This window comes from Clarias gariepinus, chromosome 6 (assembly GCF_024256425.1).
Source record: "Clarias gariepinus isolate MV-2021 ecotype Netherlands chromosome 6, CGAR_prim_01v2, whole genome shotgun sequence".
NCBI classification, from domain to species: Eukaryota; Metazoa; Chordata; class Actinopteri; order Siluriformes; family Clariidae; genus Clarias; species Clarias gariepinus.
In genome coordinates this window covers 40215805-40328704 of record NC_071105.1, presented here as the reverse complement: position 1 = coordinate 40328704, position 112900 = coordinate 40215805, and the positions used below count along the sequence as shown (strand labels likewise).

The 112900-nt window shown below is 39.3% G+C and overlaps 2 protein-coding genes across 2 annotated transcripts; both read left to right on the top strand.

Annotated features, from left to right (window-relative positions):
* The first annotated feature begins 8849 nt into the window (after positions 1-8849).
* Positions 8850-61949, top strand: LOC128527015 (uncharacterized). Its single transcript, XM_053499280.1, has 8 exons — positions 8850-8884; positions 30998-31057; positions 31247-31325; positions 54777-55088; positions 56774-57079; positions 57245-57370; positions 58512-58535; positions 60264-61949. The coding sequence occupies exons 3-8, from the start codon at positions 31256-31258 to the stop codon at positions 60323-60325; spliced, it is 900 nt and encodes a 299-aa protein (XP_053355255.1). The 5' UTR covers positions 8850-8884; positions 30998-31057; positions 31247-31255; the 3' UTR covers positions 60326-61949.
* A 3267-nt stretch (positions 61950-65216) lies between these two features.
* Positions 65217-77739, top strand: LOC128527016 (uncharacterized). Its single transcript, XM_053499281.1, has 5 exons — positions 65217-65312; positions 70659-70772; positions 71044-71355; positions 74823-75128; positions 77474-77739. Exons 2-5 carry the CDS (start codon positions 70703-70705, stop codon positions 77578-77580), a joined length of 795 nt encoding a protein of 264 aa, XP_053355256.1. The 5' UTR covers positions 65217-65312; positions 70659-70702; the 3' UTR covers positions 77581-77739.
* Positions 77740-112900: the final 35161 nt, after the last annotated feature.

Here is a 112900-nt window from a genome sequence, read left to right as displayed (position 1 = left end):
CGATCTTTTGCTGCCGCTTTTGGTTGATCTTCGGGTCCTCCTTTGGTTTTCCCGTACAATAACTGATGCATTCTTATGCAGCTGTTGCCATATTATTTTTAAATAAGATCCATTTGTCTTCAGGACCTTCCAAGTCTTGTATCAGCTGAAATTATTATTTTTTTGGTTGAAGTATAAAAGTGAATACTTCACTAAAATAAAAAGATTTCTTCACTGCAAATGGTTGGAGTTGCGCCATCCGTTTCTTTAGTCAGGGCAGGAGTATCTTACTGGTTAATGCATTGGACTACTGATTGGAGGGTCCCAGGTTTAAAGCCCACCACCACATTTTCTCCTTGAGCAAGGCCCTTCACCCCCTTGAATACTGAGATGTATAATTAGAAAAAAAGTCCCCCTAGATTTGGGCATCTACCAGATGCCGTAAACTTCATCTTTAAATGAAGTTTATGCTAAATAAATGTTCGGACTAGATAGTGGTTAGATCCAACCACCACTGCTTGGTATGTCCAAGCGTCTTGCAATGCTGTTCTTTTGGTTCTGGTTATACAGATATGGTCAATCACATTAAAAGCCAGGTCACTTGGTGTGTACCAGGTCTTCTTATGGGTAATTGTGTGAAAAAAGAATGAGCAGAAGAATTGTGTGAATTAAAGTTATGGAGGAGTTGAAATTGATTTCCTTTTTCACTTGTCAGACGTGATGCTGGAAAGGAGCCAACCAGTGTGGGTTTGCTCCATCACTGTTATACTGTAGGAGTAGAATCCAAGGTATCATGCTAAGCAGTACAGTATCTCTTAAAGTTTTGCCTGTTGTTTCTTCAGCATTGTGTAGCATCTTTAGCATAAGGTTTTTTTTTTTCTATTCACAATTTTACATTTGAGAAAATTCCAGTACTTTACTTATAACTGGCTAACAGTGTGCCCTTCAGATAAATGATTAAAAAAAAAGACTTTTGTAGATAAATGTACAGGACTGAAAAAGATGTATGCTTTGTACTTAATATGAAGTGACTTCATGTGTTTTTTTGTACTTTAATAACTCAGTCTGTGGTTAAAATGGACTGAAATAAGTGCTTTTGATTTCTGTTACTGTTTTACTTTTTTTTCAAAAGAATTTTTGTGCATATTTTACTGTATTGTTTGCTGACTGTAAATAGAAAAGTTACTGAAAATAAATATTTACTTAACAGAATTGAGTTGGAGATTTGTTAAATGTCAGAGTGGAACACACAACAACATGTCACAGTAACCATGGTAACACTGAATTGAATCAATTAGTGGACCTGGACAGATGGACATGAACAGGAGAAAATGATCGAGTTTTTGTGCCGTGATTATGTTTCCATCTTTCTGTGCTGAAAATGAAACATGTTTAACATGCGGAAGATCGCAAACCTTGAAGATCTTCGCGGAACATCGGACGGTCACCCGAGGCGGCTCACGGTGCCTAATACCCCTATCTCACCTATGCGGTTTAACTCACAGTGACATACGACGTTAGGCACAGTGAGCTGCCGCGATTGCCCACCGACATGCCACTGACATTCCATTCTAAATGTTCTGACTGAAGTTCTGTAAGGTCTGCAAGCTTCCGCGAGGACTGCCAAAAAAAAAAAACATTAAATTTTTTGTGCAGAAAGATGGAAACGTAATCACAGCACAAAAATCCACGGTAAATCATGATGAACCCTACTTACGCCCACCGCACGAAACCGCGTAGGTGAGATAGGGTTATAAATCATTAAAATCACTCAGAAAAATTAATGGACAGCGAGCAGCTGGACATCGGGACGTGGAGCAGAACTATGATGCGTTGGAAAGCGCAGGTCTGAGCAGGTCAAGAAGCTCCATGATCTGTTGCCTTGGAAGGCGAAACTTTTTTTGTAAATAGGCACCTTAGGCAAAATATAAAAAGGAAAAATGTACATGAACCACATGGCTCCACGGATGGCGGCATCTTTGGTTTAGCATAACAACACGCTGTATCGCTGCCAAATTGTTTGCCACTTGTTCAATATTAAAAGTGATCGCCAATTTTAATGCATTAGTCACATTATGAAATAGGCTAATTAGAAGTCACTCTATTAGTTCTAATATAAAATAAAATTCTTAAACAGGCCTACAGTATATTCCATCATTATTACGACTTTGATCCATAATCTGTGCCATAATGTGCTGTGGAGAGTGGAGAGAGCGTGGGGACTGTGGAGATTGGAGAGAGCATGGGTACTGTGGAGACTGTGGAGAGAGCATGGGGACTGTGGAGACTGTGGGGACTGTGGAGAGTGGAGGGAGTGTGGGGACTGTGGAGAGTGTGGGAACTGTGGAGAGTGTAGAGAGTGTGGGGACTGTGGAGAGTGTGGGGACTGTGGAGAGTAAAGAGAGTGTGGGGACTGTGGAGAGTGGAGAGAGCATGGGGACTGTGGAAACTGTGGAAACTGTGGAGAGTGTAAAGAGTGTGGGGACTATGGAGAGTGTGGGGACTATGGAGAGTGTGGGGACTATGGAGAGTGTGGGGACTGTGGGGACTGTGGAGAGTGTGGGGACTGTAGGGACTGTGGAGAGTGTAGAGAGTGTGGGGACTGTGGAGAGTGTGGGGACTGTGGAAAGTGTGGGGATTGTGGGGACTGTGGAGAGTAAAGAGAGTGTGGGGACTGTGAAGACTGTGAGGACTGTGGAAAGTGGAGAGAGCATGGGGACTGTGGAGACTGTGGAGAGTGTAGAGAGTGTGGGGACTGTGGAAAGTGTGGGGACTGTGGAGAGTAAAGAGAGTGTGGGGACTGTGGAGACTGTGGGGACTGTGGAGAGTGGAGAGAGCATGGGGACTGTGGAGACTGTGGGGAGTGTGGAGAGTGTGGGGACTGTGGAGAGTGTGGGGACTGTGGAGAGTAAAGAGAGTGTGGGGACTGTGGAGACTGTGGGGACTGTGGAAAGTGTGGGGACTGTGGAGAGTAAAGAGAGTGTGGGGGCTGTGGGGACTGTGGAGAGTGGAGAGAGCATGGGGACTGTGGGGACTGTGGAGAGTGTGGGGACTGTGGAGAGTGTGGGGACTGTGGAGAGAGCGTGGGGACTGTGGAGAGAGGGTGGGGACTGTGGAGAGTAAAGAGAGTGTGGGGACTGTGGGGACTGTGGAGAGTGGAGAGAGCATGGGGAGTGTGGGGACTGTGGAGAGTGTGGGGACTGTGGAGAGTGTGGGGACTGTGGAGAGAGCGTGGGGACTGTGGAGAGTGTGGGGACTGTGGAGAGTGTGGGGACTGTGGAGAGAGTGTGGGGACTGTGGAGAGTGTGGGGACTGTGGAGAGTGTGGGGACTGTGGAGAGAGCGTGGGGACTGTGGAGAGTGTGGGGACTGTCGGGACTGTGGAGAGTAAAGAGAGTGTGGGGACTGTGGAGACTGTGGGGACTGTGGAGAGTGGAGAGAGCATGGGGACTGTGGAGACTGTGGGGACTGAAGAGAGTGTGGGGACTGTGGAGACTGTGGGGACTGAAGAGACTGTGGGGACTGTGGAGACTGTGGGGACTGAAGAGAGTGTGGGGACTGTGGAGACTGTGGGGACTGAAGAGAGTGTGGGGACTGTGGAGACTGTGGGGACTGAAGAGAGTGTGGGGACTGTGGAGAGTGTGGAGAGTAAAGAGAGTGTGGAGACTGTGGAGAGTGGAGAGAGTGTGGAGACTGTGGGGACTGTGGGGACTGGAGAGAGTGTGGAGACTGTGGAGAGTGGAGAGAGTGTGGAGACTGTGGGGACTGTGGGGACTGGAGAGAGTGTGGGGACTGTGGGGACTGGAGAGAGTGTGGAGACTGTGGAGACTGTGAGGATGTTCAGAGCTGGCCTATGTTCAGCAGAAAGGTAGTCAGCTAGATTTCTAGAGTGTGAGATGTGTACAGCTGTGTGATAAAAACATTCACATGTAATGAAACACCAGTCCGTCACTACCAGCGTGCTTATGATACAGTTGTACATCAGAAAAACCTTTGTGTTTGTGACACTGGATTAAAAAAATTCTTGACACATTAACTTCTTCAGGCTCGTTTGTACTTTAATAACACTCACACTAAATACATTAAACGTCCTGTGATCTTTATAATTAAGTGTGTAGTCTGTTTCTGTTGTTTTACTTGTTTCACTGTTTTTAGCATTTGCTTGTTTTTATTTATCCTTTATTGTAAATGTTAAATATTTATTTATACTGTACATTTAACATTATTTATAAATATTTCCTAAGCAGAATTAAAGTGGAGGTATGTTAAATATTACTGTGGACCACACGGAATATTAATGCAGACAAACATGGATACAAACTGGAAGAGAAAGTTGTGACCATATAAGGAAAGTGCAGGGGAACCTGGACACATGGACATACACAGGAGAAAAATCATATAATCATGATCATGGTATAAGAACGTTGTAATTTTCTAGACTACAAAGTACACTACATGATGCAAAATATAATAATAATAATAAGCAGTTTGTGGTGTCGAACCTTTTATGAAGCTGCTGTATGTATAAAGTATAGAACACTACAGTTATAGTAAATACTATATAACCTACGAATCTGTAATAGTTACATCCTCTAATACACACAAGGTTAATAAAACAACACATTTGATCTACACTTAGAGAAATAAAAAGTTTCATTAGCATCAGTTCATGTTTGTGACTCCGGCAAATGAAACTGTATTAGAAAGAAAGTTTTCCCAAAATCCTTTGGCATGTGTAAAGGAATGTAAGTGTGAAATGAGTGTCGGTGCTGCCCTCTAGTGGACATCAATGAGAAAAACAACACCTAATTAAAGTAGATCATAAATTCTATGATTTTTAAAGTCCTGAACTTCAGTGTTAATAGTGAACAGTGATAACAGTGACATCATTAATGTGATGTTCATCGCTGATGAAGTGCGTCATTACTGAGCAGGAAGTCACACCCAGAGGAAACACACACTGAGAGCAGAGTTGGGTATAATGTGTTACTATAATCTCATTACTTTTCTGATAACGCTGAAGTAACGCATTACATTTTAAATGCATGTAATTTGATTACAGTTACCAATGTGAATTACATTACGTTACTAGCATTGCAAATTTAATTAAATTTAATTTAATTTTAAATCAGAGGTGGGTAGAGTAGCCAAATATTTACTTAAGTAAGAGTAGCTGTACTTCAAAATACAAAATAATATCAATCAAGTAGAAATAAAAAGTAGTCATCCAAAATATTACTCAAGTAAGAGTAAAAAAGTATTCAGTGTGTCTGTTTAAGCAGATAGAGAAGACACTGCAGTATTAAGCTGTTCTTTCGCAAGTGAAACATCCTTTGTATAAGATGCCAGGGACGCATTATACTTTTTGGGATGCATAAAAATGTACAAAACATGTGTATATATGTAACATTGCAGTAACATTATATGTACAATTAAAGTTAACATATAATCACGCAAACATGGAAAAAACATTCTGGGTAGAATTTATAAAACACCAGCTGAAGATCTGATTGGTCAAACGGAGTCATGTGATCATTGTTGCTGCGTCTGATTGGTGAAACAGTCATGCGGTAGATCCACCGGCTGCATGTGTAGAATAAATGGTTTAAATACATTTAAAAATTACGTTGTAACGGGGTCACTGTTTGTACACGGGCGGCATCGCAGACACACGGACACGAGGCGAGGTCTTATGGGAAAAGGGGTGATTTTATATAGAAAAAAAACAGGGAAGGAGAGGGTTATAAGGGAAGGGAGGGGTAGGGAGGATTTCTAACGTGGAGAAAGCTCGAGATCCATTAACAATAACCTGGCGGCCACACCCCTTTGTGCACTTGCAGAAGGGGAGGATGCCTACGTAGGGAGCCTACAGGGTGAACGAGGAGCGACAACAGGTTTGAGCGCAGCCCATCACAGGTGCACACGGTGACTTATGTTTTCATCAGTAACTCGAAACCTAAATAACTTTTCAGTAACAGTAACTTTTCAAGTAACTTGAAAGTAATGTAATTAGTAATCTGATTACTTTTCACATGTAATAATCAATAATGTAATGCAAAGGTAATGTCAAATTACAATTTAAAATTAGTAATTTTTAGTGGAGTAGTTCTCCTTTTTAAGGTAACTTACCCAACACAGACTGAGAGTAAACTACAGTATGTGAGTTATTGGGAAACCCCTTATTGGGAAACTCCACACTGATGCTCTCTGGGCCTGAACACACACAGTACAGGGGCAGATTATCTGAGCACACTGTCAAAAATCCAACTAGATAAATGTTAAATGAATAAATACCGTATTGTTGGCCCAACTTCTTACAGTGGTATTTGTTGAGACAAAAGGTAACATTGTGTTCTTAAAAACTGTGGAGACACAGACTGAACTGCCGGACTGACGCTATCAGACTGCACTAGAGAGGTGAAGGTGGCCGTTTTGTGAACTCCTAATTATTTTGGTACATATTTATTGAGTATTTATTCATATTTTTTAATAAATAAAGTATGTTTACAGGTATTTTAGACAGTTAGCGTTATATACGTGAGGCCGGTGGGTTTCCGCTTATTGTTACACTGAGGCACCCAGACATTACTGAGGTGAGTTTAGCTAACGTTAGTTACCCTGTACAGGAGTTAGCGAGCTAAACATTCATAACCGTATCCATTTTTTTCTCTGACTTTTGCCCAGCAACAGCATCCTGCTCCCTCCCCCCTCCCCCACACACGGCCGCGCGAGCACTCAGGTAACGAAAGTACGAGAAACTCTGAAGTGTTTTATAGTTAATGAGTAGCGCCGCTTCAGTACTCAGTGAGTTAAAGGATATAAAAATGTCCGTGTTAGTTTGGCTTCAGAGCCGCTAATGTTCATCTACGAGTGTTATATCGGTTCACTTATCTGTATGAAAACCGAATGAGTTCATTTAAAACATCACTTTAAACCAGCGCTGGACTGGGACCAAAAAACAGCCCTGGCATTTTTGCCCATCGCGGCCCACCATGATTATATAAACAATATGCTGAGGTATATGACACATCAAAGGATAGATACGCTCACAGTTTTGTTTCAAACATTAAACCACAGTAACCGGCATGGAAGAGAATAACCTTGATAAAAAATATTCTTAATTATTATTATTGTTAATTATACAGTCTTTTATTAGCAATTCTTTCTCTCTCTCTCTCTCTCTCTCACACACACACACACACACACACACGTGAGTGACCTCCAACCTAGCAAGGATGAAGTTCTGCACAAAACTCATCGTCTACTATTAAAAGTCTGACTGCATTAATTTGAGCATTAGCACAGTGTTAGTCTACAGATCCTCCAGATAGTTTACTATTTAGTGAAGATGTAGGCTACACTTAACATTTCCATTGTTAATTCCATGGGCTATCATCATTCTGCGTGTGTGTAGGCCTACGTGTGTCTACCTAGAAATCTGATAGTCAGCCACGTCATTTATATACTGTAGCTCTGGGGGTTTATTTGTTGTACTGCGTGAAGATTAACAACAGTTTCGATTAATCGTGACAGACGTAAGACCACTCGTTAATGTGATGTGGATGGCAATGTAGCCTAGCCTAATTGGCAGACGGTTCATTTGCGAGTAGCAGCTAGGTAGGGTAGTGGTGCAGGTTGTCGACAAACACTCAAATGCACGAGTGACACACACACACACACACACACACACACACACTACAAAAAAGCCCTCTGTCTTCCCTACATAAATGTCCCTCTCTTCACTCTGCCAACATTTCGGCTACTTCTCACCGGACTCGTAGCTATTCTGAAGCCTTCCTCAATCTGTCCCTGCTGGGTCACGCAGCTGCAATTGATCGTGTGGTGGTGGCAAACATTTCTGTGGTTTTCGCACATTTTGCGGCTTCCACTTGTAGGCTTTTGCGTCTTTTCTCCCGCAGCTTCTCTGCACCCCCCTCGCTCTTATCTCTCTTTTTCTGGTTCATCCATTGTTATAGACGGACTCGTCTCAAACTCCTGTCGAACTCTAAATAGCAGATTTTGTCGAGGGATGATGAGGGCGGGCCAGGAGTGAGGCAGGGCGTGGCCTGAGATCTCATTGGTCTAGCTCAATGTCCTTTATGACAGTCAATCAATGGGCCGCGATTCGTGTCTCAGATACTCTACCGTCGCGGTAATGAATAAATTGGCCTAATAAACTTTTTAACAAATATTAAATTATGACTGACAGCCTCGGCCCAAAAATGCGCGTCGCCCACCAGGCATTGCCCTCTGGTCAGTCCAGGCCTGCTTCAAACCTAGTTACTCCTGAGAATGACAAAGTAAAACACTTAAAAATATAAAACCCCTTTGATTATAAAACAATACATGACTTTAAAACATCATTAGACTTCCAGAAACAGTGTTTATACGGTCTGGTCGTATATAGCCTTATTAATATATTTTACTTTTTATCATAATTCAGTTAAATTGATCATCTTTGACTTTACAAGACTCCACTTGTACTCTTTACCCAGAGCTCTGCTGTGGAGGACAGTGAGGGGTCGGGCATAACCGATTCGATCTTTTTAAATGAATCTTGAACGTGACTCAGAAGAACGAGTGTCTCGGAGAGTGATTGGTTTGAACGCTGCAGCTGGATCATCTTAGAGAGAGAGAGAGATCTGATACACAGTGTGAGGCAGCAGGGGGCGCTAATGCTCAGAGGGTTACACACACCGCTCAGAAAACAGCGAAGAAGAATAAGGAGCGGAAGGAAGTAAAACCGAAAGTTACAGGATCCAGGACCGTGAACAGGAGCGGAGAAATCCCCCGGAACTCCGTCCGCGTTTATATTTAGTTTCCAGCTCGGTTCGGTTCGGTTCGGTTCTTCCCGCCAGGTCCGCGGTGTGAGTGTGAGAGAGAGAGCGGTACTGACGGTCAGTGAGGTGAGTTCTAGTAGGAGGTTGTTGTTGTTTTGGGCCTGTGGTTCTGTAGGAACATCTGTTGATCTCAGAGTCACAGGAGAGTCCGGGTTTATACACTGCTGTTCTCTACATCACTGTGAACGAGACATCTGTGTGTGTGTGTGTGTGTGTGTGTGCTGTAAGTCCCTCTCTAACGCTTATCTTCTGCTCTAGTTCGGTTCTGTAACTTTAGTAATTTAACTCCAGAGTTATTCTCCACCTAGTGGTGAGAAACAGGAACTGCACCCTGTGGTGTTTGAGTGGCAGCTGTTACTGTCCTGTCAGAATTTCACCTTAAGGCATCTAATGATCTTTTTCAGCCATAATAACATCATGTAACATTTAAATATATTAGCATCTTTTATATTTTAATCGCCAGATTCTAAATTCATGAATGTAAATGTTGTAAATCACTTTCTAAACTCTCACTTTTCCTCTGTGAAATATTAAACCTCTTTAACTTTGGTGTTAACACTGGTACCAGTTTCTGGCAGGTTTTCCATCGATTCACTAGTCGACTGTTAAATTAATAATGCAAATAAAATGGTAAATGATTTAAAACTTTAATGAGAGTGATGGTGAAGAGGCAGAAACATCATCAGGTGCTGTGTGTGTGTGTGTGTGTGTGTGTGTGTATACACTATGTGCTGTGTGTACTCAGTAAATGTTCTAACCTACTAACTAAATAAGTAACTACTTACTTTTTTTTATGTCTGTTTATCGTTTAAACCTCATAACAGGTTCACAGACCTGAGAACGGAGCAGTGATCCTGTGATCCTGTAGATTAGAGGAACTGAGGTCCACCAGCTCCAGGGTCACACTGGTTAGTCATATGTTGTGTGCCTTTACACACACACACACACACACACACCCACACACACACACACACACACACACACAGACAGGAGTATGAGTAGGATAAAGGTATTTTTTTCTCCTTTCAGATGTAAATCCTAGTGTAAGAGTTAAAGCTCAATAAACATTGTGAAGAGCAGTGACTTTATAATAGTTTGTGTTGAGTGAAACTGTTTATTTATGTTTATATCTTCTGTTGGTACATTACACTGGATATTCCTGGATTGAAGTGATGGATGAAATCATCTTATTCATAGTAGTTCATTCAATTCTAACAAATATGTAAAATCTTTTCTTTAAAATGGTAAAATAAATGTCAATTTATACCTGTATAGTTTAGTATATTATTAATGTATTAATAAGATTTACTTGCTGCTTTGTTACATCCCTGAGTTACTGTATGTGTGAAAGATGGAGATTTGTTTGTTTGTTTGTTTGTTTTTTCTCTTATTTCTCTCTTGATGTTTCACTGAGTCAGATTTCTATATTTAATTGTTTTCAATTAAACCATTATTTTCTGTGTGCAGAGTCGGGGGAGAACGAGGCGACTCACAAAAGCAAAGAACTTCGAGACCCAACAATAAACTGTATGAGAGGTAAGAGGTGTATTAAACACTTAATTTATTTTAAATTAATATTAATTAACATTTAACATAGATTATACAAATCTTAACCACAGCACACATGGTCTGTCATGTCTTATCTTTCTGCTCTGTCCCTGAGCTCGGGGAAATAAAATGTGTCTTTTCTCCTTTTGTTTCTTCCTCTTTAACCTGATCATCATGATGTACCTCCTCTGGCGTTAGCATGGAGACATGGCTTCAGAGACTCTCCTGATCTGTGTGTTGATGTTGTCGTCTGTACGTGTGATAAAGTCTGCTGAGAGTAAGTGAGATATTACTGCAGATGTTAAAGTGTTGAATGTGATTGACTGAATGAAGTCGGTTTATATATAAACACATTTATAAACCAGAGGAACTTTAACAAACTGCTGCACAGAGACAAATCAAGTTAAGACTAAAACACAAAAATCACAAACATATTAAAGGTCCTGGGGTAATGAGGATTCAGGAGTTAGTTAGTGTCCTTAATACAACACTAACCAGGACATGAAGAAATAAAAAATAATGAACATCTCAAAAAACAGTCCAAGTCCAGGTGCTATACACACGTGTGTGTGTGTGTGTGTGTGTGTGTGTGTGTGTGTGTGTGTGTGTGTGTGTGTATTACTAATTTTAAGCTTTAAGGCTTTATTCAGACTTGAGGGGGGTTGTTAATGTCATTATTACTGCTGGAGCTTAGCATTTCTGTCCCGTCTGTATCAGTCAGATCAGTACTGATTTAATACATCTTCCTGTTTCAGTAAAGATTCTGCTGTACTTTACACACTATAGGATGAGTAGAAGATAAATACACTCCAGTGATAATACAGTAAACTATTAAATATACCTACACACTGATTTTATATTAGGTTTATACAGTTACCCCTGACCCTGTGGATCCTCTAGTAATTAGTGTCCTTTTCTAATGGTAGATGTTTTTTTCTGTTTATTGTTTATATAATAATGTACAGTATGTTTTTTTTTTTTCTCTTTTCTTTAACAGCTCTGTTTAATGTGACGTGCCAGCCTGCAGTAGGAGTCATCGGTCAGATCACTCACATCTCCTGCAGCATCGAGTCACAAACTGGGCCTGTTATTATTACTGTAGTGTCTTTAACCAGGTTTGGTGAAAAGATTAAACCCTGTTTCACATTTCATCCGTATGAGAACAGAGTGACAGGAGACTCTCGATTTAAAGTTGAAAGCTTGCCATCGTTACAGCTTCATAACACAGCGATCTCAGATGAAGGTGGATATAAATATTACATCAGGACCTTTCAGGGGAATGTTAATGTACAATTCACAATTAATGTCACAGGTAAGAGAGAAATGTCATCTTGTTCTCATTATCTCACGACTACAGAGTCACAACTGCACCATTATTTCTGACACTTTCTATATATATCATGTGACCCTGCGACCTTTTAATGTAAATCTTTTTTTCCTTTAGCCGAGTACAGCTCCCCGGTCATAACCTCCGAGCCGACAGAGATAGAGAGCGGTGGAGCTGCTGATCTGTACTGTAAGACTAATGGTGGATACCCAGCAGGAACCATCCACTGGTTTGATCAGAGCAACACAAACTGGACACAAAACTCCACACTGCAGATCACACAGGGACACGACGGTCTCTTCACTCTGTCCAGCAAACTGAGCTCCAGGAGCAACGACACGACCTGGGGACCTTTCAGGTGCGTCGTCCTCAACAATAGATACAAAGGAGAAGGAGAGAGCGCATCAACTCTGGGGAGAGAGGGTAAGTGTTGTCCAGTCATTTAGCAACTTTTTACATTTTAACTGTTTTTAATTGTGCATAATAATAGAGAATTTAATTTTCCATGGACTACTTAGCATGCATTTGTATTTAATTCCACAACGAAAGTTTACATAACATTAGCAAGAAATGAATCTCTTGGTGATCAGATGTAGTCACTTCACCAGAAAGTGAATTATGTTTAAGATACAGAGTTGTGTTTCTGTAGAGACCTCAGGGAACGACTGTTCATAGCTGGTGTACTGTACCAGTTAAACATTTAGATTCCTTTTTTAATTCATTGTTTTTGTTTAGTGATTTATTTTCTACATTCTAGACCAGGGTCTTAAATTAAACTTTAAGGTCCGGTCAATAAAATGTTCTTCAAGCCGAGGTCATTAAATTTTATGTTTGTGTTATGATTTAGATTTCTATATATGCAGACATTGTAAGTCAATAAAAATAAGCAGTTTAAAATTTCCATAAAATTTCAATAACATTTATCATTAATTACACAAATGACAATCTTTAATCAGTCTTTAGTGAATCTTCATGTGCACAGTGCGGGGCTGTAAATGAGTGTAAGAGGACTCTGGTTGCTCTGTCACACTGGGCTCTCAGTTCAGGTATTTTACACGCCCTGACCTCGGACCGCTGTCACGGCTATGAGCTTTACAGAAACGCTTGGAGTGAGATTCTGAAAGTACAGTGCATTGGACAAAGATCAAAGAAAATCACAAGTTGGCATTGAGTTTAATCATACACAATACAATGATTTATTATTATTTATATTCATGAGAACACTCAGAGGCAAACACAGTGGATTAAGGGAGAATACAAAACATTATGTGAAACGCAGCAGTCACGCAGGAGCCGTGGAGCAGAGTGTGTATGAGGGCTCCTCCATACACTCACACAGAATCACACAGCTCAGAATCAAGTCACAAAATAACAACATAAATAAATAGATTTAAAAAAAACAAATACACACACTAGTGATGAATACTGGAAAAGAAAGAAAGAAAAAGCAAAGGTAATAATAATAATAATAATAATAATAATAAGAGAAAGAAGAAGTGGTGAAAGTACAAATAAGTATCATTATTGAAACAAAAGAAGTGGAGAGAAAAAAAGGAATAAGGATATCAAATATAAAGTGGATTGTGCTTTATGATTGTGAGACTCTCACGTGTGTGTGATTTTTAAACGTTTGCTAGCCTTTGAGTGTCTTATGAATATCATTGCACTACATGATTAAACTCGATGCATATATACTGTATTTTAATGTAAATTGATATAATCACATGTATTTAGTGTTGGATTAAAGAGACAGTAACATTTTTTTCTCTCTTTCTTTGTCCCCCCGTTTTCTTTATTCCTTCTTTCCTTCCACAGGGGATTCCGAGCCGATCAGCAGGACACGTCTGTACATCATCATTGGTTGTGCGGGAGTTATCGTGTTTCTCGTCGCAGTGTTCCTAATTGTCCTCTTGTTGATGAGAAGATGTCCTCAGCGTAAGTAATGATCATTTAAAAGAGGAAATAAAACAAAACAAGCAAATTTACTAAAATACAAAGGAATACAAACAACACCACAATTACACTGAACAGTAGATAATAAAAGATAACGCTGGTGACTCGTACAGAACTCAGTTGTTGTGTTTGGTGAATCTACAGTGGTGTTGAACACGGCTCAGCCAATCAGATCCAATCAGCACTTTTAAACTGAATTCACTTGTTTCTATTCATACGGTTTAAAAGTGCTAAATTGTTCTTGGACAGAAGATCTTTTTCAGAGCTTCCAGTATGTGTGGTGTTGGAGCTTCATTCTGTAACTGTACAGAGTCATGAGATCTAATATTACTGTATTAAAGCCTGACTCTATTAATAACTGTATGGAATAATCCAGCACTTAAAGAATCTCTTGTTCCCTGTTATAAGTTGAAAACTAACAGAATGTCATATCCTTCTTCTTTTTTTAATTATTATTATTATTATTATTTTTTAGAAAACTGTTCCAGAAACCCTGATGGTGTGGAAGAAGAAAAAGGTATTGTTCATGTTTATAATGAACTTCCAGGTTTTATAAAAAGTGAAAATCAAAAAGTGAAAATCAAGTGATGAATAAACACTAAGTGTAAGATATAATGTATAGATATTACATGGAATTACTGCAGCATCTGTTATAAAGTCTATCTGTAATATTATCCAGACCTGTTACTGTAGAGTCTTGCAGTTCTCTTATTAGTGATCTGAGCTGCTGAAACTGTGTTAAAGGATAATAACTCTGTCTCACTGCATGACTCGAGGAAAACCTGTTAACACACTGGATTCTGTACCTGAAGGAGATTTACATCCAGGGGGTTTCAGTGGATCAGTACACATCTGTGTATCTTATGACTGATACACCGTGTTCATATCTATTCCTCACTAATCCCACCAGGACAGACGTCAGGCTTCTCCCTGTGCTCCGCCCCTCACTCTTACTCTCACTGGATCTGTTTTCACTTCCTGGTTGATTGGCTCTGTTGAGTGATGTGTATACTGTATGTGTATAGTCACGCCCACCTCAAGGAAAAAAGTCCTTTATTCTTCCACAAATATGATAGAGACTGTGCACAAAACGGCTCATAACGTCACTTCCACTCAACATTTAATTTCTTTTATGGATCAGATTTAACTTACAATACAGAAGGACTGAAAAACATGTGGCTGGACAGACATACAGAAAGACAAAACTGGTGTTTGAGACTGGTGTCGGGTTCTCCAATATATGAAACAAATAATATGCAAAATTAAAGCCTTTCTTTTATTCAGTGTATATAGAACAGTATAGTATATCAGGCTGCAGTAATATAATGATGCACTATTGTAATTATACTGTAGAAAATACTTACAAGTTAAAATGGTTAAAAATTATCTGTGATTTGTAAAGTACTTAATAATCTTATTGTTTGTGTTTTTTCAGCTCTGAATAAAGTCGTGTATAAGAAAGCAGCCGATGCTGATCAGAACACTGCAGTATAGCGTCTGATCCCTAAAGACCCTGTAAATGTTTCATCACATGAAGTTTAGAGAGCACGCTCATCAGGACATGTTGGCTTCCAAAGTAATGACTCCTTCTCCATCTCGGCCCCATTAAAGGTCACAGTGTTATGTGACTGTGGAAAGTACAAAGCCTGAGTGCAATTCCCCCCCCCCCATTTCCCTTTCAGCTGTTATTACTAATATTGTCCTGTACGTGTTCATGCTGGTGTATCTACACAATCTGATACACTAGGTGGCAGTATGCACATTGATGGCTTGTGATCCGTCATGTGGGAAATTATATTGAATTTTAATTATATTTTAGGGATTTTATATTCTAAGTAAGCCCACGTCCTGTTTATAAAAGGTTTAATGTCGATTACCCAGAATGCCTCTGTAAAAGAGCAGGTCCTCTGTTCTTCTGTTCATCAGAGAAAAACACCGGCCGCGCAGTAAAGGGATACACAGGCAAGAGGCAGAGACCAACTCTTTAAACTACTTTAATAGTAACATTATAACCTAATATAATATCTAAACTAACAATATACTACTTAATAATACTTACTAATTTTATCTTATTTTATATAACTATACTCCTTTTCTAACATTATTCAAGTAGAAAACTGTAGAAAAGTCTACAAGAGTGTAACCGAAGGGCGACCCGTACACACAGAGAGCAAGAAATAAGGAACTTTAAAGCAGACAGATCATAAAGTGCAGAAAGTTAAAGCTCTTTGACAAAATAAGATCAACAGAGACACTTAGGAAAAAGTCAAATAAATTTCAGTTCCGTTTTTCCTGGACACAGAGCACAGATGGTCAGACTTCCCTTTGTTAAAGCGTAGAAACAAAGGGATCAATAATCAAATCCATTCTTATCCCTTACTACACTCTATATTACACTACAGAAGCAAAAATCATCAATGAGGGCTGTGACTTATTGAATAGTAATAGGAGGAGCACATGAGCCCTTCACCATGTTAATCGGCTGTTCTATGTTGTAATACATTATCTTGTTATTAACAAGTAGATCTATTAATAATAATACAGTTAAACACAGCCTTATTAACAGTTTTATATTCTTTACTGTTAACCTCATCGTTGCTAGTTTCCTTCCCTTTCCCTGATAGGTCCTTATGACCGCTACCTGGTTTATTAGGATAATCTCTTAGATAACAATGGGTTCTGCTACAGTAGATTCTCTGCTCAGGGGTAGGCGAAAAAAAACTTAGAGACTAATTTATTTTTTAAAGAAAAATTCCCACCCTGCCAGTGTTTAAACACTACAATTCATTAGCATCTGTTCAGAGGGCCACATACAACTGCATCAAAGGTATTGTTATACATACTGTATATACTTATAACCAAACAGACATAAAAACCAAATAACTCAGAAAACATATAAAGAAAAACCACAGAAACACATTCTAACTGAACCAAAAAAAAAAAAACATATAAGGAAAACAACAAATGCAAACATCACCAAAAACAGGGTTCGAGGAAGAAATAAACTTTCACAGAGTTTGCTTTGCAAATGCAATAATATGCTGAATCGTAACAATGTTCATTCAAATTGAAGTTTTGATCAGCTTGGCGTTGTCAGTCGTGGCAAGTTTTTTATCAGATCTCACCAAATTTTAAACAAAACCAAACAACTTTTAGTAGAGAAAAAGCAAAAAGTTTATTGAAGACAAACAGTAGACAGACAAACAGACAGACAAACAGACAGACAGACAGACGGCTCTGAAGCGCTCAGAAACACAGACACCCCACAGAGCTCTAACTACAGGGTCCTCGACGTCCATCACTTCCCTATTTGACACGGGTTTATATACCTGATAAGCGCCTCATCGCTCCTCCTGGATGGGTGGGCCGAACATATGAACAAATACCTATTAATATTCAATAGATAGATGGTAATGTGTTCAGCCTAGTGGTGTGATACTGTAACGCCCAACTCCATACTCTTTCCCCTCTTACCTCATCTTTTACTTATTATTTATTCATGTCTGGGTCGGCCTTTAAAAATGTAATTTTTCTTTTTTTAGAGAGAGAGGGCGAGTTTGGTTTGTTCCTCTTTTCCTAACCAGAATGTTAACCACTAGTGCTGATGGCTTAATTTTTTTAATCGGAGAAAGTTTTGATCTTCTTCTATATTATTTTAAATATTTTTGATTTATTATTGTATAATTATTATAATTATTTTTCCTATTTAAAAGACTGATCATTCAAGTTTGATTCATAAAATAATCATTTTCTTAAATAATTATTTGATTAATAACCTATATGGTTTTAAACATTGATGTTTGATAAACGTATACATTATGGATTAGCAATTATACAGTAGTTATATTAATTAATAAATTCAATCATTAATATTTAAAAAGTTACAACCTTAATTGATGATTTTTGGTTCCTCTAGTATAATATAGAGTGTAGTAAAGGATCGGAATGTTTTTGATTATTGATCCCTTTGTTTCTTAGCTTTAACAAAGGAAAGTCTGACCATCTGTGCTCTGTGTCCAGAAAAAAAATTAGTTAGTATAGTATATTATTAGTTTAGATATTATATTAGGTTATATTATTACGATTAAAGTAGTTTGAAGAGTTTGTCTCTGAATGAGAATGCTGTGCACATAAGTAGATTCAGGCAGGGACAGAAGGCCTTAATGACATCACATTCTAATTAGAGATCATACAGACCTAAAGGGGAACTGTGAGTCTGTACACTATGAAAAACTATAAATTATGAAAAAATAAAAAAAACATTGTGTAGTGTAATGTAGTACGGGTCATGTGGTACCTCCACTTGACCCAGATCTACTTCATCAGGCAGCTACTGTACTGTACATGCGGTGCTTTTCCAAGCTAAAATGAAAACAATAAAATATACATTACTGAATGATGAGCCACTTGTACTGAATGAAGGGACCCTTCTGTTGTTCCCCTTATTTTCCACTTCTTGCTGTCATATGTGGCAGTGCGTTGAACAATGTTAGAGTACAAAAGCAGATTTATGTTGATCTGAATAGATGTAATGTTCCATATGAGTGTAGTGAAAAATAACAGTTGTCTTTCTCAACCCGCGACTGACGGGAACGGCGACTGTTTCTGCATCTCTAGTTTGATGTACGAGGCTTATGTGATATGTGATCTTCTCCACCTCTTCTTACTGCTGTTGTCCAGCGTTTATGTGTCGTGTTTGGAGCTTGTGTTCCACACTGTATTTTCACTTTAATTTTTTCACGTCTGCTACAGAGCCCGATCTTTTGCTGGCGCTTTTGGTTGATCTTCGGGTCCTTCTTTTGTTTCCCCTACAATAACTGATGCATTCTTATGCAGCTGTTGCCATATTTTTTTTAAATAAGATCCATTTGTCTTCAGGACCTTCCAAGTCTTGTATCAGCTGGAATTATTATTTTTTTGGTTGAAGTATAAAAGTGACTAAAACATGTGGGTCTTTTGATTTCTCCACTGCAAATGGTTGAAGTTGCGCCATCTGTTTCTTTAGTCAGGGCAGGAGTATCTTACTGGTTAATGCATTGGACTACTGATTGGAGGGTCCCAGGTTTAAAGCCCACCACCACATTTTCTCCTTGAGCAAGGCCCTTCACCCCCTTGAATACTGAGATGTATAATTAGAAAAAAAGTCCCCCTAGATGTGGGCATCTACCAGATGCCGTAAACTTCATCTTTAAATGAAGTTTATGCTGAATGGATGTTTGGACTAGATAGTGGTTAGATCCAACCACCACTGCTTGGTATGTCCAAGCGTCTTGCAATGCTGTTCTTTTGGATTCTGGTTATACAGATATGGTCAATCACATTAAAAGCCAGGTCACTTGGTGTGTACCAGGTCTTCTTATGGGTAATTGTGTGAAAAAAGAATGAGCAGAAGAATTGTGTGAATTAAAGTTATGGAGGAGGTGAAATTGATTTCCTTTTTCACTTGTCAAGACATGATGCTGGAAAGGAGCCGACCAGTGTGTATAAGCAGTACAGTATCTCTTAAAGTTTTGCCTGTTGTTTCTTCAGCATTGTGTACCATCTTTAGCATAGGTTTTTTTTTTCTATTCACAATTTTACATTTGAGAAAATTCCAGTACTTTACTTATAACTGGCTAACAGTGTGCCCTTCAGATAAATGATTTAAAAAAAGACTTTTGTAGATAAATGTACAGGACTGAAAAAGATGTATGCTTTGTACTTATTTTAAAGTGACTTTTTTTGTACTTTAATAACTCAGTCTTTGGTTAAAATGGACTGAAATAAGTGCTTTTGATTTTTGTCACTGTTACCGTTTTACTTTTTTAAAAGAATTTTTGTGCATATTTTACTGTATTATTGTTTGCTGACTGTAAATAGAAAAGTTACTGAAAATAAATATTTACTTAACAGAATTGAGTTGGAGATTTGTTAAATGTCAGAGTGGAACACACAACAACATGTCACAGTAACCATGGTAACACTGAATTGAATCAATTTAAATTTAAATTTTATTTGTATGGCGCTTTGAACAATTGTCATTGTCGCAAAGCAGCTTTACACAATCATAAGAATTATGGAAGTCAAAATCTAAATGTTTTGAATTTTCTAAAAAATGAACATGTAACATTAATGTAGTGGACCTGGACAGATGGACATGAACAGGAGAAAATGATCGAGTTTTTGTGCCGTGATTACGTTTCCATCTTTCTGTGCTGAAAATGAAACATGTTTAACATGCAGAAGATCGCAAACCTTGAAGATCTTCGCGGAACATCGGACGGTCACCCGAGGCGGCTCACGGTGCCTAATACCCCTATCTCACCTATGCGGTTTAACTCACAGTGACATGCGACGTTAGGCACAGTGAGCTGCCGCGATTGCCCGCCGACATCCCACTGACATTCCGTTCTAAATGTTCTGACTGAAGTTCTGTAAGGTCTGCAAGCTTCCGCGAGGAATGCCAAAAAAAAAAAAAACGTTACATTTTTTGTGCAGAAAGATGGAAACGTAATCACAGCACAAAAACCCGCGGTAAATCATGATGAACCCTACTTACGGCCACCGTGCGAAACTGCGTAGGTGAGATAAGGGTATAAAGCATTAAAATCACTCAGAAAAATTAATGGACAGCGAGCAGCTGGACATCGGGACGTGGAGCAGAAGTATGATGCGTTGAAAAGCGCAGGGCTGAGCAGGTCAAGAAGCTCCATAATCTGTTGCCTTGGAAGGCGAAACCTTTTTTTTGTAAATAGCAACCTTAGGCAAAATATAAAGTGGGGACTGAGGAGAGTGTACAGAGTGTGGGGACTGTGGAGACTGTGGAGAGTAAAGAGAGTGTGGAGACTGTGGGGACTGGAGAGAGTGTGGAGACTGTGGAGAGTAAAGAGAGTGTGGGGACTGTGGGGACTGGAGAGAGTGTGGAGACTGTGGAGAGTAAAGAGAGTGTGGAGACTGTGGGGACTGGAGAGAGTGTGGAGACTGTGGAGAGTGTGGAGAGTGTGGAGACTGTGGGGACTGTGGGGACTGGAGAGAGTGTGGAGACTGTGGAGAGTGGAGAGAGTGTGGAGACTGTGGGGACTGTGGGGACTGGAGAGAGTGTGGAGACTGTGGAGAGTGGAGAGAGTGTGGAGACTGTGGGGACTGTGGGGACTGGAGAGAGTGTGGGGACTGTGGGGACTGGAGAGAGTGTGGAGACTGTGGAGACTGTGAGGATGTTCAGAGCTGGCCTATGTTCAGCAGAAAGGTAGTCAGCTAGATTTCTAGAGTGTGAGATGTGTACAGCTGTGTGATAAAAACATTCACATGTAATGAAACACCAGTCCGTCACTACCAGCGTGCTTATGATACAGTTGTACATCAGAAAAACCTTTGTGTTTGTGACACTGGATTAAAAAAATTCTTGACACATTAACTTCTTCAGGCTCGTTTGTACTTTAATAACACTCACACTAAATACATTAAACGTCCTGTGATCTTTATAATTAAGTGTGTAGTCTGTTTCTGTTGTTTTACTTGTTTCACTGTTTTTAGCATTTGCTTGTTTTTATTTATCCTTTATTGTAAATGTTAAATATTTATTTATACTGTACATTTAACATTATTTATAAATATTTCCTAAGCAGAATTAAAGTGGAGGTATGTTAAATATTACTGTGGACCACACGGAATATTAATGCAGACAAACATGGATACAAACTGGAAGAGAAAGTTGTGACCATATAAGGAAAGTGCAGGGGAACCTGGACACATGGACATACACAGGAGAAAAATCATATAATCATGATCATGGTATAAGAACGTTGTAATTTTCTAGACTACAAAGTACACTACATGATGCAAAATATAATAATAATAATAAGCAGTTTGTGGTGTCGAACCTTTTATGAAGCTGCTGTATGTATAAAGTATAGAACACTACAGTTATAGTAAATACTATATAACCTACGAATCTGTAATAGTTACATCCTCTAATACACACAAGGTTAATAAAACAACACATTTGATCTACACTTAGAGAAATAAAAAGTTTCATTAGCATCAGTTCATGTTTGTGACTCAGACAAATGAAACTGTATTAGGTTCATGTTTTGTACCAGAAAGAAAGAAAGTTTTCCCAGAATCCTTCAGCATGTGTAAAGAAATGTAAGTGTGAAATGAGTGTCGGTGCTGCCCTCTAGTGGACATCAATGAGAAAAACAACACCTAATTAAAGTAGATCATAAATTCTATGATTTCTAAAGTCCTGGGGCCTCATGTATAAAACTTTATACATCCTTAAAGTGTCCGTACGCACATAAAGCAGAATTTGCGTGCGCACAAAAGTTTTCAGATTTATAAAACCGTACGTACGCCAGAACCTGCGCAAGGCTCGCTTTATAAATCACAATTATCTGAATATTGTGTGCAGGTGCACGTGCTTATAGCTTACCCCAATCTCCTCCCGAAATAACCATATTTGGAGGTTAAGACCGCCTATTTTGACTCGCCTATCACTGCGAGATGGAGGTACTGCTGTCTGAGGTGGAGGGCCGAAAAAAAGTTTTATTTGGTGGGCTCTCTGCGGGCATTTCCAATGAGATAGATGGTAGAATGGGAGCAAGTAACAGAAGCAGTCAATGCTGTTACCTCGGTGCCTCGCACAGTCCAAGAGACCAAAAAAAAATGGTCAGACTTAAAAGTAGTCGTTAAAAAAGAATATGTGCACACAGGCGCAGTGTCGTAACAACTTGTGGAGGTCAAGGAATCACTGACCTCTCAGCCTTTGATGTAAGGGTGGGCGCGATTATAGGGGAAACAGGATTAAGTGGAGTTCTTCCAGAATTCCAAGGTGATACTTATGTGATTTGCAGTGACGATGGTAAGTAATTGATTTATCTACACATTATATAAGTTTTTGTCTGTTTAGAATTCTGCTTTTTTATTGTGGATAATTTAAATCAACCAATTCAAATTCCGCGGAAGTGGAAAGTCCTAAAATATCCAAGTGACAAATCTAGCAATAGATGCAGCTGTATTTAAGATATACGTTTATTAAAACAGTCGATTTTTCTGTTTATTCATATGCAAAAAAATTAACTTTAATTAATTAAAGACAAAAGCAAGTCATCAAGTGCACATTTTATTTCACACATTTACAAATATGCAATACAATCTTTAATTAAACTTTTTTTAATGATTAAAGGAAAAGTTAATCCTGGAATGCCTTCAAGCCCGGTGAATGGTCCAAGTGGGGTAGACAAGGGATGTAGGCTTAGATCCTACGTGCCACCACCATCCTGTGTGCCCCCACCATCATCCTGTGTGCCTCCACCACCATCCTGTGTGCCTCCACCAACGTCCAGTGTGCCACCATCATGTGCCCAAGCAACCCCATCCTGTGCGCAATCCAGTGCATCATCATCATCATCCTTTGTGCCACCACCGAGCGCTGGTAACTCAAGGCGTGTACTGACGGAAGAAGTCATGCAGACCCAACGTCACATGGTTCATGCTGTTAATGCGGTGTGTTCCGAACTGAAAGAAATAAAAACAATTTTATCAGAAATAAGTGGTTTACTTAAAGAACTTGTGAAAAAATAAACAGTTTGAATTCACTTGCCTTTTTACATTGCATTTATTACATTAATACGCCGCTGCATTGCCATAGCATTATGCACTGCATTAGGAGGGCCAGGGTCGGGTTCATTATCTTTAGCAGGGGCGTTCGATGGAACAGGTATACCTTTCTTTTGAGCAATGTTGTGCAACACTGCGCAAGCCACAACAATGCGGCAAACCTTTGTAGGGGTGTACAATACTGTGCGACCAGATGTATCCAAGCACCTCCAGCGTCCTTTTAGCAGACCAATAGTGCGTTCGACCACTGAACGCGTCCGGCAATGCTTCTCGTTATAACGCCGTTCTTGTTCGGTTTGGGGTCTAGTTAGTGGAGTTAGCAGCCACGTTCTAAGGGGATAACGACTGTCTCCTGAGAGGTAAAACATTTACAATTTATTTAAAGGAAATATAACAAAACAATGAATGTAAATACAATGGGACAATTAATATAACATTTCAGATGCTAGGCAGAGGTAACAATTAGAAACAATATTATAAAAATACTTTAAAGAAAGTACATGCTTGTAATAGCCTCCAGATAGCTTTTTATTTTTTCCAGGGCAATATTGATTCAATATAACATTTCACTTAATTTTTAAATGCTATGAAACATGTTTTGTTTCCTGAAAATTTGCATTGATGTGAAATTTTGCATTAAAACTATTAAAATAAGTGTGGGGTTGTTTATCATTGGAGATTATAATTATACCTAAAAGAAAAAAACATTTTAAAAGGTATGCTTTAAACACATTTGCATCATTACTCAATTACAATTACATGCGCATTCCTGCCGACTTACCAAGAAGCCATCCATCACGCACAGCTCCTGTTGATAATCTTGTTAATAGTGAACAGTGATAATAGTGACATCATTAATGTGATGTTCATCGCTGATGAAGTGCGTCATTACTGAGCAGGAAGTCACACCCAGAGGAAACACACACTGAGAGCAGAGTTGGTTATAATGTGTTACTATAATCTCATTACTTTTCCTGATAACGCTGAAGTAACGCATTACATTTTAAATGCATATAATTTGATTACAGTTACCAATGTGAATTACATTACGTTACTAGCGTTGCAAATTTAATTTAATTTAATTTTAAATCAGAGGTGGGTAGAGTAGCCAAATATTTACTTAAGTAAGAGTAGCTGTACTCCAAAATACAAAATAATATCACTCAAGTAGAAGTAAAAAGTAGTCATCCAATATATTACTCAAGTAAGAGTAAAAAAGTATTCAGTGTGTCTGTTTAAGCAGATAGAGAAGACACTGTATTAAGACAGTATTAAGCTGTTCTTTTGCAAGTGAAACATCCTTTGTATAAGATGCCAGGGACGCATTATATTTTTTGGGATGCAGAAAAATGTACAAAACATGTGTATATATGTAACATTGCAGTAACATTATATGTACAATTAAAGTTAACATATAATCATGCAAACATGAAAAAAAACATTCTGGGTAGAATTTATAGAACACCAGCTGAAGATCTGATTGGTCAAACGGAGTCATGTGATCATTGTTGCTGTGTCTGATTGGTGAAACAGTCATGCGGTAGATCCACCGGCTGCATGTGTAGAATAAATGGTTTAAATACATAAAAAATTACGTTGTAACGGGGTCACTGTTTGTACACGGGCGGCATCGCAGACACACGGACACGAGGCGAAGTCTTATGGGAAAAGAGGTGATTTTTATATAGAAAAAAAACGGGGAAGGAGAGGGTTATAAGAGAAGGGGGGGTAGGGAGGATTTCTAACGTGGAGAAAGCTCGAGATCCATTAACAATAACCTGGCGGCCACGCCCCTTTGTGCACTTGCAGAAGGGGAGGATGCCTACGTAGGGAGCCTACAGGGTGAACGAGGAGCGACAACAGGTTTGAGCGCAGCCCATCACAGGTGCACACGGTGACTTATGTTTTCATCAGTAACTCGAAACCTAAATAACTTTTCAGTAACAGTAACTTTTCAAGTAACTTGAAAGTAATGGAATTAGTAATCTGATTACTTTTCACATGTAATAATCAATAATGTAATGCAAAGGTAATGTCAAATTACAATTTAAAATTAGTAATTTTTAGTGGAGTAGTTCTCCTTTTTAAGGTAACTTACCCAACACAGACTGAGAGCAAACTACAGTATGTGGGTTATTGGGAAACCCCTTATTGGGAAACCCCACACTGATGCTCTCTGGGCCTGAACACACACAGTACAGGGGCAGATTATCTGAGCACACTCTCAAAAATCCAACTAGATAAATGTTAAATGAATAAATACCGTATTGTTGGCCCAATTTCTTACAGTGGTATTTGTTGAGACAAAAGGTGACATTGTTTTCTTAAAAACTGTGGAGACACAGACTGAACTGTCGGACTGACGCTATCAGACTGCACTAGAGAGGTGAAGGTGGCCGTTTTGTGAACTCCTAATTATTTTGGTACATATTTATTGAGTATTTATTCATATTTAAAAAAAAATGAAATATGTTTACAGGTATTTTAGACAGTTAGCGTTAAATACGTGAGGCTGGTGTTTTTTCGCTTATTGTTATACTAAGGCACCCTAACATTACTGAGGTGAGTTTAGCTAACATTAGATACACTGTACTGGAGATAAACATTTATGACCGTATCCATCTCTTTTTCCCACTCTGATTTTTGCCCAGCAACAGCGTCCTGCCCCCTCCCCCCTCCCCCACACACGGCCGCGCGAGCACTCAGTTAACGAAAGTCGAGAAACTCTGAAGTGTTTAACAGTTAAGGGGTAGCGGCGCTTCAGTACTCGGTGAGTTTAAGGATATAAAAATGTCCGTGTTAATTTGGCTTTAGAGCCGCTAATGTTCATCTACGAGTGTTATATCGGTTCACTTGTCTGTATGAAAACTGGATGAGTTCATTTAAAACATCACTTTAAACCAGCGCTGGACTGGGACCAAAAAACAGCCCTGGCATTTTTGGCCATCGCGGCCCACCATGATTATATAAACAATATGCTGAGGTATATGACACATCAAAGGATAGATACACTCACTGTTTTGTTTCAAACATTAAACCACAGTAACCTGCATGGAAGAGAATAACCTTGATAAAAAATATTCTTAATTATTATTATTGTTATTATATAGTCTTTTATTAGTAATTCTCTCTCTCTCTCTCTCTCTCTCTCTCTCAGGTGTGTGTGTGTGTGTGTGTGTGTGTGTGTGAGTCACCTCCAACCTAGCATGAAGTTCTGCACAAAACTCAGAGTCTACTATTAAATGTGTTTAAGTCTGACTGCATTAATTTGAGCATTAGCACTGTGTTAGTCTACAGATCCTCCAGATAGTTTACTATTTAGTGAAGATGTAGGCTACACTTAACATTTCCATTGTTAATTCCATGGGCTATCATCATTCTGCGTGTGTGTAGGCCTACGTGTGTCTACCTGGAAATCTGATAGTCAGCCACGTCATTTATATACTGTGGCTCTGGGGGTTTATTTGTTGTACTGCGTGAAAATTGACAACAATGTCAATCAGTCGTGACAGACGTGAGAGCACTCGTTAATGTGATGTGGATGGCAACGTAGCCTAGCCCTAATTGGCAGACGGTTCATTTGCGAGTAGCAGCTAGGTAGGGTAGTGGTGCAGGTTGTCGACAAACACTCAAATGCACGAGTGACACACACACACACACACACATACACTCACACCACAAAAAAAGCCCTCTGTCTTCCCTACATAAATGTCTCTCCCTTCACTCTGACAACATTTCAGCTACTTCTCACTGGACTCGTAGCTATTCTGAAGCCTTCCTCAATCCGTCCCTGCTGGGTCACGTCTCTCACCTCCTCCTCCTCCTCCTCCGAATCCATTTTAATAACTACTCCCTCCTCATCTGTGTACCTAACGTTGATGTGACTCTGTTCTACACTCCCTTGTGCCGCTCCGGCAGCCTGAGCACTCTGGACTGCCTCTGCACTGTTGCCTGATGTTGATGGTCCGACAACAGGACCTGCAGTTGAACGTGTGGTGGTGACAAACACTTCTGTGATTTTTCACACATTTTGCTGCTTTCACTTGTAGGCTTTGAGTCTTTTCTCCCGCAGCTTCTCTGCACCCCCCTCGCTCTTATCTCTCTTTTTCTGGTTTATCCATTGTTATAGACGGACTCGTCTCAAACTCCTGTTGAACTCTAAATAGTAGATTTCGTCAAGGGATGATGAGGGCGGGCCAGGAGGGAGGCAGGGCGTGGCCTGAGGTTTCATTGGTCTAGCTTAATGTCCTTTAAGACAGTCAACTAATGGGCCGCGATTCGTGTCTCAGATACTCTACCGTTGCGGTAATAAATAAATTGGCCTAATAAACTTTTTAAAAAAGATTAAATTATGACTGACAGCCTCGGCCCACAAATGCGCGTCGCCCACCAGGCATTGCCCCATGGTCAGTCCAGGCCTGCTTCAAACCTAGTTACTCCTGAGAATGACAAAGTCAAACACTTAAAAATATAAAACCCCTTTGATTATGAAACAATACATGACTTTAAAACATCATTAGACTTCCAGAAACAGTGTTTATACGGTCTGGTCGTATATAGCCTTATTAATATATTTTACTTTTTATCATAACTAGATATTCAGTTAAACTGATCATCTTTGACTTTATAAGACTCCACTTGTTCTCTTTATTTAGAGCTCTGCTGTGGAGGACAGTGAGGGGTCGGGCATAACACATGTCTTCTTCCTGAACCAATCTTTAACGTGAATCTGATACACAGTGTGAGGCAGCAGGGGGCGCTAACGCTCAGAGGGTTACACACACCGCTCAGAAAACAGCGAAGAAGAAGAAGAAGAAGAAGAAGGAGCGAAAGCGGAAGTAAGTAAAACCGAAAGTAACGGGATCCAGGACCGTGAAGAGGAGCGGAGGAAACACCCGGAGCTCGGTCCCGTTTATATTCAGTTTCCAGCTCGGTTCGGTTCTTCCCGCGGTGTGTGTGTGAGCGGTACAGACAGACAGACAGACGGTCAGTGAGGTGAGTTCTAGTAGGAGGTTGTTGTTGTTTCGTGCCTGTGGTTCTGTAGGACCATCTGTTGATCTCAGAGTCTGAGGACATTTCACACACCAGGAGTGTGTGTGTGTGTGTGTGTGTGCTGTAAGTCCCTCTCTAACGCTTATCTTCTGCTCTAGTTCAGTTCTGTAACCTGAGAGTTATTCTCCACCTAGTGGTGAGAAACAGGAACTGCACCCTGTGGTGTTTGAGTGGCAGCTGTTACTGTCCTGTCAGAATTTCACCTTAAGGCATCTAATGATCTTTTTCAGCCATAATAACATCATGTAACATTTCAACATATTATCATCTTTTATATTATAATCGCCAGATTCTAAATGTATGAATGTAAATGTTGTAAATCAACATTAACGATGCAAATAAAATGCGAAATGATTTAAAACTGTAATGAGAGTGATGGTGAAGAGGCAGAAACAACATCAGGTGCTGTGTGTTTGTGTGTGTGTGTGTGTGTGTGTGTGTATACACCATGTGCTGTGTGTACTCGATAAACTTTCTAACCCATTAACTAAATAAGTAACTACTTACATTTTTTTTTACACCTTTTAGTTTTAGTGCCACAGCTCCACTGATTTCCAGGATTAACTGGTGCACAAACTTTTAGAGAACTTTATGTCTGTTAATCATCTAAACCTCATAACAGGTTCACAGACCTGAGAACGGAGCAGTGATCCTGTGATCCTGTAGATTAGAGAAACTGAGGTCCACCAGCTCCAGGGTCACACTAGTTAGTCATATTTTGTGTGCCTTTACACACACACACACACACACACACACACACACACACACACACACACACACAGGAGTATGAGTAGGATAAAGGTATTTTTTTTTTCTCCTTTCAGATGTAAATCCCAGTGTAAGAGTTAAAGCTCAATAAACATCGTGGAGAGCAGTGACTTTATAATAGTTTGTGTTGAGTGAAACTGTTTATTTATGTTTATATCTTCTGTTGGTACATTACACTGGATATTCCTGGATTAAAGTGATGGATGAAATCATCTTATTCATAGTAGTTCATTTAATTCTAACAAATATGTAAAATCTTTTCTTTAAAATGGTAAAATAAATGTCAATTTATACCTGTATAGTTTAGTATTTTATCAATGTATTAATAAGATTTACTTGCTGCTTTGAGTTAAAACCCTGAGTTACTGTATGTGTGAAAGATAGAATTTTTTTTTTTTCTTATTTCTCTCCTGATGTTTCACTGAGTCGGATTTCTATATTTAATTTTTTTTAAAGGTCCTACACATTATATTTTTCATTAAATGTTAATATGATCTTTAGGGTCCTAATGAAAAGTTTGTATTATACGTTAATTAAAAATTCAAAAGGATTGTGTAAAAAAAACACTACTTTTACCTGGTAAAAACTAGCTCTGTTCTCAGCAACCTGTTTCAGTACATGCTAATTTAAATGCTCATGACCTCTGCTGAGCCCGCCCCCCCCGTTTTGTGGGGCGTGACACGTCGGGTATAGCGACGGAAGTGTAGTCACAACGCAGTGCTTTGTGGGTAATGCAGTCCAAACTGGAAAACTATGGATTATAGAGCCCAAGCCTGTTTTCTTCAGTTGTTTTTGGTTTGATTTAAGTACGGAACCTACGCGGAAGTTTGTAATATCGCCTGACAATGCAGAAATTAAAAGAATGGACATGCATCGACCCGTTTGTCTTTCTCATCACTGCATGTGCATGAATTAACGGGCTGTTACGCTGCCGCGAGCAACAACAAGAAAAGCGGAGAAACTTACTGAGAGAGATACGGACGCGATGTGTTTACTGATGTGTTTACATGACTTCTTAATCTTCGACAGACATCGTTATAAACCATCTAATGTAACAAAGGTAAGCATAATATAGTTTTCCGACTACGTACACAGTTTGCAACTAGACAATCACCTTAATGCATTGTTTATTATAAACGGGCGATTAGGGATTATATAGAGACGGATGTACATAGAGAAGAAGCCATAACCATGTTCTATGAGAGTGTAAGTTAACTTACACTCTGCATTCATCGTGATTATTAGAAAAGGCGATCTGCAAAGAGTCATAGTAAAATAAATTACACTCACCGAGCCTGGTGAAGATGAAGCAGGAGCACGAAGCGTTAGTACAGATCCATTTTTAGGAGCAGCTTCCTAGTAAAACCTGCTTTATATTGACCCGCGTTTATAAAGCAGTCTGGTGAAAAATGATTATCGCAAACATGAACGCATTTAGGTAAATCGGCGGAGACGTTAGCTTTAAAAACTAAATTCAGCCACTGCGTCCTCAGTGGCTCAGATACCTAACCCTAGGTAGGTACCCTAGGTCACTAACCCTAGGTAGTGAATGACGACTGCTGTGTTCGCTATTACACCCAACAACTGTACACAACACTCGCTTAGGCGCCATTTTGCTCCAGCGGCGAAAAAACGATGGCCGACAGCTTCTTCTCACTCGGGGCGGGTCTTTGCTAAAACACCAGTGTCAATCAACTTGTGTAGGAACGCCCTCTTGTGATGTGGCGTCACATCGACAGGCTTTTGCGATTGGCCTGATTTCAGAAGGGGGATGTTACTGTAATAAACGAAAAGAAAACCACTGGGCGGCTCTTTATCATCGTAGAGTGGTTGTGTACGCACTCTCCTAACACACAGTTTAGTCCAAACAGCTTAAAATAGTGCATGTAGTGCTGTATGACCCCTTTAAGTAAATCATTATTTTCTGTGTGCAGAGTCGGGGGAGAACGAGGCGACTCACAAAAGCAAAGAACTTCGAGACCCAACAAGAAACTGTATGAGAGGCGACGTGTATATAATTAATATTAAACACAGATTATACAAATCTTAACCACAGCACACATAGTCTGTCATGTCTTATCTTTCTGCTCTGTCCCTGAGCTCGGGGAAATAAAATGTGTCTTTTCTCCTTTTGTTTCTTCCTCTTTAACCTGATTATCATGATGTACCTCCTCTGGCGTTAGCATGGAGACATGGCTTCAGGGACTCTCCTGATCTGTGTGTTGATGTTGTCGTCTGTACGTGTGATAAAGTCTGCTGAGCGTAAGTGAGATATTACTGCAGATGTTAAAGTGTTGAATGTCAATGACTGAATGAAGTCGGTTTATATATAAGCACATTTATAAACCAGAGGAACTTTAACAAACTGTTGCACAGAGACAAATCAAGTTAAGACTAAAACATTAAAATCACAAACATATTAAAGGTCCTGGGGTAATGAGAATTTAGGAGTTAGTTAGTTTCCTCAATACAACACTAACCAGGACATGAAGAAATGGAAAATAATAAACATCTTAAACAGGAAAAGTCCAGGTGCTATACACACTTGTGTGTGTATCTGTGTGTGTGTGTGTGTGTGTGTGTGTGTATTATTAATTCTAAGCTTTAAGCCTTTATTTAGACTGCATTAGTCTCCATGTGGAGACGGTTAATGTCGTAATTACCGCTGGAGCTCAGCATTTCTGTCCCGTCTGTATCAGTCAGATCAGTACTGATTTAATACATCTTCCTGTTTCAGTAAAGATTCTGCTGTACTTTACACACTATAGGATGAGTAGAAGATAAATACACTCCAGTTATAATACAGTAAACTAATAAATATACCTACACACTGATTTTATATTGGGTTCATACAGTTACCCCTGACCCTGTGGATCCTCTAGTAATTGGTGTCCTTTTCTAATGTTAGATGTTTTTTTGTGAGTTTATTGATTATATAATCATGTGCAGTATGTTTTTTTTTCTCTTTCTTTAACAGCTATGTTTAATGTGACGTGCCAGCCTGCAGTAGGAGTCATCGGTCAGATCACTCACATCTCCTGCAGCATCGAGTCACAAACTGGAAATGTTACCATTAACACAGTGTCTTTAACCAGGTTTAGTGAGATTAAACCCTGTTTCACATTTCAACCGTATGAGAACTACATGACAGGAGACTCTCGATTTAAAGTTGAAAGCTTGCCATCGTTACAGCTTCATAACACAGCGATCTCAGATGAAGGTGGATATAAATATTACATCAGGACCAACGGGGGGAATGTTAATGCAACATTCACAATTAATGTCACAGGTAAGAGAGGAATGTTGTCTGGTTCTCATTATCTCACGAGTGCAGGGTGATAAAACCTCAAATTAACATCACACTTTATTGCGCATTTAACCCCGCCCCCCCCCTCCCCCCTGAACTGCATGTTATTTTTGTCAATTTCTAAAATAATTTGTTTTTTTGTAGCATGTGACCCCATGACCCTTTAATGAGGATTTCTTTTTCTCCCCAAAGCCAACTACTGTCATGAATGGGGTGTTGTGGCAGGTGTTGAACGCCGTGGGCGGAAGGAGCAGGCATAGAGGCAGAGGGGTGGTGTTAACCAAAAAAAGAGTCTTTTAATAAAGGTTAAACAAAGTATAAATAAAGAGACAAACAAAGGAACAAACAAACTTAAACCATACTTAACTTTGTGCTAACAGGGGCCCTCTGGTGAGACACAGACAGGGGAACAAACACACGTCCTGTGACGAGACACAGGCAGGAGGAGACACGAAACACGTCCTGTGGCGAGACACAGGCAGGAGGAGACACGAAACACGTCCTGTGGCGAGACACAGGCAGGAGGAGACACGAAACACGTCCTGTGGCGAGACACAGGCAGGGGGTTACACGAAACACGTCCTGTGGCGAGACACAGGCAGGGGACAAACGTAACAAGACACAAAACACGTCCTGTGGCGAGACACAGGCAGGGGACAAACGTAACAAGACACAAAACACGTCCTGTGGCGAGACACAGGCAGGGGACAAACGTAACAAGACACAAACGAGGCGTGGAGCTGAAACTAGACACTAGGGAGGACGGGAGACACTAGAGAGAACAGGAGACCCAAGAGACCCAAGAGACCCAAGAGAGGGACAGGACAAGGGCTAAAGACATGGCAATCAGCTAGGCATGGCTTTTAGCTAAACATGGTTAAGCATTGCTTAACCATGGCAGTTAGCTACACATACACCTAGCTAAGCATGTCTTCAGCCCCAACATGCACTAAGCTATACTTACCTAATAGCTTAAACACACTAGGGAATAGGGGCACAGAAACACAGACAAAGACTACCCAGTGGCTAGGCGAGGCAGCCCTCCAAGGCTAAGCGAGGCAGCACTCACAAGCTAGTCGTTACTCCAAAGCCCGGAGGGACCGCACTCTAAACCTAGGCCCACTGGGACGCTAGGGGGAGAGGAAACACAGACAAGGGATACCCAGTGGCTAGGCTAGGGGACCCTCAAAGGCTAGGCTAGGGGACCATTAAAGGCTAGGCTAGGGGACCATCATAGGCTAGGCTAGGGGACCATCATAGGCTAGGCTAGGGGACCATCATAGGCTAGGCTAGGGGACCAGCAAAGGCTAAGCTAGGGGACCAGCAAAGGCTAAGCTAGGGGACCAGCAAAGGCTAGGCTCAGGACACATCAAAGGCTAGGCTGAGGACACATCAAAGGCTAGGCTCAGGACACATCAAAGGCTAGGTTCAGGACACATCAAAGGCTAGGCTGAGGACACATCAAAGGCTAGGCTAGGGGACACCTAAAGGCTAGGCTCACTGGGCAACTCGGGGGAGAGGAAACAGAGGATAGCTAGAGAAACAGAGGGGCTATGGCTAGAAGCATGCTAGTACTGTCACTGTACTATAAACTCAACATAGCATTTAGCTAATCATGCTCCTAGCCACACATACACCTAACTGCTTACCTGCTCTAGCTAACCACAAGAACACAGGAGGACAGGACTGAATCAGCTCCACTAACACAGACACACAAAACATACACAGAGACATTGCCAATAAGAGAGCCCAAGTCAACACAACTAAAATCAAAGTACAAATTAAACAAATAACAAAAACAAACCAAAATGCCCACATAACAGACAGTGGTATTCCCAAAAATGCTCGACCCAGTTTCCCAGTCTAAACAGCTATTTATAGATTAATTGATGGCTACCTCGGTTCAGGTGTGCACTGCATCACCTGACCGAGGTGCCTGCTGGGAAACTGAGTCGGCCAACAAAAACTACAAAATAAAAACAGTGACCTCTAGTGGAGGACCCTTACAGTACCCCCCCCCTTAAACCGCTCCTCCGGAGCGCTATTGGTGGTCCCAAGGCACTTCCCTGGTGTCCCTTCACCCGACCCCGACGGGCTAGTTCCCGTAGTCAACTGTGTGGCGGAGGCAGCACCGGATCGCTGTTGTGGGCCGGGCGGAGGGGGCAGCACTGTATTGCTCTGAGAAGTAGAGCCCCTGAAGACAGTGCTGTGTTGTCCCCCAATCCGGGCGGCCGATGCAGTACTGGCTTTTCCTCCGCCGTGCCGCGGTGGGTGCCCGACATCGAAGCCGGGTGCTGGACGCTGTGCTGGGGTGTCGCTCCGAAGGCGGTAAGCCTTGAATAAGGGCTACTGGACGAAGGTGGGGGGCCTCCACATGAGGCCTGCTGGTGTTGCTGGGACCTCCTCGAGGCGCTCGGCGGCTGCTGCTGCTGGGACCTCCTCGAGGCGCTCGGCGGCTGCTGCTGCTGCTGCTGGGACCTCCTCGAGGCGCTCGGCGGCTGCTGCTGCTGCTGCTGGGACCTCCTCGAGGCGCTCGGCGGCTGCTGCTGCTGCTGCTGGGACCTCCTCGAGGCGCTCGGCGGCTGCTGCTGCTGCTGCTGGGACCTCCTCGAGAGGCGCGAAGGGTGCTGCTGCTGCTGGGACCTCCTCGAGAGGCGCGAAGGGTGCTGCAGCGGTGGCCTCCTCGAGAGGCGCGAAGGGTGCTGCAGCGGTGGCCTCCCCGTGAGGCGCGAAGGGTGCTGCAGCGGTGGCCTCCCCGTGAGGCGCGAAGGGTGCTGCAGCGGTGGCCTCCCCGTGAGGCGCGAAGGGTGCTGCAGCGGTGGCCTCCCCGTGAGGCGCGAAGGGTGCTGCAGCGGTGGCCTCCCCGTGAGGCGCGAAGGGTGCTGCAGCGGTGGCCTCCCCGTGAGGCGCGAAGGGTGCTGCAGCGGTGGCCTCCCCGTGAGGCGCGAAGGGTGCTGCAGCGGTGGCCTCCTCGTGAGGCGCGAAGGGTGCTGCAGCGGTGGCCTCCTCGTGAGGCGCTCGGCGGGTGCTGCAGCGGTGGCCTCCCCGTAAGGGCGCGAAGGGTGCTGCAGCGGTGGCCTCCACGCGAGGCTGCCGCTTTAAAGTCCCAGCCCCCTCTGCTATGCCTTGGGTGGTCGAGCATTCTGTCATGAATGGGGTGTTGTGGCAGGTGTTGAACGCCGTGGGCGGAAGGAGCAGGCATAGAGGCAGAGGGGTGGTGTTAACCAAAAAAAGAGTCTTTTAATAAAGGTTAAACAAAGTATAAATAAAGAGACAAACAAAGGAACAAACAAACTTAAACCATACTTAACTTTGTGCTAACAGGGGCCCTCTGGTGAGACACAGACAGGGGAACAAACACACGTCCTGTGACGAGACACAGGCAGGAGGAGACACGAAACACGTCCTGTGGCGAGACACAGGCAGGAGGAGACACGAAACACGTCCTGTGGCGAGACACAGGCAGGAGGAGACACGAAACACGTCCTGTGGCGAGACACAGGCAGGGGGTTACACGAAACACGTCCTGTGGCGAGACACAGGCAGGGGACAAACGTAACAAGACACAAAACACGTCCTGTGGCGAGACACAGGCAGGGGACAAACGTAACAAGACACAAAACACGTCCTGTGGCGAGACACAGGCAGGGGACAAACGTAACAAGACACAAACGAGGCGTGGAGCTGAAACTAGACACTAGGGAGGACGGGAGACACTAGAGAGAACAGGAGACCCAAGAGACCCAAGAGACCCAAGAGAGGGACAGGACAAGGGCTAAAGACATGGCAATCAGCTAGGCATGGCTTTTAGCTAAACATGGTTAAGCATTGCTTAACCATGGCAGTTAGCTACACATACACCTAGCTAAGCATGTCTTCAGCCCCAACATGCACTAAGCTATACTTACCTAATAGCTTAAACACACTAGGGAATAGGGGCACAGAAACACAGACAAGGGATACCCAGTGGCTAGGCTAGGGGACCCTCAAAGGCTAGGCTAGGGGACCATTAAAGGCTAGGCTAGGGGACCATCATATGCTAGGCTAGGGGACCATCATAGGCTAGGCTAGGGGACCATCATAGGCTAGGCTAGGGGACCATCATAGGCTAGGCTAGGGGACCAGCAAAGGCTAAGCTAGGGGACCAGCAAAGGCTAGGCTCAGGACACATCAAAGGCTAGGCTGAGGACACATCAAAGGCTAGGCTCAGGACACATCAAAGGCTAGGTTCAGGACACATCAAAGGCTAGGCTGAGGACACATCAAAGGCTAGGCTAGGGGACACCTAAAGGCTAGGCTCACTGGGCAACTCGGGGGAGAGGAAACAGAGGATAGCTAGAGAAACAGAGGGGCTATGGCTAGAAGCATGCTAGTACTGTCACTGTACTATAAACTCAACATAGCATTTAGCTAATCATGCTCCTAGCCACACATACACCTAACTGCTTACCTGCTCTAGCTAACCACAAGAACACAGGAGGACAGGACTGAATCAGCTCCACTAACACAGACACACAAAACATACACAGAGACATTGCCAATAAGAGAGCCCAAGTCAACACAACTAAAATCAAAGTACAAATTAAACAAATAACAAAAACAAACCAAAATGCCCACATAACAGACAGTGGTATTCCCAAAAATGCTCGACCCAGTTTCCCAGTCTAAACAGCTATTTATAGATTAATTGATGGCTACCTCGGTTCAGGTGTGCACTGCATCACCTGACCGAGGTGCCTGCTGGGAAACTGAGTCGGCCAACAAAAACTACAAAATAAAAACAGTGACCTCTAGTGGAGGACCCTTACAACTACAGCTCCCCAATCATAACCTCTGAGCTGACAGCGAGCGGTAGAGCTGTTGATCTGTACTGTAACACTAGTGGTGGATATCCAGCAGGAACCATCCAATGGTTTCATCAGAGAAACACAAACTGGACACAAAATGCTAAACTGCAGATCAAACAGGGGCACGACGGTCTCTTCACTGTGATCAGCAAACTGAGCTTCAGGAGCATCCACGCAACCTGGGGAACTTTCAGGTGCGTCGTCCTCAACTACAGATATGAAGAAGAAGGAGAGAGCATGTCAGTTTCAAAGATAAAGGGTAAGTGTTGTCCAATCATTTGGCAACAATCACAAACTAAGTTGTATAATATTTCTAAAATAAATTTTAACTGTTTTTAATTGTGCATAGTAATAGAGAAATTCGTTTTATATTGACTACTAAGCATGCATTTGTATTTAATTCCACGATGAAAGTTTATGTACATTAGCAAGAAATGAATCAATGAAGAAGTGAAAAAAGAAATGTAGTCACTTCATCAAACAAATGAATTATGTTTAAGTGTTGTGTTTCTGTGTAGAGACCTCAGGTTAGAACATCAGTCTGATATTGTGTGAGTTTTGCGTAAAATAATGTCAGAAACAGTGAAGGTTTCAGTCACAGCTGATCAGCGAACTGAACACACCATATATCATACTGCGATTTAAATTTTTAGTCTATAAAACTGTAAAATGAATAAATAAGATCTATTAGTAAATATTTTAGATATTTTAACAGATAAAATAACTTTTATTAAATATTACACAGGGCTGCATGATTTATTTAAAGACCCACGTTGAGATTGTTTTGACAAACGCTGCAATATTTAATTATTAAATGTACCATTTTGTATTTAATGTATTTCTTTCGGGCTAACAGCAAATAACTGGACAGATGGATCTCATTAAGAGAATGTTTGCCAATATTTATTAAATCAAAATTATATTAGAAACTTAACATTAGTTCCATATAGCTGGATTCTTCTTGTTATGTGATTAATTGTACAGCACGAATCTCACAGATGAAGGTGAATTTGGCGATTATAAAGTTTTCTGTAAAAGAGTCGTTTGTGTGACTTATTGAAGAAGTCTGAGTCGGGGGGGGCTGGGGGGGGGCTGAAGGAACGACTGTTCATACTGTAGCTGGTGTACTGTACCAGTTAAACGTTTGGATTTAGTTTATAATTCATTGTTTTTGTTTAGTGATTTATTTTCTACAATCTAGACCAGGGGTTTTAAATTAAACTTTTAGGTCCGGTCAATAAAATGTTCTTTAAGCCGAGGTCATTAAATTTTATGTTTGTGTTATGATTCAGATTTCTATATATGCAGACATTGTAAGTCTATAAAAAAAAAAGCAGTTTCAAAAATTGCAATTACATTTATCATTAATTTTTAGTAAATACATTATATCTCATTATATAATCTTTAATCAGTCTTTAGTGAATCTTCATGTGCACAGTGCGGGGCTGTAAATGAGTGTAAGAGGACTCTGGTTGCTCTGTCACACTGGGCTCTCAGTTCAGGTATTTTACACGCCCTCACCTCGGACCGCTGCCACGGCTATGAGCTTTACAGAAACGCTTGGAGTGAGATCCTGAAAGTACAGTGCATTGGACAAAGATCAAAGAAAATCACAATTTTGCATTGAGTTTAATCATACACAATACAATGATTTATTATTATTTATATTCATGAGAACACTCAGAGGCAAACACAGTGGATTAAGGGAGAATACAAAAAAAACATTATGTGAAACGCAGCAGTCACGCAGGAGCCGTGGAGCAGAGTGTGTATGAGGGCTCCTCCATACACTCACACAGAATCACACAGCTCAGAATCAAGTCACAAAATAACAACATAAATAAATAGATTTAAAAAAACAAATACACACACTAGTGATGAATACTGGAAAAGAAAGAAAGAAAAAGCAAAGGTAATAATAATAATAACAATAATAATAATAAGAAGAAGAAGTGGCGAAAGTACAAAGAAGAATCATTATTGAAACAAAAGAAGTGGAGAGAAAAAAAGGAATAAGGATATCGGATATAAAGTGGATTGTGCTTTATGATTTTCAAACGTTTGTTAGCCTTTGAGTGCTTAATGTAAATTTATACAATCACATGTGTTTAGTGTTGGATTAAAGAGACAGTAACAGTATTTTCCTTCTTTCTTTGTCCCCCTGTTTTCTTCATTCCTTCTTTCCTTCCTCTAAGATAACACGGGGGATTCCGAGCCGATCATCAGCACACAGGTGTACATCATCATTGGTAGTGCGGGAGTTATCGTGTTTCTCGTCGCAGTGTTCCCAGTCGTCCTCTTGTTGATAAAAAGATGCCTTAAGCGTAAGTAATGATCATTTAAAAGAGGAAATAAAACAAAACAAGCAAATTTACCAAAATACAAAGGAATACAAACAACACAACAACTACACTGAACAAGTCTTGGTTTTCGAGTACCAAGTATCATGTTTCACGCATGCACTTCATTTTTTGACGCCGAGCGTCACGTGATCACAATCGAGCCAACGGTTTTTCGCTGTGGAATTGTGGGTAATCGTCTCCTCTGATGGGTCTTAGTGCTCGTCTCTTACTGGTATAATCAACATCCGTGCACGCGGAAAACACTCTTTCTTTTTGCTCTACACAGAAACACTGCTCTGTCATGATTCTTTTCAAAGGTAAAGTGCAGGTTAATTTGTTTTATTTTTACTTTACAGCAGTGATTTCGTAAGTGTGTCACTCAATCGAGTGTCATTAGAGAGATTTCTTGTTTATTTTTTCCGATAAAACAGTGTTTCTGTTGTGTGCACGTGTGTGTGTAAAAAGTGTGAAGGAAGGGTAATTGTGTAAGACAAGAAGAAGAAATGGGGAGGGTCTCCTTACTTTAGTTTCACACACATACACACACACACACACACACAGCGCCTGCGCGTGCAAACGGAAACACTTATTTGTCGGATTTATTTGTACCTTTTTAAAGGTAAAGTGCAGGTTAATTAGTTTTATTTTTACTTTATATTTTGGGTTAATTATTTACATGTACAGTGGTGTGAAAAACTATTTGCCCCCTTCCTGATTTCTTATTCTTTTGCATGTTTGTCACACAAAATGTTTCTGATCATCAAACACATTTAACTATTAGTCAAAGATAACACAAGTAAACACAAAATGCAGTTTTTAAATGATGGTTTTTATTATTTAGGAAAAAAAAAATCCAAACCTACATGGCCCTGTGTAAAAAAAAGTAATTGCCCCCTGAACCTAATAACTGGTTGGGCCAGCCTTAGCAGCAATAACTGCAATCAAGCGTTTGCGATAACTTGCAACGAGTCTTTTACAGCGCTCTGGAGGAATTTTGGCCCACTCATCTTTGCAGAATTGTTGTAATTCAACTTTATTTGAGGGTTTTCTAGCATGAACCGCCTTTTTAAGGTCATGCCACAACATCTCAATAGGATTCAGGTCAGGACTTTGACTAGGCCACTCCAAAGTCTTCATTTTGTTTTTGTTCAGCCATTCAGAGGTGTTTTTGCCCAGTCTCTTTTTTATGGTGGAGTCGTGAACACTGACCTTAATTGAGGCAAGTGAGGCCTGCAGTTCTTAAGATGTTATCCTGGGATCTTTTGTGGCCTCTCGGATGAGTTGTCTCTGCGCTCTTGGGGTAATTTTGGTCGGCCGGCCACTCCTGGGAAGGTTCACCACTGTTCCATGTTTTTGCCATTTGTGGATAATGGCTCTCACTGTGGTTCGCTGGAGTCCCAAAGCTTTAGAAATGGCTTTATAACCTTTACCAGACTGATAGATCTCAATTACTTTTGTTCTCATTTGTTCCTGAATTTCTTTGGATCTTGGCATGATGTCTAGCTTTTGAGGTGCTTTTGGTCTACTTCTCTGTGTCAGGTAGCTCCTATTTAAGTGATTTCTTGATTGAAACAGGTGTGGCAGTAATCAGGCCTGGGGGTGACTACAGAAATTAAACTCAGGTGTGATAAACCACAGTTAAGTTATTTTTTAACAAGGGGGGCAATCACTTTTTCACACAGGGCCATGTAGATTTGAAGTTTTTTTTTCTCCCTTAATAACGTAAACCTTCATTTAAAAACTGCATTTTGTGTTTAATTATGTTATCTTGGACTAATAGTTAATGGTTTTTGATGAGCAGAAACATTTAAGTGTGACAAACATGCAAAAGAATAAGAAATCAGGAAGGGGGCAAATAGTTTTTCACACCACTGTATTTATTTTTTAGGCTATTGAACGAATAAGTTAAGTTTCAATTATTTCATATGGGAAATTTGGATTTGGTTTACGAGCATTCGAAATATAAGCCCACTTTCGGAACGAATTATGCTCGTTTTACTGTGTGTGTATATATAGTATTGATTGTTTAGTTGTTACATGGCGCGGTATGAAAAGCCGCTCCAGGAATGTTTTAATGATTATAAGAGCCCTAACCCAGGGCTTTAGAGGGGTCAGTGAAATAGAAGTTTGTGTAGAGATGGTGTGGGATTATTAATTAAGGGATTTAAAGGAAACAAAAGAAAACTGAAAATGCAAAAAATGCTGTCTCTCTCGCTGGTGTTTTAGGGCTTGGTCTTTGCCTCTGTCTCTCGACTTTCTGCACGTTTTTATTTTCTTTCCTTCTTTTTCTCTTTCGCTTGCTTTGTCTTTGGCCCCTGATACCTAACTAGTGCCACCTAATGATCACACGAAGTGCCGAGGTATCAGGACCCTAATATAGACATTCCCCCAGGTGTGGCACGTTCACACTGATTGCGATGTTGCCTGGCAACCGCACGTCTATAAATCACTGCGCCTTTGCCTGTTCAGAACTTCGGAGCCTGCGGATCTGCCCGCTCCAAACAGTGCAAAGCATTTTTGCTCGGTTCTGCCCCTCGTAAGACTTGCGTCGTTACTGCTGTTAATTTTATACTATACTGATATTACACTCACTATAATAATATATATTATGCTGAAGTTTATTAAGAAGTGTATTATTGTACAATTCTATGTAATTGTGTAACTGTAGAATATTATTACAGTATGTAAATAGTTGGTATTTGAGATTTGTAATGTTTTATCCTAATAATGTTTTTTTTTTTTTTTTAGCCGTGAATCCAGTGCCTTATGAGAGGGCTGCTGATGCTGAAGAGACCATCGCTGTGACTAAGAACCCTGTGAACCCTGGGAACATATAATGATATAAGTGAACACATGATGATTTGAAGTGTATGAAGTTTACAGAGCGGCCGTCATCAGAACAGTCTGGTTTTTTTTACGGAATATTATAGTATTATTGTGATTATAAATGTGGAACTGCTGGGCCGGACTGTGGGGGCTGTGGAGATTGTGAAGAGTGTTTAAATGTGACGATACGTGTCTCAGTGTCTCACAGCTCCAGAGTCTGAGACTCCTGATCCTGAGGGCTCAAGTTCTGCTACACATGTGCTGAGCTTTATTTAGGGAGGAGCGCCCTGAGCTCCAGAACCTCCTCTTAATAACATTCCAGACTCAAGTGTAGAAGTGACCATGCTTTTTTGGTAATTGAGCCTCGTCTTTGGAATGACTTGCCAGTTGAAATCCAAATGGCTTCTAGTCTAACTTTTTTTAAATCCCTTTTAAAAACCCATCTGTTTTCAGTAATGCAGTGAACTAGATTCCCATAGTGAGACAGAAAGTGTATTACAGTGCAATGTTCTGAAGTGATGAAGCCAGCAGCAACAGTATGTGTGGTGACTTTTCTAACTGAAATTAAGAGAAGCTGTTACCAATCAAATAAACACCAATTTTAAGCCCCACATAGGGAACCTTCACTGTAAAATATATTACTTTTATGTTTTCAGTTGCTCCTCAGGACCCAGCTTAAATGTGTTTAACTCTGTGTGCAAAATATTAACATGCACCGTGAGAGAAAACCTCTGAGTTTAAACAGTTTAAACTTTTCAGATTCCAAATCGCAAAATATACAGTATATAGCATTAAAATCTTTAACTGCTGGAATGAAAACATCCATTTTGGATCTCCACAGTGGATCACATTGATGCAATATTATGCATTATGGAGATATTAATGCAGAGAAACATGAAAACATTCAGTAATACAGGAAGCTGTGATCATATAAGGAAAGTGCAGCGGAACCTGAAAAATAATGCAATCATGATAATTTTATATAAACATTGTCATTTTCAAAAACACAAACTGCTAAAACACCTGTAATAAACAGTTTGTAATAAATCACTGTTTAAGTGTATTATACTTACGCAACAGTCTCCTGTGTTTTACTAAAGTCTGGATTAAACTCTGCATCAGATATTAATAGTAATAAGGAAGTATATATGTTACACAGTAAAGTAATTACTATATAATCTACAATATCAGTCTGCAATAGTTACATCAACTAATATACACTAATTTAATAAAATATATACACTGAGAGTAATAAACACTTCCATTAACACTAGTTCATAATGTTTTCCCAGAATGCTGCAGCACTGTGTTAACGTGAACTGAGTGTCGGTGCTGCCCGGACACCAATAAGAAACTCAATTCCTCTTTAAAGTACAACGTGACTACTATGGAATGCTAAAAAGGTGTAATAATTACAGTCTATTTTGATGTTTATTTACATTCTGTTACAGAGAAGTAACTCAGGACTGAACTTAAATCCCAACTTTTAGTCCCAAATTAAATGACACATTTATTTCTAACATCTTATTTATAGGATATTTCTCCTGACTGACGTTATGTGTGATATTTATGATGGTGTCCTGCTTTATTGTGAGGTTTAAAATCCGCCTTTAAACCGCAAACCGAAGGTAAAAGCGGTGAAGTTCTGAGCGCTGGTTCTTGTTCTGTGTCTGGTGTAGATCCAGAACCAACTGAACAAGCATCCTGAACTATAGAAAAGCTCTTAGTGTAGCTAGATCAACATATCTCTCCACTCTTATATAAAATAACAAAAATAATCCTAGATTCTTATTTAATGCTGTAGCCAAATTAACCAGAAATAAGACCACTGCAGAAATCTCCACAACAACATCATGCAATAGTGAGGACCTCATGAACTTTTTTAATAATAAAATTGTAAATATTAGGCATAAAATTGAGGTTTTGAAACCGAACAATGTAATTGATGCAGATGTTAATCTAGCCATGTCAGATCAGAACCTAGAATACTTTACTCCCCTTGAAGACAATGAACTAATTTCACTCATCTCTTCTTCAAATTCATCAACCTGTATATTAGATCCTGTACCGACACATTTTCTTAAACAGATAGTACCAGCAATAGTAGAACCCCTGTTGAGAATAATTAATTCTTCACTCAGCATTGGATATGTTCCAAAATCTTTTAAATTAGCAGTTATCAAACCAATAATTAAGAAACCTGACCTCGACCCCTGTCAGCTGTCCAGTTACAGACCAATATCAAACCTCCCCTTTATCTCTAAGATTCTGGAAAAGATAGTAGCGGAGCAGCTATGCTCATATCTACATAGAAATGGCATACATGAACTGTATCAGTCAGGATTTAGGCCTCATTACAGTACAGAGACAGCACTCGTTAAAGTAGTAAATGACATTCAATTGGCCTCTGATCAGGGTTGTGTAACTATGCTTGTGTTACTCGACCTCACTGTTTCTCTGGGGACTTGACAGTTCGAGAGTTCAGGACTGGAACTTCTTACAAGTCTACCTGGGTCTTCAATAACTACCTGGACTCCATATTAACATCAATTAACATCAGCTATTATAGCTGAACTGCCTGCCACCTAAAACACAGTATGAATGCAGATAATTTACTGCTTTCTGTTTCACCCAGATGAGGATGGGTTCCCTGTTGAGTCTGGTTCCTCGTAAGGTTTCTTCCTATTTCCAGCTCAGGGAGTTTTTCCTTGCCACTGTCGCCCTCGGCTTCCAGGGACAATCTCACCGTTTTGATTCATACACATTCACATTCCAAACTTAAATAATTTTTTTGATTGTGTAAATCTGTTCTGCGACAATGACAATTGTTAAAAGCACTATACAAATAAAATAAAATTTAATTTTCATGGCTTTAATAGCTTTAATGGAATGGCTTTAAAAAAATTCTACATGAATAAATTCAGATTTAAACCCAATTATATTAATTTCACCTTTATTTTTTCATGTAACGACGCGGGTCTTACGAGGGGCAGAACCGCACAATAATGCTTTGCACTGTTTGGAACGGACAGACTTGTAGGCTGCTGTAACGGTTAACCCCTAGAGGGCGCCAAAGCGCCTGGGTTTGTTTTGTTTTATGGTAGTTAGTGTTTTAGTTGGACTGCATGTCCCAGACTGCACCTCGGTCAGGTGACGTGGGAATTCACCTGAACCGAGGTGAGATAATTAAGTTGATTATAAAGAGCCTGACTGGAGCACAGTCAGGCGTCTAGCTTTTGTTGTCCTTTGGTAAAGTCTTATGTTGGTGTTTATTTTATGTGCTTACTTAATAAAAAGCAATTAGTAAACCGCCAGCTCGCCTCCTGCAAATTATGCCACGACCGCACAAACGCCGACAGAAGAATCATGACAGCTGCCACCACATGGAGTTCTGAACAGGCAAAGGCGTGGCCATTTATACATGCGGTTGTCAGGCAACGCTGCTGCAAGGCAATCAGCCTGGATACGCACTTTGTGCGATCATTAGGGTAGCACTGGTAAGGTATTAGGGCCAAAGACCAAAGAAAGAAAGAAAGAAAGAAGAAAGGAAAGAAAAATGTAGATAGATAGATAGATAGATAGATAGATAGATAGATAGATATTCAATTTAATTTAATTTATACAGTATAGCGCTTTTAACAATGGTTCAGCTGCAGAGGACGTAGGCAAATCTGCCAGGAGTGAGTTGCACCCCTGGCAGTCTTAAAGTAACTGAAGAAGGGACTGAACAGGCACTTAAATAGCCTGTGTAGAAAGAAACGGGTGAACTCTTCTGATGTTGTAAAAACAGAAATCAACAAGAGCAAGTAAGTTTAGCAATCTATGGGGAAAATGTTGATTGCTAAGAGTTACCCCAAGACTGAGAGCAGTGGGTGAAGGAGGGATCTGGATTTGTCCAGGAGGATATCCAGTTGCATCACTTCAGTTTTAGTTTAAACAGTTTATCTTGATATTGTTTCCATAACTTATCGTACGGGACGGTTTTTCCTTTGTGAGAAGGTCTCAGCGTGTGATGGTCAAATGTTTGTAACGTGAGAGTGATCTCAGTGCTGTGACCCAGCAGACTGTTATATAAATACTGATTAACATAAAGAGCAAAGATTGAAATTAATCAGTATCATTCCTGAATCTATTACAACTATATATATATACTTTTTAATTAGATTACAAGCTGACAATAAATAATCAATCTTTTGAACAAATGTGTAAATAATTTAATAGGTTGGAGAAAAAAAAGGAAAGTTTAGATATCAGTGTCATTGACTCATTGCCTTGGGAATTGAAATTATTATATATTCTGCTTTGTGCTTGTGATGTTCTTTTTTAAATACTTTTTTGAATTATATACATTTACTGTATGCTTGTATTCTTACCTTGTTGTTTCTACCTTGTGTGATCATTGTGTTATCGCATCCTGTACGAGGGGATTTTACACTGCTGTACCTTGTGTTTAGGGACACACTTACAAAACACTGCATTTAAGTAATATACAGTATAAAAACATGTACACATAAATCTTAATAAATTAGAATATCTTCAAAAATTGATTTCTTTCCATAATTCAATTCAAAAAGTAAAAGTCATATATTATACAGATTTATTACACACAGACCGATGTATTGCAAGTGTTTATGTTATTTTGATGATTATGGCTTACAGAAAATTCAGTCAATAGTTCAGTATCTCAGAAAATTGGAGTATTATTTAAGATGAATAAAAAAAAAAGATTTTTAACACAGAAATATTGAACTATTGGACAGTATGAACATGTACAGCTCTCAATACTTGGTCAGGGCTCCCTTAGCATGAATTACTGCAGCGATGCGGCGTGGCATGGAGGCGATCAGTCTGTGGCACTGCTGAGGTGTTTTGAAAGCCCAGGTTGCTCTGATAGCGGCCTTCAGCTCTTCTGCATTGCTGGGCCTTGTGTCTCACATCTTCCTTATCATGGTATCCCATAGATTCTCTACAGGGTTTAGCTTGGGTGAGTTTGCTAGTCCATCAACCACAGGGATACCATGGTCCTTAAACTTTCTGGTAGACATTGCGCTGACCTTGGACCTAATAAAACACAGTGGATCAACACCAGCAGATGACGCGGTTCCCCAAACCACCACTGACTGTGCAAACTTTACACATGACTTTAAGCAGTGTGGTCTCTCCTCTCTTCCTCCAGACACAGGGGCCATGGTTTCCAAATTAGATGAAGTGGTCCACTGAGCAATTGTTCAGTCCTTTTTATCCTTAGCCTAGGTTAAGACGTTGTCTCTGGTTTAAGAGTGCCTTGACACAAGGAATGTGACAGTTGTAGGCCGATGATATTCTAATTTATTGAGATGCTCCTGTAGATAAAGATAAAATCCAGCATACAGAAAAACGTATTTGCTGATGTGTTGAATGTTTCCATAAGGAGACAGTTATATAGGATAATTATACATGTGAGAAAAACATTGTTGGTTATCGCAGTTGGTAACAAACATAAAGACTCAGCTGCTCGACTCTGACTAACTAAATATGTTGTTTAGGACTTGGCTTATGAAGAAAAAAAATCCAACAATACACGAAACACAGGCTTTTCTTTCTTTCTTTCTTTTTTTTTTTCTAAAATCTATTTAATTTTAGTCGCTGGTCTCTCCACTCCTCAGCTCTGTTTGTGAAGGTCCTTTAGTCTGTACTGTATGTAAAACCAGAAAACTTGTACAGTGCTACTGTAGCCCTGGCTAGGGTTGCCATGTTTGCTAAAATGCTTTACTAAACCCCTTTAAGGTTCCACTAACATACTTTCGCCTGTCATGACACAAAATCAGTCATTTAATCAGCACAAAACACGGGCTGTAAAAGAATGGTTTTGTCTCTTGGGCTAGTAAATGTTTCATGCACAGGTTGGGGATTAGAACCTCACCTCTACTCTGTGTCTGTCGAGATTTTGTATTCTCACTGTGGGTTAAGATCAGTGTGTTTCATGAGGCTAGTTATACAGGAAGTTTGAAAGGCCTTGGACAGGAAGTGATTTCAGCCAGACCGTAAGGATTCCTGAGGTTACATTCAGAGATGAAATGTCCTGTTTACACGTTTATTACAGCTTAATAATCAAATACAAACTGGGAAAAAAATTATTTAGAATTAGAATAAATGTTGAATGTTCAGCTTCACAAGTTTGATCTGATAATCCAATTGTACTGTAGCTGTGTTTCTACGTTAATATAATGTTTAATTCAATTCAATTTATTTTTATTTGTATAGCGCTTTTAACGGTGGTCACTGTCACAAAGCAGCTTTACACAATCAAAAGAATTATTTAAGTGTGTATGAGATGTGAGTGTGTGTGAATCAGAATGATCAGATCGTCCCTGATGAACATGTCGAGGGTGACGGTGCTGAGGGAAAAACTCCCTGAGATGGCAATAGGAGGAAACCTTGAGAGGAACCAGACTCAACAGGGAACCCATCCTCATCTGGGTGATAACAGATAGCAGGGATTGATCTGCACTCATACTGTGTGTTAGGAGGCTGGAAGTTCAGTAGAACAGGAGATGTAGAGAAGTTCATATGGAGTCCAGTTGGTTATTGGAGACTCAGGTGGTCTGTAGGAAACTCCAGTCCTGAACTATCGAGCCACTGCAGTCACACGTTCTCAGAGAACAGCTGTCTGCATCAGCCGAGGACCGTCTTCATGGTAAAGTGGAACCGTCAGCCGAGGACCGTCTTCATGGTAAAGTGGAACCGTCCCCAGTCACCACACGCATCCCAGACAGACCACACGGGGTGTCCATGTAATGAGATCTCCAACCAGAAGAAGGCAGCTCAGAAGAGACATGTATAGTGAGAGAGAGAAGTAAAAGAGAAGGAGAGATGGCAGTTAGGTCTGGTCACAGTCACACAATGTATAATGTGAATGTATATTAACTGTAGAGTGCAAGCAGAGACTCCGGCAGGACTAACTATGACAGCATAACTAAAAGGGAGGAGCCAGAAGGAAACACAAACATGAGGGGGAACTGAGATGTAAAGCAACCAATCACCTCACCGTCAGCAAACCTGAGTGATCAATGAGAGTGAGGAAGACAGCATCCAAACATACCAGTTCACCATAATACTCTACGTCCATGACGTCCATGATCTGCTCCTTTACCTAAGGCTAATCTATTTATAAAAATGCGTCGTTGCCTGGCAACCGCGTGTCTATAAATAGCCACGCTTTTGCCTGTTTAGAACTCCGCGTGGTAGCAGCAGTTACAGATGTGCGGTTCTGCCCCTCATGTGACCCACGTTGTTACACAACCTAGAGGTGATAAAAGCATGGACTAATTTTTCTGTATAGTTTAGTGACAATATATTCCTTATCTTGGCAGTATGAATGTTGATAATGAATGCTATCCTGGTAATATAATAGCATTAATAGCAAATATAATAATATTATAAATGTGGAACTGCAGGTCCAGGCTGTGGGGACTGTGGAATAAGTTTAAAAGTGATGATATGTCAAGATGTTCTGAGCTGGTCTCAGTGTCTCTCAACTCCAAAGTCTGATCCTATTAGACTCTGGCCCTGAACACACACACGAACACACAGTGTTTTCTCTTTCTTTTTGCATCACGATTGTGTGTGTGTGTGTGTGTGTGTGTGTGTGTGAGAGAGAGAGAGAGAGAGAGAGAGAGAGAGAGAGAGAGTATGAGATACCCTCCAAGTTGTGTTACATCACTAATATTCTTTTTGTATTAAGAAAACACACACAGTTTTCTTCCCCTCTCCTACAGTAAGGTGTAATCACAGTCTGGTTTTACTTTTATTTACATTCTGATACAGAGAACTAACTAAGGTCTGAACTCAGAATCCTGACTATACTATACTATACTATACTATACTGTACTATACCAAGTTTGACTAAACCTGCTCTCGAACAGCTTAGCTTCACAGAGTCTGTTGCCATAGTAACTGACTCTTTAGTTAAACTGAACTGGCTTTTAATTTTTCCTAAATTCAGGCTCATCTAACTATGAGTTTTGTCTAAATCTGCTTTCTGACCCCCAAGACAATCAGGACTAATTCACTCATTTTATCACGCAACAGATAACTGGAGAGCACATTAATGAGTTTTAATTTAATTTAATTCTCAAACCTAGTTATATTACAACATAATAATAATAATAATAATAATGATAATATTGCTGTTATAATGAGCCCTAGTCATGTGACAGCCATCCAGACCATAAATGAAATATTGTCACATATACAGTTTTTGTGGCACATTTATTTTGCATGGGTTTATCATGTAATAGAAAAATGTTTACGCTAAATAAATATTGTACATTTTTAACATCTTTATATATGGAATATATCAAAATTTCAAAAAATTACATAAAATAAATTTTATTATAAAATAAACACTATAGGTTGTTTATAAAAGCGATTGTATAAACACACAATAACTAAAAATTATTTATATTTAGTTATTATTTTAGTTTATTTCAAAATGAATGCGTCAATAATGTGTTTAATGTGTTAATGTTTTATTAATGTTTACGTGGACGGTCACGTGACTATTCTAACAGTAAGATTTATATTTGATCCCAATAACGATGTAATAATAAGATGAGCCGAGTGACCGCTGATTACCACTGTGTAACACCAGGGGGCGCTAATGACGGATAGGATGGAAACAGAAGAAGAAGAAAAAGCGGAAGAAGAAACAGACAAACCGAAAGTGATCCGTTAGGAGGGTGTCTGCGTCACTAAGACTCGGTACGAACTAAAGATTTCCAGAACATTCGCAGTCTTCCCGCAAGGTCCGCGGTGTGTGAGTGTGTGTGTGTGTGTGAGTGTGTGTGTGTGTGTGTGAAAGCGGTACTGACGGTCAGTGAGGTGAGTTCTAGTAGGAGGTTGTTGTTGTTGTTGGGCCTGTGGTTCTGTAGGACCATCTGTTGATCTCAGAGTCACAGGAGAGTCCGGGTTTATACACTGCTGTTCTCTACATCACTGTGAACGAGACATCTGTGTGTGTGTGTGTGTGTGTGTGCTGTAAGTCCCTCTCTAACGCTTATCTTCTGCTCCAGTTCAGTTCTCTAACTTTAGTAATTTAACTTCAGAGTTATTCTCCACCTAGTGGTCAGAAACAGGAACTGCACCCTGTGGTGTTAATGAGCTCCACCCTGAGTGTCAGCTGATCCTACAGTAACACAAACTTACAGTATAGTCTTTCTTACTTCCTTGGTTTATTCTGTCTATTGTTAGTATGTATTTACATATTATTAGTTAACTTTGCTTATACTGTATATCTTCTGTTTTTTTTTGTTCTATTAACTGGGATAGTTCAAGTTTTATGTTGTATATTATACTTTTATTCCTTCAACTTCCTCAATTTTTGTTATTAATAAAAAGCAATAATTTATAGTTATATCAGTCCATACTAGTGTGTCAATATCTCCTACTTACAATTTTGAATGTAACATTTTCTGACATACTGGTAGCACTTCCTAACATGTTGTTTGAAATGTTATCAGATATATATTTACCCTTTCCTTACTGCAATTCTTGCTTGTTGTTGTATAGTAGGTGAACAGGCTGCTGTCATGATACATTTTCCATTGGGATTATTAAAACTTTCTATCTATCTATCTATCTATCTATCTATCTATCTATCTATCTATCTATCTATCTAATCCCTATTGTGTTAACACTTGTAGCACTTCCTGACATGTTGATATAGCATTATTCATCAGTCCAATCATTGACTGTTAAATTAAATTATCAATTTTAATATTTCAATGCCACTAACTCCAGAAGGTTCTGAGAGGATCAGCATGCATTTATGGGTGGGGCACTCAAGAACATAACATGACGTATTTTTGGTATGTGTATGCCTGGTATGCGTGGGTACAAGAGACTGGATAAATTCATAGAACACATCTCGCTCCCAAACGTCAGACATATTATTAGTTTGAGTTTAGGTAGCAGAGATTGATGGTTATAGTAGGGTAAATTGATAGAGCACCTGGTCTGGCGTTGAAAAAGTAGCTGTTCTGAAAAAGTAATTGTACCTTTTAGCAAACAGTAATCTGTTCAGTTCTGACTCAAAGATCTAAAATATTTTCCTAAAAATTGTCAAATTTATACATTTGAGAAAATTATACATGTACAGTTTAGTATTTTGTTTATTGTTTTTATGATTTGTATAATGATTAGTAATTATCTTTCTGCTCATTTTCTAAGCTTGGGGAAATAAACTGTGTCTTTTTCTCCCTTTGTCTTCTTCTTCAGCCTGATGATCATGATGTAAACTCCTGTCACCGTAGTGTGGAGACATGGCTTCAGAGACTCTCTTGTTCTTTGTGTTGATGTTGTCCTCTGTACGTGTGGGAAAGTCTGCTGAGTGTAAGTGAGATATTTTATACATAAACACATTTATACAACAGTTAGTTTTGAGCGAGTAATTTGATTGGACAGGAGGTGTTTCACGAGTGCTAATAATGAACAGTAACAGCACGATTAACTATCTGTATAAATGGGCGTGTCCCAGGTGTTGTCCAGTGGTTAATGACACTAACTGTGTGTCTCAGCGTGGGTGAGAGTAGGTCTGTACGGTCCGCAGTACTGAGGAGAGAGCAGCTGTCTGACTAAACCCACATTCACACCCAGTCACAGAAGCACTTTCAGTAGGAACACACATCTGATAACGTTATGTCGTCTTAAACAAAACGCCGTCTCTGCTCTAATCACTTCTAAGTCCTTCTGAATTGTCTCTGGAACGTCCATGTTGTTCTGTTTCCGGCTAACGCGAGTCACAAAGCTAACTAGTTTTTAACACAAGGCTGAATCCCAAATCCCAAAATCCCTCTCTATCTCCTGATCAAGGGCACTACTTGGTGTGTGGAACAAGGTGTAGGGATAAACAGGGCTCCCAAAGAGAGCAATTAATTGATTACATTCCAAAGACCCTTTTCCAGCCTGCATGTCGCCATCCCTGATAATCTTATCTGATCCTCGAACATAAAGAAGCGTCTCTAAAACGAAGCTGCAGGAAACTTAACCAGGCGTAAGACAGGAAGTTAGCTGTGTCTGGAGCCATGCTAACACCAGATGCCTCAAAGTAAACCCCAAAAACACAGGTGTGAATCGGTGATCCGGTAAACAAAGTGGACAGTTTTATAGCTTCACCCCGAGAAGGAGGGAGGACCACCAAGTCACACTTTGACACCCTCGTTGACCCGTCGGTCGGTCTGACTTCAAAGGATAAAACCGTAAGGTAACCAGCAAGCAAAGGCAAAATAACCTACTCCAACAACCTCTTTCAAGCAGCTCGTGCTTCCAACCACAGGATGAGAACGAAACGTAACGCAAGTAAACAAACAAAGCTGCATACCTTGATGAAATTGGTGCTCATTTCATAACTAAACCGTAGGATTAAACCCAAGACTCGTGACTTTCTTTGTTTTAGTAAACAGTACTAGACTAACTTCACTTCACAACTTTACCTTAAAAAACTGTTTGTATGTATGTGTGTGTGTGTTTAAGTGGCGTAGTTAAATGTATCTTAGATAAGTCAAATAAATTCTTGGTTCTTTTTTTTAAAGAACTGTTGTCTAGGTCATGTATTTTAAAGTTTAAACATTTGCCCAGATCTTACGTTACCTTGCTCGTAATTGATAAATACCCTATTTTGTATTCTCCTTGATAGACGCGTGATAAACGGAATTGGTAAGATACACTTAATTGTGCTAAACGGTGGACGGATAGTATATAAAGTGTATGCTATAAATTGTTAATCAGTTAATCAAATTAACTCCAAACGTTAAAGATTCAATACACCTCTGACCCAGAGCATTAATGGCGAAAAATGTGACAGTCAAGATTGTACACCCTACATAGTGCACTAGCTTTCCATTTGGGATTTGACCCCAGAACCCCAACGTTAACAGAGCTGATATTCTAAAGTGTAATAAGTGTAAATATAAAGTAAATCTGGTGAGTTTCTCAGGACTGTCCACCACCTCCATGGTTTATTCTCCTCACCTTTTGGCTACAGAGTACCGCTAAGAATTAAAAACTCCTGTTAATTACACTAACTGCCGCTCGCTAATTGTCGGTTGCCAGGTCGCGGTCTGTATCAGTCATATCAGTACTGATTTATTACATGTTCTTGTTTTATGTAATAGTTGCATTTGCTGTATTTTAAACATATATTGATTTTTGAACATAAATGCACTACAGTTATTATACAGTAAACCATTAAATATACAGTACTGGAAAAAAAATCCTCCTTTTTCAACATTATGTTCATTGAGTTGCCCCTGGCCTCTTGGTGGATTCTCTAATAATTGCCCTCCCTTTGCCAAGTTTAATATGTTTTTGGTGTATTTATCTTTATTTATTACATTTGTTTTTTCTTTAACAGCTCTGTTTAATCTGAAGTGCCAGCCTGCAGTAGGAGTCATCGGTCAGATCACTCACATCTCCTGCAGCATTGAGTCACAAACTGGGCCTGTTATTATTAACACAGTGGTTTTAACCAGGTTTAGAGAGAATAAATCCTGTTTCACATTTCAACCGTATGAGAACAGAGTGACAGGAGACTCTCGATTTAAAGTTGAAAGCTTGCCATCGTTACAGCTTCATAACACAGCGATCTCAGATGAAGGTGGATATAAATATTACATCAGGACCAACCTGGGGAATGTTAATGTACAATTCACAATTAATGTCACAGGTAAGATAGAAATGTCCTTAACAAAAAATAAATGTGATTAATAGTCTAAAATTAGACATGTTAATCATACACTATATTACCAAAAATGTTCACTCCACCATCCAGATCATTGAGTTCAGTGTTCGGTGTTCCAATTACTTCCAGGTGTATAAAATCAAGCCCCTAGACATGCAGACCACTCCTACATACATTTGCTAAAGAATAGGTCGCTCTTAGGAGCTCAGTAAAGTCCAGTGTGATACCGGGACGGGACTGTGCTAAAAGTCCAGCTGTGAAATTTCATCAAGTGTTCCACAGTCAACTGTTATTGGTGTTATAACAAAGTGAGAGTGGTTGGGAATGACAGCAACTCAGCCACAAAGTGTAAGGTGACGTTAAATCACTAGAGGGGGGTCAGCGGATGCTGAGACACAAAGTACACATAGGTCACCAACTTTCTGCAGTCAATGGCTACAGACCTTCAGACTTCATGGAGCCTTCAGATGAGCTCATGAACAGTGTGTAGAGAGCTTCTTTGGTTTCCATGGCCGAGCAGCTATATCCAAGCACTCCTGTAGAGTCTAGAGCAGTGGAGACATGTTCTCTGGAGTGACGAATCACAATCCTCTGTCTGGCAATCAGATGGACGATTCTGGGTTCGGTGGTTGCCAGGAGAATGGTACTTATCTGACTGCATTGTGCTGAGAATAATGTTTGGTGGACGGGGGGTTATGATGTGGGGTTGTTTTTCAGGAGTTGGGCTTGGCCCCTTTCAGTAAAAAAAACTCTTGATGCTTCACTATACCAACTTTGTGGGAAGAATTTGCGGACGGCCCCTTCCTTCCTTGTGGGAACATGACTGCCCACCAGTGTACAAAGCAAGGTTCATAAAGACATGGATGAGCGAGTTTGGTGTGGGAGAACCAAGGAGTCCTGACCTCAACCCGAGAGAACACCTTTGGAATGAATTAGGATGGAGACTGCAAGCCAGGCCTTCTCATCCAACATCATGTGTCTGACCTTACATTTACATTTAGGCATTTGGCAGACGCTCTTATCCCGAGCGACTTACTTTTTTTTCTCGCCCCTCATTACACATCTGAGTTGAAGGTTAGGGGCCTTGCTCAAGGGCCCAACAGTGGCAACTTGGTGGCTGTGGGATTTGAACCTGGGATCTTTCGAACCGTAGTCCAATGCCTTAACCACCGAGCGACCCCTGACCTCGCAAATGCGCTTCTGGAAGAACCAGGTGAAGGCACGTGAAGGCAGGCGAGCGAATACTTTTGGCAATATAATGTATGTCAGAATTTTAAAACAAACAGTATTAACATGAATGAAAAAAATCTATAAATAATTGATGTAGCCAAGATTACATAATTTGAAAGTTCTCAATGTCTGTTTTGATGGATTTTCAATTAATTACATTTAAGGCATTTGGCCTTTTACATTTTTATCTCATTATACATCTGAGCAGTTGAGGGTTAAGGGCCTCGCTCAAGGCCCAACAGGGTCAATACCTGTTGGTTGTGAGGTTTAAACCTACTGTAGGACCTTTCAATCAGTAGTCCAACACCTTAAACTTTGAGCTACTCCTGACTTGACATTAATCGCCCAGCTCTACTACATAGTCACAACTGTACTGTTATTTCTGTTACTTTCTGAAATGGTTTGTATTTTCATTGCATATATATATATATTTTTTAAAGCCAAGTACAGCACCTCGATCACAACCTCAGAGCCGACAGAGATAGAGAGCGGTGGAGCTGTTGATCTGTACTGTAATGCTAGCGGTGGATACCCAGCAGGAACCATCCACTGGTTTGATCAGAGCAACACAAACTGGACACAAAACTCTGGACTGCAGATCACACAGGGACACGACGGTCTCTTCACTCTGTCCAGTAAACTGAGCTTCAAGAGCATTGACTCGACCTGGACACCTTTCAGGTGCGTCGTCCTCAACAATAGATACAAAGGAGAAGGAGAGAGCACGTCAGCTCTGAAGATAAAGGGTAGGTATTGTTTTGGAGAACTACAAGAATAAATGACCTAATGAATAAATAAGTTTAGTTCTTCACTGTGCTTCTCCAAACACAATACATTTGTTAATAATTATATTCTAATATAATGTTCAAATGCCCAATCTCTCTCTCTCTCTCTCTCTCTCTCTCTCCTAGATGAGCTGATGATTACCCCACATTCCAACAGTACAATGAAGAACGGCATTGCTGGTGTGATCGTTATCGGGTCTCTCATCGCCGGCCTCCTGTTTGTTCTGTTATTCAGGAGAAGAAGCGACCGACGTAAGTAATAAAGTTTATTAATGAAAGGAAAATACAATCAAATGTGCCAAAGTGCTAAAATACAAACAAACAAAAAAAACTAAATACTTATATCTAAAGACCAATAGAGGTCTTACACAAATAAACAACAGTAATTACACCAACACAAAGTCTAAAGATAAATGATAAATGATATTCACCGGTTTTTGGACTAATTGTTTATGGTCAGGGTTATTAATTAATTATGTATTGAATAAAATAATGCAAACATTTATAATGTTATTGATTACACATATAATTAATTATATTGTAGTAAAATACACATTATGTAATACACATTAGCTCGAGGAAGTTTTCTACAACAAACCAAGCACTAACTCTCTGAGTCACACAAACTGTGAAAGCTGTAAACTTGAAGTTTCACTTTCATTCACATAGATTCAGTCGAGCAGGTGAGAAACTGTTTAATTTCATTTGCAGCTGGTTCACAGGGAAGGTGGGGCAGTTGTTCAGTAGTTTATCAGATAGATAGATTAATAGATTGATTGATTGATTCATTGATTATTGATTCCCAGAGGATATTTCAGATATCCAGCACCAATAAAGACTAATACAAAGACTATTAAAAGTTGATCAGGACTCCACACAGTGTAAATTCTGTTAAAATCCTAATGAGCTCTCCTGAGTGATCAGTGATGGCGGTGTGAGGTACATAAGCTTTTCTAGATGTTGTATAATCACTGTGCGTCCTGCATCTTCACCTGGAGTTCTCATCTCGCCCTCACGGCTCTCTGTATCTCAGTGATTCTACATCAAACTACAAAACCATAGTCCTCTACAGTTCTGTTGTACAGTAGGTGGCACTAAATACAGGATGATGTTTATTACAGATGTGAACTCCAGCTGTGTACATGATGAGATACAGCTTTGATTGTTAAGCCAGTTATCTGAAATATACATTTTAAATTAATGTATTAATTCAAACAGCTAAATCATTACATATCTAACTTTTCAGATTATTAAATTATTATTGGCTCATTAATATATGCAACGCCCTTCATACTAAAATCACCAGTCGAGTCCGGACTTGATCCTGAGCACATGTTCATTCAGGTCCAGTGTGTTTAGATGTCTAATAATAAATGTTTTTTTTTCTTCACAGGTCCAAGATCTTTCCAAATTCCAGGTACGTGCCCTGTTCATATGTGGTGTGTTTATAGTGTTTCTGTGGCGGTGCTGGTTTCAGTCAAAAACTAGTCTGCGGCACCTCGACTCTGAATTACTTAATATGTTGTTTAGGGTGTACAGTAGCTTATGAGGGAAAAAATTACAACATTTCACAAAACACTCAGTTTCGTTTCTTTTGTTATTTTATTCTTTTTATGTCATTGGAATTTCCTTCATCCTCTGTGTTAACGTTCTTTTGGCATAAGTAAGTGCAAAACAGGAAAGCTTAGACAATGCTGGTTTGTGTGTTACAATCTTTACTTAATTACATTTTATTAATTACATTTGATCAGCACAAATCATGGGCTTAAATAAATATATAAATAATAAAATAATAAGTAAGTAATATGTACTAATTACATTATAATATAACATCCATTATACACTGCCTGGCCAAAAAAAAAGTCAAAATTTCAGAAGGGTCAAATAATTAGGCTGCATCAAGCAAAGAAAACAATAAAGAAGATGTGGAAAGAACCGTTTTTAACACTTTATCAAAACCTGGACAGATGGTGCTGAAAAAGGTCATGTGACCTGATGAGTCCAGACTGAGCCTATCCCAGAGTGATGGGCGTGTCAGGGTGAGAAGGGAAGGACATGAAGCGATGCTCCCATCATGCATAGTGTCCACTGTACAAGCCTCTGGAGACAGTGTTATGATCTGGGGTTGATCAGTTACTCAGGTCTAGACTCAGCAGTGAACACATGATCGTGTGCAAGAACAAAAGCTAAAAGTAACTGTAGTGTTTCCCACAGGTCTAAAATATACCTGCGCTGGAAGCCAAAAATGGAACATTTAACCGCTAGCACAAAAGTAACAAATAACAAACACATGGATCTTTTATACAACATTTAGTTTTATTCACATTTCAGAGATTGAAACTGCTAACCTCCATCTACCCGTATGTGAAGAGTAAGATAAAGTACAAAATTAAGATTATATTTTGTGTACAGACATGACATTGTTTGTCAGAGCACGTAGACCTTAAACACCAAAGCAGTAATTTTGCTGTTGCTATTTTTGCATTTTTATGTTTTAGCAAACATATACAGTATTGGGTCAGGATATAATAATAATTATTATAATAATAATATTAATCATGTGTATTTTGTGTATACGAGTTCTGCACTTTTGTGATATCATTCCCATACTCTGGTAGCAGTAAAATTTACACATTAATAAAATAATGATAACTTTGGTCTAAATGACGCATCAGAAAACCAAAACCCAAAAACTTTCTCTGTCCAAACACAAAGGCCGGACATGCATATTTTCCTTTTTTTCCTCATTTTTTAATCAGTGACCGATGCTGTGTTGCCGCACGTATCCAGACAGTTAGAGTTAAAGGTTAATCTTTCTGCCCGGGTCCGTAAATATAATTGGGCAGCCGGCCAAAGGAAACTATGTGGGAAACACTGGACCAAAAGAATTCTCAGACTGCGTGACTTTTATTGGCCAGGCAGTGTGTATTGAACTGTAGTGACATTAGTATTATTATATAAAGTGTTGTTAATTTTATACTATACTAACATTACATACAGTACACTATATAATTTTATAATATATTCAAGTATATTGTGAGTTGTATTATTATTATTGTAGTCAAACTGTAGGATATTAGTACAGTATGAAAGTGGTTAATATTTAAGATTTTTAGAATTGTTTCCTTGTTGATTGTTTTTTCAGCCCAGAATGAAGATGATTATGAAAAAGCAGCTGACGCTGAAGAGACACAGTGTAATGCCTGATATAAAACACCATTATTGACTATGTTCCTGTAACTGCACTTTTCATAATATTGTAGTAAAATTTTAATTAAATAGACTTGTCATCTGTGGAAAACTAAAACTGCAAACTTTACACAGGAAGCATGTCTTGATTTTTGAAGAACCACAAATATATGAGAGTAAAGCAGGTCAGGTGGGGCAGTAACGTAGTGAACTAGAACACTAGAGTGTGAGACCCCTGCTGGGCAGTAAGTGTATCACAGTGAGCTGGTGGCGCGTTCTTAAATGATGAACCCTACACACGGCGCTTCATACAGCCACTGTGCAGTGCTTTTCCTAACTGAAATTAACAGAAGCCTTTACTGAATAAATAAACACTCATTTTAAGGGCCACATAGGGACTCTTTACTTTAGGACAGGGGTCTTGAATTAAACTTTAAAAAGGGTCAGGTCAATAAAAAAGTTTTCTTTAAATTGAGGTTTTGTAAGTCTATAAAAATAAGCAGTTTAAAATTTCAATAACAGTTATCATTAATTTATACGTAAATATGTCACACCGGGCTCTCAGTTCAGGTATTTTACATGCCCTCACCTCGAGCCGCTGCCACGGCTATAAACTTTACAGAAATTCTTGGAGTGAGATTCTGAAAGTACGGTCACAAAGAAAATCACAACTTTGTATGGAGTTTAATCATACACAATACAATGCATTAATATTTATGTTTATAAGGAACATTCAGAGGCTAACACAATGGATTAGGAGACAATACAACAAAACACACACAATATTATGTAAAACGCAGCAGTCATACAGGAGCCATGGAGATGAGTGTGTATGACGGATCCTCGCACACTCGTACTGCCAAAGCTCAGATCAAGTCACAGAAAGTAAAGAAAATACAAGGAAAGAACCATTATTGATAAAAAAGAAGGAGAGAAGAAAAAAAAGGTAAAAAAGATTTTAGATATAAAGTGGGATTGTGTTGCACGTATGATTGTGATTCTCTCCCTTTTTCTCGATTCTGTAATAATCACATATTCAATTCAGTTTTATTTGTATAGCGCTTTTAACAATGGTCACTGTCGCAAAGCAGCTTTACACAATGAAAAGAAATTATGGAAATGTGAGAGAATGAGTGTGAATCAGAATGATCAGATCGTCCCTGATGAACGAGCCGAGGGTGACGGTGCTGAGGGAAAAACTCCCTGAGATGGTAATAGGAAGAAACCTTGAGAGGAACCAGACTCAACAGGGAACCCATCCTCATCTGGGTAATAACGGAAATTGTTGTGTATACGTATGTTGGCCTTTGAGTGTTCTTATGGATAAAAACTCCTACATGATTAAACTCAATATAAATATTTTAATGGCATTGTAAATATTCATGTTTATTTCTTCTGTCAATAATAATATGCCACTGCCCTCAAATAATGTTATCAGTCATGCTTTCTTCTTTTGCATGTGATTGATGCCTCACGCAGTTGTAAATGTGTGGAACTGTTTGCAAAATATGAACATTCAGTGTGAGATATGGAAGTAAAAGCATCCTGTTTCTTGATTTCATATCTGGGGAAACAACAGTCCTCTTTATACAACTGTAAAGCAAATTTTTTGTGGTTCTTTTAATAAACATATTAAACAGAATTGAGTTGGAGGTGTGTTAAATACCAAAGCGGTTCACGGCAACCACGCGTTAACGGCAACTATGATAATATGTATTGGGTTTGAACTGTTTGGAATTTGTTCTAAGACAAGAGACAAAAGAACACACGTAATGTCATAGCAATAACATTTTTAACCAGGGATGAAAGACACAAAGTGAAAGCATTGTGACTCAGGTTGTGGGTTACTTTGCTTTCTTAATCTAACAGATAAACATCTAGATTTGGTCATGTTTGACGCTGTTGTGATTGTCCTGATCTCTGACAACAATGCGAACGCCAACCTAGAGAAAATTAAAAGTCTGGAGTACTGGCACCAGGAAGGCACCTTTTCTCATGAACCTCAGCAAGACAAAAAATGGTGGAGATCTTGTTGGGAAACAACACCCTGGTTTGGGAACAGCACCAAGCAGGACAGGAAGCTCTATAGACGGTGTTACATGCAGCTAAACACACCATTAACAGTGAGGTTCCCGACCTCCCTGAAGCCATGCTGGACCAAGTTCAGGACCTCAGCCATTCGACCAATAGGTTCTTTTGCAGTTTTGAATATCTTTCAGCTTCCTAATGGCTTCTTCCTGTATGAGATTTGTTCCCTCAATCAGAACAACACCCACACACCCACACATTCCTCTTAATACACCACCACTGTTCCATATCTCTAAGCCACACTCTTATATGTAACTGTACATCCGTTCGCTTTGATCAGGCCTGAACTGGCCATCAGAAGCACTTGGAGGATTCTCAGTGGCCTGCAGACTGATTTGGCAGAGTTTTTTTTTGTAATAATGAATTGGTTTTTTTTATAATTTTGCCCATCCTGTGTACTAAAGTGATGATTTCCCAAAATCCAATTAGTTGTTAATTATTATTATTAGTACCATAATTAAATATGGGTAACAATATTAATCTGTTCATTAATGTGATTCTGCTAGACTTGAATGTCACTGTTTGAATGTCTCATTATGTTCACTTCACGTCTCCCCAAAACAGCAAAGTGTTTAAGCTCACTGCAATAAAAGCTGCAATAAAATAAGAGTTAATTGCAATTTACTCTGGAAAAATTCTGAAATATCATCAAGAGGACGTCACAAACCATCGATCAAAGCTGCGCTGCTTTTTTGCAATATTTGGTAAAACAACAGCAATGTGACAAACTGGTGGAGAGCCAAAGCACATGATTACATGAGCACAGTTATTCCACTAAATACTGATTTATTAATGTAAGCATTAACACCATTTCTTTACAAACCATTTGCATTTATTTAAGTTATAAAATCGCTGCAAATACTGCATAATCTTAGGTTATTTTGATGTGTTGTGAACAAAACTGTTCATCTCACTAACACATGCACCTGCAAGTTAAAAAAAACAACATAAGAAACTGTTTATTTTTTAATAAAATTTTTAATATAATTTTTTTTCCGAGCTGTATAAATGGAAAGAATAAGGCTCTCTGTGTTTTCTACATTTATTTTAGTGCACAGGAAGGCCTGGGTTGGGGTGGGATTTCCTGGCCTGGAATTGTGTCCCAGTCCGGTTTTGATTATGGCCGTAGCTCTTTTACAATAAACTTATGTAACATCGCTGTTCCATGTGGCTGCCGAGTCACCAATGTTATCATGTAGTGAATGTGGAGCCCGTTGTAGGCTGTAGAAGGGAGGATTGTGGAGATTCTAGATGGTGCAGATGGAAAACAAATATACTGCATTTCAACACAAAAAAATCTTCTCTTTCGCACTGGGATCTCTTTCTGGTTTTAACACAAACTTCTTTTGACTTTTCTCTCTTGCGTTTCCACACAATCTTTGCTCTTTTTACACACTACTTTCTCTTTTCATTTCAGACACTGTTTGCTTTTTTCACACAGTGTTTTCCTTCTCCTCTTTCATGCACTCTTTCTCACACGCTCTTGTCTTTCTTACACATTCTTCTTCTTCCCTTGGCCCCATACCAGAGTGTGATGCTCTATACCTGGTGATACCTAAATAATTGTATGCCACGTGCCAAATCTAGGAGGCTTATATAGATGCTTTCCCAGGTGTTGAGTACCTCCTCTGATCTGCCTGTAAGGAACTCTACAGTGTAGTTTCCTGTGGATCTGCCTCTTCCTTTGGCATCTAGCCCTGTATTAATTCCTTTGCAAGATCTCAGCTGTGTAAAGCCTTCTCCAGCACCTCCCAAAGATTCTTAAGGGGGTTAAGGTCTGGACTCTGTGATGGCCAATCCATGCTGTCTCATGCTCCCTGAACCATTTTTATTTATTTAGTATTTTTACAATTTGCGTCTGATGAATCCTGACATCAGCATCTTGGAGAATGGCGCATGCCATCATGGAATAAAAAAAATCCATATATGTGATAACCGGGTCGTTCATACATTCAGCTGACTTCATTTTATTGCCCCATAACGTTACTGAGTCTAGACCTGAGTAACTGATCAACCCCAGATCATAACACTGTCTCCAGAGGCTTGTACAGTGGACACTATGCATGATGGGAGCATCGCTTTATGTCCTTCCCTTCTCACCCTGACACGCCCATCACTCTGGAATAGGCTCAGTCTGGACTCATCAGGTCACATGACCTTTCTCCATCACTCCACAGTCCAGTCTTTATGCTCTATTGCAAACTGAAGCCTTTTTTCTAATAAGTCTCACTAACAAGTGGTTTTCTTATGGACACACAGTTGTTTAGTCTTAATTCTGTTAGTTCTCATCTATTAAACATAGCCATGAGTTCTACTTTTTTTTTAAGGATTTGACATCACTAAGTGTTTAAATAATCTCCCGTCACATATTACAGGAATTGGGCTGGGAGTTATTGCCACGTTCCCTGTACATTCCTAACCTTGCAGCAAGAAATTTCCACATATTTGTGTCATTAAAGAAGTTTGTTTGTGTATGTGTGTGTGTGTGCGTGTGTGTGTGAGAGAGAGAGAGAGAGAGAAAATCAGAATTTTAAATGATTTCAAGTGAGAAATAGTTTTATTAGTCAATAAACCTGTGCATGATTTATTCATCATCTGTTTATATAAAATGAGAATTTTATTAATTATTCCCTTTTTATTTATGATCTTTCAGAGGCTGTTCCTGCTATTTTCCCACTATTCTTTCACTCTTAAGCTTTAAAGAATGTGGGTGTAACATTTTGCCTCTTCTGAGGTTTATGCCTGAATAGAAACAAAGCTAGACTGAACTGCGTGATTATATCCTGTAGGTGGCGGTAATGAGGCAATCTGTTGTTAACGGTCCGCTCCAGGTTCAGCTGATATTCAGAGTTCTCACACTGCTGGTCTCCACATCACTCTGTAGCAGGAGGACTCAGGACTCAGAGGAGATGATGCTGTAAGTTTATGATTAACTTGTTGCTTCTTTTTAACAAGAGAATAACAGTGATATTTAACTCTATAACTCATAGTTATGATAATATTGCGGTTATACTATTGAAATGTTATTAATATTATATTAATCTAATATACATCATACTATTTTTTATTTTTCTGAAGTGTGTATACATATTTTTGGCTGACTCTGTGTATGTACAGTATCTATATGTATCTGTAATGTAGTTGTTCCCTAGTGGTCAGTAGTGGAACTGCAACAAGCCCGAGTGGAAGCGCAGTAACAGAAACAGAAAATCAGCGGCTTCACTGGTTTAGTTTGACTGAAGTGTTTATTGTGATTTAATTCACACTTTCCTTCACGTTACACTCAGTGTTTCTCTCAGGGTGTCTCTCAGATTAAAGTTCTGAGAACTGATTTAGAGTTTTCATTCACACACACACACACACACACACTCTGGTCAGACCTGCAGCTCGGAACAATGATACAATTCTGAGGTGATCAAACACTGTTTTGTCAGTTTATTATCGCTTATGGTTTAAATAATTTACGATAAATGATTTCTGGGTAAAAAAAAAAAAAAGTTCGACACGTGACCTTGCGTTCGCGCCTCTCTGAGTTCTGGTTCTGGTCCAGTTGACGTGCTCTCAGTCACGTACTCACAGAGACTGGAGTGCGCATGCGCGCTGCACCTCTGAGCCTAATCCTGATCAGCTGTGTGAGTCAGAGATTTAAGGTTTCACAGTCTAAACCACAGCACTGGGCTTCTGCTAGTAACAATACATACAGTGAGATGTGAAAATATTATTTTACCCACAAATCCCGCCTTCTGCTTTATGATTGGACACAAGAGTTTGGTCTAATTTATGATTGGTTAGATCCTCACAGATGAGAGTGACTGCATAGTGTTGGTAGGGGAGAGTGTAGGCAGACAACACAGGATGATGGTGTGTAGAATGACCCTGGTGGTGAGGAAGGTGAAGAGGACAAAGGCAAAGTGGAGGACAAAGTGGTGGAAGTTGAAAAGGGTAGAATGTTGTGCAGTTTTCAGGGCGGAGTCAAGACAGGCTCTGGGTTGGCAGGAGGTGCTTTCAGTTGACTGGACAACTACTACAACTTAGTGTATCATCAGGAAAGGGAAAAGTGGACAAGGAGACTTGGTGGTGGAACAAGGAAGTCCAGGAGTGTATACAGAGACAGTGGCACTGAAAAAAAAGACGGGGGCAGAGTTGGAGGTAGCAGAGATGAAGATGTTAAAGTTCTCTTTGGGAGTGGCAATGATAGATAGGATCAAGAATAAGTTCATAAGAGGGACAACCCATGTTAGATGTTTTGGAGGTGGTTTGGACATGTTCAGAGGAGAGATTGTGAGCATATTGGTAAAAAGAAATGCTGAGCTTGGAACTGCCAGGCAGGAGGTCTAGAGGAAGACCAAAGAGAAGATTTATAAATGCAGTGAGGGAGGGAAGGAAGCAGAGGATAGGGTTAGGTGCAGGCAGATGATTCGCTGTGGTGACCCCTGTAAGGGATGAAAGACGAAGAAAGGAAGATCCTCACAGATCTTCTAGAGCCAATACTAGAGAAGGATGGCTGGACACAGCTTGTGTTTAGAGTAGTTCATCTCCACACTGTCATAAAAATGAACAAATCTTTTTTTTTTCGAGTCATTTAGGTCATTTCGTTCCTTTGATCCGAAATAAAATAAAATGTTGCATTTTCAATAAAAATACTCCCAATACGTCAACATACAGAAATTTTGGCTATAGTACCAGTAATGAAAATATTAAAATGTAGCTAAGGACATATTATAATAAACAGAATGAATAGCTCACCTCACATATCTTTTAGTCTGAGTCATTTGTTCTTTTGAATCTATTGCACCGCATAACGTCTATGGGAGTCACGTGACAAAGGAAAGAACGGCTTGGAGTAGAAGAGTCATTGAGAAAGAATCGTTCAATTCTGTTTCCTTCTACAGAGGTTTTGCGATGATTCAGGCATTCAAGTCCTGAATTTCCGCAGATGTGAGTGGACCATACTGTAGATGCAAACAACCCACAGAAGTAGCTCACGTGTATTGTACAGAAATAGACACTGCAGTGCACCAGATATCAATATTTAAAATGTATACAATATTTTCAGTGTGTAAGTGAATGTATAATATGTCCAGAGTTCAGTATATGGTATGTGTGCGGGAGAAATAAGTCTGCATCACCAGTTTCAATGAAACAGTCGGGAGGATGTTAATAAAAAATGTTTGTCCTGTAAAGCTGATGGTAAATAATCTTAATTTTATAAATGCACAATGAGACAGAGTTGACAGTCAAATACAGCTCTGAGACAAAACGGCGTCCATTTAAGTGCATAGTAAACACTATGTAGTGTGTCTCCTTCCTCCATCCACAACGCCTAATAAAATGCGGAACCAGAAACATCAAACCTATGTATCTTTTTTTATGCTTTACAGTACTTACTGTACTCCTGGCAGGCCTGACTCTGTCCACGATTTGTCCTCTGCAGTTGATCCAGAATGCAGAGGCACGTCTTGTTTTTAACCTTCCCAAGTTCTGCCACACCACCCCACTCCTCTGCTCCCTCCACTGGCTTCCTGTAGCTGCCCAATTCAAAACCCTGATGTTTGCCTACAAAGCTAAAAACGTCCCAGCACCCACTTACCTCTCTGCTCTAATCACACCTCGCACCGCACCACGTTCCCTATGATCCTCCAGCACTGTTCGCCTCGTCCCACCTTTTCTCAGGAATCGAAGGGCTGCATTCATCCAGACTCTTTTCTGTTCTGGAGATTTTGACGCTTTTTAAATGACGATTCAAGATGCACATGTTGCTTCAATACTTGAACTAATTGTCCCCCCCACCAAAAAAAAAAAACTTTTCAGTTGTGTTTGACTGATGGCACTTAGTTTGTAACTTCAAAGCACTTCTTGTAAGTCGCTCTGGATAAGTGCGTCTGCCTAATGCTTAAATGTAAATGTACATTGTATACAGTACTTGTGTCAAAAGTGTATAAGACTCACATTTTTCAGACTTAAGAACGAATCAACTTATCAACGTCTCCTGCAATGAAACTCGTACGTAAATTGGGACTTACTGTATTTAAAGATTTGGAGTTCTTTCGAGGGTCTGAAATCATTAGTGATGAGCAAATAACTATTATTTAACTTATAACTTACAAGTGATGTATATTCACTTGTTAAATACGGTCTGAGACAAAATGCATTCAGGCCTAGTTGAAAAAATGTGACTGTATGATTGCAATCAGATGCTTAAACCAAAGCAACTCTAACACTAAAAAAACTTACGTTCAAGTGTCATAAAGGTTAAAAATATGTGCAAATTGTGGTGGATCGAAGTAGCTTATAAAAAAAATTAAAATTGTTGATTGTGAACCTAAACAGCTCTGACTTTAAAAGTTTACAGGTGTTTCGGAAGACATTTTATCTACTTAAACTGTGAAGAAAAAAATCTTCATTAACTGATTTGTGTGCCTAAATAAACTGGATAAGCGAAATATATTTAATTCTGACGGCTGAAAAAACTGACCCTAAAGACACACAACAAGACACAATAATGACTAATTTTGAAGTAAAAAGTAACATGGTGGCCCAAGGAGCTGTTTACAGGTCACGTCTGAAAAGTGTATAAAAAGTGTTTACTCCTTTTATCCAAAGTGCTCTGAGCAGTTTACACCCGTCACATTTGCCGTTGCTAAGCATAAGCATAAGCAGTGACTGCGGTGCACTTCCTCATCGCACAGGGGATGTGATGTGCAGCGATAGAAAAGCAATTTCACTTTTCCGTAGTCCATATCTGTAGGACAGAATGTGAAATTTTAAATTGACACCTGTTACGTGATGTTCATCACGGACTGTCTGACCATTCTGATCCATACACATTCACTGCTTTGTGTCACGAAACTAACCGGGATGATCAGAAAATTTAGTACACTTAGCGGTAACCCCTTCGTTGCGTGGATGTTAAACCCAAACGCGGAAGCAAGCGAGTAGGCAGGATAACCACGCGATTTATTCTAAAGACTCTCACAGAAGGGGAGCAAGTGAAAAACACAAATTTAACCCGCGTCCTATAAACACACACACGAATCAGAAAGTAGACCCAAGAAAGTGCCCCCCGTAGTAGGATGTCCGGAGCGCGGCGTCTCCCCAGGAGGTTTGCACTGCGAGGGTGCGCACGGACAATCCACCCTGCCGCAGGTGGTACAGCTTGGTGTCAATCTCCACCTCGCCCGCAGGATGTTCAAAGGTGAGTTTCAGTTGGCCAGTGGATTCATTGTATGAATGGGTGGTATCCAAATCGGAACGAAGAACTGCTGTGACCCACTCAGCTGCCTGCCCTGATAGCAACAAGACTAGGAGAGCAATGCGCAATCGATCAGTGGAGTATTTGGTGACATTTAACCCAAACACCAGATCAAGAGCAGTTATAAAAACACTGCATATCCCGTCTGTGCCATCCCATTTGTCCGGTAAAGCAAGAAAAACATCAGGAGTTGGAGGGGGAGGGGGTGGAGTTGCGACTGCAGTGACGGGAGGTCAGTTAGCTGCGCTAGCAACAGCCCCGCGAAGATCCGCGTTCTCTTGCCGAAGCTTTGCCACCTTATGGCGCAAGGCCGCGACGTCTTGGACGCTCCAACGAAGAGTAGCGAGCTCTCCGTTTAGCTGGTTGATTAGCTTGCCGTGCAGATCTACCACGGATATAGAAGGGGAGCAAGTGAAAAACACAAATTTACCCCGCGTCCTATAAACACACACTTAAATCAGAAAGTAGACCCAAGAAAGTGAGTACTTACAAAATGGCAGATGGACGATCTGAACCGACATGGGCAAACTCAATGACTGAGCAATGTGAAGCGCCATCTTGTCTCCTTTTATGCCTCCTGTTTTTGCGACCGTATCACTTCCGGGTCCCAGTGCCGGTCGCAGAACGGGTGTGTGTGACACTTTGCAAAAATGACAAATGTTAAAAGCGCTATACAAATAAAATTTAATTTAATTGAATTGTTAGCCAACGCTGAACTCTCTCTCATGCACTTGCCCGCTGTCAGCATCGCCTTGAAATGATTATGTTTAGCCTTAATCTTGGGTCAGGATCACAGGATTTAGTTAGATTACAAAACTAATAATTTATTAATAGGTATCATTTTTGTTTTTAAAGTAGGAAACATACACATTATTTTTACATACACCTAATTTGAGGTGGATCTGTCATGTCTTCATGACCTGCATAATATTTTATGGTTATGTTTCTGCTCTGTCCCTGAGCTTGGGGAAATAAAAATGTGTCTTTTCTCCTTTTTGATTTCCTCTTTAGCCTGATCATCATGATGTAAACTCTTCTCCCAATTGTGTGGAGACATGCCTTCAGAGACTCTGCCATTATTTGTGTTGTTGTTGTCACTGGTTCATCTCAAAAAGTCTGCTGAGAGTAAGTGAGATATCACTGCAGACATTTTTTATTTCTTTTAAGCGAATGTAAAAGCAGTGGCGATGAATATTTTATTGAAATATTGGACATCTTAATGTTTAAATTGAAGAGCATGGCCAAGAGTTCTTTAAGATAACAGTAATAGTAAATAGTAATAGTAAGTAATAAATGCAAAATAGTTTACTGTATGTGTTTTCTTTTTCTTTATTGTTAGTTTATTTATTTATTAAATTTCATTCATCTTTATTTTATTTTCTCTTTTCTTTAACAGCTCTGTTTAATCTGAGGTGCCAGCCTGCAGTAGGAGTCATCGGTCAGATCACTAACATCTCCTGCAGCTATGAGAACCAAACTGGGCCTGTTGTTATTAACACAGTGTCTTTAACCAGGTTTAATGAGACTAAATGCTGTTTCACATTTCATCCGTATGAGAACAGAGTGACTGGAGACTCTCGATTTAAAGTTGAAAGCTTGCCATCGTTACAGCTTCATAACACAGCGATCTCAGATGAAGGTGGATATAAATATTACATCAGGACCAACCTGGGGAATGTTAATGTACAATTCACAATTAATGTCACAGGTAAGAGAGAAACTCACTCATAAAGCAGGTCACACTTTAGATTTAATAATATTATTTGGATTAAGTATAAGAAATTTATTCACAATACCACTATCTGAAGTTATCTCAGATCACTATCTTGTCTCAATTCAAGTGTGTCACAGTAATAATGTACGCACAGCGCCGCGCTACCGTATGAAACGTACATTTACATCAACTACCAAACAGAGTTTTATCAGTAATCTCCCAGAGTTCCCAACTTTGATTAGATCGCCGTCTGACCCCACAGAACTCGATCAGGCGACTGAATATTTAGAGTCGACATTTCGCTATACCTTAGATAATGTAGCTCCAGTCAAAAGAAAAATTATTAGAGATAAGAAACTTGCTCCCTGGTATAACGATCACACACGCACTTTAAAACAGACCGCTCGGAAATTAGAACGTAAATGGCGTCAAACTAAATTACTAGTATTTCAAATAGCATGGAAGGAGAGCATCCTGAACTATAGAAAAGCTCTTAGTGTAGCTAGATCAACATATCTCTCCACTCTTATAGAAAATAACAAAAATAATCCTAGATTCTTATTTAATGCTGTAGCCAAATTAACCAGAAATAAGACCACTGCAGAAATCTCCACAACAACATCATGCAATAGTGAGGACTTCATGAACTTTTTTAATAATAAAATTGTAAATATTAGGCATAAAATTGAGGTTTTGAAACCGAACAATGTAATTGATGCAGATGTTAATCTAGCCATGTCAGATCAGAACCTAGAATACTTTACTCCCCTTGAAGAGAATGAACTAATTTCACTCATCTCTTCTTCAAATTCATCAACCTGTATATTAGATCCTGTACCGACACATTTTCTTAAACAGATAGTACCAGCAATAGTAGAACCCCTGTTGAGAATAATTAATTCTTCACTCAGCATTGGATATGTTCCAAAATCTTTTAAATTAGCAGTTATCAAACCAATAATTAAGAAACCTGACCTCGACCCCTGTCAGCTGTCTAGTTACAGACCAATATCAAACCTCCCCTTTATCTCTAAGATTCTGGAAAAGATAGTAGCGGAGCAGCTATGCTCATATATACATAAAAATGGCATACATGAACTGTATCAGTCAGGATTTAGGCCTCATCACAGTACAGAGACAGCGCTCGTTAAAGTAGTAAATGACATTCTATTGGCCTCTGATCAGGGTTGTGTAACTATGCTTGTACTACTTGACCTCAGTGCAGCTTTTGACACCGTTGATCACGCTATTCTTCTTCACAGATTAGAAAATGTAGTGGGAATTAAGGGTACAGCCCTCTCCTGGCTCAGATCCTATCTGACCCATCGTTATCAGTATGTAGACTTAAATGGTGATTATTCTGCATGTTCTCTAGTGGAGTTTGGCGTTCCGCAGGGTTCAGTTTTAGGTCCACTGCTTTTTTCCCTTTACATGCTTCCTCTGGGCAACATAATCCGTAAGCATGGTATTAGTTTTCATTGTTATGCTGACGATACACAATTATATGTCTCAGCAAAACCTGACGAGAAAAAACAGCTTACTAAAATTGAGCAATGTGTGCAGGACATAAGAAATTGGATGCTAATTAACTTCCTTCTGCTAAATCCGGATAAGACAGAAGTTCTAGTCATAGGACCGCATACAGCTAGGAGTAAAATTTTAGATCACACCGTAACTTTAGATGGCATTTCTGTTCCATTAAATGCAACAGTAAAAGACCTTGGTGTGATTATTGATTCCAGCCTTTCATTTGAAGCACATGTAGATAATACTACCAGGATAGCTTTTTTTCACCTCAGAAATATTGCCAGAATAAGAAATTTATTGTCGCTAAACGACGCAGAAAAACTAGTTCATGCTTTTATCACCTCTAGGTTGGACTATTGTAATGCCTTACTGTCTGGTTGTTCAGCTAGATGCATAAATAAGCTTCAGCTAGTCCAGAATGCAGCAGCGAGAGTCCTCACCAGAACCAGAAGATATGAGCACATCACCCCTATCTTATCTTCACTCCATTGGCTCCCTGTGAAATTTCGCATTGATTTTAAAATACTACTCTTGACATATAAAGCATTAAATGGTCTCGCGCCGCAGTACCTGAGCGAACTACTAGTGTCTTACGATCCGCCACGCCTACTTCGATCAAAGGATGCAGGCTGCTTGTCAGTACCGCGTATTATGAAAAATACAGCTGGGGGCAGAGCTTTTTCTTACAAAGCCCCAAAGTTATGGAATAGTCTTCCAAATAGTGTTCGGGACTCAGACACAGTCTCAGTGTTTAAGTCCAGGCTAAAAACCTATTTATTTAGCCAAGCATTTTTATAAATAGATTTGCCATAGGTAAAGGAGCAGATCTGGGGGACTCATGGACGTAGAGTATTATGGTGAACTGGTATGTTTGGATGCTGTCTTCCTCACTCTCATTGATCACTCAGGTTTGCTGACGGTGAGGTGATTGTTTGCTTTACATGTCAGGAAGCCCTCATGTTTGTGTTTCCTTCTGGCTCTCCCTTTTAGTTATGCTGTCATAGTTAGTCCTGCCGGAGTCTCTGCTTGCACTCTACAGTTAATATACATTCACATTATACATTGTGTGACTGTGACCATACCTAACTGCCATCTCTCCTCTTCTTCTCTTTCCCCCCCTCTTTCTTTTTCCTCTCTCCTCCTGTCTCCCCCTTTCACTCTTTCTCTCTCTCTCTGTCGAGCTACACATGTCGTTCCTGAGCTGCCAGTGATCCAGACTCCCTCTGCCCTCCGGACCTGTCTGACCCATCCTGGTGCCCCGCTTCTGGCTGAAGATCTCGTCACATGGATGCCCCGTGTGTCTCTCTGGGATGCGTCTGGTGTCTGGGAATGATTCTTTCTACCTAGAAAATGGTTCTGGCCTTGACTGGTGTTGGCAACTGTTTCTCTGGGGACTTGACAGTTCGATAGTTCATGACTGGAACTTCTTACATGTCTACCTGAGTCTTCAATAACTACCTGGACTCCATAGTAACAGCAATTAACATCAGCTATTATAGCTGAACTGCCTCCCACCCTACACACTGTATAAATGCAGATCATTTACTGCTTTCTGTTTCACCCAAATGAGGATGGGTTCCCTGTTGAGTCTGGTTCCTCTCAAGGTTTCTTCCTATTACCATCTCAGGGAGTTTTTCCTTGCCACTGTCGCCCTCGGCTTGCTCACCAGGGACAAACTGACCATTTTGATTCATACAAATTCACATTTCATACAAACTTAAATAATTCTTTTGACTGTGTAAAGCTGCTTTGCGGCAATGAAAATTGCTAAAAGCGCTATACAAATAAAATTGAATTGAATTGAATTGAAATGTCATCTGGTTCTCATTATCTCACGACTACAGAGTCACAACTCTACCGTTATTACTGTCAGTTCATATGTTCATAGCATTTTGTGTCCCTGTGAGCTTTTAATAATATTTCTCTTTCATTAGCCAAGTACAGCTCCCCGGTCATAACCTCAGAGCCGACAGAGATAGAGAGCGGTGGAGCTGCTGATCTGTACTGTAATGCTAGCGGTGGATACCCAGCAGGAACCATCCACTGGTTTGATCAGAGCAAAACAAACTGGACACAAAACTCTGAACTGCAGATCACACAGGGACACGACGGTCTCTTCACTCTGTCCAGTAAACTGACCTTCAAGAGCATCGACTCGACCTGGGGACCTTTCAAGTGCGTCGTCCTCAACTACAGATATGAAGAAGAAGGAGAGAGCGCATCAACTCTAAAGATAAATGGTAAGTGTTGACTAGTTGTGTACCAATTTCTGGAATAAGTTATATGTTCTTATATGTATATATAATTCTTTGTTTTAATTGTCTATAACAATTGTTAACCAAACAAAAACAAAATTATGCAGTTGTAAATTAGTGAACCCAATTAAGAAATAAATGTTTATATTTAAGAAACAGAGCATAAAGTTGTTACATAAATGGATTTTTGTTTAGAGCCACTTTTTTTTTCAAAATCAGGATTGAGCATCTGGCCAACATTTTGTGAGTTTTTACATAAAGTAATGTCCAAATGTTAGTAATGATGATGTTCCAGTCACAAACAGCAGACTAAACACACCTGACAACATACGTTTGGTTTTGGTCTGTATGAATAGAATATTAACAAAAACAATTAGTGAGTAATTTTTTTCACATTGTCATAATACAAATTACAAACCTTCTGTCTGAGATTTGGTTGTAATATGTTATAGTTTCGATAGTACCAGCTCACTGTTTAAAAGATACTTCATAATAGTATACAGTTGTGGCCAAAAGTTTTAAGAAAGACACAAAAATTAGTGTGGTGCTTCAGTTTTGATGATGACAATTTGCTTATTTTCTAGAATGTTATGAAGAGTGATCATACTTACACACACACACCCACACACAACATCATGTCAGAGATTCTATTGATAACACAGGTAAGAATGTTGATGAGGAGGCTGTAGATCACTCTGTCATGCTGATTGAGTTGTAATAACAGACTGAAAGCTTTAAAAGAAATGTGATAATCGAAATCATTGTTCTTCCTCCTTTAACCATGGTTACCTCACATGCAGTAAAACACATGCAAAAAACACGTGCAGTTATCATTGCTTTGTGTCAAAAGGGATTCACAGGCAAGGATATTGTTGCTATAGTAAGATTGCACGTAAACCAACCATTTATTAGATCATCAAGAACTTTAAGGAGAAAAGTCCAGTTGTTGTAAAGAAGGCTGCAGGATGTCCAGCAAGCGCCAGAACTGTCTCCTAAAGTTGATTCAGCAGCAGGATCAGGACACCATCAGTGCAGAGCGTTCTCAGGAATCACTGCAGGCAGCTGTGGGTACATCTGCAAAGAATTGCAAAGGCAAATAAATTTGGAGGATGGCCTGGTGTCACGAAGGGCAGCAAAGAAGCCACTTTACTCCAGAAAAAAACATCAGGGACAGACTGATATTCTGCATTGGACCGCTGAGGACTGGGGTAAAGTCAGTTTTCTCTGGAATCCACTTTGGGAGGGCGCTCACTCACAATTTTGATTAAGAACACAACCATGAATAAAGAACTGTACAAAAACATCCTCTGAGAGCAACTTCTCCCAACCATCCAACAACAGTTTGTTGATGAACAATGCCTTTTGATGAAGCTCCTTACCATAATGCAAAAGGCATAACTTGTCTCGGGGAACAAAATATGGAAATTTTGGCTCCATTGCCAGGAAACTTCCCAGACCTTAATCCCATTGAGAACTTGTGGTCGATCCACAAGAGGCGGGTGGAGAAACAAAAACCCAAAAACGGTGACAAACTCCAAGCATTGATTATCTAAGAATGCGCCGCATCCATTGGGGGGTGGCCCAGAAACTGATTGACAGCATGTGAGGGCGAATTGCAGAGGTCTTGAAAAAGAAGGATAAACATTGCAAATATTGACTCTTTGTATAACCTTAATGTAATTGTCGATAAAAGCCTTTACAACTGATTAAATGTTTGTAATTATCCTTCAGTAGACCAGAGTAACATCTGACACAAAGATCTAAAAACACTGAAGCAGCAGACCTTCTAAAATGTAATATTTTTGTCATTCTCAAAACTTTCGTCCCTGGCTGTAATACTAATAGTTAACAGATAAATCAAAGATAAAGTTATATTTACTGAGGGAGAAATTGTCTGAACAGAGATGTTTATGTAACATTTATTGAAGGAGTTTGAGAAAAAGGGAGGTTGGTGAGGAAACAGCTGTTTATGGTTGATATAAGGAAGAACCAGAACTGAGGATCTAACTTGTTTCACTGGTGTTGCACAACAATGGATGTTTAATGGAAGTTTTAAAAAAGTGTTAGCAAACATAAGCCTTCTCTGTGGCAAGAAAGCTGCTTTTACACTAGGTTCGATTGATTTGTGCCGTACCCGGGTAACGATGGGCACGATACAGGTGTCTGTCCCAGGGCCTGGTGTGTGGAAGTACCCTTAGCCACTAATGCTTTGAAATATGAGAGAAATAATGAATATAATTTAATGTAGGATCAACTACATAAGAGTAAGAGAGTAACAAATTAGTTGTAATTGTGCTTTGTCTGTCTGTTTGTCTCTCTGTCTACGTCAGCTGTTGAGACATCGATGAAAAGTGTTGGTGTGTTAGTTAGCGTGTGTTTCGTCATGGGATTCCTGCTTTTTGTCTGGTTTATGCGGAGATGCATTCGGCGTAAGTAATAAATTTCTTTTTTTTTCTTTTTTTAAGTATGTGTACACATCTTTAATAGTTGATAGCCCCAAGAATGTGAAGCATATCAGGACAGATCCATGCAAGGTCAAAATTATACACACTCGAATTAACTCGGACTTTATGTTACTATAAATAATTTCAAATGCATAAAATTAAAATTTGTGTTTTTGTATGATAGACAGATTATCATTGTAAATAATTGTAAAACTGTATCCAGGAGGACTAGCTTCATTTAAAACTACATACTCATCCTGTTTAATCCAGGTTTCAGTTAAACATATGTAGCTTCTACATACCTCTAAATGCTACCGGTTGATGACTAATAGATTACTTTATTACGTGTTTTCAATAAGGCTCATGCTCACACTCTCATTATAACAAGATGAACATTTATTAGTCCTCCCCTTTTGGACCAATGCCTATCACGGAACACAGTAAAAAAACTGTTTGCCTCCTTAATGATCACACCTGAATGACAAACAGTTGACCTTAAATAACCCCAGGCCACAGGCAAAACACCCAAACTATGAAACACCGCCCTCTAGTGGTTGGGAGGAAACTTAAATGAAAACATGGCTCCTACAACAGAGTATATCAAACTCCTGATCCGTGATAGTTTCATTAACTATAACTGCTTTAGATGTGAGAGATCTAATATTTAACAGTCCTAGCTTCAGATCAGAGGTGCCGGCTGCACATTTAGTGTGATCTGAGTTTGTGGTATCTATGTTAATTAAATTACTAAAACAGACTTTCTGAGTCTTTCTACATTTGTGATTAGCTCGGGGAACAGACACAGTCTCAATACAGTGAACCCTGAGTGACGACTCTATGCAGCTAGCAGACGGTTGGTTTAGCCTGTCTGTCTGCTCCCTGGTCTGGGCTCTGGATTGTCACCGATTAACTAGGCCTCTTCTGAGACTATGAGCTATACTACAAGAAATGAGAGCAGCACCTTCCCGAGTGAGATGGACACCGTCCCGCCCTAACAGGCCAGCTTTGCCCTCAAAGGTCTTCCAATTGTCTATGAAGCCCACGTTATTTTCGGAGCACCACCTGGACATCCAGCGGTTCAGCGACCATAACCTGCTGTAAGTTATGTCACCAAGTCTCATTGGGATGGGACCAGAGCATACTACTTCATCGGACATCGGCTTCGCTAATTTAAACACCTCTGTAAAGGTGGTCTATCTTAGAGAACCTGTGCTGTCCTAGAGCCCTAAGATTGTCCGGTGCTTTGCCTCCCGGGACACCTAACCACTGCCGCTGGCGCCCCTAAAGGCTAATGTCACATGTCTCAGTATAGAGTCTCCTATAACCAGTGCTCTTTCAGGTTTCTCAGCGGGTGCATCACTGACCCTCAACATGTTTAACCCTTTCTCAATTTTTTGGTTTTAAAAAATGGTACATTAATACGGAACTCACCTGCTGTTTACAGCGACTTCAAATACATCTCAGTACATCTGGAATAAAACAAGTAAAAACAATTTAAAAGTAAAAAATACAGTGTAATATCTGTCAGGTGTGTAAACCTCAGGCTTCTACATCAATCAGTTTAGAGTCTGACTGTGAATTTCTGAAAGATGAAGGTATGAAGAAGGAACAGTATTAAAGTTACTGACAGGTCACCTGGATAATCTCCAAAATTATTTACTGTCAGCTACTTAAATGTCTAGATATGAATAAAGTATTTTATTATTTTTATTTTATTTCCAATCTCATCTCGTCTATACCGCTGTATCCTGTATTCAGGGTCGCAGGGACCTGGACCCCATCCCAGGATGCTTGCAGGGCACACATACACACACTCACACACATACACACTTATTCACACACTTACACACATACACACTCATTTACACACATACACACACTCACACACTCATTCACACACTACAGTCAATTTGGGAACGCCAATTAGCCTAACCTGCATATCTTTGGACTGTGGGAGGAAACCCACCAAGCGCGGGGAAAACATGCAAGCTCTATGCACACAGAGACGGGAATCGAAACTGGACCCTGAAGGTGCAAGGCGACAGTGCTAATTTCTAATCTATGGGTTTTAAATTAAATTATAATTAATTTTAGAGAATTTACATCCAAATCGAGTGAACAGTAAAATAATTTACACCTTGTGTCTGTGGAGCTGTTTCCTACGGTGGCCCTGAAGTGCAAAACAAATTAACAAAACTGAAAACAAAATAACCAAACACAAAACAAAATAACAAATTCAAAACCAAATTAACAAAACGAAAATCAAAATAACTAATATTTGACTGGCCGAGAAGTGCAATACAAATTAACAAAACGGAAAACAAAATAACTAATTAAAAACCAAATAACAAAACCAAAACTATTTTTTTGGTGGGGGGGGGGGGGGGGGGGTTGTTTTGTTTTTGGTTTTGTTATTTTGTTTTCGGATTTGTTAATTTGGTTTTGAATTTGTTAATTTGTTTTCTGTTTTGTTAATTTGTATTGCACTTCTCGGCCAGTCAGATACAAACCGGAAAAGGTAGGTATAGTTTGCGAATGAAATGCTTACCGCTGATTGGACAAGACATCTGTCACTCAAGATATACAGGAAGTACTGTAGTAGCGGTAGATTTGTGTCTGTATGAACGTGCAAACATTATTGTGGTTTCAAATATGGCGAACTTACGGTGGCCCTGAAGTCAGTTTTGTTAATTTTTTTGCACTTCACGGCCATGTAAAAGTGTTTAAAATGTTAATTTAAAGTGAAGCAGAATACACAAGAAACAATGATAAAGAAACAAGTTACTACTTCCTGTATATCTTGAGTGACAGATGTCTCGTCCAATCAGCGGTAAGCATTTAATTCGCTAACTATACCTACCTTTTCCGGTTTGTATCGGACTGGCCGAGAAGTGCAATACAAATTAACAAAACGAAAAACAAATTAACAAAACCCAAAACAAAATAACAAATTCAAAACCAAATTAACAAATCCGAAAACAAAATAACAAAACCAAAAACCAAACAACTAAACTCCCCCCCTCCAAAAAAAATAGTTTTGGGTTTTGTTATTTGGTTTTTAATTTGTTTTCCGTTTTGTTAATTTGTATTGCACTTCTCGGCCAGTCAGATATTAGTTATTTTGATTTTCGTTTTGTTAATTTGGTTTTGAATTTGTTATTTTGTTTTGGGTTTTGTTATTTGTTTTGCACTTCAGGGCCACCATATTTTCCTTTAAGAAACCAAATGTTTTTTTTAACACAGTGGACTGCTTAGTAAAATCACCAATTGAGTCCATACTGGATCCTGACTGTCACCTAATCATTCAGGAGAAACATTTCCACTTCAATAATGTCATGTACAGTATTTGTTTTTTTTTTTCTTTCCACAGAACTAAAAAAAGCAAAGTCAATGGAACGTCACAGTAGGTCAACTGTGTGTGTGTGTGTGTGTGTGTGTAGTGCTGAAGCTTTATTCTGTAAGTCTACAGAGCCCAGAGCATGAACACTAATATCTCCATGTGAATGCGGTGCTCTTTTACTTTCCTTTCTGCTGCTGCTCGTACTTTATTCAGGAGCTTGTGAGTAAGATACCAACTGTAAGGGCCTTTTGACCGTGATACTGTGAGCTAAAGTATACAGTAAAGTAAGTTGTTGTAACTGTGATCAACCGAAGCTACAGAACACAGCAAAACGACTTGTCGTGACTACAGTGGACTTATGCAAGAAACTGCAACAACTGTTGTACTTTGATGTTAAAAATAAAACGAGAGACCGAGAAATCAACGCACGTCTGGAGTCGTGAGTTCACTGTGTAACAAGAAAGATACGTGTCAGGACTTGTGAATACTCACAAAAACACTATTTTCTTTTCTTTTAGTCCTGGACTTTCCACTCATCAGCTTTTTCCTGTATTAATCCCATCATGAAAGTTTAACTTCTTCCCTGTTACAGACTGAACACTGACAGTGTGTCTTATCTTGTTTTTTAGTAGACTTTGCTACAGAACTGGATGTAGGGGAGAGATGTATTGATCACATTCCTAAAGGTACACTAATATATTAAATCATCCAAAGTCCTGACTGAAAACACACACACACACACACACACTAGATTCAACCTCATTAGGCGATTATTTTATGCCATTGAATTCCAATGAATGTGGGGTGTAAAATATTAATCATAACCTGTGTTGCTTGGCCTGTCTACTGTACAGATAATCTGAATATTACCACAGGGGTTATTATTCATTTTTTACATTACATTATTTTCTGCAGCATCTGTTAAAAAGTCTATCTGTAATATTATCCAGACCTGTTACTGTAGAGTCTTGCAGTTCTCTTATTAGTGATCTGAGCTGCTGAAACTGTGTTAAAGGATAATGACTCTGTCTCACTGCATGACTTGAGGAAAACCTGTTAACACACTGGATTCTGTACCTGAAGGAGATTTTCATCCAGGGGGTTTCAGTGGATCAGTACACATCTGTGTATTTACTCTGCTGCAATAATATTACAATGCACTGATTTTTATTGTATGATCGTACTGTAGAATATCATTACAGTTTAATAATGGGTGTGATATGTGAGTTTTATATTGTTGCTTGTTTTAGATTGCTTAAAAGAAAGCAGCTGATGCTGAAGAGACCATCACAGTGTAACGCCTGATTCCCCAGCACCCCCGGGGTCTCCCTGATGTGCAGTGGACCTGGCACCGCTTCGCCAGTCAGTGTTGTGCGTTCCTCACCGCGCCTATCCTCAGTGCAGGACCTGTCCATGAGCATTTCTGTCCCAAGGATTAGTGTGTTTATGTGGAGGTGAACTGTACTGTACTGTACTACACTCTGCTACGCTACACTGTGCTGCTATACTTCATATAATACCGTATTTACAGCCAGATACTAATGCTTAAGCAGATTAACTAAACTCTGCGACACAGTACTGTAGTTATTTGCTGGCCCAGTGGCCAGCTCGGCAGTGCTATGATTTAAACTCACAACTGATCAGTGAACAGATAAACACTGATTAACAAAAGTTCATAATGACTAAGCCTCAGAAAAGTGAGGACTGAACCGTTTTTTTTTATTTACTCATTTTGTGGCAGAAAGAAATGATATTAAATGTTGATTAGAAACATTTTCCCAGAATACTACAGTATGGGTAAAGAAATGTGTGTGAAATGAATATTGGTGCTGTCCTCTAGTGGACATCAGCAAAAAGCTATTTAAACCAGAACTTAAATTCTGTGGGGTTCTAAAGTCCTTTGCCTAACTGTTGCCATAACAACGAGCAGAGCAGAGCTGTTAAAGTGTCTCATTACTGGGGAGGTAGTAATCTTCATATCTATATTTTTATTAATCTTTATGTAAACTTTTAGAGTGGAACCTTGGATTGCGAGTACCTTGGTCCGTGAGTATTTCGCAAGCCGAGCAAAAATTTTTTAACTCAGTAAGCAAGCGAGGTCTAAAAAATATGAGCAGTATTGTGGGTAATCGTCTCACATGCTCGTTCTCAGTGCGCGTGCGTTAATCGTGCAGATGGTACTCAACCGGAATAATGGTTTTACCGCCGCGGCAGCATTTGGGTTTGACGCCTCAGGCCTGAGTTCATTCTCTCAAGGATTAATGAGCCGCAGCTTCTTTAGAGCTGCAAGTAGCGTATAAAATCAAGTAAAACATTGTAGTTAAACGAATTTTAAACAAAAGCTAAAATTACAGTACAAATTTAGAATATAAATTAGATTAAATTTTATTAGGATAAATTTAAGCAAAGAAAATGTTAACACAGTGGGCCATTAGATTTTATCATGTGTAATTATAAAAGCTACGTTTTTACAATCACAGTACTAAACTTACAGTACAAATTTAAAATTTAAATTAAATATAGGCGTTTCTTAGTTCCATTGAAATTAAGCAAAGTAAATGTATACTTGAAAAAGTGAATGTGTCACAGTTATTGTCAGATTAATGTGCAAAAACTATATAATTAAACTATATAAGCTACATAGCCTTTATAAGACTACTTTTATTTAAGGACACGTACAATGACAACAAAACGTTATGATTTTGTTAAATAATGAAACCAAACAGGGAGTGCTATTCTATATCGGTTTCGGGTGAACTTTAACAGACGTGAAAAATAATTACAGTACTTGTAGAAAGCGAAATGTCTTTAATATAAAATAATGCAAAACAAATTCCATATTATGTAATTCGTATGAAACGTGAATTATTGGTGCATCCACTGCTGCAGAGACAACGTGATGACATAATTACTTTCATCGCTACAGGCAAAACCAAAGAAATCACTATTTTATCAATGAATTATTAAAATGGTCACAGTCAGTCTCCTTGCTGTTTTTTCTGACGGATTCATAATCATTAGTCTACTTCTGCTGGTGCGCTCTGGAAAACTTTGTGCGTAGGAAATTAAAGAATAGGATCACGATGCAGATCCTATCAAAATCCTGGAGCCCAAATCTAATTTAAATTAAATAAACAAAGATTGTAAGTAAACAATAATAGCCCACGTTTAAAAATCATTTTATTTACATTATAAATAATAATCCTGCATCACACACACTAACAGAAACACTGTTTTATCGGAAAAATAAACAAGAAATCTCTAATGACACTCGATTGAGCGTCACACTAATGGAATAACTGCGGTAAAGTAAAAATATTACAAATTAACCTGCACTTTACCTTTGAAAAGAATCGCGACAGAGCAGTGTTTCTGTGTAGAGCAGAGAAAAAGAGTGTGTGTGTGTGTGTGTAAAGGCGAGAGGAGAAGGGGTGTGTGTGTGTGTGTGTGTCCAATGACACAAGGCGAGAGGAGGAGGTGTGTGTCTGTCCAATGACGAACGCGCACAAACTGCATGCTGACACAGATGGAGAAAATGGATCATTAACCTCTCTAACAAGACTTTCTTTTGCTTTACATGCGCACACACACGTGTTTTATAATAAACAGTACACGCGCGTTGTACACACACGCATAAAAACACAAAATAAAATATGTTTTACACTCACATGTGGTCACAGTGTTATAGTTAACAGTACACACGTGCAGGGATGTTGGTTATCTCTGTAAGATATCTTGCACACTAAGACCCAGCAGGGGAGACGATTACCCACAATTCTGCAGCGCAAGAGAGAGAGAAAAACCATTGGCTCAGATGGAATACATGACGCTCGATGTCAAAACAAGAAGCACATGCATGTTACATAATACTCGATACTCATGAACTAAGACTTTTTCCAAGTTAAAATTTATAAAAAATCTTTGCTTGTCTTCCAGAACACTTGCAAACCGCATTACTCACAATCCGAGGTTGCACTGTAGATATTATCTTTTATAACCACTTTTAAATTGTACACACATAAAACTAACTCTTAAAACTACATTTACAATAATATTTAAACATTTTGCAGGCCATTTGAATAAACCAGAGAATAAATAATAAAACATTTTAAATAACCTAACCAGGTGTTTACAGAAAAAACCCAGCATTATTTAAAGTGTATTTTATTGAGTTGTTCTGTTCTGAAAGTCTATTTTACCAGTTATTTCTATATTTAAAGGTTAAAGTATTTAAATGTATTTTTTTTAATAATAACAATGAACCGGTACAAACAGAGGTAGTAGTATTTAGATAGTAGGTAATATTTAGATAGTAACTTGAACTTGATCGTCTGTTTAAACAATCATTTACCCAATTGTTTTTAAACTCATTATTATACAGTAAATGTCAATAGGTTTGGTTCAGATCTTTAATGTTTGTAGTATTTCTTTGATACAACTTTTTTTTTTTTTTTACTTTTTATGACTTAAGCTCTAATCATATTTGAAAACTGCATTGAATGAACATGTCCCCTTGTGCCACGTGGCGGTCATCTCATGATTAACATGAAATGTGACTGATTTATTTTGGCTGCTGTCTTTTTGACGGCAGCGGTAACCACGGCGGTAATAGACATCTCGCTTGACTACCTACTGTATAGTCAACCTCCGTGCGCTCGTGCACGGGTTACTATAACACTGTGATCATGTGTGTTCACATGTAAAGCATTTTTTATTTTGTTTTTGTATGTGTGTGTGTGTGTGTTCCACGTTTGTGTGAGAAAGTATCAATAAACTGTTGTGTTTGCGCACGCATGCGTGTGTGTAAAAGTCATCCTACACAGCAGCCCCCTTCCTCCTCCTCTCTGTCTAAATGCTGGCGTCTGTGTGTGTGTGTGTGTGTGTGTGGGTGGGTGCACGCGCACTAGTGCACTAGTGTAAGTGAGAGTCTCTCTCTGTTAACTGGTGTTTGTACGTGTGTGTAAAAGTTATACTATACAACAGCACTCCCTCCCTCCTCTCCTCTGTCTGGTCTCAATCACTACACCCACGATTCCTTTCAAAGGTAAATGCATTTTAATTTGTTTTAATTTTACTTTATATTATGTATTAATTATTTGTATATGACTTTTGCATTATTTCTTATGGGTTTTGATACACAAGCAGACTTCGGGAACCAATTATGCTCGCGATCCAAGGTTTAACTGGACTTGACTGAAGTTGCAAGAGACAATGAACAGCAACTCAGCAGTGATGTATGAGGGATACTTTACTGCACTATAATGTACTGTACTGTAATTTATTGCACTATGCCACATTATACTATAATGCACTATACTGTAATGTACTGAAATACACTATACTGTGAGTAGACTAAGTAAATAAAATTTTATGTACCATTTTACTATACAATGCTGTTTCTTATTAAGCAATGTCATACTTATTTTGTACAACAGCTTGAGCACATCAGATGGCTGTCATGTTGTCATAGGGACGAAGGTCCAGCCTGAGTACTGAAGATATCACAATAAAAACAGAATAAAAAAAAATTCAATATCAACAAAAGTGTAAGTTTTAGCTTTTAGATATGATAAAAGCATTTTTTCTTCACATGTAGAAATTTAGAAACATATCAGGTGCTGTGCATTTTGTTGATTTCTGACAACTGAAAGAGTCTTAGATCTAAATGCAAAAATCCAGCTATATACTCATATAAATATGATGTAAGAGGCAATGTAAATATAAATACAGTATAATTTATTTTAGGGTTTTAGGGTGATGCATAAGTATATGTATTTTTTCTTTTTCTAGGATTCTATCAAGAGACCCTCTGGTCTGATTTCTGACAATATAAAAATAAATCTGTGAATTTATGGTGAAATGTAGTGCATATTTAGAGGTGGCTAAAATTGTAGGAACTTTGTAATATTTCTATTACTAGTAGCAGTGGAGATTTGTTACATCAAGTAGCACACAGCTGTCACAGCTTTTGCAATATTACATTTATTTAAAAGTTTTTAGTTGTTAGTAGAAGCAGTTTCAATATGCATACTTGTTTAAAGGTTTATTATTTTCTAAGCCTAGAAATAATTTTGTCAGTTTTTGTTACTTCAAGTAACAAAAACGTTTCTTCGTCTGTTTCTTATTTTTCGTTGTTAGTGTGAAGCTTTTTAATGTCATTTACAATACTTAAACTGCACACAGTAGTATTGACAGTTCTGAATAAGTCGCCGTCATCCCTGCATGCTTGACGGATATTTAGTAATGAAGCCGAGATGTCAAAAAAACACTTAGTCTTGCAGGTGACAAAGTCCTGTAGTTCTTTAGACTGGATCAGCGCAGAGTCAATTGTGTTATTTTTTATGGATTCCCCAATCCAGGAGACCTCTAGAATCTTACTATCTTGCAATTGGTGTCAACATTAATGCCAATGTCAAAAAATGCCAGCGCCACTTATTCCTCTGATGAGTACCATAGGTGACCTTGAAATTTGTTTAGTAAAGTTTTTGCTATTTCAGAGTTGTACTTCTGAATGTTTCTGATAAGCTGAAAATCATAAGTAAACCAGGATTTCACATACAGTCAATCAACATTAATGTTATGAAGTGGTCTTTCTTCACCATGGAAAGGATTCTGCGATCATCTACAGTACCACTGTTGTCTTCCGTGGACGTGTAGGCCTTTTTGAGTTCTCAAGCTCACCAGTGCACTCTATTTTTCTCAGAATGTACCAAACTGTTGATTTCGCCACTCCTAACATTTCTGCTATCTCTCTTTTTCTTTTTTTTTCAGCCTCAGGATAGTCTGTTTCACTTCCTATGAGAGCTCCTTTGACCGCATGTTGTGTGTTCATAGCTTCCAAATGCAAACGCTACACCTGGAATCAACTCCAGACCTTTTAACTGCTTAATTAATGACAGGTTCAGCCTTCTGAATCAATTGTCCAATTACTTTAGGTCCCTTGAAAAAGACGTGCCATGTCTAAAAGAGCTGTATTTCCTACACTCTTGCTCCAATTTGGATGTGAATACTCTCAAATTACAGCTGAGAGTCTGCACTTTAAGCCCATGTTGATTATATAATTGTATCCTGAATATTTTTTCGTAAAACAGCTAAAATAACAAAACTTGTCACTGTGCAATTATTTTTGGGCCTAACTGTATATTTCCAGTGTGTCTGCATGTGCCATATCAGAGATCTTGTAGTCCTTCCTCACATTTTGTCTCCTTTTTGCTCTTAAGCCTGTGAACACTTTGTCATGTTTCTACGAGTATTCAAAGGACGCAAACGCAGGTATTTTAGTGAAAACATGGTGTCAGTCTTTATTTTCTTTTCTTTTTTCCCTTTAGGGGACTTTCTGAGCAGAATACTTTAAACATATAACAAACAAAACTCAAACGAAACCAAACAAAACTTGCTCCCGGTCAACCTCCTCAGGCTGGGTCTGCAGGCGGACTCACACACACACAGGCACAGGAGATATATAGCATATACACAGGAGATAAAGCATAACAGAAGTCACAAGCAGTGTAATACGAACGTCGCTGGCGTCTCAGCCTGATCTTGCTCAGAACTGCCTGTCTTTTGACAGGCCTTACCCCAACCCTGCAGACTCCGATCAGTCCTAAGGAGGAGACATGCATACACAGCTAGACTTAGAAGACATAAAACAAACAAGTGACACCAATAGGGAATGGACAAGCCTATACGGGTTCGACTGGCTTAAATAGAGACACACAGGGGAGAGACACAGGTGCACATTATTATTGATGGGGAGACCTACCACTTTACCACACTAGGGGGGGACAAAGCTGCGGCTCAATATTCCGGAGACCCAGATCTTATTTCCCCGGACCGTGGTGGTACAGATGTGACACACTTGGCTTTGTTCTCTTTGTTATTTTTCAGCTTCTGTCACTTGACAAAAATATGTCCTGCAACACTCCAAGACCATGCTGTATAAGTCTACAGAGTGTTTATTACATTATATTATAGATTTTATAAATTATACAATAACTCTTGACTACATAAAGTGCCTGAATACAAGCATATTGACACAGCGTGTATCTGTGTATCAATTGAAAAGTGTTTTATTTGTAAAGTGCTTTTAACAATGGTCATTGTCACAAAGCTGCTTTACACAATAAAAAATTAGAAAGAATTATAAATTATATATTTTAGTCTGTCCTTGATAAGTATGCCGAGGGTGACTGCGGCAAAGAAAACTCACTGAGACGATAAGAAGAACAAACCTTGAGGGGAACTGGACTCAGCAGAGAACCTGTCCTTATGTGTGTGATATCAGATAAATAAATAAATCCCTATGTGCAAAGAGGTTGAAACTTCAGGATAACAGGAAAGGTGTTTAAGTTTTTATACTTTTTTTGTGGACTAAGTCCACTTTCACTCTTGTTTCGTTGAGGCCGAGGTACAAAACTGTTCATGGGAATTTCAGTCCTAAACTATTGAGTGAATGCAGTCACAACCCACCATAGAAAATCTGCCTACATCAACTGAGTCCATGGTCATTATTATGGTCAACAAGTGCAACTGTCCTCAGTCACTACAGGCATCCCAAGCAGACCATACTGGGCCATGCTGAGTCAGCTTCAATGCAACAAGAGCTCTAACCAAGGGATCGGGATTTAATAGTCACATAATCTATTAAATGTATATTTAGTGGAGAGTGCAAACAGGGACTCATATCCATGACAGCATAACTAAAAGGGAGGAGCCAGAAACACAGACATGAGGGGGAACTGGGATGTAAAACAACCAGTCACGACACCAAGTGTAGTCGGCACAGTCACTGAGTGGTTAGTGAGAGTAGGGAAACAGCATCTAAACATACCAGTTCATTATAATACTGTACATTACCATAAGATCTAATACAAAACTGTTCTTTCATAGGCTAAATAAAAAGGTCTTCAGCCTAGACTTTAACACTGAGACTGTGCTTTTATAATATACTGTAAGGTACCAACAAGTAGCAGCATTTGATTGAAGTGGGCATAGTATTTTAAAATCAGTGTGAAATGTGGATCAGACAGGGTTAATGTGCTTGTAGCTTCTGGTTCTGACTCTGGTTGTTGCATTTTTGGAGTAACTGGAGATTATTTATTTACCTAGTAGAACATCCAGGCGGTAAGCCTTTTCAATTCAATTCAATTCAATTCAATTCAATTTATTTGTATAGCGCTTTTAGCAATTTTCATTGCCGCAAAGCAGCTTTACACAGTCAAAAGAATTATTTAAGTTTGTATGAAATGTGAATTTGTATGAATCAAAATGGTCAGTTTGTCCCTGGTGAGCAAGCCGAGGGCGACAGTGGCAAGAAAAAACTCCCTGAGATGGTAATAGGAAGAAACCTTGAGAGGAACCAGACTCAACAGGGAACCCATCCTCATCTGGGTGAAACAGAAAGCAGTAAATGATCTGCATTTATACAGTGTGTAGGGTGGGAGGCAGTTCAGCTATAACAGCTGATGTTAATTGATGTTAATATGGAGTCCAGGTAGTTATTGAAGACCCAGGTAGACTTGTAAGAAGTTCCAGTCATGAACTATCGAACTGTCAAGTCCCCAGAGAAACAGTTGCCAACACCAGTCAAGGCCAGAACCATTTTCTAGGTAGAGAGAATCATTCCCAGACACCAGACGCATCCCAGAGAGACACACGGGGCATCCATGTGACGAGATCTTCAGCCAGAAGCGGGGCACCAGGATGGGTCAGACAGGTCCGGAGGGCAGAGGGAGTCTGGATCACTGGCAGCTCGGGAACGACATGTGTAGCTCGACAGAGAGAGAGAGAAAGAGTGAAAGGGGGAGACAGGAGGAGAGAGGAAAGAGAAAGAGGGGGGGAAAGAGAAGAAGAGGAGAGATGGCAGTTAGGTATGGTCACAGTCACACAATGTATAATGTGAATGTATATTAACTGTAGAGTGCAAGCAGAGACTCCGGCAGGACTAACTATGACATCATAACTAAAAGGGAGAGCCAGAAGGAAACACAAACATGAGGGGGAACTGAGATGTAAAGCAAACAATCACCTCACCGTCAACAAACCTGAGTGATCAATGAGAGTGAGGAAGACAGCTTCCAAACATACCAGTTCACCATAATACTCTACGTCCATGAGTCCCCCAGATCTGCTCCTTTACCTAAGGCTAATCTATTTATAAAAATGCTTGGCTTAATAAATAGGTTTTTAGCCTATTGAGACTGTGTCTGAGTCCCGAACACTATTTGGAAGACTATTCCATAACTTTGGGGCTTTGTAAGAAAAAGCTCCGCCCCCAGCTGTATTTTTCATAATATGCGGTACTGACAAGCAGCCTGCATCCTTTGATCGAAGCAGGCAATTTGATTAGGCAATTTTCAAAATTGATCAATCAATCAATCTTTTTACATCCATGGACACTATGGACAATTCCACGCACACCTTCCTTCATATAGACACTACATGTTGTATGTTTACATCCTGGACCATTGCACAAAGACACTTTAATAACCTTTGCACAAAGACACTTTGTTCTATGCATATTTGCACACCCAGTACAGTATATTTAAATTTGTACAGTATATTTCTATTTTTATGTATATCATATTTCTATTTTTAGTTTTAGTTTTATTTTTCCTAGTTTAATTAAATTTTTCTATTTAATTTTTCTATCGTATTTCTTTTATTCATATTTATTTCTTATTGTAAACTTTAATTCTCTTTTTAAGGTCACTGGCAGTCGTATAAGCATTTCACTACATTTCGTACTGTGTATGACTGTGTATGTGACAAATAAAATTAAAATTTAAATTTGCTTTGATATCCTCAATAATCATAATCATCAAAGTAATGATATTAAATGTTGATTAGAAGGCTAAAAGTTTAAAGGCAGCACGGTGGCCTAGTGATTAGCACTGAGCCATCACACCTATAATAAAAGCCGGCCCGGCAAAGCACTCGACGAGGGAGTTAGGAGTTTCAGTGCGCTGTTTACATGTTATTCACAGAGTTTACCGAGAGATCAACGAGGGCTGTTTCCTGCGGGCTTTCAGGATTAACACCGACTGGTCTGCTTCGCTACAGTTCTCTCACTCCGACATCGCCCTCCCAGGATTGTTCCATCATTTCCGTTGAGACCGATCCATCTCCTTCACACATTGATGCAATAACCTGGACTTTGGACATTAAACACATTCACACACACTCCTTTTTGTTTTATTCTTTGTATAATACACTTTGGTTAACTTGGTCTTGTTTGTGTCATTTTTGTTCACTGGTTTTTAAAGCACATGGACACGGAGATAAAGACCTGGCAGTTTTTGTAACAATAGTTAAATATATTTTAGCTGAGCGTTACACATTTAGAACTTTTTATATTTTACTGTTTAAAATACAACAGTGTCTGTGGTGATAATGTTTACTTGGTTTATCAAGAAGACAAAGAAGATAATGTCCCTATTAAAGTTTAAGCTGGGCTCCTGGATAGCTCCTTCCTTGTGCAGATGTACAGTAGATTTTACCTACAGTAACTAAATGATATTCATGATAAAATTGTTGACTTCTGTTATGAATCAGATTCAAATCATCGTCATTTTATGCTTCAGATTTGTACACGTCTCAAAACATCGTCTGTCTGCTAAAACCCAGCTTAAACGATTTTTCTGTGTTTACAACAGAAACAGTAGCCTTTAAATGCACTTCCTGTGTAGATAAGTCCTTACAGGTTAGCTGCTGTAAATGCCCAGACTCTTTGTTAGAGTTGTTTTAATATAAAACGAATTAACTTTCTCTTCTCTTGTATCTGATATTAATGTATTAAATCTTTTATGCTACTACCTTCCTGTCTCCTCTGGGATCTAATTTTAATGTGATATTAATAAGCTGGAACTTCCTAGTTCGTCTCCGGACAGACATCCATACAACTTCCACTCTTTGTTCTCCAGAATTTCACCATGAAAACATGTTCAAATATTAAAATGGTTTATGTTATTTGGAAAAAAAAATGTATCTGTTCCACATTGTAAAAATAAACATCTAATGCAACACTGCAGAGTTTTTAGGCTTGTTTTGTCTCAGTGGTTTAGGATGTGAGAATAATTTAAGAGTCTAGCTTATAAAGGCATGATGGGTAATGAAGTAACAGATCAGAAGTCCTTCTTTAACAAGACAAACTTTCATTCAGGGAACAGATTTCAACGAATCAAGTTGAGTCAACATTTTAAGTAACCTTGCTGTCTTTGTCATGTTTGCCTGATGACACTGTTGTGCTGGGGGCTGATCTCTGATCTCTGAGAACGACGATACCACCCACCTAGAGGACTGATGCCAGGAGAAAAACTTCCTCTTGAACATCATCAAGGCAAAGGAGCTGGTAGTGGACATCCTGAAGGGAAGCATCACACCCTGGTTTAAGAACAGCACCAAGCAGGACAGGAAGCTCCACAAAGGGTGAAGAAATCAGCTAAATACATCATCCAAACTGAGCTTCCTGACCTCCTACAGAAGCCATGCTGGACCAAGACCAGGACCTCAGCCATCTGAACAAAGGATTCTTTGCTCTTGCAGTTATGGAACTGTTTTTGTTATCTGATGGTTTCTTCCTGTATGACATTTGTTCCCTCAACCAGAACAACACCAGGTGTAGCTTCTACATACCTCTAAATGCTACTGGTTGATGACTGATGGATTACTTTCTTACGTGTTTTCAATAAGGCTCATGCTCACACTCTCATTATAACAAGATGAACATTTATTAGTCTTCCCTTTCTTGAAAGCTGAAAATGTCCCAGTTCTTGCATGGCCAGCATACTCACCGGACATGTCACCCGTTGAGCATGTTTGGGATGTGCTTGACCGGCGTATACGACAGCGTGTACCAGTTCCCACTAATATCCAACAACTTCGCACAGCCATTGAAGAGGAGTGGACCAACATTCCACAGTCCACAATTGACAATCTGATTAACTCTATCACGGATCAGATTGTCTATGGGGTTTAGCTCGGGTGAGTTTGGTGGCTAATTAAGCCAAGGGACACCATGGTACTTAGTACTTTTGGCAGTGTGGGCAGGTGCCAAGTCCTGCTGGAAAATGAAATCAGCATGTCCATAAAGCTGGTCAGCAGAGTGAAGCATGAAGTGCTCTAAAACTTTCTGGTAGTCGGCTGCGCTGACCTATGACCTTTGATGAATCACAGTGGGTTTAACACCGGCGGATGACGTGGCTTCCCAAACCACGACTGACAAACCTTACACTGGACTTCAAGCAACTTGGCTTCTGTGCCTCTCCTTTCTTCATCCAGACACACAGAGCTTGATTTCCAAATTAAATTCCAAATTTACTTTCATCTGAAAAGACGACTTTGTCCTACTGAGCAACAGTCCAGTCCTTTTTGTCCTTAGCTCAGGTAAGACACCTCTGACGTTGTCTCTGGTTCAAGAGTGGGTTGACACAAGGAATGCGACAGTTGTAGCCCATGTCCTGGATACGTCTGTGCGTGGTGGCTCTTGAAGCACTGACTCCAGCTGCTGTTCCCTCCTTGTAAATCTCCCCCCAATAATTAAATGAGATTCGTTTCCCAATCCTCTCATGGCGGTTATCCCTGTTGCTTGTGCACCTTTTTCTACCACATTTTTTTCCATTCAACTTTCCATTAATGTGCTTAGATACAAAACAGTCAGCTTCTTTAGCAATGACCTTTTGTGGAACCACTGAGCCAGACTGAGAGACTATTTAAAGGCTCAGGTAACCTTTGCTGGTGTTTTGAGTTAATAATCTGATTGTGAGTTTGGGGTAATAAGCAGAGTGCGACACCATGAGTCTCCAATATGCTAATTTTCTGAGATACTGGAATTTTGGTTTTCATTATCATTAAAATCAGAAGAAATAAACATAAAATATCAGTATATGTGTAGTGAATCTATATAATATGTTTCGCTTTTTGAATTAAATTACGGAAATATATCAACTTTTAGAAGATATTCTAATTTATTGAGATGCACCTGTATTTAAAATCTAGTTTCAACTTACAGTAAATGTATCTAAAATTCCTTAAAATATATTACAACAAAAGTATTTAGTCCATTCCTGTTTTAGCGACCATAACTTTTTTGAATTGAAATCATCTAGTGATCTTAATTATCATTTAGATGAAACTTGGTCAATTTAGATTTCACATTAAAAGACATAGACCTGAAAAAGTGTATTATTTTAAAATACAAAATTGTTATTAACGCTAAATAATAAATAATAATAATTTTAGAGCTAAAGATTTGGAAAAGTGGGGAAAAAGTGCTTAATTTTTCACAGAATGCTTTAATTTAGCAACAGTTTTACAGGTCATAATCTTCTAGAAGCTTACAACTATTTTATTATCAATACTCATAAATAAACATGAATAATCTTCAATTTAAATGATTATTGTTGGAAGCGAGACAGTATTACGCTCAAAATGGCCATTTTTGGGGCACATACAGTATAAAATCATCGCTCCAAAACGGCTGAAGTTAGCAACTTGAAATTTTAGGGAAGCGAGATTGGTCACTTCCATGTTGCATAAACATCAGAAGTAGCTTCTTTGGCCAAACATTTTCTGTGTTATATGTATAACAATAAATAAATAAAATCATCACCAATACTGTGTTTTTGCCTTGTAGGATTAATAATATTATATTTAATTTGTTTTATATAAATATATAATTTGATTAGATGTAAGATACTTACTGTAGATGTAAGTGGAGTGTTTCTGTGGGAATTTGTGCCCATTCGATCTGTATAGCGTTCATGAGGTCAGGCACTGATGTTGGATGAAAAAGCCTGGCTCGCCATCTCTGTTCCAGTTCGTCCCAGAGAACCAATTTACCGACTCCGATCTTTGAGTCTTGTTCAGCAAAATGAATCTTTTTTTCAAATCATTTCATTTATTTTGTTCGTTTTAAGAAAATTATAAAAAATGTTACTTGTTACTTCCCTAAGATCTGCTGCTTAGGCAAACATTGATCACACAAAAAATAAAACAAAATATAATGTTATAAGAAAATGAAAAGATTATTTTATTAATTACCTGTGTCTTAAGTCTTCAATAATGACTCGAATGACTTGAGGGATGAATGAATCAACTCTCTTTCCAGCTTACTGTAGAATGCACAGGTGAAGCTTATGGGGCTGCAAGTGATGAACGAATGACTTGGAAAACAGACGAACTAATTCCTGTACAGAACCTACGATATTCCACATGGGAGACATTCCCAGACAACTCGTTCTTCCTGAGTAACTCCTAAGATTCATTCAAAATTAATAAATCGTTCAAGAAGGACCCATCACTTATGTCTTTATAGTCCTGCTTTGTGCACTGGGGCACAGTCATGTTGGAATAGAAAAGAGTCTACCCCAAACTGTTGCATTGTCCAATATGTCTTGGTATGCTGAAGCGTTGAGATCGCCCTTCACTGGGGATACGAGGCCTGATTACAACGCCTACAGTACATTTAATAAACAGATTTGGATTAATACTTTTGTGTATATAGTGTATCTTAAATACTGTCAAATTTATCTAAAATCTCATAAAATAGATAACAATAAGTGGATTAAGCCTATTTCTAGATTTCTAGTAAATTTATTGTTTACTTGGCAAAAAAAAAAAAAAATCCTTTTTACAATAAATTTCTCCTTAGAATTAGATTGCTTCATTTAGTTTAAGGTAGGCTTAATTATCTTACATTTGGTTTGATGTAATCTTATATAAGAAAATATAAATATGATTTAAGATATTTTCACTTACTAGGATATCACTTTGTGTAAAAATAAAATGAAACCTACTGTAGAGTGTACACTAAAATTAATTATTTAGAGAGATGTTAAAAGGATAAAGAATATATTTAATAAAAGATCAGCTCTTTACTGGTGTCTTTTTCACCTATAGTAAACATAATAATAATGCTATAATAATAATAATAATAATAATAATAATAATGATGATGATGATATGTAATAATGTTTTACCTACAGATTTCAGGAATCATAAACACAGCACACATAATCTGTCATAATATGACCTGCGAGGGTTTTTTTCTGTCCTGTAAATAAAATGTAATAAATAATAACCAAAAAATAAAAAAAGTCTTTTTTCCTTTTGTTTCTTCCTCTTTAACCTGATCATCATGATGTAACTCCTCTGGTGTTAGCCTGGAGACATGGCTTAAGAGACTTATCTCTTTGTGTTGATGTTGTCATCTGTATGTGTGGGAAAGTCTGCTGAGCGTATAATAAGTGAGATATTATTGCAGATGTTAAAGTGTTTAATATGAATGACTGAATGAAGTCGGCTTTATATATAAACCAATTTATAAACCAGAGGAACTTTAGCAAAGTGCTGCACAAATCTTATACAAGTTAACATTAAATCACATTTAATCAGCAAAATGATATGTAAGTTGCAGGGGTTGGACAATGAAACTGAAACGCCTGGTTTTTGACCACGGCAATTCATTACTGTAGTATGGTGTCGGGCCCCCTTTTGCTTTTGTGAATAACAGATATAAGTCCTGCATGGTGGCCAGAGGGATTTTGAGCCGTTCTTCTTGCAGAATAGTGGTCAGGTCACTACGTGATACTGTTGGAGGAAACGTTTCCTGACTCGCTCCTCCGAAACACCCCAAAGTGGCTCAATAATATTTAGATCTGGTGACTGTGCAGGCCATGGGAGATGTTTAACTTTACTTTCATGTTCATCAAACCACTTTGTCACTAGTCTTGCTGTGTGTATTGGTGCATTATCATCCTGATACACGCCACCGCCTTTAGGATACAATGTTTGAACCACTGGGTGTAGATGGTCCTCCAGAATGGTTCGTTACTCCTTGACATTGAGGCGCACATCTAGCACCATAAGTATTGGGCCCCAGGGAATGCCATGATATTGCAGCCCAAACCATCGCTGATCCACCCCCATGCTTTACTCTGGGCATGCAACAGTCTGGGTGGTACTGTACGCTTCTTTGGGGCTTCTCCACAACGTAACTTTCTTGGATGTGGGAAAGACAGTGAAGGTGGACTCATCAGAGAACAATACATGTTTCACATTGTCCACAGCCCAAGATTTTCGCTGCTGGCACCATTGAAATCAACGATTGGCATTTGCATGAGTGACCAAAGGTTTGGCTATAGCAGCCGGGCCATGTACTGTACACTGACCCTGTGGAGCTCCCAAAAAAACAGTTTTGGTGGAAACAGGAGAGTTGAGGTGCACATTTAACTCTTCAGTGAGTTGGGCAGCTGTGGTTTTATGTTTTTTGGATACAATCCGGTTTAGCACCCGGACATCCCTTTCAGACAGCTTCCTCTTGCGTCCACAGTTACTCCTGTTGGATGTGGTCCTTCTTGGTGGTATACTGACATTACTCTGGATACCGTGGCTCTTGATACATCACAAGGACATGCTGTCTTGGTCACAGATGCATCAGCGAGACGCGCACCAACAATTTGTCCTCTTTTGAACTCTGATATGTCAGAGTCATGCTCGTAATCCAAGGTTTCACTGTATATTATATAATATATATATAGCCTATATATATATATATATATATATATATATATATATATATATACATACACACACACCTAAAGGATTATTAGGAACACCATACTAACATGGTGTTTGACCGGCCTTCAAAACTGCGTTAATTTTATGTGGCATTGATTCAATAAGGTGCTAAGAGCATTCTTTAGAAATGTTGGCCCATATTGATAGGATAGCGTCTTGCAGTTGATAGAGATTTGTGAGATGCACATCCAGGGCACGAAGCTCCCGTTCCACCACATCCCAAAGATGCTCTATTGGGTTGAGTTCTGGTGACTGTGGGGGCCATTTTAGTACAGTGAACTCATTGTCATGTTCAAGAAACCAATTTGAAATGATTCGAGCTTTGTGACATGGTGCATTATCCTGCTGGAAGTAGCTATCAGAGGATGGGTACATGGTGGTCATAAAGGGATGGACATGGTCAGACACAATGCTCAGGTAGCCTGTGGCATTTAAACGATGCCCAATTTGCACTAAGGGGCCTAACGTGTGCCAAGAAAACATCCCCCACACCATTACACCACCACCACCAGCCTGCACAGTGGTAACAAGGCATGATGGATCCATGTTCTCATTCTGTTTACGCCAAATTCTGACTCTACCATTTGAATGTCTCAACAGAAATCGAGACTCATCAGACCAGGCAACATTTTTTCCGTCTTCAACTGTCCAATTTTGGTGAGCTCGTGCAATTGTAGCCTCTTTTCCCTATTTGTAGTGGAGATGAGTGGTACCTGGTGGGGTCTTCTGCTGTTGTAGCCCATCCGCCTCAAGGTTGTGCGTGTTGTGGCTTCACAAATGCTTTGCTGCATACCTCGGTTGTAACGAGTGGTTATTCCAGTCAAAGTTGCTCTTCTATCAGCTTGAATTAGTCGGCCCATTCTCCTCTGATCTCTAGCATCAACAAGGCATTTTCGCCCACAGGACTGCCGCATACTGGATGTTTTTTATGGCGTTATATTCCTGCCACAATTCTGAGCCCGTGGTTTGACATTTTGAGAGCAGACAAAGCACTCTATGCACGTGCAATGTGTCCACTGCTCCCTCAACAGCTCGATTCTGCGTGTGCAGTTTCTCCCCTGGTCGCTCAACGTTTTCTCCGCGCATGCGCAACTTCTTGATTCTGTGCGCGTTTGACTCTGTCTGTATGCTCGTGCAACTTTGTCCAGCGTTACAAACTGTCACAAAACCAGCCAATCACAGACTTCCACACACTACTTTTGATTGGCTGTTCCTTCTCTATCTAGCTGGCAATATCAACCGCATAACACATACTATAATTTATATTGTGCTTTTAAAATGGTCATTGTCTCAAGGCAGCTTTACAAAATCAAAAGCAAATAATAAGAAATTAAAATTATATTATTATATATAATTATATACAAATGAAAATAAATTATATAAGGGAAGCAATGTAAATAAATTAGCATTTACTTATAAATATTATAAACAAATATTATAATATTTATTTTTATTTAATTAAGTATTAGTATATACCAGGTTCGTTTGTCCATTGTGTGATTTTATTTACTTATCTAAATATCCATATAGCTCATTGTTAGACTACATCGACTAAAATTTTAATGGGACAACTCTATCAAAATCTAATGGGATTTTCGCTTTACTTATAAACCTTTTTTTACAATGCTTTTGTTAAGCGGTCGATAGTAGTGCCATTTGATTGGAGGAGAAAAGGCCAGAAGTAGTGTGTGGAAGTCTGTGATTGGCTGGTTTTGTGACAGTTTTGTAACGCTGGTCAAAGTTGAGCAAGTGTACAGACAGAGTCGAGCTCGCACAGAATCGAGAAGTCGCGCGTGTGCGGAGAACACATTGAGTGAGCAGGGGAGGAACTGCACGTGCAGAATCGAGCTGTTGAGCGCGCAGTGGAGACGTTGCACGCGCATAGAGTGCTTTGTCTGCTTTTCACACCATTCTTTGTAAACCCTAGAAATGGTTGTGCGTGAAAATCCCAGTAACTGAGCAGAATGTGAAATACTCAGACCGGCCCGTCTGGCACCAACAACCATGCCACGCTCAAAATTGAAACTTCAGCAGCGGAAGACGCGCGCCAAGCCCCGGGCGTGGACCTCTCCTCCTCCGCCACCACCCGTCTTCGAGATCTCAACCCGAAACCGCTTCGCTCCTCTCCGTGAGACGGCACACGACGCGCTGGTCATCGGAGACTCCATTGTCCGGCACGTGCGTGCTACCACAGCTAAAGGTAAGGCGTACACGCGCTGTTTACCTGGTGCACGTGTTCTTGATGTTGCTGCACAGGTGCCTGCGGCCCTGAGGAAGAACATTCGAGCTGTGGTTCTCCATGCTGGCACCAACGACATCAGGCTGAGGCAGACGGAGATCCTAAAGAAGGACTTCAGGAGCCTGGTTGAGAAGGTCCGCAGCACATCACCCACGACAAAGATCGTCGTATCTGGACCACTTCCGACATTTCAGAGAGGAATCGAGAGGTTCAGTAGATTATTTGCCTTCAATGAATGGTTACAATCTTGGTGTCAACAACAGAGATTACCCTTTGTTGATAACTGGAATGTTTTCTGGGAGCGTCCTAGGCTCTACCGCACAGATGGCCTGCACCCTAGCAGAGCTGGAGCAGCGGTCCTCTCTGACAACATCTCCAGGACATTACGAACCATCTGACTTGCGGTAAGTCATACCTCAGATTCCTTAGATATCAGCCACAATACAACTCACCATACTAATAGACGCACACACATAGCTTGTACTATAGAAACTGTGTCTATTCCCCGATTAGTGAGAAAAAAGAATAAATTCGTTAAATCCAGCCGAAACAATCTGGTAACCATTAAACCAGAAAAAGCCCAAATAAGTAATCGAAGTCTACCTCTAAAGTTTGGACTTCTCAACATTAGATCCCTTACGCTAAACCAACCGTCTGCTAGCTGCATAGAGTCGTCACTCAGGGTTCACTCTATTGAGACTGTGTCTGTTCCCCGAGCTAAAAACAAATTTAGAAAGACTCAGAAAGTCTGTTTTAGTAATTTAATTAGCATAAAGACCACAAACTTGGATCAGACTGAATGCGCAGCCGGCACCTCTGATCTGAAGCTAGGACTGTTAAATATTAGATCTCTCGCATCTAAAGCAGTTATAGTTAATGAAATTATCACAGATCAGGAGTTTGATATACTCTGTTTAACAGAAACCTGGATTAAACAGGACGAGTATGTAGCTCTAAATGAAGCTAGTCCTCCTGGATACAGCTACATACACCAGCCTCGGTTAACTGGTAGAGGAGGAGGCGTCGCAGTTATTCACAATGATAATTTGACTATTGTACAAAAACACGGACACAAATTTAATTCATTTGAAATTCTTTATAGTAACATAAGTGTATTTAACTATATTAAGTCAGCTCAGTCGATCCCGCTAATTGTCATTTACAGACCTCCAGGGCCGTACTCGGAATTTCTTAGTGAATTTGCAGATTTCCTCTCAAACCTAGTCATTTCTGTAGACAAAGTGTTAATTGCTGGAGATTTTAATATTCATTTTGAAAACCCAGAAGACCCTCTGAGAACTGCATTTATGTCTATACTGGACTCGGTAGGAGTAAATCAGTGTGTAGTAGGACCCACTCATAAAGCAGGTCACACTTTAGATTTAATAATATTATTTGGATTAAGTATAAGAAATTTATTCACAATACCACTATCTGAAGTTATCTCAGATCACTATCTTGTCTCATTGCAAGTGTGTCACAATAATAATGTACACACAGCGCCGCGCTACCGTATGAAACGTACATTCACATCAACTACCAAACAGAGTTTTATCAGTAATCTCCCAGAGTTCCCAACTTCGATTAGATCACCGTCTGACCCCACAGAACTCGATCAGGCGACTGAATATTTAGAGTCGACATTTCGCTATACCTTAGATAATGTAGCTCCAGTTAAAAGAAAAATTATTAGAGATAAAAAACTTGCTCCCTGGTATAACGATCACACGCGCACTTTAAAACAGACCGCTCGGAAATTAGAACGTAAATGGCGTCAAACTAAATTACTAGTATTTCAAATAGCATGGAAGGAGAGCATCCTGAACTATAGAAAAGCTCTTAGTGTAGCTAGATCAACATATCTCTCCACTCTTATAGAAGAAAATAAAAATAATCCTAGATTCTTATTTAATGCTGTAGCCAAATTAACCAGAAATAAGACCAATGCAGAAATCTCCACAACAACATCATGCAATAGTGAGGACTTCATGAACTTTTTTAATAATAAAATTGTAAATATTAGGCATAAAATTGAGGTTTTGAAACCGAACAATGTAATTGATGCAGATGTTAATCTAGCCATGTCAGACCAGAACCTAGAATACTTTACTCCCCTTGAAGAGAATGAACTAATTTCACTCATCTCTTCTTCAAATTCATCAACCTGTATATTAGATCCTGTACCGACACATTTTCTTAAACAGATAGTACCAGCAATAATAGAACCCCTGTTGAGAATAATTAATTCTTCACTCAGCATTGGATATGTTCCAAAATCTTTTAAATTAGCAGTTATCAAACCAATAATTAAGAAACCTGACCTCGACCCCTGTCAGCTGTCCAGTTACAGACCAATATCAAACCTCCCCTTTATCTCTAAGATCCTGGAAAAGATAGTAGCGGAGCAGCTATGCTCATATATACATAGGAATGGCATACATGAACTGTATCAGTCAGGATTTAGGCCTCATCACAGTACAGAGACAGCGCTCGTTAAAGTAGTAAATGACATTCTTTGGGCCTCTGATCAGGGTTGTGTAACTATGCTTGTACTACTTGACCTCAGTGCAGCTTTTGACACTGTTGATCACGCTATTCTTCTTCACAGATTAGAAAATGTAGTGGGAATTAAGGGTACAGCCCTCTCCTGGCTCAGATCCTATCTGACCCATCGTTATCAGTATGTAGACTTAAATGGTGATTATTCTGCATGTTCTCTAGTGGAGTTCGGCGTTCCGCAGGGTTCAGTTTTAGGTCCACTGCTTTTTTCCCTTTACATGCTTCCTCTGGGCAACATAATCCGTAAGCATGGTATTAGTTTTCATTGTTATGCTGATGATACACAGTTATATGTCTCAGCAAAACCTGATGAGAAAAAACAGCTTACTAAAATTGAGCAATGTGTGCAGGACATAAGAAATTGGATGCTAACTAACTTCCTTCTGCTAAATCCGGATAAGACAGAAGTTCTAGTCATAGGACCGCATACAGCTAGGAGTAAAATTTTAGATCATACCGTAACTTTAGATGGCCTTTCTGTTCCATCAAATGCAACAGTGAAAGACCTTGGTGTGATTATTGATTCCAGCCTTTCATTTGAAGCACATGTAGATAATATTACCAGGATAGCATTCTTTCACCTCAGAAATATTGCCAGAATAAGAAATTTATTGTCGCTAAACGACGCAGAAAAACTAGTTCATGCTTTTATCACCTCTAGGTTGGACTATTGTAATGCCTTACTGTCTGGTTGTTCAGCTAGATGCATAAATAAGCTTCAGCTAGTCCAGAATGCAGCAGCGAGAGTCCTCACCAGAACCAGAAGATATGAGCACATCACCCCTATCTTATCTTCACTCCATTGGCTCCCTGTGAAATTTCGCATTGATTTTAAAATACTACTCTTGACATATAAAGCATTAAATGGTCTCGCGCCGCAGTACCTGAGCGAACTGCTAGTGTCTTACGATCCGCCACGCCTACTTCGATCAAAGGATGCAGGCTGCTTGTCAGTACCGCGTATTATGAAAAATACAGCTGGGGGCAGAGCTTTTTCTTACAAAGCCCCAAAGTTATGGAATAGTCTTCCAAATAGTGTTCGGGACTCAGACACAGTCTCAGTGTTTAAGTCCAGGCTAAAAACCTATTTATTTAGCCGAGCATTTTTATAAATAGATTTGCCATAGGTAAAGGAGCAGATCTGGGGGACTCATGGACGTAGAGTATTATGGTGAACTGGTATGTTTGGATGCTGTCTTCCTCACTCTCATTAATCACTCAGGTTTGCTGACGGTGAGGTGATTGTTTGCTTTACATGTCAGGAAGCCCTCATGTTTGTGTTTCCTTCTGGCTCTCCCTTTTAGTTATGCTGTCATAGTTAGTCCTGCCGGAGTCTCTGCTTGCACGCTACAGTTAATATACATTCACATTATACATTGTGTGACTGTGACCATACCTAACTGCCATCTCTCCTCTTCTTCTCTTTCCCCCCCTCTTTCTTTTTCCTCTCTCCTCCTGTCCCCCCCTTTCACTCTTTCTCTCTCTCTCTGTCGAGCTACACATGTCGTTCCTGAGCTGCCAGTGATCCAGACTCCCTCTGCCCTCCGGACCTGTCTGACCCATCCTGGTGCCCCGCTTCTGGCTGAAGATCTCGTCACATGGATGCCCCGTGTGTCTCTCTGGGATGCGTCTGGTGTCTGGGAATGATTCTCTCTACCTAGAAAATGGTTCTGGCCTTGACTGGTGTTGGCAACTGTTTCTCTGGGGACTTGACAGTTCGATAGGTCATGACTGGAACTTCTTACAAGTCTACCTGGGTCTTCAATAACTACCTGGACTCCATATTAACATCAATTAACATCAGCTATTATAGCTGAACTGCCTCCCACCCTACACACTGTATAAATGCAGATCATTTACTGCTTTTTGTTTCACCCAAATGAGGATGGGTTCCCTGTTGAGTCTGGTTCCTCTCAAGGTTTCTTCCTCTTACCATCTCAGGGAGTTTTTCCTTGCCACTGTCGCCCTCGGCTTGCTCACCAGGGACAAACTGACCATTTTGATTCATACAAATTCACATTTCATACAAACCTAAATAATTCTTTTGACTATGTAAAGCTGCTTTGCGGCAATGAAAATTGCTAAAATCGCTATACAAATAAAATTGAATTGAATTGAATTGAATTGAAAATTGCGTAAATCACCTTTCTTTCCCATTCTGACGTTCAGTTTGGAGTTCAGGAGATTGTCTTGACCAGGACCACACCCCTAAATGCATTGAAGCAACTGCCATGTGATTGATTGATTAGTGTAGGATTACAAATCAGAAATGTTAAATCTAGCTTCCAGTGTAATAGTATATAAACTGAACAAGTTATGTACATTGGGTTTTACATTTTAAGGTAAAGATGGTGACATTCTCTAAAGATCGAGTCTGGTACCCCAGGTGTCAGAGACAATAACCTTTTGTCTTTATGTACTTCCTGAACACTGGGTAGGGTCCCAAAGTCAATGTAAATGCTAATCTCAAGGCCAGGCTGTGCCTTTGTCTCTATGATAACATAAAGGTTTGGGTGATACTGTCAGGCTGATTAGATTAGCACATATGCATTTGAAAGCCACTGTTATGCTGATGAGATCAGGGCTGGGGAACTTCCGTTACCAGGCTGACTCCTGTACTACACTATGCTTTGTTTAGATATTCTCTTCACCTCTTTGTATCCCTCCCTCTTGTAACGTATAAACTCTCCAGAGCTGGGTTTTCAGTCAGACTTGGATGACTACAGCGACACAGGCGAGTTCTCAATAAAGAGTAACTTCTGCTTAAATGATATTCCAACGTCTCCTGGTCTCTGAAAAAGTTCCCAACATTATATTATTGCATTAATGAGAAATTAAACAGGTGTTCCTAATAATCCTTTAGGTGAGTGTATATTTAGTGATATTTCAAATAATATGCTTAAAAAGCATTTATTTCTGTATTGCATTATATTTTTATACTAGTAAGTTGTCAAAAGTCACTGAAGATGGCGGACTGGTGTAAACTTCAGTCAGTTCTGCTCATTTTAGCAGATCAGATAGAGAGGGATAATTTACCAGTAGACACTGTACTGCCACCTACTGCATAGAATACTTTTTGCTTTTTTTTTTAAATGGGTTCCATTATTTCACAATATCATTCTCATATTACATAGATGTGTCTTATTTATTCATAGAGTTATTTATTTCATCATGTCCTATTTATTTATTTAATTTTGAACACAGTTATCCTATTTCTGGCAATCTGTGACTATAAATCAAAATTTCAACCAATAGAGTTTATTTACAGCTTTTTTTTATATTGTGAATAAAATACATAAATGTGAAATATTCTCAGCAAGAGTAACCACTTATGTTATTAAATTCATAAATAGAAAAGGGTTGTTAAACATCACAATTGTTTATAAATACAAACATTTATGACACATTAATGAATTTCACTGTTATTTATTTATACTGTTCACAGTTATTTCTGATAGAGGAAAAAGCAGGTATTTATAATCTCTCTGTGGTCAAGCATTAATTTTCCCTCCCAATCTAATCATGGCACGTGAAACAGCAGTCTGGGTCCTCTGTGACATCATAAACACGTTTCCCATTTCCGTAATAACTGAAGAAGATCGTGAATAACATTTTACACATTTTACATTCTTTCATTTTAAAAAGCACTCGTAATTCAGCCCTTGATGTTTCACTCGTATTTTTAAGTATGGATATCACACCATTGTAGTCATATCGTGTGCAGTAGACTAGGCTAAGGTCAGTAACAATAGTTAATTTTAAGTTCACTGAAGTAGAAGAATAATAAACTTACACCTAGTTTTGAAGTAGATTAATATCAAAAGCTTAAATTTTCTCTGGACTCGATCATAAATACATGTCTGTCAGTTGGAACAAACCACAAAACTAAAAGAAATCATTTGAGATTTGGACGATTTATGATGATTTACTTTCTGCCCAGATGCAGATGTTCAGTTCCCCATCCTAACATTCTCAGGTCTGTTGGTCAGGAAGTCCATAACTGTTTGTTTTTCCCGCTTTGTTTAACTCATGCCTTTATTAATTTAAATTTTGCTCTATTATTTATATCTTATATATACTTTATTTTATATTATTCGTGTTTTTTTTTCATATCACTAATAATCAACATCCTTGTAATTGTTTTCTGCATTGTAGAACAGATTAATTAGTTATGTAGGTGTGACTAAGTATTGTATTGTATATGATACAGTATATCACATATTCATGACAGAACATAGATTAATTATTTTACTTATATCATAGAAGTAAATTAATTAATTAATCTATGTTCTATCATAAATATATGTCTGACATTTATAATAAACCAAACGGCTTGAAAATCAGTTGAAAATTAATCAAATGAAGGTGATTTTAATCCTTGCTAGTTCTCTGCTAATGCTAACTAATGCAGAGTGGGCGTGGCTTCCCCCGACACAAGATGGCGGCCGCGTGACTCATCGTTCTTGTGGACAGCAGCGTCACAGGCGACGTCTACTCAGTGTATATATATATCTCTCTATGGGGTACCTGCATAAAACAGCGAAGAAGAAGACGAGGAAGAGAAAACCAAAAGTACTGTGACAGGATGGAGCGCTAAATCCCCCGCAACTCGGTCCGCGTTTATATATTTTTTTCCAGCTCGGTTCGGTTCTTCTCGTCAGGTGTTCGGTATATGAAGGTAAAACAGTAGCAAAACCCGAGAGCTTGCAAATTTGAATGTGAGAAATTGTAAAATTAATATTTGTATTTGTAAGTTGAAATTTATACTCACAGCTCTGATGTGAAAAGAGCTGAAGATGTTGAGGTTCTCTTTGGGAGTAACAAGGATGGATAGGATCAAGAATGAGTTTATCAGAGGGACAACCCACGTTAGATGTTTTGGAGATAAAGTCAGAGAGGCCAGATTGAGGTGGTTTGGACATGTTCAGAGGAGAGATGGTGAATATATCGGTAAAAGGATGCTGAGGGTGGAACTGCCAGGCAGGAGGTCTAGAGGAAGACCAAAGAGGAGATTTATGGATGCAGTGAGAGAGGACATGAAGTTAGTTGGTGTAAGAGAAGAGGATGCAGAGGATAGGGTTAGATGGAGGCAAATGATTGGCTGTGGCGACCCCTGAAAGGGAACAGCCGAAAGACAAGGAAAAAGAAGCTCTGATGTAAAAAGCTGCATCTATTGATGTGCAGAAATAGACAATACTCAGAACACCTGTGTTTTAAATTCGAAGTTGCAGATTAATAGTGACAAATGTTTAAAGTGTTATTCACATAAATAAAATGACAGGTACAATTGTGTACTACACATTTATCTTTGCGCTTTACTTCAGTTTCGCTGTACAACCACAAGTCGGCGCTCACAACCTCTCAGATTTGGCAGTACAACCTCAAATCCCAGCGCTCTGACTTTAGCTACTCATTCTGCGATATTCCTGGAGCAAAACTCACTTGTGCACGTGTAAACGCGAACTTGAGAGAGCAGAGTCAGGGGCGGGCTGGGGTGGAAATGAAGTCATTTTATTGGTCGACGTGACAGCTCTCAAAACCAATAATACAAATTCTTGTATAATGTTTATTTTGTGGCACATTTGTTTTTCAGGGGTTTGTCATGAATATGCAAATAAGCATTTATGGATAAAAAAAATTGTTTGTGATGAAAAATTAGACGAAACTAATTTTATTATAAAATAAACAATATAAAAGTATACATGTTGTATATGAATTTTTAAAATATTTTTTCATATACAACATATTTATTTTCATATTGCTTATTTTATTTTATTGTCTCGTGTAATTTGTAAACCATTAACCTATGAATTTATGTTCTAATATAATATTTGATAGCGATTATGTAGGGGGGCAATCCATGGCAGGGGGGCATTTCAGCGCATAACATTAGTTAGTGTCTTAAGAGAAAATGAAGATAACTATGCTAAAGATTACCATTTTGTAAGATGTTCTTGTACTTACATGTACAGATATTCTTAGTTCTTGACAAAAGGAGCAATTAATACAAATAGGATTTGATATATTATTAAAGTTTGAAATTCTCCATAACCCTCTAATAAAAGCCTTTCTTCCGCTTGAGAAAAAATTGAGCTCGCTCTTTAGCCATTCAGTCAACCAATCGAAGGGGTTGTGATCAGTGTTTCTACTGTCGATCATATCACCTTTTAAACCAACAATCCTAGACAACTCAATCCAGCTATACAAATTATCAACAACAGGTGTGCTCGACGAGCCAGATCGTAATTAGCAAGACGATCTCATCTTAGATGTGTCAAGCGACATACGAAGAACAGACCCCTGATGTTTCACTGAGTCAGATTTCTGGATGACTTTTTTAAACAAATCATTATTTTCTGTGTGCAGAGTCGGGGGAGAACGAGGCGACTCACAAAAGCCAAGAACTTCGAGACACAACAATAAACTGTATGAGAGGCGACATGTAATAATAATTAATATTAAAGACAGATTATTTAAACCTTAACCACAGCACACATAGTCTGTCATGTCTTATCTTTCTGCTCTGTCCCTGAACCTGAGTCTTTTCTCCTTTTGTTTCTTCCTCTTTAACCTGATTATCATGATGTACCTCCTCTGGCGTTAGCATGGAGACATGGCTTCAGAGACTCTCCTGATCTGTGTGTTGATGTTGTCGTCTGTACGTGTGATAAAGTCTGCTGAGTGTAAGTGAGATATTACTGCAGATGTTAAAGTGTTAAATGTGATTGACTGAATGAAGTTTATATATAAACAGATTTATAAAACTTTAACAAACTGCTGCTTTAAGACTTTATTTAGACTGCATTAGTCTCCATGTGGAGAGGGTTAATTACCGCTGGAGCTCAGCATTTCTGTCCCGTCTGTATCAGTCAGATCAGTACTGATTTAATACATCTTCCTGTTTCAGTAAAGATTCTGCTGTACTTTACACACTATAGGATGAGTAGAAGATAAATACACTCCAGTTATAATACAGTAAACTAATAAATATACCTACACACTGATTTTATATTGGGTTCATACAGTTACCCCTGACCCTGTGGATCCTCTAGTAATTGGTGTCTTTTTCTAATGTTAGATGTTTTTTTCTGTTTATTGTTTATATAATAATGTACAGTTTTTTTTCTTCTTTTCTTTAACAGCTCTGTTTAATGTGAAGTGCCAGCCTGCAGTAGGAGTCATCGGTCAGATCACTCACATCTCCTGCAGCATCGAGTCAAAAACTGGGCCTGTTGTTATTAACACAGTGGTTTTAACGAAGATTAGTGAGATTAAACCCTGTTTCACATTTCAACCGTATGAGAACAGAGTGACAGGAGACTCTCGATTTAAAGTTGAAAGCTTGCCATCGTTACAGCTTCATAACACAGCGATCTCAGATGAAGGTGGATATAAATATTACATCAGGACCAACCAGGGGAATGTTAATGTACAATTCACAATTAATGTCACAGGTAAGAGAGAAATGTCGTCTGGTTCTCATTATCTCACAACTACAGAGTAGTGCTGGGTAATAAAACCTCAAATTAACATAAGACTTTATTGTGCATTTTACCTTGATTATGATTAATGAAAAATTATTTTTATTTATATTTTATTAGTTTAAAATTAATTTCCCAGCCCCACTACAGAGTCACAACTGCATGTTATTTCTGTCACTTTCTGAAATAGTTTGTATTTTTGTAGCATGTGACCCCATGACCCTTTTAATTAGATTTTTTTTTCCTTTAGCCAAGTACAGATCCCCGATTATAACCTCCGAGCCGACAGAGATAGAGAGCGGTGGAGTTGCTGATCTGTACTGTAATGCTAGCGGTGGATACCCAGCAGGAACCATCCACTGGTTTCATCAGAGAAACACAAGCTGGACACAAAACTCTGAACTGCAGATCACACAGGGACACGACGGTCTCTTCACTCTGTCCAGCAAACTGAGCTTCAGGAGCATCGACACGACCTGGGGACCTTTCAAGTGTGTCGTCCTGAACAATAGATATAAAGAGGAAGGAGAGAGGACATTTACCCTGAAGATAACGAGTAATTATTGTCTAATTCAACTTTACCTGTAAATTTTTACAAAACGTTTAAAACAGTGGGGCATCTTTCCTTTTGAATCTCTCAGGTGGTTTGCTGTCCACCTCAAAGACATGAAATTTATTGTGTAGTTAGAATATAAGGTAGTGAGGATATGCCAGATGACCAACACCAACTTCTTCACTAAAATAATATTTAGACAGAAGTAATTTTATTTTGATCTTCTTGACTTGACAAGAACAGTTGACAAATTTAGGAATATATTATGCAACAGAGTAAAAATTCACTTTTATTGTTTTCAAATTGTTTTTTATTTTACGCTTGACTGTAATTTGACAATTGAGTAAATTTTAGTTTCACCAAAAAGTCAATTTTATGGAGCTTCATTTATGTGTTTGTTGTACTGACCTCTTGTACAGTATAGCAAATAGACCCTGACAGTACAAGCAGTATAATTTATATGTACATGCAGCTGCAATTCATCATTGACACAGTTGTCAACAGTTATTTGTTGTTATTTAAAAATCCTCTGTGCAAATGAAATATTTGTGCACTTAACCACCATCTCTGAATCTTTGGATATTAAATAAAGAAAGCCTTTAATTATGTTCTTGCAATTAATTAAGTAATGACATTATTGGGAGAAATTACTTCAAAATGTTCCCAAATAGGGAAGTCCTTTTTCTTCTTTGTGGTTTTTTTGTTTGTTTGTTTTTTTTGTGATTAACATGAATGTGAATACCCCCTATGTACCCCGTCTTGTCTCCTGGGGTAGGCTCCAGGCCCCTGCAATCCTGTAGACAGGATAGACAGTGAGGGAGGGATAAAACACCACTTGGACACAATTACAGTACTGGGGTTCGAGATAGACAGAGCTTATTAATGTAAACTAAAAGTTTGTTGTGTGTATTTGCCTTTGTCATGTGACAAGTGTTAAAAGCGCTATACAAATATAATTGAAAAATTGTGAAATTGCAAAAAAAACAAAAAACAAAACATGGTCTGGTTTTCCTGAATTTTGTTATTATTATTTTTTAATTAAAAAAACTCAATATCCACCTGTGACCCGGTCTTTACTGTTGTGTACATGAAAAACTTTGTGACAGAAAGAAATGACATAAAATTTTCATTAGAAGGATTTTTTTCCAGAATGCTTTAGTATGTGTAAGGAAGTGTAAAACGGTGAGTGTGGATTCTGCCCCTAACACCTCAACACCAAATTAACTCAACACCAATTTAAATCAGAACCTCGAGTGTAAACGTGTTGCTATGCTCCATATGGATCTAATCAGATTATAACTGTTGTATAATATACAAAATACCTTCTCTATGAGAGGATTATACTTCACAGTAATTTGCTATAGTATTAATCTGTGGGACTGTTCTTGAGCAGATGGATTATGGTACACTTTAATAAATGTATGAGAAGGCAGATTGAACTGGAATGAACTATATACTGTACATGGTCCAATATTTAAAACCTTATTATTTCTTTCGGTTGACTGAAAAGATGCTACTGGTAATATTGAGGGTAAATTGTAACGTTTGGTAAATGATCTGCCTG

Coding starts and splice junctions, on each gene's coding strand:
- LOC128527016 (XM_053499281.1), top strand. CDS start 70,703: ATGCCTTCAGAGACTCTGCCATTATTTGTGTTGTTGTTGTCACTGGTT. Junction 70,773..71,043: donor TCTCAAAAAGTCTGCTGAGA/GTAAGTGAGATA, acceptor TTTCTTTAACAG/CTCTGTTTAATCTGAGGTGC. Junction 75,129..77,473: donor ATCAACTCTAAAGATAAATG/GTAAGTGTTGAC, acceptor TGTCTACGTCAG/CTGTTGAGACATCGATGAAA.
- LOC128527015 (XM_053499280.1), top strand. CDS start 31,256: ATGGCTTCAGGGACTCTCCTGATCTGTGTGTTGATGTTGTCGTCTGTA. Junction 57,371..58,511: donor CAGGAGAAGAAGCGACCGAC/GTAAGTAATAAA, acceptor TTTTCTTCACAG/GTCCAAGATCTTTCCAAATT. Junction 58,536..60,263: donor AAGATCTTTCCAAATTCCAG/GTACGTGCCCTG, acceptor TTGTTTTTTCAG/CCCAGAATGAAGATGATTAT.